Genomic DNA, 120,150 nt, shown 5'->3' with positions numbered 1-120,150 from the left:
ACTACCAAGAAACGTAAATAATGGTCCACGATGGTCAAGGCATAGACATAGCCGGACCGGCTTGGTGTCAACTTCACGTGGTCCATGGCTACAAGTTCAAGTGGTTGTTTGGTGATTATGGGCTGCAGTGGTGCTCTTTGGTTCTTTTGATCGTTTCTTCTGAGGTTGCACGGGCCACAATTTCTGCACCACTGTTCGATTGATTTTCTCATCCCGACCCAATAAAATCTTTCTCTTAGAAGTACTTCTAACTTTTTCCAACCGAAGTGACCAGCACCATTATGGTAAGCTTCGAGGACCATCTTCACATCTTGTTTAGGCACAATAATCTGCCAAACCAATTCATGTGTTTTCGGATTGGTGTATCTTCTACAGAGCTTCCCTTGATACAGGAACATTTTGCCTCTCTCTTTCCAGAGTTGATGCGTCTCTTCTGGGGCATCCTCATCGGGATATGCACTTTGCTCAGTTAACAGTTCCTTCACCAACTTCACAGCCGGATTGCTGTCTTGGGTGTCAGCCCATCTATGGTGTGCTAACGGATTAAAATTCACCTCTTGTTGTTTCTGATAGGTACTTGACTGATGATGTTTTGCCTTGGGACGATGGAAGGCTGGTAGTTCAATTTCTTCAAGCTCCCCCGTTTCCTCTTCTACATCTCTCAAGTGTGGCATCCGGGATAGGGCATCGGCATTTCCATTCTTGCGACCTGCTCGATACTTGATTATGAAGTTGTAATTAGATAACCGGGCTATCCATCGCTGTTCTAACGCACCTAATTTGGCTGTGTCCAGGTGGGTCAACGGATTGTTGTCAGTATAGACAATAAATTCTGCAGCGGCCAGATAGTGTTTGAAACGCTCCGTCACAGCCCAAACTACTGCCAGTAGTTCCAATTTGAAGGAGCTGTAATTTTCTGAATTTCTTTCAGTAGGCTGGAGCTTTCTACTTGCAAAGGCGATGACTTTCTCCCGACCTTCTTGCTTTTGTGACAGCACCGCTCCTAGTCCCACATTACTGGCATCGGTGTAGAGAATGAAAGGTTGATGGTAATCTGGGTATGCCAGAACCTCTTCTCCGGTTAGTGCCTTCTTTAGTTGTTCAAAGGAGTCTTCCCTTTCGTCGTTCCACTGAAAAGGAGGGTTTCGGTTTGAAGGTTTCTTCGTCTGCCCTACCAAGGTGTCTTGCAAGGGTGCTGCCAACTTAGTAAATCCTTTTATAAATCTGCGATAGTAACCCACCAATCCCAGGAATTGTCTCACTTCTTTTGCGCTGGTAGGTCTTGGCCAATCCCTTATGGCGCTTATTTTCTCGGGATCTGGTGCTACTCCCTCCGAACTCACGATGTGTCCCAGGTACTGTACCTTTGGCTTGAGAAGGTGACATTTGGATGGCTTGACTTTCATGCCATACCTGGATAAGGCTTCGAACACTTCTGCCAGGTCTATTAAGTGTTGTTCGTAAGTCTTTGAGTAGACGATCACATCATCTAGGTACAGGAGGACGGTCTCGAAGTTCTTGTGTCCGAGGCAGCATTCCATCAGCCGCTGGAAGGTACCGAATGCGTTGCAGAGTCCGAACGGCATGCGATTAAATTCACATAGACCCATTGGTGTGGTGAATGCCGTCTTTTCCTTATCTCTCTCAGCCACAGGGACTTGCCAATACCCGCTTGTTAAGTCTAAGGTGGAAAAATAATTAGCAGATTTCAAAGCAGTTAAGGACTCTTCTATCCTAGACAAGGGGTAGGCGTCTTTATGGGTGATGTTATTAATCTTCCGGTAGTCTACGCACATTCTCATGGTTCCGTCCTTTTTTTTGACAATCACTAGAGGGGCCGCCCAGGGGCTACAGCTGTCTCTTATTACCCCGGCCTGTTTCATTTCCCTCAGCATATCTTTTGCACATTGATAGTGAGCGGGCGGTATGGGTCTATATCTTTCTTTTATTGGGGGATGGTCACCTGTGGGGATTGTGTGTTCTACCCCTTCTATCCGTCCGAAGTCCAATGGGTGTTTACTGAAGACTTGTTCATATTCCGTTACTAGCCTATACACCCCTTGTTTTTGATGGGTAGGTGTTGAATTTATGCCCACGTGTAGCTGTTGGCACCAATCCTCCATTTCTCCATCTGAGCCATTGCCTTCCACCTGACAGGTTGGTTCTAAGGGCTCAATGGTTGTGATGGCATTGTTGTCAACAGTATATAGCTTCGCCATTGTAGCATACCTTGGCAAAGTGACCTCTTCCTCTCCACAGTTCAAAAGTCGTACCGGCACTCGTCCCCGGTGTACCTCGACTATCCCTCGTGCTGTGAGTATAGTGGGCCTGCTGTCGGTGTACACTGGTTCTATTAAGGCTTGATAATCTCGTCCCTTAGTACCAATGGCTGCTCTACACCATACCAGCATTTCTGTTTTTGGTGGGATTACAATAGACGTTGGATCACTTACCCTCACACTGCCGATTTCTTCACCTGCAACTTCTACCTGTTGCCTTAACATCAATACTTTTATTTCCCTCCGGAGAACTCTCTGCTGGCAGGATTGGGCAGTTTCAGCAATTTGCTGTAAGACAGAAATGACTTCGGAAAAGCAGATCTCTAACACATTCATTCCTATCAATACAGTTGGTTCACAGTTCCGCCGGTCAACATCAACAACAATTATACCCTGTTTCTTCAGTTCTACTTTACCAATCTTTATGGTCATCTCCCTGAATCCTAGTTTCGGTACCAACTTACCATTACTGGCCCATATATCTAGTTCAACATCAGAGGGCCCTTTATCAATATCTGCATCACCCCAGTACCTCTTATAAAGGGTATACGGTATAGATGAAATCTGGGAACCTGTGTCCAGCAAAGCGTTGAGGGGCATTCCGTCCAGCACGATAGGGATAATGGGTCGTCCTCCGATGTACCTGTCGTGCCAGGGTGTTGGGCCTTGAAAGTTCATTCCTGCGAAGCGGCCCGCATTCCCAGGGGATTCCCGTTTAAATAACAATCCCGTGCAAAGTGGCCTGGCTGCTGGCAACGGCGGCAAATGGGCTGTCCATCCGGTTGGTAGCGGTCGCGGGGTCGTCCTCTCCATGTCGGGTATCTCCGGGGTCTCATCCATGGAACATCTTCTCTACGGTTTGACAACTCCATCTTGGGTCCTCTCATCTCCTGCATGGTTTTAGCCATTGAAGCAACAACATCAGTTAAAGAGTCAAGCTTTTGTTGAAGAGCCTCATTAGTACTGGGCCCCAGGGGCTTAGCAATGGCCCCGGACATAGCTGATGTCACTGGTACTCCCTGTTGTTGAGGAGCCTCTGCCATGGGTTGCGCAGGCTCCTGATCCCGAGGTGCCTCTGCCAGCTGGAGACGTATAGCGCTCTCCTTTAATTGGGCAAATGTCAATTCAGGGTTCTTAAAAGCAAGCATGCTCACATGCCCCCGGTGAGAAGGGGTGTAGAGTCCCTCAATAAATTGATCTCTTAGCAGTTTATCCGCTCCGGTGTTAAAAATGGGTTCAGCCAGTGTAAGTGATTTAAGGGCTTCCTGCAGGTTTAAGGCAAAGTCTCTCACGCCCTCATTAGCTTTTTGTTTGCAATTAAAGAATCGTACTTTAGCTTTGCTGCTGGCAGTGGTTTCAAATGTAGCTTTCAATCCAGCAAATATGCGTTCAACAGTGCCTTTTAGATCAGCTGCCCATGCTGTGACTTCTCGCTTAGCATGGCCACTTAACTGCATCATCAGGAGACTAACACGCTGAACTTCACCCACGGGGAACATGTTAAAATGGGCCAGCATCTTTTCTCTGAAATCGTCAAGGGTATTAGGCTCACCTTCATACATTGGAAGCCACGGGCCACCCGGGGTATATGGTATCAGCACCGGCATGATGGGCGCCACTCCTTGCACCGCTGCGCTACCGGACTCTCTATCAACACTCTGTCTTTCAGCTGCATTAGCGTCGCCGGGTGCTGCGGCGTCTCTGTGCTGCGACATACTGTGCCCCCTTAGTTAATCCGGACCCTTCCGGTCCTCCGCTTCCGTCGGGATAGTGTAGATTCGTTCCGCTGTGCAGCAGGATTGGTTTTCCCCTTGCTCTGACGTCAGAGCGCTCAGCTTGGTGCCGCCCACAATGACACGCCCCCTGCTGCTCCCGCCCGCCGCACGCACTGTAATGGCGGATTCTGAAGTTTTTCAGTCAGACTGGGGCTCAGGTGATGGCGCAGCTCAACCAACAGTCTCGTGCCCAACTGTCATGAGGTGATCACCTCAGGGGATGGCGGCCATCTTTACTTCATTATAACCAATGGGGAAAAGTCACTTTTAATAGTTTTCAATGGGGAATGGAATTTTCTTTAATAAAGTCAATTTTCAAGATTTTTCATCCAAGTTTTCACAGTTTTGGGCTCCAATCACGGCACACAATACCCGGTATACGGGCTGGCTAGATCCTGTTCGTGACGCCAATTGTGACGCCCAGGAGACCGGCATACCCAACACCGGACCACTGGAGTCTGTCTCTTGAGGGGGATGTCACGGGTGGCTTGACCCGGTGCTGTGGCCTCAGGCAATGCACAGTGTAAGGGGTATCATGAGGGGACAGGCACTTACTTGATCAGCAACAGGTTCTCCCAGCGGTGACGATCCCGATCCTGGATAGATGGCTATTGTCCAAATGAAAGACTGAGGCACTGAAACGTTTAACCAGTTTACTTTAACATAAAAGGATTTACAACCAGTCCTGTCACCGGAGTCTGTATGGGAACTCTGAGTTACTTTGACCCTGCCGGGGTCTTCGCCTCTTATTGTGCGCAATTTCTGTGTGGCCCTGCTGCTGTATGTGAACTGGCTGCCGGCCCAATCTGTCCCCTCCGGGTCCTGGTTCGACGGGCAACCCGAGTCCTTTTATCGGTTTACCCCCTCTGGGAGTACCGCTGAACTCTGTGTCTGTTGCTGCGTCCAGCCCTAGTGAAGCTGATATCACCTCACGTTTTTCCGGTTGCTGTATTATATATAATGAATACAGCCACGGATCCGGTATCCGTCTTTGCGCCTGTTCTGGGTAGTGATTAATGCTACCCGGTTCTCACAATGTCCTTTTTCTCTATCCCTCTTCTCCTCAGGCCGGTGATTTAGGCCTGGTAACAGTCACAGGGCTGTTAGAGATTCAACTGTATGACCTCTCACTATCAGCTCCTTGGCCCAACTGCCATTTCTTCTCTCAAACCAGAATGGATCAAGGGGAGTCTCTGGAGCTCCCCCTTCTGGCCGGAAGTGGTAGTGCAGTTTTGCTATCTTAATATTTGTATTTGGTGTCAGTAACTATTTTTGTGGCAAATACCCCTAGGGGTGCCACATATATATATATATATATATATATATATATATATATATATATATATATATATATATATATACTGTATATACACACCGCTAAAACCAGAAGTTTCCATACACTATATAAAAAGTCACATCTGCAGGTTTTTCTCAATATCTGACATGAAATCAGAATAAACCTTTCCCGTTTTGGGTCAATTATAAATAATTATTTATATTTGCCAAATGCCAGAATAAGGAGAGGGAGAGAATGTTTTAAGGCATTTTTATTACTTACTGCAAAGTCAAACATTTGCATACACTAAGATTACTATGACTTTAACTCCTTAACGACCGCCAATACGCCTTTTAACGGCAGCAGTTAAGGGACCTTATTCCTGCTTTTTAATGGCACTGAGAAATAAGTACCCCCCGACTGGTGCCCCCCGACTAGATAGAGAAGCAGGAGGGCACCGCATATCAATTCTAACAGTAAAGTTCACCATCGGCTTGGAGAAAGACATTACAAATCCAAGAAAAGATCATGCCCGTACAGATGGGAACACCTCACAATATGTATAAAAAATTCAATGCTTTATTGGTAGAAAATATCTAAATAAATATGACGTATATAATATGCAATAAATATAAAAAAACATCTATTCAAAAATGGCTCCCAAAATGTTCAATTTTAGTATAAATAAGTCTGCACCAAAATGGGCAGCTTGTACACCAACTCACAGTGCCATATGAGTTTAAAGAGATCCTACTGGTATACTAGCAGAAAATTGCAATGAAAGAATAAAGAAGCAAATAAATGAAGAGGGCTAAAGTGAAAAGATGCCCAGTCCTTACGCTAGTATACCCTATGGTCCAGAGGTTAAGAAGCGGAGCCAACACTGATAATAGGGGACAAGAGGTGTGGGATAGGATCCCACACGTATCGCCGCAGAAAAAGCGGCTTCCTCAGGGAAGGATAGCATCATATATATTTTCTGCCTATCTATTGCATATAATATACGTCATTTGGATTTAGATATTTTGGGGGATTTTTTGGTGCGAGTCATCCTTGCCCCCATTTTAGGGCATGGTCTTTGTATAGGCATCTTCTTTGTATTTTTAATGTTCTTTGTGCTGTGTGTTATTTTCTACCAATAAAGCATTGAATTTTTTATACATATTGTGAGGCGTTCCCATCTGTACGGAGGAAAACCGTGTGCACTATCCGGTAATGGTGCCTTTGTAGGGTCCAAAGCCGTATATAGTGAAAGATAAACTTAGGTACTCGACTTAAATGGAGTTTTTTGTAATTTATTGTAGTCATCAAAATAAACGTTTCGGCCTCAATGCTTGGCCTTCTTCAGTAACAATTTCCATAAGGAAGATATAGAAGAATCCCTTCGCATCTGTATGGGCACGATCTTTTCTTGGTTTTGTAATGTTATAGCACCCCCCCAACGTCGCAAAATCTCCGGGTTCTCGGCTACCGGGGGTAGCTGAGACCCTGAAGGACATGAGTCGGGTCTGATTTTACCATCCCAGTCTTGTGATCACCATTATTCACAAAGGTGAATTTTATGTTCCATTTTCTCCTGTTACCTTTGTGAAAATAACAATTTTTTGAGCTAAAGTAACATTTTTGTGAAAAAAAATTAAATGCTCATTTTTTCCTTCCACATTGCTTTAGTTCTCGTGAAACACCGGAATTGTTAATAAATTTCTTGAATGTGGTTTTGATCATCTTGAGGGGTGCAGTTTTTAGAATGGTGTCACTTTTGGGTATTTTCTGTCATATTGACCCCCCAAAATCACCTCAGATGTGAGGTGGTCCCGAAAAAAATGGTTTTGTCAATTTTGTTGGAAAAATGAGAAATCGCTGGTCAACTTTTATCCCTTATAGCGTCCTAACAAAATTATGTTTATTATTATTTATGTAGCGCCATTAATTCCATGGTGCTGTACATGAGAAAAGGGGTTACGTACAAGGTTATAGATAACATTTGCAGTAAACAAATTTACAATGATAGACTGGTACAGAGGGGAGAGGACCCTGTCCTTGCGAACTAAAAGGGAACCTGTCACCCCGTTTTTTGAGATTGAGATATAAATACTGTTAAATAGGGCCTGCGCTGTGCGTTACTATAGTGTATGTAGTGTACCCTGATTCCCCACCTATGCTGAGAAATACATTACCAAAGTCGCCGTTTTCGCCTGTCAATCAGGCTGGTCTGGTCAGGTGGGTGTGGTGACATCGCTCTTTTCTTCCCCAGCTTTCCGTTGGTGGCGTAGTGGTGTGCGCATGTCCAAGTTCCGAATTCCCTGCGCGAACGTGAAGAAACAGCGCGCGATCTGCGCTGTTATCCCCGAGTTGGCTTTGGGAAAATGGCCGCCGCGATCTCTAATGCGCACGCGCGGCATCCCGCGGCCATTTTCCTGAAGCCCCGTGCAGCAGAGCACTCCATTTGCGCACGCGCGGCCCCAGGAAGATGGCCGCCCCCACCGATGAAAGGGATAACAGCGCAGATCGCGCGCTGTTTCTTCACGTTCGCGCAGGGAATTCGGAACTTGGACATGCGCACACCACTACGCCACCAACGGAAAGCTGGGGAAGAAAAGAGCGATGTCACCACGCCCACCTGACCAGACCAGCCTGATTGACAGGCGAAAACGGCGACTTTGGTAATGTATTTCTCAGCATAGGTGGGGAATCAGGGTACACTACATACACTATAGTAACGCACAGCGCAGGCCCTATTTAACAGTATTTATATCTCAATCTCAAAAAACGGGGTGACAGGTTCCCTTTAAGTTCTATGTTTTCAAAATTGTGCTGCTGTAAAGTAGACATGTGGGAAATGTTATTTATGAACAATTTTGTGTGATATATCTCTCTGATTTAAGGGCATAAAAATAAGTTTGAAAATTGTAAACTTTTCACCAAATTTCCATTTTTTTCACAAATAAACGCAAGTCATATTGAAGAAATGTTAACACTATCATAAAGTACAATATGTCATGAAGAAACATTCTCAGAATCACTAGGATCCAATGAAGCATTCCAGTTGTTATTACCTCAAAATGGCACTGGTCAAAATTGTAAAATTTGGCCTGGTCATGAAGATGATGAAAACAGGGCTGGGGGTTAAAAGAATGGGTGGCAGATAGAAAACCACTCGGTCTCTAGAGCCTGCAAGACTGGTCTGCCAATTGACCCCAGCCAAGTGGAAGAGCAGCCCCAGTGAGTCGGGAACAGAGGCTTGCAGGGCCAGTGAGACCCATGGACTGGCGAGAGGAGGAACTGCGGGGATTTAGGATTTCACAAAGAGGGAGAGGTTTCCCAAGCCCCCCAAATACAGCCTGCATTGGGATGAGGGGTGTTAAGCTGCCATAACTGTGCAAGCATGGGACACTTTCAAAGGGAATGCCGGGAATGTTCTAGGCCACATAAACCACATGCCCACGCAGTGAACACTGCTGCAATGGGTCTGGAATGCTGGGGGTAGGTATATTCCACTACCCAGAGCAGAAGAGTGCACATGTGTTTCTTTCCTGGCCCCAGGAAAGCTTCTGGAAATGCTGAACAGCTGACCACATGAGTTTCATCCATGTCACCTTGACTTCTCAGGAAGCTCCTTTACCACGAGACATAGCAGAAGCATCATGCGCCGCGATGTTATTCACGTCACCAGGTTTTTCCAGGCACTTAGCGCTTATTGGTGGATTGATCGTATAGAATGGCTACTGCCCCCTCACTTTAACAGGCTATGGAAGAAGCTGTTGGCTAAACACACAGTGGGGTGAGGAGACACTAAAGGTACCGTCACACTCAGCAACTTTACAATGAGAACGACAACGATCCGTGACGTTGCAGCGTCCTGGATAGCGATCTCGTTGTGTTTGACACGCAGCAGCGATCAGGATCCCGCTGTGCCATCGCTGGTCGGAGCTAGAAGTCCAGAACTTTATTTCGTCGTCAGGTCGGCGTGTATCGTCATGTTTGACATCAAAAGCAATGACACCAGCAACGTTTTACATGGAGCTAACAACCAGCAAGAACAATAAGTGAGTCGCCGTTACGTCACTGGATCGCTCCTGCATCGTTCTGGAGTTGCTGTGTTTGACGTCTCTACAGCGACCTAAACAGTGACGCTGCAGCGATCGCCTCGTTGTCTATATCGCTGCAGCGTCGCTGAGTGTGACGGTACCTTAATCCGGCTTTTGTTTGGCCACCCTTAATCAATAGCCAGTGAGTAAATACTTATCATTGTTTAACCACTTTACACCCGAGGGTGGTTTGCACATTAATGACCGCACCAATTTTTTACAATTCTGACCACTGTACCTTTATGAAGTAATAACTTTGGAACGCTTCAATGGATCCCGGTGTCTCGGAGATTGTTTTCTCGTCACATATTGTACTTCAGGATAGTGGAAAAATGTATTTGATATTATTTGAGTTTATTTGTGTAAAAAAAAAAAAAAAAGAAATTTGGTGAAAATTTCATAATTTTCCAACTTTGAATTTTCATGTCCTTAAATCACAGAGATATGTCACACTTAATATGTAACATTTCCCACAAGTCTACTTTACATCAGCACAATTTTGGAATAAAAATTTTTTTTTGGTTATTAATTTATGAGGGTTAAAATTTCAACAGCGATTTTTCATTTTTACATCACCATTTTATTTTTTAGGGACATCACATCACGAATAGTCTTATCTACTTTTATATCAAGTGTTAACTCGATTGTAGGGTTGTACACTAGTACTGTGACATTGGACTATCACGTATTTTGGCACTCGACTTTTATAAATCTGGCGTGGTCTCCCCACCAATTGATAACAACTGTCTAAATATCTCTGTAAGCTGACAACTTCAGAATGGGCCACATACTTATGTTTTACCATGCCCGATAGGCTTGTTTGCGAGCGCTGTACAGCATCTAATATCTGACCCGTTACTGGGTATATCATTCATTTGGGCCTTGATAAATATGGTAACTTGCCCAAGGTGACCCCCTCCCTGTTGTTCGCTCAGCGAATGAAACGCATCGTGGACCCTGTTTTAATAATTCTTATGGCTGCACCAACGCTTCGTTGTCCCAGTGTTCCGGTGCTATTTGCGTGAACACTGGGTACCAGCGCTACCTAGGGAGTGACGCATGTAACATTGCGTTGCTACATCCAGTCATTCCACCTTGTGGAACGCATAGGCCGGGGTAAGAGGCGGGTACCGGCCAGGATGTGATGTATTCAATATGGCGTCAGAACTTCCGATGCACCCCATACACAGAGGCGCTACTACCGGGCTGGTACATCAGCGGCTACACATGCTGTGAGTATATACTCCCACCTTTCTTTAACGCTTGCGGTGCACAGGGGGGCCACTTTGTATTCTATTAGTTATAAGTTTACTTACGACATCCATTGAGGGCGGGCTGTCCTGCTTAAAAAGATTTTCTTGAGACGGAGGTGAGGATTCATTTAGGACTGTGGACACAGACAGTAATTTCAGCTCTGGGGCATCCAGCCACTGCGGGACCCATGACATATACAGACTTCTGTTTGGACTATTTGTGCCCATTGGCACGTACAGTATATCTATTCAAATTCCCCTGATGATTCTCCAGGACTGGAGTTGAAACGCGTAGGGAGAAAAAGGAACCTTGTTTCATCGACACTCCTGTTGTGGTGGTTGTCCATAGTAGGGTCCACTTGGGGCCTGTCCTTGTAAGGACAGGAGTTACAGAGGGGTATACAGGGTAGACAGTACTATTGAATCCTACCCCTTTTTTACAGCCTCTGACCATGTTCCTTTAGTTGAAGAGACTGGGAAGTATACTACTACATGTCCATCCTCATTGGTGAGACCAATCCAATTTTTATTCTTGAGCATTGGTTCACTTGAGCACTTTGTTTTTGTTTGTGTCTTTTGTTGAGTGTACGATAACTTTTAATAATATGAAGTTAAAATGTATGTTTTAATAATGGATATCCTCCATAGCGGATTCTACTTGTTGACCAATAGGGTGTGTTTATGGTGTGGTTACTCTATATGATAGAAGATAACCGAAAGTGACACCATTCTAAAAACGGCACCCCTCAAGGTGCTCAAAACCACATTCAAAAAGTTTATTAACACTGCAGGTGCTTCACAGGAATTTTTGGAATGTAAAAAAAAAAAAAAATAGAATATTTAACTTTAGTTTTTTTGTTTTTTTCAAATAAAAAAAAGTTTTAAACCTCTCTAAAATCCTGACAAAAAAATGTATAAAAAATGATGCAAATGTAAAGTAGACATATGGAAAATGTCATTTTTTAATTATTTTGTATGGTATAACTATCTGATTGAAAAGGGCATAAAAATTTAAAATTGTGAAATTTTTGTAAAATTTTCGACATTTTTCATATCAACCAAAATTTACCAATAATATGAAGTACAATATTTCCTGAAAAAAACAAAATCTTAGAATTACTGGTATCCACTGAAGTGTTCCAGAGTTAGTACCTCAAAGTGACACTGGTCAGATTTCAAATATTTGTCCCGGTCATTAACCCCTTTCTGCCATTGAACGTACTATCCCGTCCATGTGACCTGGGATTTAATTCCCATGGATGGGATAGTACGTCATAGGCGATCAGCCCCACTCATGGAGGGAGCGCGGCAGGGTGTCAGCTGATTATCACAGCTGACATCCGGCACTATGTGCCAGGAGCGGTCACAGACCGCTCCCGGCACATTAACCCCCAAGAACACTGATTAAACATGATCGCAACGTTCTGGTGGCATAGGGAAGCTTCGCACAGGGAGGGGGCTCCCTGTGTGCTTCCCTGAAACCCTCTGAACAACGCCATGGGATCCCGTTGTTCCAAGGGTCTCCTCCCTGCAGGCAGAGGATCCAAGATGGCTGTGGGGTCCTTCTGGGTCCTGCAGCAAGGTGGCTTGCGAGCGCCTGCTGAGAGCAGGCGCCAGCAAGCCTCCTGCACTGCCTGTCAGATTGCTGATTTGACACAGTACTCTGCGATCTGACACTATACAGTGATGTCCCACCCTGGAGCAAAGTAAAAAAAAAAAAAAAATTACACTAAAAATATTTAAAAAAATCCTAAATAAAAAAATATATATATATTGTTCCAATAAATACATTTCTTTATGTAAATAATAAAAAAACACAACAATAAAAGTACACATATTTAGTATCGCCACGTCCGTAACGACCCCACCTATAAAATTGTCCCACTAGTTAACCCCTTCAGTGAACACAGTAAAAAAAAATCCCAAGGCAACACTTGGGGGTTCAAAGTTCTCACAGCACATCTAGGTAAGTTCCTTGGGGGGTCTAGTTTCCAATATTTGGTCACTTGTGGGGGTTTCTACTGTTTAGGTACATCAGGGGCTCTGCAAATGCAATGTGACACCCGCAGACCATTCCATCCAAGTCTGCATTCCAAATGGCGCTCGTTCCCTTCTGAGCTCTGCCATGCACCCAAATGGTGGTTCCCTCCCACATATGGGGTATCCGCATACTCAGGAAAAATTGGACAACAATATTTGGGGTGCAATTTCTCCTTTTAACATTGGGAAAATAAAAATTTGGGGGCTAAAATATCATTTTTGTGGAAAAAACGATTTATTTTCACAGCTCTGCGTTATACACTGTAGTGAAGCACTTGGGGGTTCACTGTTCTCACAACACATCTAGATAACTTCCTTAAGGGGTCTACTTTCCTAAATGGTGTCACTTGTTGGGGGGTTTCACTGTTTAGGCACATCAGGGGCTCTCCAAACGCAACATGGCATCCTATCTCAATTCGTAAATTTTGCAATGAAAAGTCAAACGGTGCTCCTTCCCTTCCAAGCTCTGCCATGCGCCGAAACAGTGGTTTACCCCCACATACGCGCTATCAGCGTACTCAGGACAAATTGCACAACAACTTTTGGTGTCCAATTTCTCCTGTTACCCTTGGGAAAATAAATAATTTAGAGGCGAAAAGATCATTTTCGTGAAAAAATATGATTTTTTATTTTTAAGGCTCTTCATTATAAACATTATTCTGTGAAGCACTTGGCGGGTCAAAGTTCTCACCACACATCTAGGTAAGTTCCTTAGGGAGTCTAGAAGGGGGTCCCCCCCACATATGGGGTATCTGCGTACTCAGGACAAATTGTACACAACTTTTGGGGTCAAATTTCTCTTGTTACCCTTGGTAAAATAAAAAATTGGATCTGAAGTAAAATTTTTTTGAAAAAAAAGTTAAATGTTCATTTTTTTAATCATTCCAAAAATTCCTGTGAAATACCCGAAGGGTTAATAAACTTCTAGAATGTGGTTTTGAGCACCTTGAGGGGTGCAGTTTTTAGAATGGTGTCACACTTAGGTATTTTCTATCATATGGTGACTTCAAATGTGATGTGGTCCCTAAAAAAAACAATGGTGTTGTAAAAATGAGAAATTGCTGCTCAACTTTTAACCCTTATAACTTCCTAACGAAAAATGTTGGTTCCAAAATCGTGCTGATGTAAAGTAGACATGTGAGACAGGTTACTTATTACGTATTTTGTGTGACATATCTCTGTGATTTAAGGGCATGAAAATTCAAAGTTGGAAAATTGCGAAATTTTCTAAATTTTTGCCAAATTTCCGTTTTTTTCACAAATAAATGCAAGTAATATCAAGGAAATTTTACCACTAACATGAAGTACAATATGTCACGAGAAAACTGTCAGAATCACCGGGATCCATGCAAGCGTTCCAGAGTTATAACCTCATAAAGGGACAGTGGTCAGAATTGTAAATATTGGCCCGGTCATTAACGTGCAAACCACCCTTGGGGGTTAAAGAAGTTGCCACTATTTTGACAACCCTACTCATACCCCACACTTCGCCCCCAATAAACAAAAAAGCTTATACTCTTCTGTGTCAGTGCTGTTCCCGTGGTGTCGGCACTCAATCTTCTCGGGGCTCTCGTGCAGTTGTTGTTAAATGCGAACCTGGCATCCAATCAGCAATGGTGTCACTGTTCAAGCCTTCTGCCAAATTTACCATGAATAGAAAGTCAGTGATCAGCAGCTGCCAAGACTTCCTCTTAATGTTCAGCTCGTATGAAGGAGACAATGACAGCAGTGCTGATTGGACGCCAGGATCACGTGTCACAACAACCACACAGGAGCCCCGGGGGAAAGCAAGTGCCTTCAAGAGAACAGTGACGCCGCCAGCACTGATTGGAAGCTGGGCACCACGTGTCATACAACCAGACCAGAGACCTGAGATTGTGAGTGCCGACATCGCTGGATGAGTATAAGCTTTTGTTATTTTATCGGGGCTTAACCTTCAAGATCAAGAAGTGATTGTCCTAGTAGTGGACAACCCCTCAAGGTCAAAATTAGCTCTCTCATTAAGGGTTTAAACAGCCGCGAGAGAGTACAGGAAGTGCGGGAGGGCCTGTCTTTGATTCTTCTCTCCTGTCCCTTCAAATGCTTACAAGTAAGCTTGACAGATTGGCAAGCTTTTAGTTTAAAGAATTACAGGAGCCAAACATGTTTGGAATCCGAAAAAAAAGAAATCTCAGCACCAGAAATGGGACCCCAGTATAGAACCTACATAACTGTTGGATCAGAGTCATGTACACCTCCTACATGCCAGCATCCCTGACACCCCTTCTAATTAGTAAGTCTGACACACCGCGCATGTGTCACACCGCAACGATGACTTCACAACATGCCTACTACTTAGAAGAGGTGCTTGTGATGGTGGCCGGTAGAAAGAGGTTTGCAGGGCTGTGGTATGGTTACTACAAACTACTACTACGTGGCTGCTGTATCGGGGTCTTGCTAATATTTGTACTCAAGTATTACTAGTACCGATAGTGATGGCAGAATGCCAATAAAGAATAATCACTCACTTAAAAAAAAAAAAGTGAATGAACAGTTATACAAGCAAGAAAATTAAGACCATTTCTGGACATAGACAAATATGTGCAACAGAAGCAATTTTGACTTGCGGAAGATGAGGGCTGCAATTCCATGTGTTTTTTTTATGAGTTTTGTAACAAGAACAGGTACACTTTAAAAACTAAGCTTCACAAAAGCAGAAACTTAGTTTTTTATTTAAACAAGAAAAAAGATGGACATAAAAATGTGTATGGTGTTCCCTACATATTTATATTTGTAAATTTCTAGAAGCATTCTTCCAGCAAGATTACTTTAGTTAAGCAAAGTGAACTGTAGTGATTGGATCTGAATTGGATTCCTATTCTTGTAACCACTACGAGTAGCAAAGGTAGGAGGCGTAGTCAGTGGGAAGCCAGAGGTCAATATATGGGAAGCGTAGCATTATAACATTGAGAAGCAGGAGGTAGTGATGAACTGGACCGGGGGTACCTTTCCTGCGCCAGTTCCAAAACTGTCGGGACTGTCACCATTGTTGCACTGGGGAGAGCTTTCTGGCCCGGACGAACCTTTACACTTGTCAGCAGGGGGCTTGTCAGAGATAAAAAGGGCTGCACACGGGAGAAAGGCAGGAGTTCTGGAGGGAAGACTGAGCGTGCAGCAGAGTGAGGTGCAGACCTTGAGAGCGGAGCATCTTGTAAGCGTAGGTCCATCTAGCATAACCCCTGTAATTGTGTCCACGGCTCGCGGACATCAGACAGCTACTCTCCCGACGTCCTCCGTGCCGGTAGGTGACTCACACGTGAGACCAGTGACTAATGCGTGCGGCCTAGGCTTCTACCGGTGACTGAGCCAGAACGTACAGACTCCTGTCCCGCCTGCACCGTAGAGCAGAGCTACACTCTGGTGATATTGTACAAAGAACTGAGACCAGGACGAGAAAACTGCGGGTATGGGAAGCCGCTTAGTATTGCGAAGACGCTCCATCTTCATCAAGGAACCGGACCTCAGTCTCTCCAGGACAACGCCCGAGCTATCATGTGCAGCTGTTGTCGGTGCCATAGTTGGAACCAGAGATGCTGCAATCAAGAAGCCGACAGACTGATAAGTTGTACTTTGCTTTCCCCTATTTTGCACATTCTCCTAACACCGGTTTACCCTGTTCTCCCCTACCATAACATTATATCCTTTGCCTCCCATACCCCTGCACTCCCTGCGTGGAGTTCCATCTGTTAATGACTTGTTGGCTCTAAAGAGGTCATGTTCCGTTATGCTGAAGAAGAAATGCCTTTGAAATGGATGTTTCAGCAGGACAACAACCCCAAATAGACCAGCAAGTGAACAACATTGTGGCTCAAGATTAACAAGATTGAGGTTATGAAGTGGCAAGCCCAGTATCCAGACCTCAATCCTTTTTAAAACTTGTGGAAATAAAAGAAAATGCTGTTTTTGATGCAAACATTAGAATGCAAAAGAACTGTGGAATGTAATTCAGTCTGCCTGCGATGGAATATCAGTTTGCAGGTGTCAGATATTCGTTAACGCTATGCCACACACACATGTAAAGCAGTTATCAGAAATAAAGGTTATACAATTACATATTAGTTTAGTGATTAACAGAAAAGCGAAGTCGGAACAAATTTCAGCCTGCGGTGTAAATATTTGAGTTTGTAAATTAAAAAAGACGACATTACTTTTATTCCTTTTTTTTTCCATTTTCAGTTTAAAAATTGATATTTTGCTCATGTTTTCCTTTGGGATCGAGTGTGTAGCTCCCAGTGCCTTTGTGGATATGGAAATAAATGTTATGAGAATTAAGCTTTTTTCCCCCAGTTGTCTTAAAACACTGCTATTATTTTACACATAACTAAACTCAACACCTATCAGACACTACATCGTCAGGAATTCCGTCCAGTCTAAATATCACTTTGATAATTCTGCGGCTTGTTCAGCAATTGGAATCCCTTTAGTTGGAATGAAGTGGGACATTTTTGTGAGTCGGTCCACCACAACAAGAAGAGCAGTTATTTAATCCATTGAGATTGACCTCCGCCTAGATGGAACTGGAAGAGGATGAAAAAGTCCTAAAAAGAAGATTGTGGAGTTTCGTTTCGTGCACATATATTATACAGGTGCTAACATTTTTTTCACATCAATCCTACAATTAGGCAACCAAAATGAAGGAAGCAGTAGTTTATGTTCTCCTAACTGCAGGATGTCCTGCAAGTTTGAGGACTTAAAGTTGAGCAGATTTGGGGACATATAATCTGTGGTTCTACTGTTCTTAAAAGAGAATCATCACATCATGATTAAGGGTGCAGAGTCATCTGAAACACGTCGAAGTTGCATATCATGTAACTTACATCATTGGTGCTGTATGGCTGGGTTCACATTGCGTTTACAGCAGCACGTTCAACACATACGTTAACAGGCTGCTGTTAACGCAAGTGCCGGTATGGCAGCGCAGATATAGCATCTGCTAGCTCTATCTGCACTAGCGGTGACGGACCCGGAAACGCTGCAGCCCGCGTCTCGGGGTCCGTCACTCAATGACGGCACATCGCTAGCGCACGCCCATTGTGGGCGTGCACTAGTGATGCGTCCGACATTGGAGTCAATGGCGGCGTTAACGGACTGCATTACACCGCGTTATGCCGCGGTGTAACGTAGTCCGTCTAACGGACGGGTTCAGCGCAATGTGAACCCAGCCTTATATCCTCTACTGAGCACTTCCAGGGAATAAAGGAAGAAGTTTGTTCTCAAGTTCGTTGAGGTGGATTTTCTTCTGTCTCGTAAGATTGCTCTACGCCTTGACACTGCGTTCCCTGTGCTCCAAGCACCTAATAATTACGGTGAGCTGGACTCTTATTAATATTAAATGTCATAGTTCTTTTCTGCAAATGACCTGGTATGGTAAAGAAATATTCACGGATTAAGCTGGACCTGGTCTCCAACTCGTAAACAGCTCACACTACACAGTCCAAAGTGTTTACTTTAATAACAAATGGTAGCTCAGGATTTGGAAGGACAAGTGATGGTGCAAAAAAAAAAAGCTACCAGTGCCCCTGGAGACCAGAAAAATGCATTGGTTTCCTCATTGTCAGGGAAGTGATTGGTAAGATCTTGGATATTTTTTATGACTCTTGAGTAGAAATTTGCGCTGGACATCTTTGACATTTCTTGGAGCAGGCCAGTCACCCACAGCTCTGATTTTGTTATGATCCATACTGAGACCTTCTGGGGAGATGATATATCCAATAAATTGAATCCTGGTTTGATAGAAATCAATTTTTTAAGTTTTGTATAGAGATGATTTTCCTGTAGATGTTCCAAAAATAACTGGGACTTTCCTGCGATGGTGTCAGAAAACATAAGAATGTCATCAACATAAGCAACAAACTGATCCCAGTAATCTCAAAATGCATTATTGAAATGCTGAAAAGTGGCTGAGGTGTTAAAAAGGCAAAAAGACACAGCCAAGTGTTCAAAATCTTCACACCTAGTTCTAATAGTTGTTTCCATTCATTCCCTGGGCCAATTGTGATGTTGTAGAACCTTCCTAGGTCAAGTTCGATAAAAGTCTTTGCAGAATGGAAGCGCTCCAACAACTCAGGAAATAAGAGAAATGGATAGTGAATTTTAAAGGCAATTTATTTGTTTGTATTCAATGAATGGCTGCATGGTTGAGTCTTTTTTTTATTATTTCACAAAGAACATGGGTGCCACAGCTGGGGATGAAGAAGATCGAATAAAGCCTCTCTAAATTTCCATCAGTTTTTTCCTTAGTTTCAATTCTGGTTGAGAACTACTATAAATTCACCCAAACAGAATGTTTGCTCCAGGAGGCAATTCAATGGAACAATGATAAGGAAGATGAGGAGGTAAGTTGATCCTTGTTTTTTTATCACTGAAGACATCACTCTACTGCTGGTACTGAGGTAGTAATTTAACATAGCTGATGAAAAACCACAGAAACCTGGAATTGTTTGAGGATAGATGGATTTGTATGACAATTGTCCTTACATTACTCAGAAGGAAAATTAATAGTCCTTGAAGACCAGTTGATAGAGGGGCTATGAACTGAAAACCAGGGAATCTAACATAACTGGAAACTTTGGAGAAGAAATAAGCTGAAAACTATCAGTTTCATGAGAAGGTTCAATAAATATTTTAAGTTCAATTGTCCCATCAGTAAAAGGCTCAGAAAATAAAAGCGATCCATCCTCAGTTTACAAATCAATTGGCAAAGATTTAGACCTACTCACAATTTACACACAATAACATTGCAAGTCCATGACATTCCCTCCTGCTCCAGAATCTAACATGGCAAAGCATTGTATGCCATGACTCCCAATTATGACCTGCATGGGAATGACAAAATGAGAAGATGATTAATGTAGTTCATCTTTATCCTAAATTACAGATGAGATGGGTCTGCATAACAAAAACTGGCTCTTTAGAAAGCTCTAGATTGCTTGCAGTCTTGGAATTTGTGAAGGCGATAGTTGTTTTATATGGAGAGTGAATAGCAAAATGTCCAGAGCCCTCAAAATAGAGGCGTAGATTCACTGTACATCACCATTCTCTACTATAGAGAAAAGTGCTCGGATTACATCAATTTGCATAGGTTCAGGCAAAATTTCCAATTGTTTTTTGGATGTTCAAGGTTCATCAAATAAAAGGAGTAGGCAGGGTTGCTTCCAAAAACTCACAGACTTCCCTTCCTCAGTTAAGGGTACCGTCACACTTAGCGACGCTGCAGCGATACCGACAACGATCCGGATCGCTGCAGCGTCGCTGTTTGGTCGCTGGAGAGCTGTCACACAGACAGCTCTCCAGCGACCAACGATCCCGAGGTCCCCGGTAACCAGGGTAAACATCGGGTTACTAAGCGCAGGGCCGCGCTTAGTAACCCGATGTTTACCCTGGTTACCAGCGTAAAAAAACAAACAGTACATACTTACATTCAGCTGTCTGTCCCTTGCCGTCTGGTTCCTGCACTGACTGCTGGCCGGAAAGTGAAAGCACAGCACAACGGTGACTCACCGCTGTGGCTGTGCTCTGCTTTCACTTTACGGCCAGCAGTCAGTGCAGGAACCAGACGGCAAGGGACAGACAGCTGAATGTAAGTATGTACTGTTTGTTTTTTTACGCTGGTAACCAGGGTAAACATCGGGTTACTAAGCGCGGCCCTGCGCTTAGTTACCCGATGTTTACCCTGGTTACCAGTGAAGACATCGCTGAATCGGTGTCACACACGCCGATTCAGCAATGTCTACGGGGAGTCCAGCGACGAAATAAAGTTCTGGACTTTCTTCCCCGACCAGCGATCTCCCAGCAGGGGCCTGATCGCTGCTGCCTGTCACACTGGACGATATCGCTAGCCAGGACGCTGCAACGTCACGGATCGCTAGCGATATCGTCTAGTGTGACAGTACCTTTAGTCTCTATTCAATTGTGCATCTGAATTGATCAAAGTCCTCCAAATTATCAGGGGTCTCAACCCTGGCAAGCTCACCAATCACTAGCTCTGAAAATCTTTGTTGAAATTGACTCCACAGGACAAGTAAATTCCATGAGGTATCGGTCACTCAGCCTCGGATTTATGCTTTTTTATAAAGCGCCGTCCTTGTCGTAAATTATGCAATTTGGTTTCAGCAGTGACAAAGTGATTTGGGTTATCAAAAACTTGATCCATAAGCGTGATGAAAGGATTTATGTTATTGAGGAGGTCAAAGTTCCTTTTCACTTAAGGTGGAGCCTATGCAAGAGCTTCATCTGTTAGAAGATTAATGATAAAGATTACATTTGTCCTGTCACTGGTAAAAAAAGCAGGTTGCATTTGGAAATAAATACAGCACCGGTTAAGGAATCGTTGGTAATGGGGACTATTCCAACTGAACTTTCCAGGCAGCAGTATGCCTAGGAGCAGCACAGTCAGTGAGAAGTCAGTGGTGGACACATGGGATACAGCAGTACAGTATGGAGAGGCAGCACAGTCAGTGTGAAGCCAGAAGTCGATACATGGGAAACAGCAGTACAATATGGAGGAGCAGCAGGTAGCACAGTCAGTGGGAAGCCAGAGGTGGATACATGGGAAACAGCAGTACAATATGGAGGAGCAGCAGGTAGCACAGTCAGTGGGAAGCCAGAGGTGGATACATGGGATACAGCAGTACAATATGGAGGAGCAGCAGGCAGCACAGTCAGTGGGAAGTCAGTGGTGGACACATGGGAAACAGCAGTACAATATGGAGGAGCAGCAGGTAGCACAGTCAGTGTGAAGCCAGAAGTCGATACATGGGAAACAGCAGTACAATATGGAGGAGCAGCAGGTAGCACAGTCAGTGGGAAGCCAGAGGTGGATACATGGGATACAGCAGTACAATATGGAGGAGCAGCAGGCAGCACAGTCAGTGGGAAGTCAGTGGTGGACACATGGGAAACAGCAGTACAATATGGAGGAGCAGCAGGTAGCACAGTCAGTGGGAAGCCAGAAGTCGATACATGGGAAACAGCAGTACAATATGGAGGAGCAGCAGGTAGCACAGTCAGTGGGAAGCCAGAGGTGGATACATGGGATACAGCAGTACAGTATGGAGGAGCAGCAGGTAGCACAGTCAGTGTGAAGCCAGAGGTGGATACATGTGATACAGCAGTACAATATAGAGGAGCTGCAGGTAGCACAGTCAGTGGGAAGTCAGTGGTGGACACATGAGAAATAGCAGTACAATATGGAGGAGCAGCAGGCAGCACAGTCAGTGGGAAGCCAGAGGTGGACACATGGGATACAGCAGTACAATATGGAGGAGCAGCAGGTAACACAGTCAGTGGGAAGCCAGAGGTGGATACATGGGAAATAGCAGTACAATATGGAGGAGCAGCAGGTAACACAGTCAGTGGGAAGCCAGAGGTGGATACATGGGAAACAGCAGTACAGTATGGAGGAGCAGCAGGTAGCACAGTCACTGGGAAGCCAGAGGTGGATACATGGGATACAGCAGTACAGTATAGAGGAGCTGCAGGTAGCACAGTCAGTGGGAAGCCAGAGGTGGACAGGGGAAACAGCAGTACAGTATGGAGGAGCTGCAGGTAGCACAGTCAGTGGGAAGCCAGAGGTGGATACATGGGATACAGCAGTACAATATAGAAAAGCAGCAGGTAGCACAGTCAGTGGGAAGCCAGAGGTGGACAGGGGAAACAGCAGTACAGTATGGAGGAGCTGCAGGTAACACAGTCAGTGGGAAGCCAGAGGTGGATATATGGGAAACAGCAGTACAATATGGAGGAGCAGCAGGCAGCACAGTCAGTGGGAAGCCAGAGGTGGATACATGGGATACAGCAGTACAGTATAGAGGAGCTGCAGGTAGCACAGTCAGTGGGAAGCCAGAGGTGGATACATGGGATACAGCAGTACAATATAGAAAAGCAGCAGGTAGCACAGTCAGTGTGAAGCCAGAGGTGGACAGGGGATACAGCAGTACAATATAGAAAAGCAGCAGGTAGCACAGTCACTGGGAAGCCAGAGGTGGACAGGGGAAACAGCAGTACAGTATGGAGGAGCTGCAGGTAACACAGTCAGTGGGAAGCCAGAGGTGGATATATGGGAAACAGCAGTACAGTATGGAGGAGCAGCAGGTAGCACAGTCAGTGGGAAGCAAGAGGTGGATACATGGGAAATAGCAGTACAATATAGAGGAGCAGCAGGTAGCACAGTCAGTGGGAAGCCAGAGGTGGATACATGGGATACAGCAGTACAATATAGAAAAGCAGCAGTTATCACTGTCAGTGTGAAGCCAGAGGTGGACAGGGGAAACAGCAGTACAGTATGGAGGAGCAGCAGGTAGCACAGTCAGTGGGAAGCCAACTATCAGTACACAGGAAACAGCAGTACAGTATGGAGGAGCAGCAGTAGGTGAGAGCTAGACTAAAGCCTGGTAGCTCAGAAACCTTGCAAGGAAGGAAATGCAAGGCTTAAATAGGGTGTCCAATGAAGAAATCACAGGCTGGAGCCAATCACAAACAACAGATACGGATAGATGAAATAGCGTGTAGCTGTCCAGAATAATAAATAGCTCAAAAGGGAAGAGCTGCTGACTGGTGCACAGGAATTGCTAGGTTCGAGCCCTGACATGAACAGTATCCATAGAAAGAACTGCCAATTACAGACAAAACCAAGTGCTCCACAATAAATGTCCCATTAATTTTACAACAACTGAACCAATAATCGTAGGTTTTATCAAAACAATACAACTTGTTTTGGAAGAAAATAAAAATAATAATAATCCGTTGATTCAATAAAAAGTTGAGTAGGTTTTCACATTTTTTTTTTCTTCCGTGACTTCAACTGAACATCCAAAACCAACCTTGACTAAGTCAAGAGAAGTCATTTTAAAATCCCATTTTAAAAAAAAAATAAAAATAATGCGCATCTTTGCAGGATAGCAAAAATCAATCTGGTCCAAAAATCTTTCTTTTTCTAAATATAAAACAAACGACGCAAAGGCTCAAAAGTCTGATATATGTACAGCAACATGGTCTGGCTTAAATCTCAACATCACTCTCCTTGTCATTGTCATGATCTCCATCATAGAATTCATTTGCGGCTTCAGGCCTAGAATTAATGAAATAAAGTCATTAGTGCAGTAATTTGTCGTCTCTTCAAAATTTTATAGCAGTTATTTACAGTGAAGAACATTTTGCTGAAATTGTTCCACAATTTTCAGATGGAATCGTTTACAGATTCGTGAAACTCTGACCACTTTTGGTCCTCTCTAACATGCTCTTTTATACACAATCATATGACCTGGATGAAAATTTACCCTCCAGAGGTTTCTTTCTTTGTAAATGATTATTAGTACCACTTATTTTTCAAGCCTTTTGTTAACCCTGTCCCAAACTTTCGGAGATGCGTTTCCGCCATCAATTTCTAAATGAGTTAATTTTTCCAAATTAAATGAACAAATGTCTAACTCATCACCTACTATGTGTTCTATGTTCTGGTGTAAATAAAACATGGCTGTAACCTGTTCTCTAGAGTCTGTGTCGGTGTTCATTTTGGTGGAGTTGGTATAAAATGGACCAACTCAGACTCCTAAAATATATAGTAAATTGGGTTCAGTAGTTCAGTGCAGGATGTGCTGTAAATGTTTTCATAATAATTTGGGAAAGTTATGAAATATCCTATAAATGTCTGTTTTGTTCCTGTTTTAAGGATCTGGGCTTTTAGTTGAGATGAATCTGTGCTGCACTTTACGTACATGCTCAGTAGTGACCAGTGCTGTGGAGTTGGAGTCGTGGAGACGGAAGTCAGGGAAATTGAGGAGTCGGTGGTTTTGGCTTACTGACTCCACACCCCTGATTGTACCAGATTTCCAAATCAGCGCGTTCTCGGTTTAGTTACACTTTACACAACATCCCAACCTTTTGGAACTAGGACTGTAGATTAAGAGATTTATAAATGAGATTGACAGAGCTACAATAAACAGACTGCTGATAATAACAATAGAAAAATGCTTGTTCGTCAGATGCAATGATCTCTTGGCTTGGTTAAAAGATCACAGTATTCAGCAGCATATTGCACAGGACAAAGTGACAACAATGGCAGCCTATGCGCACATAACACAGTATCTGGTGAGCATGATGATATTGTGCGAGGACTACTAATCAGAAAAGGCTCTAAGGAGGTCGCCACATAAATGGTGGTTCCGAGGGCTCCGGTCCGGCGGCTACTAGACCAGGGTCCTAAGAATCTTTTTGCTCAACTCTAATTTTATGCAGTTTAGTTAAATTCAAACACCCCAACAGTAAAATACTGAGAAATACCTAGTGTAATTGTCCTCTGAACCTCTCTCCTCAGGATCTGGCTCATCTGTGCGGTCATAATTCAGAAGATCAGATGGGACGTCATGGATCTGGACGCTGGGAGCATGGTTCAACATCTTCAAGTTTTCAAAAATTGTCTGCCGAATTTGATCTAAATACTGTAGGAAGAGAAAACGTCCGGGTTTTCAAATATGGACAGATTTGCTAAATCATACATTATGCTTAACCCCTTTCTGCCAATGGACGTACTATTCCGTCCATGTGGGGTGGGCCCTACTTCCCAAGGACGGAATAGTACGTCCAGCGCGATCGGCCGCACTCACGGGGGGAGCACGGCCGATTGCGGCCGGGTGTCAGCTGCCTATCGCAGCTGACATCCGGCACTATGTGCCAGGAGCGGTCACGGACCGCTCCCGGCACATTAACCCCCAGCACACCGCGCTCAAACATGATCGCAGTGTGTCGGCGGTATAGGAAAGCATCGCACAGGGAGGGGGCTTCCTGCGGGCTTCCCCGAGACCCCCGGAGCAACACGATGTGATCGCATTGGTGCGAGGGTCTCCGTACCTCCCTCCCTGCTCCAGGCCCGGATCCAAGATGGACGCGGCACTTGAGTCCTGCAGGGAGGGAGGTGGCTTCACAGAGCCTGCTCAGAGCAGGCACTGTGAAGCCTGCAGTGCTCCGAGACAGATCGGTGATCTGACAGAGTGCTGTGCAAACTTTCAGATCACCGATCTGTGATGTCCACCCCTGGGACAAAGTAAAAAAAAAAAAGAAAAATTCCACACGTGTAAAAAAAAAAAAAAAAATCCTAAATAATGAAAAAAAAAAAAAAAAAAAATAATATTATATATATATATAATATTTCCCATAAATTCATTTTTTTATCTAAATAAAAAAAAAACAATAAAAGTACACATATTTAGTATCGACGCGTCCGTAACGACCCAACCTATAAAACTGTTCCACTAGTTAACCCCTTCAGTAAACACCGTAAGAAAAAAAAAACCGAGGCAAAAAACAACGCTTTATTATCATACCGCCGAACAAAAAGTGGAATAACACGCGATCAAAAAGACAGATATAAATAACCATGGTACCGCTGAAAGCGTCATCTTGTCCCGCAAAAAACGAGCCGCCACACAGCAAAAAAATAAAAAAGTTATAGTCCTCAGAATAAAGCGATGCAAAAATAATTATTTTTTCTATAAAATAGTTTTTATCGTATAAAAGCGCCAAAACATAAAAAAATGATATGAGGTATCGCTGTAATCGTACTGACCCGAAGAATAAAACTGCTTTATCAATTTTACCAAACGCAGAACGGTATAAACGCCTCCCCCAAAAGAAATTCATGAATAGCTGGTTTTTGGTCATTCTGCCTCACAAAAATCTGAATAAAAAGCTATCAAAAAATGTCACGTGCCCGAAAATGTTACCAATAAAAACGTCAACTCGTCCCGCAGAAAACAAGATCTCACATGACCCTGTGGACCAAAATATGGAACAATTATAGCTCTCAAAATGTGGTAACGCAAAAAATATTTTTTGCAATAAAAAGCGTCTTTCAGTGTGTGACGGCTGCCAATCATAAAAATCCGCTATAAAAGTAAACCAAACCCCCCTTCATCACCCCCTTAGTTAGGGAAAAATATAAAAAATGTATTTATTTCCATTTTCCCATTAGGGTTAGGGCTAGGGTTAGGGTTGGGGCTAGTGTTGGGGTTAGGGCTAGGGTTAAGGCTACAGTTAGGGTTGGGGCTAAAGTTAGGGTTAGGGTTGGGGCTAAAGTTAGGGTTAGGATAACATTTACGGTTGGGAGTAGGGTTGGGATTAGGGTTAGGGGTGTGTCTAGGTTAGAGGTGTGGTTAGCGTTACCGTTGGGATTAGGGTTAGGGGTGTGTTTGGATTAGGGTTTCAGTTATAATTGGGGGGTTTCCACTGTTTAGGCACATCAGGGGCTCTCCAAACTCGACATGCGTCCGATCTCAATTCCAGCCAATTCTGCGTTGAAAAAGTAAAACAGTGCTCCTTCCCTTCCGAGCTCTCCCGTGTGCCCAAACAGGGGTTTACCCCAACATATGGGGTATCAGCGTACTCAGGACAAATTGGACAACAACTTTTGGGGTCCAATTTCTCTTCTTACCCTTGGGAAAATACAAAACTGGGGGCTAAAAAATAATTTTTGTGGGAAAAAAAAAAGGATTTTTTATTTTAGCGGCTCTGCGTTATAAACTGTAGTGAAACACTTGGGGGTTCAAAGTTCTCACAACATATCTAGATAAGTTCCTTGTGGGGTCTAGTTTCCAATATGGGGTCACTTGTGGGGGGTTTCTACTGTTTAGGTACATTAGGGGCTCTGCAAACGCAATGCGACGCCTGCAGACCATTCCATCTAAGTCTGCATTCCAAATGGCGCTCCTTCCCTTCCGAGCCCTCCCATGCGCCCAAACGGTGGTCCCCCCCCCCACATGTGGTATCAGCGTACTCAGGACAAATTGGACAACAATATTAAGGGTCCAATTTCTCCTGTTACCCTCGGGAAAATACAAAACTGGGGGCTAAAAAATAATTTTTGTGGGAAAAAATTTTTGTTTTATTTTTACGGCTCTGCATTATAAACTTCTGTGAAGCACTTGGTGGGTCAAAGTGCTCACCACACCTCTAGATAAGTTCCTTAGGGCGTCTACTTTCCAAAATGGTGTCACTTGTGGGGGGTTTCAATGTTTAGGCACATCAGTGGCTCTCCAAACGCAACATGGCGTCCCATCTCAATTCCAGTCAATTTTGCATTGAAAAGTCAAATGGCGCTCCTTCGTATCCGAGCTCTGTCATGCGCCCAAATAGTGGTTTACCCCCACATGTGGGGTATCGGCGTACTCAGGACAAATTGTATAACAACATTTGGGGTCCATTTTCTCCTGTTACCCTTGGTAAAATAAGACAAATTGGAGCTGAAGTAAATTTTTTGTGAAAAAAACTTAAATGTTCATTTTTATTTAAACATTCCAAAAATTCCTGTGAAACACCTGAAGGGTTAATAAACTTCTTGAATGTGGTTTTGAGCACCTTGAGGGGTGCAGTTTTTAGAATGGTGTCACACTTGGGTATTTTCTATCATATAGACCCCTCAAAATGTCTTTAAATGAGATGTGGTCTCTAAAAAAAAAAAATGGTGTTGTAAAAATGAGAAATTGCTGGTAAACTTTTAAGCCTTATAACTCCCTAACAAAAAAAAAAAATTTTGGTTCCAATATTGTGCTGATGTAAAGTAGACATGTGGGAAATGTTACTTATTAAGTATTTTGTGTGATATATCTCTGTTATTTAATTGCATAAAAATTCAAAATTGGAAAATTGCAAAATTTTCAAAATTTTCGCCAAATTTCCGTTTTTTTCACAAATAAACGCAGGTAATATCAAAGAAATTTTACCACTATCATGAACTACAATACGTCCCGAGAAAACAGTGTCAGAATCACCAGGATCCGTTGAAGCGTTCCAGAGTTATAACCTCATAAAGGGACAGTGGTCAGAATTGTAAAAATTGGCCCGGTCATTAACATGCAAACCACCCTTGGGGGTAAAGGGGTTAAGGTGCAACAAAAATCATTAAAAAAAAAAAAACACATAAAAAAAGCAGGCACATTTAGCAACACCAGGTCACAACTAGAGTTGAGCGAATTTTCTCGGGTCCCTGCTTATTCGGCAAGCTATAGCGCTTACCGAATAAGCTGGAGAGGGAACCCGGCTTCCTGGATTGTCCCGGCTGACCAGCTGTTCGCCTCCGCAGGCTGTGTGACAGTCACGACCCATGCATGGAGAGCCCAACACACAGTGAAACAGCTACAGATCAGCAGCCTCTGCTGCTGGCCTGGGATACACCCATGAGGTTCTATGCATATTCCTCCAGGGAGGCAAAGGCTCATATTACCTGTCTTGTGTTTTGATTTTCGATCCTTGTGCTGACATCAGGGTGGAGGGTGAAATCTGGTGCAAAATATTCAAAGTATTCTAAGGAGAAAAAAAACCCATGTCAATGTAGGCTCTATATAATAAAATACTGAAATAACTTATGGATTTCTTCTTCTAACAAAAGCATGGTCATATACATTTTCACAGAAATGCTCATCAATAACATGAGATCATCCTCGCAGTACCTTTCTAGAAACAGTGAAGTGGCCATACATTAACTGCTCTCTCCATTGATTCCTATAGGAGTTCTTAAAACAGCCCAACATAGAGGAGCTTTTGATGGAGATGGGTGCGGGTCCTAGATTTGGCCCTCTCATTTATCAGCCATGTCATATTCTGTGTATTTGCCATAAATATCAAAGAGCAGACAAAATGACAACTTATCAGCACTTACCACTATAAGGCAACTCTTCACTAATTGTTTCATCTACCAGCAAAGAGGTTTCATAAGTCCTGCAATACATAAGAACTAATCCAGTAGCTGAAGAAATCATACGTTCAGAGGAGCTGCACAAGGAGTGGGATTACTGCTCTTGCATTATACAGTCCCCATCATTCAGTACACATACAATATATCAGGCAAAGTAACAACCTGTGACCTAAAACCAGCCGGAGCACAAGTCTTCTCCATTCTTGTTTCCAGGTCTATAGTACTCATCTACAGGGATAAGTCACAACAAATCATCAGCAGTTGCTACAATTTTACCCAAATTTTTTTCTAATTTGTGCAACTGGTACTGTGTTGTCCAAAGCTGACCACTTCCACATCGAAAGTGAGTGGTTGTGAGGACATTACGACTCATCCAGCTTCTGTGTGGTATTCTGTTCTAATACCGGTCTATCGTGCGCACATCTCGGAATCGAGAGTCGAAATTAGCACGGCTCACTTACACAAACTTTGGTTGGCACTGGATAACTCAAAGGGGCTGTCCCATGGAAACAAGCCATCACCTATCCTGTGGGACACCTGCATGCGATCCATTTCAGATGTTAATTGAAAAAGACCTAAAGGAACTACACAATCGCACTGCTGTAGAACACACAACAGAAAACCTTGAGAGGAGGGAAATACAGGCTATCAAAAATGAGAAAATAATACGGATATTATTCACTCCTTGGACAAGGGGGGAGTAGAGTCTCTATTGGTTGTAGATACAGAATTTTACAGAAAAACAGTCCTCATTATTTTAGAGCACACAATTACATATGGTAAATTACTCCAAGATCCTACTAAATCATTTACAGATACATTACATAAAGTATATCACAAAAGTGAGTACACCCCTCATTTTTCTGTACATATTTTAGTATATTTTTTCATGGGACAATAAAGACTTAACACTTTTATACATTGTAAAGTAGTCAGCTTGTATAACAGTAAATTTGCTGCGCCCTCTAAATAACTCAACACATCCATTAATGTCTAAAATGCTGGAAACAAAAATTAGTACATCCCACAATTAAAATAGCCAAATTGTGCTTAAAGTGTAAATATTTTGTGTGGCAACCATTATTTTCCAGCACTGCCTGAACCCTCCCGGGCATGGAGGTCACTGGAGATTCTCAGGTTGCCACTGGATCCTCTTCCACTCTTCAATGACGACATCATGGAGCTGGTGGATTTTTAGAGACCTTGAGCTCCTCCACCTTCTGCTTGAGGATGCCCCACAAATGCTCAATAGGGTTTAGTTCTGGAGACCTGCCTGGCCAGTCCAGCATCTTTACCCTGAGTTTCTTTAGCAAGGCAGAGGTTGTCTTGAAGGTGTGTTTGGGGTCGTTATCACGTTGGAATACTGACCTCCAGCCAAATTTCTGAAGGGAGGGGATCATGCTCTGCTTCGGTATGTCACAGTACATGTTGGCATTCATGGTTCACTCAATGAACTGTAGCTCCCCTCAGTTCCAATAATCCATGTCCTTAGTCTGCTTGTCTTTATCAAACTGTTTGCAGGCTTTCTTGTGCATCATCTTTAGAAGAAGCTTCGTTCTGGGATGACAGCCATGCAGACAAGTTTTATGCATTGTGCGGCGTATGGCCTGAGTATGGACAGTCTCACCCACCACCCCTTTACCCTCTGCAGCAATGCTGGCTGCACTAGCGGAGCATGTGCACTCACCTTCTTTGGTTGACCATGGTGAGGCCTATTTTGAGTGGAATCGGTCTTATTTAAAAACTGTATGGTCTTGGCCACAGTTCTGCAGCTCCGTTTCTGGGAGTTGGCAATCTTCTTATAGCCTTGGCCATCTTTATGTAGAGCAAAAATTCTTTTTTTCAGATCCTTCGAGTTCTTTCCAAGAACTTCTTCCAGAGGCCAGTAAGAGAAAGTGTACAAATGATAACACACCTGCTCCCGACATTCAGACTTGAGACCTTGTAACACTAATTACGGTAGTCACATGACACCGTAGAGGGAAAATGACTTATTGGGCCCAATTTGGCCATTTTCACTTAGGAGTGTACTCACTTTTCTTGCCAGCGGTTTAGACGTTAATGGCTGTGTGTTTGGTTATTTAGAGGGCACACCAAATTTACATTGTTATACAAGCTGTAAACTGACTACTTTATATTGTATTAAAGTGTCAGATCTTCAGTGTTGTTGCAAGAAAAGATATAATAAAATATTTACAAAAATGAGAGGGGTGTACTCACTTTTGTGATATACTGTACATTGTTTTAATGTGGTTATGAACATGGTGCACTTACTTAAAAGAGAATTGGAATATTTATAATGTTGAAAATCCTGTGATGGCCATTTTTCAAGAATTTCCCAAGATCCATAAGGACATTTTTCCACTTCCACTTAGACCTATTATCTCGGGCATTGGGACTCAACGAGAGACTCAGTTCTTGGGTGGATTCCTTTATACAACCGCTTGTTAGCATTATTCCAGGATTCTTAGGGGGCAGTTCGGAAGTTTTGAGAAATTTTGAGGACTTTGGATCGTGTAAAATAGGTCTTTTTTTTACATGTGGTAAATTTCTATTGAAGCATTACTCACCATCTAAAGACCTTCACCAATTATACAATTTTTATAAATGTCAAACCAATATCTATTAGAACACAATTATTTTATGTTCAATATCGAATATTTTATTTACAGATTCAGGGCGCCCCCATGGGATCCAAACTTTCACCATTTTTTTTCTCTCACAACAAGCAATCTGTGGATTGCCTGCTCTGGTACGGCAGCTTCATAGACGACATTCTGGTGGTGTGGTCTGGTGATGAAGTGACCGTGGCAGAATTCATAAAATACATAAATGATAACCATATTAATTTGAAATTTACCAATTCTTTGGCATCAAATACCATTTTCTTTTTGGACTTCTTGTTAATGGCAGATACTTTACAACAAAAAGTTCATATCATCTACAGAAAAACTTGTATGGGAAAAACTACATAAGCGGCAGGTAGTTGTCACCCCAAACACACTGACTGTCATTCCTTATGGTGAACTAGTCCGTGCTAAACCGATGTGTTCAGGCTCTGCACTTATTTTCGAACATATCATCCGAAACAGGTTGAAACAAAGATGTCATTAAAAAAAAAAAGAAAAAAAAAAGAAAAGGAATAACAAAAAAAAAAAAAAAAGTTTATGCACATGGATAAATCTCAAAATAACATTGATAACAAAACCAAAAATAAAAATATGACAGTGAATTTTGTTACTTCCTATAGCAACCAATATAATGCCATCAAACAAATCATTAAAAGTGATTTACCTGCACTTAATCAAGATGACGTTTTAGCCAAAATCCTCAGACAAGGCTGCGGTTTCATTGCTAAAAGGGGCAGAACATTGGGAGATTCGCTTTCTCCCAGTCTCTATGAAAGTAAACGAAGTTTGGCTAATACATGGTTGTCTCACTCAGGTTTTGTTTTTTTTTAAATGAGGAAATAAATGTCAAGTTTGTCAATATACCACCAAAACTAATTCTTTTAGCAATAAATCAAGTCAATTATTAACGGTGACACCACAAATGTTGTGTATGCAACAGTATGCACACAGTGCGATTTAATATACATTGGAAGCACAACTAAATGCAGAACATATAGCTTATATCAATAAGAAAAAAAATTGGCAATACCTCGGGTGCTGCAAAACTTTTTTACGAGTTACATGAAGGGAGTTTGGAACCATTTACCTTTTTCGGATTTGCTAGAATTAACAAACCCAAACAAGGAGGTGACTGGAGGAAAATTTGATTAAAAGATGAGGCATCGCGGTTAATGAAATTAAATACTAGGTCACTCTGTGGACTAAAGGTACCGTCACACTCAGCGACGCTGCAGCGATATAGACAACGAGCCGACCTAAACTAGATCGCTGGAGCGTCGCTGTTTAGGTCGCTGTAGAGACGTCAAACAGCAACTCCAGAACGATGCAGGAGCGATCCAGTGACGTAACGGCGACTCACTTATCGTTCTCGCTGGTTGTTAGCTCCATGTAAAACGTTGCTGGCGTCGTTGCTTTTGATGTCAAACACGACGATACACGCCGACCTGGCGACGAAATAAAAGTTCTGGACTTCTAGCTCCGACCAGCGATATCACAGCGGGATCCAGATCGCTGCTGCGTGTCAAACACAACGAGATCGCTATCCAGGACGCTGCAACGTCACGGATTGTTATCGTTCTCGTTGCAAAGTTGCTGAGTGTGACGGTACCTTAAGGCTAAGTTCACATTGAGCCTTTTTTTAATGCCAATTTTCAGCTGCGTTTTACAGTACCAGCAAATCTACGAGAGTTCAGAAATCTCATGCATGCAACTTGGATTTTTTGTAATCAGAATTTTGTGCTTTGCATGTTTTTTTGGACACAGGCTATGTCACTTTTTTCAACGTTTTTCATTTATTGACTTGAATGGGCGGTGAAAAAAACGCTGGGGAAAAAAAATGCACTAAAATCGCAAATATGTTTTGCTGCGTTTCTTGTGCCAAAACCTAATTTTATGGAATAGGACTTTTATCCCAACACTAAACTTTATCAGCATGCACAAGAGACAAATCTAGCATGCCAAAATCACAGCAAAAAATGCATAAAAAATGCAGCGAAAAAATGCCTAGTGTGACCTTACCGTAAATATTCATAATTATCTTTTGTACATTTACCGAAACCGTTTACCATGTGAAATACTATCCAATTTGTGTAATATTTTGTATCTTGATATGTGAACCTGCTGATCCACCACACACACGCACGCATGCATATACAATGGGGGAAATAAGTATTTGACCCCTTGCTGATTTTGTAAGTTTGCCTGCTGACAGACATGAACAAGCTATAATTTTAAGGGTAGGTTATCCCCTTAACCTCCGGAGCTTTTTTCAGTTTTGCGTTTTCGTTTTTCGCTCCCCTCCTTCCCAGAGCCATAACTTTTTTATTTTTCCGTCAATATGGCCATGTGAGGGATTATTTTTTGCGGGACGAGTTGTACTTTTGAACGACGCCATTGGTTTTACCGTATCATGTACTAGAAAACGGAAAAATTCCAAGTGCGGTGAAATTGCAAAAAAGTGCAATTCCACGTCTGTTTTTTGCTTGGCTTTTTTTGCTAGGTTCACTAAATGCTATGCTATGTGCGATTAGGATTTTCCAGGTCATTACAAGTTCACAGACACCAAACATGTCTAGGTTACGGTATTTTTTATATAAGTGGTAAAAAAATTCCAAACTTTACTAAAAAAATAAATTGTACAATTTTCAGATACCCATAGCGTCTTTATTTTTCGTGATCTCGGGTAGGGTGAGGGCTTATTTTTTGCATGCTGTGCTTACTTTTTTAATGATACCATTTTGGTGCAGATACGTTCTTTTGATCGCCGGTTATTGCATTTTAATGCAATGTCGCGGCAACCAAAGAACGTAATTCTGGTGTTTTGAATTTTTTTCTCGCTACGCCTTTTAGCGATCAGATTAATCCTTTTTTTATTGATAGATCGGGCAATTCTGAACGTGGCGATACTAAATATGTGTATATTTTTTATTTTTTGTAATTATTTTTTTATTTTGAATGGGGCGAAAGGGGGGTGATTTGAACTTTTGTTTTTTTTTCTTTTTTTACTTTAGCCATGCTTCATTAAGCTGGCACAGCTCTGCTACGTAGGAGTGATGCTCAGATCGCTCCTATGAAACTGAATTACAGCATTGCTATGAGCGCCGTCCACAGGGTGGCGCTACCAGCAATCTGGCATCAACAACCATAGAGGTCTTCAGGAGACCTCTGGTTGTCATGCCGACGCATCGCTGACCCCCGATCATGTGACGGGTCAGCGGTGCGCGCATTTCCAGCCCTATGGCCAGAAGCGCTTGTTAAATACCGCGTTTGACAGCGGCATTTAACTAGTTAGTAGGCACGGGTGTATCACGATTCCACCTATGCCTATTGCGGGCACACGTCAGCTGTTCAAAACAGAGGAGGTTGTCACTCAGGATTTTATGGTACATGGCTCCATCCATTCTCCCATTGATGCAGTGAAGAAAGTCCTGTGCCCTTAGCAGAGAAACACCACCAAAACATAATGTTTCCACCTCCATGCTTGACAGTGGGAACTGAGTTCTTTGGGTCATAGGAAGCATTTCTCTTCCTCCAAACACGGCGAGTTGAGTTAATGCCAAAGACCTATATTTTTGTGTCATCTGATCACAGCACCTTCTCCCAATCACTCACAATCATCCAGGTGTTCATTGGCAAACTTCAGACGGGCCTGCACATGTGCCTTCTTGAGCAGGGGACCTGGCGGGCACGGCAGGATTTTAAACCTTTACGGCGTAATGTGTTATCTATGGTTTTCTTGGTGACTGTGGTCCCAGCTGCCTTGAGATCATTAACAAGTTCCCCCTGTGTTGTTTTAGGCTGATCTATCACCTTCCTCATGATCAAGGATACCCCATGAGATGAGATTTTGCATGGTGCCCCAGATCGATATTTATTGACAGTCATTTTGTATTTCTTACATTTTCTTATTATTGCACCAACAGTTGTCTCCTTCTCACCCAGCGTCTTTCTAATGGTTTTGTAACCCAATCCAGCTTTGTGCAGGTCTATGATCTTGTCCCTGACATCCTTAGAAAACTCTTTGGTCTTGCCAATGTTGTAGAGGTTAGAATTTTTTTTTTTTTTTTTTTATAAAATGGTGGTGCTTCTTATAATCCATGCATCTTATTGCATACTGGGGGTGGTGGCTGCGGTGAAGCGGGGTCCCAGGGTCGCTGCTGGAGGAGTGGGGTGATGCTGCAGGCGCAGGCTGGGATGAGGGGATGTTCCAATGTGCGCCGCCCCGTTGCGGGTGTCTGGCGCTGCTGCGCATGTCTCAGGTGCTGTGGGGGCTCTGGTGACATTATGTGAAAGGCCAGAGCCCCCACAGTTCCATGGTTTCCTATGCGGTGGACTCCAAGAAAATGGCCGCCGGGGGAGGGCAGAGCATTCGCAGATGGAGATCTCTGCATCAAGACCTCGGGAGATGATTTCAGCGCTGAAATCTCATTCCCAAGATCTTGATACGGAGATCTCCATCTGTGCCGGCCCACGATGGCCATTTTCCCGGAGTCCACCGCATAGGAAACCATGGAACTGCGGGGGCTCTGGCCTTTCAGACACCCGCAGCAGCACCAGACACCCCTACAGCACCGCTGGACACCCCCTCATCCCAGCCTGCAGCAACGGTAATGTATATCTGAGTTTTAAGACGCCCCCTCTTTTCCCCAAAAAATTTTGGGGGAAAAAAGTGCGTCTCATAATCCGAAAAATACGGTAATTGAGTCTGTGGACAGGAGTCTTTTATAAAGGTGACTATGTAAGAATAGGTTCACATTTGAGGTTGAGTCCGCAGTGTCTAGTCCGCAACAGCATGCAAAAATGCATGCCAACGCAGCGTTTTTTATACACATCAGCTTACGCATGACGGGAAAAAAAACGGTGAGTTTGAATGCGTTTTTTGTCTGTGTTTGCGCTTTTTATGCGCATGCGTTCGATATTTCCAGGAGGGCGTGTCTAAATCAGTTCCTGGACATGCGCAGTCCGAAGTACGCAAGCATGCTTACACAAATACATGCGTACGCATGCGTTCCTGTAGGCAGTAATACATTTTTTTAACGTACTCATCCGCATGCCTGCGCATATTTGATGGAAATTTTCCGCCTCAAAAATTGCAACATGGTGTGTTAGACGCGCCCAGCCGCACACCGCGAAAAGACGAATGCGTAAGCAAACGCAGGCGAACGTATGCAAACGCATGAACCTATGTCCACAATGTAAAAGATATGAAATAAAAACGCATGCGGATGTATGTGTCAGAAACGCTGCGGACACAACCGCAAATGTGAAACCGGCCTAAGACAGAGGTCTTTAATGCAGGTAATGATAATGAGTTGGTTAGGAGCATCTCACTGGTCTGTAGGAGCCAGAACTCTTAATGGTTGGTAGGGGATCAAATACTTATTTCTCACTGAAAAATGCAAATAAAGTTATGTAAGTTATACAATGAGAGATGGAATATCAAAAATATAATCCAGAAAATCACAATGTTAAAATTAACCGACCCTTAAAATTATAGACTAATCAGGTCTTTGTCAGTTGGCAAACTTACAAAATCAGCAAGGGATCAAATACTTATTTCCCCACTGTAATTATTAGCTGGTGTCACTGTGGGGAGTGTTTAAAGGGAACCTGTCAGCAGTTTTGGCCTATATAAGATGTGGCCACTGCCTATCAGGGTTTATCTACAGCATTCTGTAATTCTGTAGTCCAATGGGTGTCGCAGGTCCGGGGCCTCCCATCTTCTTGCGATGCCGCCCTCCTGTTGCGTCATTGCTCCCCGGCATCGCGCTCCTGCACACTGCAGTACTTTGGTCTGCCCTCAACATGGCAGATAAGTACACCTGCGCAGGAGCGCGATGCAGGGGAGCCAAAACTGCCGACAGGCTCGCTTTAACGCTTTTATATAAGGAAACAACATACAAGGGACAATGTTACGATTAAGACCAACATGAGAACGCTGCCCTACTGTGACCTGTTTTTAATGACAGTGAAATAAAGTTGCAAATTTTATCAGACGCCAGTTTTTTTGTTTTTTTTTTGCACATTGGGAAATTTCGCCCCTATTACAAAATGGCACAGCAGGTTGAACGGCCGACTACGGCTCCATTCCCCATCTATCGGGCTGCCAGAAAAAGCTGTGCATATGGAGAGACATTCTAAAGGACTAAAAGTGGCCAGTTGTGCCTGTGTGTGCAGGACCCAGCAGTAGGACCCCCACATTGGATAGGCAATTACTTGTTTTCACTGGACAATCCCTTTAATAGATTGGAACATCTTACTCCAGACAGATTCTGATCAAGGATTCATCCATGTATGAAGCTATTTAATATAATTACCTGCTTAATGCTTAGAGAAATATATTATGCATTCTTATTAAACCCTACAGATACTTACCAGCATCGTGCTACATTACGGACAGTGTAACCTCCTCCTCCTAGTACAAGCAGAGGAATATTAAAGCTCTTTACATACTGGACACAGTCACTATGGATAAAACACAGAAGCACAACATAAAAGTCCATTTTTTATTTGTAAGACGGGTCAGAACATTAAATGGAGAACAATATTGCTGCATGTGTCTTTGGGATGGTCTTCAAATTAAAAGCCTGAAGTTACAGACTGTCATAAGTGGGATTATGAGTTATACAGATGAAAGGCTGGGGGCACTGGATCATTGCCTGCACCCCACTGCAAACAGGCAATGGAAGCAGGTTATCTGATGGACAGCAGACATGGAGTGTGTATACAGAGTAACCAACAGGTAGCTGGAACAGGAGATGTGTCCTGTACGCCTCTACTAGCACGTTGGAACATCTATACTTTCAACTTGTGCAGCCACTCCGTCTGTATTCCATAGACAGAACAAGGTAAAACAGTATTTTAAGGTTTTTTGAATTACAGTTTCACAGAATTTATAGATAATATATCCATGATCGGGGAGCATAATCATGTCTGTGGGTAAATTTTGCAAGTTTTTGTAGTTTGCAACCCACAGGAGCTCAATACCTCCCTTAATTAAGAATATATCATATTCGTGTGTGGCATGCATAGAATGCTGAAAGATGTTCATTAAGATGACAGTCATATTTTTAAGAATTTTGAAACATTGATTTTATCTACTCACATTTGCTGGATCTCCTACTACGTTGACACACATGTGAGTAGATAAAATCAATGTATATACCAAAAATTGTTAAAAATATCTTCATTACTGTACATTCCACCAAAAAATTCCATATTCATACAACCCGTTGTGTGCGCGCACACGCGTTTCTGTATGCATATTATACATAAAAGTTATTTGTGTAGCTTACCCGTGTCCTCTTATACTCAGATTAAAACATCCTAGTCTGTCACATCCCAGGGAGTCAGCACCGCACTGGAAGATGAGAGAGAAGTACTTAGATTGAAGGAAAATTGAGAAAATCACCGTTAGAAGAACATGTAGCTAGCTGATGGCTATACTATGCTAGGTATGATGCCCATTACACAAGACCCAAAAATACAGTATGGATTGTGACAAAGTGTAAGAATGTACAAATGTGCGGCATAAGATTTGCTTTTTTTATTATTTCTTTATAAAAGGTAATAAAACAGTTGGGGAAAATTAATTGAATGGTGGATAAAGGACACATTATATGAATAGAACAATCACTGGAGAAGCACATCATGGTTGATAAATGAAAGGGAAAATGGCGAAGAGGAAGATCAGCAACTGAAGACTTGATAGTATTAAAATAATGGCGGAGAAGAACGGCGACCTTCCTACAGATCAGACTGCTCATCCATAAAGTCACCATGGCTTAAGATCAAGCTGAAAGCCGATATAATAATCTACTATATATTTGTCTAAGGGTCACTTCCGTCTGTCTGTCCTTCTGTCACAGTTATTCATTCGCTGATTGGTCTCGCCAGCTGCCTGTCATGGCTGCCGCGACCAATCAGCGATGGGCACAGACCGGAAGAAAATGGCCGCTCCTTACTCAGTGTCCCCGGCGCTCCGCTCCATACTCCCCGCAGTGTCCCCGGCGGTCCGCATCATGCTTCCCGCAGTCACTGTCCCCGGCGCCCGCTCCATACTCCCCTCCGGTCACCGCTAACACAGGGTTAATGCCGGCGGTAACGGACTGCGTTATGCCGCGGGTAACGCACTCCGTTACCACCGCTATTAACCATGTGTGTCCCCAACCTTTTACTATTGATGCTGCCTATGCGGCATCAATAGTAAAAAAAGTAATGTTAAAAATAGTAAAAATCAAAAAACCTGCTACTGTATACTCACCCTCCGTTGTCCGCTCGCGCCTGCCGCCATCTTCCTTTCCCAGCGATGCATTGCGAAATTACCCAGAAGACCTAGCGGTCTCGCGAGACCGCTAAATAATCTAGGTAATTTCGCAATGCATCCTGGGAACGGAAGATTGCGGCAACCGCGCGCCCATCGACACAGCGCCGTTGGATCCCAGGAGGCGGAGAGACGGGACGCTGAGGAGCAGCGACAAGAATGGTGAGTATGTTAAACTACAAGGGGCCCTCGGATCGTTTGGCGAGTATGTTTATTTTTTATTTTTTAACCTGTGACATACGTGGCTGGGTAATATACTACGTGGCTCTGTGCTGTATACTACGTCGCTGTGCAATATACTACGTGGCTTTGTGCTGTATACTACGTGGGCTGTGCAATATACTACGTCACTGGGCAATATACTACGTGGCTGGGCAATATACTACGTGGCTCTATGCTGTATACGATGTCGCTGTGCAATATACTGCGTGGCTCTGTGCTGTATACTACGTGGGCTGTGCAATATACTACGTGGCTGGGCAATATACTACGTGGCTGGGCTATATACTACGTGGCTGGGCTATATACTACGTGGCTGGGCTATATACTACGTGGCTGGGCTATATACTACGTGGCTGGGCTATATACTACGTGGCTGGGCTATATACTACGTGGCTGGGCTATATACTACGTGGCTGGGCTATATACTACGTGGCTGGGCTATATACTACGTCACTGGGCAATATACTACGTGACCGGGCAATATACCTCGTCACTGGGCAATATACTACATGGCTCTGTGCTGTATACTACGTCGCTGTGCAATATACTACATGGGCTGTGCAATATACTACGTGACTGGGCAATATACTACGTGGCTGGGCAATATACTACGTGGCCGCAGGGCAATATACTACGTGGCCGCAGGGCAATATACTACGTGGCCGCAGGGCAATATACTACGTGGCCGCAGGGCAATATACTACGTGGCCGCAGGGCAATATACTACGTGGCCGCAGGGCAATATACTACGTGGCCGCAGGGCAATATACTACGTGGCCGCAGGGCAATATACGTGGACATGCATATTCTAGAATACCCGATGCGTTAGAATCGGGCCACCATCTAGTGTGTGTATGTATATATAATATATATACCGTATATACTCGAGTATAAGCCGACCAGAGTATAAGCCGACCCCCCTAATTTTGCCACAAAAAACTGGGAAAACTTATTGACTCGAGTATAAGCCTAGGGTGGAAATGCAGCATTTACTGGTGAATTTCAAAAATAAAAATAGATCATTATTTCCCCATAGCTGTGCCATATAGTGCTCTGCACCGTTCATATTGCCCCATATCTGTGCCCCATATATGCTCTGCACCGTTCATTTTTGCCCAATATCTGTGCCCCATACAGTGCTCTGCACCGTTCATATTGCCCCATAGATGCTGCACAGATGGCCCATAGTGCTCTGCACCGTTCATATTGCCCCATAGATGCTGCACAGATGCCCCATATAGTGCTCTGCAGCGTTCATTGTGCCCCATAGATGCTGCACAGATGCCCCATATAGTGCTCTGCACCGTTCATATTGCCCCATAGATGCTGCACAGATGCCCCATATAGTGCTCTGCAGCGTTCATTGTGCCCCATAGATGCTGCACAGATGCCCCATATATTGCTCTGCAGCGTTCATTGTGCCCCATAGATGCTGCACAGATGCCCCATATAGTGCTCTGCAGCGTTCATTGTGCCCCATAGATGCTGCACAGATGCCCCATATAGTGCTCTGCAGCGTTCATTGTGCCCCATAGATGCTGCACAGATGCCCCATATAGTGCTCTGCAGCGTTCATTGTGCCCCATAGATGCTGCACATAAATCTGTGCCATGGCCGCTGCTGCTGCAATAAAAAAAAAAAAACAAAACACATACTCGCCTCTCTTGATTGCAGCTCCCAGCGTCTCGTTCCGGTGTCTCCCCGCTCTGACTGATCAGGCAGAGGGCGCCGCGCACACTATATGCGTCATCGCGCCCTCTGACCTGAACAGTCAGAGCGCAGACGCCGGGAAGATGGAGCGACGCCCGGCGGCTGGAATGTGGACAGGTAAATATAACATACTCACCTAGTCCCAGCGATCCTCGCGCTGTCCCTGCCTTCCTCCCCGTCTTCTGTGCTGCAGCCTCTTCCTGTCAGCGGTCACCGGCACTGCTGATTAGAGGAATGAATAGGCGGCTCCACCCCTATGGGAGGTGGAGCCACCTATTCATTTCTGTAATGAGCGGTCCCACGTGACCGCTGAAGAGGGGAAGAAGCTGCAGCACAGAAGACGGGGAGGAAGGCAGGGACAGCGCGAGGATCGCTGGGACTAGGTAAGTATACCTCAGCGCCCTCTCCCCCTCACCGCTACCGTGACTCGAGTATAAGCCGAGAGGGGCACTTTCAGCCCAAAAATCTCGGCTTATACTCGAGTATATACGGTATATATATATATATATTATATATATATATATATATATATATATATATATATATATATATATATATATATATATATATATATCTATATCTAAAGCAGACCTTGGCAACCCATGCCTGCCTGCTTGTTACTTCCGCTGTCTCCATCTGCACAGTCTGCACTGGTTGAGGAGGGGCCTCCGGCCATTTCCTCCACCAATCAGCGTGTTAAACAGCTGGCGCGATTACTTCATTTCATCGCGTCAGCTGTGTACAGCGGAGAGTCAGTGCACCGGAGACACCGAGACAGGAGCAGAAGCAGAGCTCCAGGGGAACAGGACCGAGGCGAGTACGTATTCTTTTCATGTGTATGGGATGTTGGCTGGACATGGAGTGGCTATGGGAGCCTCAAACAAGAAATGGGGACGGCGCTATGGGGCCTAATGCTGGACATGGGCAGGATATGGGGTCTGATCCTGGACCTGAAGGTGGCTGTAAGGAGTGTGGGGCTCATGCTGTATATGGGGGGGCTGTGTGGGGCTCATGCTGTATATGGGGGGGGCAGTGTGGGGCTCATGCAGTATATGGGGAGGCTGTGTGGGGCTCATGCTGTATATGGGGGGGCAGTGTGGGGATCATGCAGTATATGGGGAGGCTGTGTGGGGCTCATGCTGTATATGGGGGGGCAGTGTGGGGATCATGCAGTATAAGGGGAGGCTGTGTGGGGCTCTTGCTGTACAAGGGGAGGCTGTGTGGGGATCATGCTGTACAAGGGGACGCTGTGTGGGGATCATGCTGTATATGGCGAGGCTGTGTGGATCAAATGCAGTATATAGGGAGGCTGTGTGGGGATTCTTACAATATATAAGGGGCTGTGGGGGGCTCATACCATATAAAGGGGAATGTCAGCATACTTTATTCTGCTAAATATTAAGTGACAATTCATATTAATGTAATTATCAATAATATATTCATTATAATATACTGATATTATTAATATTTAGCAGAAAAATTTCAGCCTGTTGGTTTGGCCTCCACAACAGTCACGGTCTCTCATGTGACCCCTCGGGATAATTAATTGCCCACCCGTGCTCTAGAGTCAAAGCTATGAGGGGCTAATAAGCAGCCACATCTACAGGGAAATCAAAACATCTTCTTTTTTTTTTAATTTAAATAGATTTTTATTAACAATATAAAAAAAAAAGGAGAACAACAGAATGCCATTTACATTGCATTATATCAGATACACATTTTCTTACTTTAATAAACCCCAACATTACCCCAACTACCCCCCTCCCCCATAAGACAGCTCAGTCTCAATCTCCACCCCACCGAGGCATTATCTGCCTCTTGTAATTTATCCTCTTCCAGGTCTTAGGAAACACGACGCCTATACTCCTCAATCCAAATCAAGCCAAGGAGACCATATTTTATTAAAGAGTTCTATTTTCCCCCTTTTACTGTACACCCCCTTTTCCAATTTTAGACCATGTTGAACATATTGGAGAAATTCCCTTCTCACAGGTGGTTCCGCGTTTATCCAGTTTCGTGCTATTACTTTCCTGGCCATGTAGAGTAGCCTAGCAATTGCAATCTTCCAAGTATTGTCAACTCCAATTTCTTCCACATATCCCAGCACACATACTATCGGGTCTCTAACAACTCTGCACTTATACGCTGCTTCAACTCGGCTCAAAACCACCACCCAAAAGGCAGCCAGTCTCGGACACGTCCACATCATGTGATATATTCCTGCCTTCTCACTCGCACACCTCGGACACCCAGAATTGGCACGCAATCCCGCTTTGTATAACACTTCCGGAGATTTATATACCCTATGCAAAATGTATAGCTGCGAGAGCCTATATGGTTCACTCAAGGATAGTCGCGGAACCCACTCCATCACCGATTCCCAGGTTTCATTTTCCATCGGCCCCACTTCTCTCTCCCACTTAGCTCTCGCCTTTATAGGGAAATCTAGCAGAAATGTGTGCATAAGGTCCTTATACAGAGTGGAAATAACTCCCCTTGTAGTACCCTCACCACACACATACTCCAACACTATATCATCTTGAACCCTAATATCAGCCTTCTTATTCTGAGCTCTAAAGGCATGTCTCATCTGCGCATACTGATATTCCCCTGTGGATCGCAAACCAAATTCTTCCTGCAATTGGGAAAAGGACTTCAGCTCCTGCTGCTGGATTATCTGGTGAACAAAGCAAATTCCCTTATTCTGCCATTCCATCAATCCTCCCAGGGCCTCAAAATCCTTTAAGTTGTGGTTAGACCATATCGGTGTGAATTTAGTCAACCCTGTAACCCCACGAATCTGCCTTAATCTATTCCATAATTTACGAATCAGGAACAGGGTTGGGTATATTTTCCCCAGCGCGCCCAATGAGCCATCCTCCAAACACCTGGCCATCGGTCGTCGGTCCGTCACCTCTTCCAATATCTGTTGTACTGCACTGGATGACGCCCCTCGCGCCCAGCCCTTCAAATGCTGGCTCTGGGCCGCAAGGAAGTATATTTCCGGGTTGGGCAAAGCCAAACCACCATCTTCCTTGGGTCGTTGAAGCGTCTCCAAGCTAATACGTGGATATTGTCTACCCCATATCAAACTTCTAAAGAGGGCATTAATCTGCCTGAACTTCCCCCGAGGGATCCAAATTGGTGCGTTATGCAGAACATAAAGAATTTTGGGCATAAGGACCATTTTAATAAGGTTTACCCTACCGACGACCGATAGATGTAGCTTATTCCAGGCGTCTACCTTTGCCTTGAGTACCCCCATAACAGGAGTCAAATTTCTTTGCAGAAACTCCGCCACCGGCACCGAAATCCATATTCCAAGATATTTAAATTGGGAAACCACCTTCAGCCTCTCATCCCCAACATCCTCACTCACATTCTCTCCTACGTCATCCACTCTAAAAAGAACCGTCTTATCCCAATTAATTGTTAGTCCCGACACAGTACCAAATCTCTCAACAATTTCAACGGCCCCTCTTAGTGAATTGTCTGGATCCTCCAGGAACAGCAAAACATCATCCGCATATAACGCTATTTTTTCCTCTACTTTGCCATACCTAAACCCAGGGACCCCATCCGACTGCCGAATCTTAGCAGCAAGAGGTTCTACAGCCAACGCGAACAGGAGGGGTGAAAGCGGGCATCCCTGCCTAGTACCCCTAGCCAGCCCTATAGGACGAGATAGCTCCCCATTTACTCTAATTCTGGCGGATGGTAATGAGTACAACAGCTGTATCCAGGCCACAAACTGCGGGCCAAACCCCATACATTCCAGCACCTGCCAGAGGTACCCCCATTCGACGCTGTCAAACGGCTTGTGTGCATCTAGCGATACAATCACTCTTCGACCACAGTTATCAGACTCTACCTGCAAATTTACATATAACCTCCGCAAATTGATCGCCGTTGATCTATCCGGCATAAAGCCAGATTGGTCCGAATGCACCAGACTCGCAATAACACTAGAGAGGCGGAGAGCCAACACCTTAGCCAGAAGCTTGACATCAATTGTTAGTAAAGAAATTGGGCGGTACGACTCCGGTTTCCCCAAGTCCTTATCCTCCTTTGGAATGACCACTATTATGGCCTCTCTCATAGAGGCTGGCAAGCGCCCACAAGACCTAGCTTCCTCCAATACCATTTTTAATCTAGGAATCAACACTTCTGCCAACCCTTTATAGATCTCAGCGGGTAACCCATCGACCCCAGGCGCCTTCCCATTGGCCATAGACATCAATGCCCGACTCAATTCCTCCTCAGTGATAGGGGCCTCAAGGCTCTCCCTATCTGCCTCACTCAGTCTCGGCAAATCCAGACCTTCCAAGAAAGTCAGTGCATCCTCGACCGATTCACCACCCCGAGAGGAATACAAATCTGCATAGAAGTCCGCAAAGGCTCTCAAAATTTCAGGTGTTTCCGTTATTTTACCTCCACTAGCAGAATCCAAAGAGTGTATATATGAAGAACCTCTCTGAGCAGCAGCCACTACCGACAGCATATGTCCCACTGTTTCTCCCTCCTGATAGAACAATACCCTTTGGAAATCTCGTTTCCTCTCAGCTTTGCCTAGCAGAATTTTTTCCAAATGATTTTGTGCGTTTTTCATTCTTCTCTCTGCCTCAGGGGTTCCCAGTGTGGCCATCCCATCCTCTGCTTCCTTCAACTCCTCAACTGCCGCTTTTTCTACCTCTCTCGTCCTCCGCTTACACCTACTAATGTCCCTAAACAGTAGTCCCCTCAGAAACGCCTTCATTGCATCCCAAATTGTAAGAGCGTCGGCGCTTCCATCATTTAAGAGAAAGAATTCCGCCACCTCCCGTCCTATACTTTCCAACTCAATACTCTGTAACCAATTAGGATGAATCTTCCATTCTCTCCCACTTAGCGAGCGAGCCCCCTCCAATCTAACCTCTACTTCAATTGGACTATGGTCCGACAAGGCCCTTGGCAGATATCTCACCTCCCCAACCAATGTGTCCAAAATCCTGTTACCCAGAGCCATATCAATCCTAGAGAGTGTGGCATGTGCCGGTGAATAACATGAGTACCCTCTCTCCCCCACATGTCTAACCCTCCACAGATCAATCAAACCTATCTCCTGTATATAGGTGCCAAATGTTGTTATGTGTCCCTCCGACCTATTCTGAGTATTTTTATTTTTATCCCAATATTCATCACAGATGTTATTTAGATCTCCGATAATTATTAACGGTGTCGGTCCCCATTTTTCCACTCGCTCCATTACTTCTCTAATCTTCCTGCTAGAGTAGGGAGGCGGAATATACATCGCGGCAACACACAGCATCACTCCATACAGTATACACCGTAATAGTACATACTGTCCCTCCACGTCCACATATACCTTCACCTCCTCATACTGAACTCCCGCTGGAACCAAGATTGAGACTCCTCTTGCATACGTGGAGAAGGTAGAATGATATCCCCTCTGGATCCATCGTCTATTCAAAACATCCACTTTTTCCCTTACCAAATGCGTCTCCAGCAAGCATATCATTGAGGCCCTTTGGTCTCTTGCATATTGCAAACACGCAGCACGTCTAGATTTCTCCCCTAGACCTCTCACATTCCAGCACAAAATCTTAAAACGGGTCCCCATCACTTGGCTCATCTTCACTATAAGTATCATCAATTTTGAGCTCAGGCTGTCTAACTACCCTCCCCCCCCCCCCCCTCCCAACTCCCCCTCCCACCCTTCCCCCCTCACATCTAACCATTCCACCTCTTTCCAAGAGTGGGGCATCATCGCCCATAGCGAACACTCCGTTTGGCATTACCTTCCCAACCCTCCTCCCACCACTGTACATAACAGGATTTCAGACATTTTGAAAAATAACGTTCTCAAAACATTTTAACTTAGAATTATTTGCACACACAAGAAGTCTGCATAAACTTAAAATATGTCGCAAACCCTTCCTCCCCCTTTCCCAGCAGCCATTACACCATCCCTTTCCCTTCTTCCCCCCCCAAACCCCTTGGCTTGTCAATCACATGACTCTTTTCCAACTGACAGATAAGTAAACAACTTCAGACTCTTCCCACAGTTTCAGTCTCCTTTTCCTTTAAGCTTTTTAGCATTAATATCGATCCACTGGGTAGCGTCCTCCGGCTTCTGGAAAAAATGAATTTTATCAAACGCCACCACCCTCAGTCTTGCTGGGAACATCATGGAATACTGCACACCCAATTCCCTCAGCCGTCTCTTGATACCCGTGAACATCATCCGTTGTTTCTGCACCAGAGTAGAATAGTCTGGGTATATAGCAATCTTTTGACCTTCAACTGTCAGATCCGTCATGTCTCTGGCCTTCCTCAGGATAATGTCTCTGTCTCTATAGTTTAGAATTTTGGCGAGCATGGTACGGGGATTCGCTCCAGGGACAGGTGGTTTCGGCGGGACCCTATGCGCTCTTTCTACCGCGAACACTTTTGTTAGCGCCATATCTCCAAATGTCTCTAACAGCCATTTTTCAATATATTCCGTTGGATTCCTCCCTTCAGCTTTTTCAGGGATGCCCACTATGCGAATATTATTTCTTCTGGACCTGTTCTCAAGGTCCTCATTTTTCGCAGCCAATTCAGCTATTGCTTGAGTGAACTTTTTCTCTGCTTTTTGCAGCTGCACTATATGGTCTTCTGCAGTGCTCACTCTCTCCTCTACCTCCCCCACACGTTTGTCAATCTTCTGCATGGCTGCGTTTATCTGGGCTGTGTCCCCCTTAACCTCCTGTATCTGTATGGTCAGAGATTGTTTACATGAAGAGACTAGCGCAAAAATGTCTCTTAGGGTAGGCTCAGCTTCTGGCGCCATTTCCTCGGGTCCCCCTTCTGCCACCGCCATTTTACTCTCCTTTCTCCCCTGTTGTACCTCATGTTCTCCTGCTGGGCTCTCCTCCTCCTCCTCCTCTTCGGTATCAGCTCCGGCTCCCTCCTCTGCGGCCTCCGCTCTCGCAAACTGCTGGAGCTTTGCCGCTACCTCCATGCGCTTTCTGCATGCGGCGTTCTCCTTGTCTGCCTTTTCCCTCAAGTCGGCGCCATCTTGGATTGCGCCTGCATCCCCGGCTCCCGCGTCCTTCTGCCGTCTCCTGGTCATGTTCGTCGGTTCCAGCGCTACCGAACAGCACCGCCGGCCTCTCCAAGTCTCCCCGCAGCCAGTAAGCCCCCGCAGGGACCAAACAGCAGCGGCTCTGCAGGATTTTACAATATACAGCGGCGGGAGCTCACAGCCGCACGTCCGCTCACATGGACTCTCAGGCCACGCCCCCCAAAACATCTTCTTTATTCCCTTCATGACAGGGTGATTTTCGTTTTTCCCTCCCCTTACTCCAACCGCAATAACTTTTATATGTTTCAATCGACAAAGGTATATGAGCACTTGTTTTTTGAAGGACGAGTTGCAGTTTTGAAATAATTAATTTTGACATTACATACAAGAAAATGGATTAAAAATTCCAAGTGCCAGTGGTTTTTGCTTTGCGTTCATTGGGCTGTAAAAAAATTGCCTAGCACATACTGCATGTAATGTGAAAATCAACGTGAATTCACTATAATTCCACCAAGCCGGTGTTGTACATGTGCAGTCCTTACCTGTAGAACAATGCAGGTTGGCTGATAGAAATCCACCACTTGTTTAATCACCGGCTGGAAGAGATGTCTGTAACCTTTGAGTACAAAGAGAGAAAAAAAGCATTATATAGATACTCAGTAATGCACTAAACATTAGACATTTACAGCTACTACATGGGCAAGCAAGTGGAGATAATCACACAAGACATCCAGGGTCCTCCATACCCCCCAACAAAGGGCCAGTGTTGCCCAAAGAAACTAATGAGACAAAGAGGTTCTTACCGTAAAATCTCTTTCTTGGAGTCTTCATTGGGGGGCACAGGTAACCATGGGTGTATGCTGCTGTCGCTAGGAGGCTGACACTATGCAAATAAAGAAGTAACTCCTCCCCAGCAGTATACACCATCTGACAGGCACCAGGCAACTCAGTTGGTGCAAAAGCAGTAGTAGGAGCAAGTATAAACAAACTCAACCTATGTACCAACCTGAACAACGGCACATTGGCCAACACGGTACAACAAAGGGAGGGTGCTCTGTCCCCCAATGAAGGCTCCAAGAAACATTTTACGGTAAGAACCAAAAATCCCTTTCCTTATCGCTTCACTGGGGGACACAGGTAACCATGGACGTCCAAAAGCAGTCCCAAGGGCGGGATAATATTGAGAGAGGCTTAGGTTAGCCGGTGAGAAACCGCCGCCTGCAGTATCTTCCTACCCAGGCCTGCGCCTGCAGAAGCCTGAGGGTGCACCTTGTAGAATTTTACAAAGGTGTGGATGGACGACCACGTTGTGGAATTGCAAACCTGCGAGGCCGAAGCTTGGTGACGAACTGCCCAGGAAGCCCCCACAGCCCGGGTAGAGTGAGCCCTCACCCCCGGGGGAGGCTGTTTTGGACACGGTATGCCTCCAGGACCGCCGAACGGATCCACCGGGCAATTGTGGACCTAGAGGCAGGAAGCCCCTTTCGACGACCTTCAGAGATGACAAACAGAGGATCGGACTGACGAAAAGGAGCAGTTCTAGAGAGGTAGACTCGGATAGCCCTGACCAAATCCAAATTGTGGAGAGATTTCTCCAAAGGATGAACTGGAGAAGGACACTAGGAAGGAAGGACGATGTCCTCATTGATGTGAAAAGCCGAAATTACCTTTGGCAGAAATGAAGGAACAGGCTGAAGGACCACCTTGTCCTGGTGTAGAATCAGGAAGGGAGGACGATAAGACAACGCCGCCAACTCGGACACTCTCCTAATCGAGGTGATGGCGACCAAAAAAGCCACTTTCCAGGAAAGGAGGGAGAATTAAATGTCCCGTATCGGTTCAACCTTGTGCATAGCACAAGGTGGAGATCCCAAGGATCAACCGGAGGATGGTAAGGAGGTGCTATATGAGCAACCCTCTGAAGGAAAGTCCTCACTTGGGGAAGAGAAGCCAGGTCTCTTTGAAAAAGATCTGACAGACCAGAAACCTGACCCTTTAAAGTGCTCAGGGAAAGGCTTGAATCGAGACCCGATTGAAGAAATCCAAGAACTGAAGGAAGGGAAAAAACCATAGGGAAGAGACCATTGTCATCGCACCATTGGAAAAAAAGCCTTCCAACATCTATGGTAGATACGGGAAGAAGCCGGTTTCCTAGCCTTTATCATGGTCAGTATGAAGTGTTGGGAAAAACCTGCGTCCTTCAAGACCGCGGCCTCAACGGCCATACCATTAAATTCAGAGACCGAGAATTCGGGTGGAAGAGGGGACCTTGCGATAGAAGATCCGGACGGTCTGGAAGTCTCCAGGGGACATCCGATAGCATGTTCACTAGCTCCGCATACCAGGCTCTGCGGGGCCAATCTGGAGCTACTAAGATAACGGGAACCTCTTCTGCCTTTATCTTTTTCACAACTCTTGGGAGCAAGGGGAGAGGAGGGAACAGATAAGGCATCTGAAATTGGGCCCACGAGATAACAAGAGCATCGCAGCAGACGGCCATCGGATACCGAGACCTGGATACGTACTGGAAAACCTTGTGGTTTGTGCAGGAGGCCATTAGGTCGACGTCCGAAACTCCCCACCTTTGGCAAATTTGGTTGAAAACAGTGGGAAGAAGAGCCCAATAGTCTGACATGAGCCCCTGACGGCTGAGGAAGTCTGCTTCCCAATTGTCCACCCCTGGGATGTGGACAGCTCATATGGAGGGGACATGATTCTCCGCCCACCGTAGGATTTTTGCCACCTCCCTCATGACCTGCTAGCTGCGAGTCCCTCCCTGATGGTTTATGTAAGCCACAGCTGTGGCGTTGTCCGACTGAATGCGGACCGTTTTTCCCGAGAGGCGGGACTGCCAGCAGAGGAGGGCTAGGAAGATAGCTCTAATCTCCAAGAGATTGGGAGACGTGACTATTGAGCAGTCCAGCGGCCGTGGGCTGTGCCATGGAGAAAAACCGCACCCCACCCCTGGAGACTGGCGTCGATGGTGATGATCTGCCAGTGGAGGGGGAGAAACGACCTCCCACGCAAAATGGAGGTGGATAGCATCCACCAAGTGAGAGACTGACTCACATTGAGAGGGAGGCAAACTGGGCGGTCTAAGGAAAGCGGACTCCTGTCCCAAGCAGACAGAAGGGCCAGCTGGAGAGGGCGAGAGTGAAACTGAGCATAAGAGACCGCTTCCACGGAAGCGACCATCTTTCCCAGAACCCTCATGCCGAGCCGTAGAGGCCGGGGGGTAGGGCTCTGTAGGACTTTGATGCCCATCTGCAGAGAAGGGAACTTCCCCTTTGGAAGGAAGATCTGGGCCTGAATGGTGTCGAATTCCATGCCCAGGAATTCTAGACGTTGGGTTGGAATCAAGGTGGATTTCTGTTTGTTGATTATCCAACCGAGGCGGGTTAGCGTGTCCAGGGTGATCTGGAGACTCTGACCACAGTCCCGGCGAGACGGACCCCTTACGAGGAGGTCATCGAGGTAGGGGATTATGAGGATCCCCTTCGATCGAAGGATGGCCATGACCGCCGCCATTACCTTCGTAAAGACCCTGGGAGCGGACGCCAGGCCGATAAGAAGAACCGTGAATTGATAATGTTGCTCTTGGATCGCGAAGGAACTTTTGATGCTGTACACAAATCGGAATGTGCAGGAACGCATCCTGAATGTCCACAGAGCACAAAAATTCTCCCGCTTCTATGGAAGCGATCACCGAACGCAGAGACTCCATCTTGAAGTGCCGAACCCGGAGGTGGCGGTTCAACTGTTTGAGATCCAAAATTGGACGAAGAGAGCTGTCTTTTTTCGGAACAACAAACAGATTTGAATAAAGACCCGAAAAACGCTCGCGGTAAGGAACAGGAATGATCACTCCTGAGGCGAGGAGGAGCCCTGGGGCATGGGACAGCTGCTTGGGTAGACGGGAGAGGAAAAAGCGTCTTCCTGGGGGCGAAGAAAATTCTATTTTGTAGCCTGATGTGACGATCTTCCTGATCCAGGCGTCGTCGACCGATAACCAAGCCTCTGTGAACAGAAGAATCCTTCCTCCCACCCTGGAAAGATTTCCAGGTGGGGGTGCCCCGTCATTTGGAAGAAAATCTGTGGTCGCGAGAACCGGAACATTTGGAGGAACGGCTCTTAGCTCTCTAGTGAGGGGCAGGCGTGAACAAAGGCTTCCTTCCTTCCATTTGAGTGGAGGACCGGTCTTGCTGAGAGGCACCACCTGAGGAAGTGAAGGAGCGAAAGGACTGGGGTCCCTTTCTATTGAAGGGACGCCTAGGCTTAGATTGCGGTAGAGAAGTGCTCTTACCGCCAATAGCGTCCGAGATCTTTTGGTCTAGCTGTGGGCCAAAGAGTCTGGATCCTTGGAAAGGCAGACCAGTGAGTGATTTTTTAGAAGCGGGATCTGCATTCCACGCCTTCAGCCAAAGGACTCGGCGAATGGAGACAATGTTGCCGTTTTCCCTTGCGGAGCAAGCAGTCGCATCCAGGGAGGCATTCAAGAGGTATTTCCCAGCAAGGGAAATCTGATCAGCTAAATCTGCTAGTTCCTGAGCAGGGCCAGAAACTACAATGACTCTGCGTAGGGTCTTGGCCGAGGCCGACACCGTTTTCGCCACCCAAGAAGAGGCAAAATTGGGACAGAGAGAGGCGCCAGAAGCTTCAAAAGCTGATTTGGTTAAAGCCTCAATTTGCCTGTCTGTGGGGTCCTTTAGAGACGCCGCGTCAGGGATGGAAAGCACTGTCTGGGAGGATAATCTAAACACAGGCAGATCTACCTTAGGTGATTCGAACCATTTCTGAACCAGGTCTGAATCAAAAGGGTATAAAATGTCCAGACGTTTCCTTCCCGGAAAGCGTTTACCGGGATATTTCTAGTGTCTAGACGTAGTGTTGTCAAATTCCTTGTGATTGGAAAAAACTCTAGAAGGACGCTTCATTCTTTTGAAAGAAACGGAGATGTCCTGAGAAGCTGCCTCTTTCTCCTTAAGCTCAAGCGTTTGAATAATGGCCGAGATAAGGCTATCAACCATATCCTGTGTCGCAGAAGTCTGACCTGCATCTTAGTCAGACTCCGACTGAGAAGATACGTCTGACCCGACATCCGCCTGCGAGGAGTGGGAACGGGTAGAGAGGGGTATTCCGGCTGACACAGAGGGATCCGGGGAAGTAGATGAAGAACTAGACAGAAACCTCTTTCTGGTTCTTTTCTCAAGTCTGCTGCTGTGAGGGTCTTGGTCAGGTGCGAGTGAATCGCTGTGTGAAGCATTCGTGGCACTGGTGGCAGTAGTCAGAAGCGGAATACGTTCTAGTACCTGAACCAGGGACGAGACACTTTAGTCAAGTCTGAGACATCGCAACAGCCCACTCCGTGGGAGGGGAAGCGCACTTATCCCGAGCACTAGGGGCCTCCTGTGGGATCTGCAGGACACAGAAAAGCAACGGCTGGCCCACTTTTTCTTACAGCGGGCACAAGCGTAGTGAATTACCGTGGGAATATAGCCGAGGGCCCCAGTGGATTGGGCCGGAGACAGCAGGCGGGAAAGCGCGGTCTGCTGTGAAATGCTCGTGCCAGTGAAAGGGCGTGGCGGCCGAAGAGAAACAGACGACCTGATAGGACGGCGGCGCAGAGAGGTGTGGCACGCCTGATCACGACCAATACCAGCGCTGCGCTCCAGGGAAGGTGGGCCCAGCGCTGACAGAAACGAAGAGGGAGAGCTGAAGAAAAGGGGGCGTGGCCTCCCAGAGCGAAGTCTACCGGAAAAACAGAGATAGAGAACGAAATTTAAATAAAAGGGCGCCAAATGTCTAGTGCTGTGTTCCCCTAAAGGAGCGCCCGTACAGTGGGGAGCGCTGCACAAGGGAGCACTGCGGAAGTGATAGCGGGTGTGCTGGGAGAAGCTAAGTCCCCATGACAGACAGAGATTAACTGACAGACTGATGGACGGACATGGAAGGGAAAGGGGGGGAATCTTTCTGGTACCTGATTGAAGCTCCAGTACCTGAGGATCACGTCAAGAGCCCTTGAAGAGTCGGAAGGGTCCTGGAAGAGGGGATCCTCCTTCCCACGCCGTACCACGGCGCAGAAGATGGTGTCAACCCCTTAAAAGGGGGGAAACCACCGAGGTGACCACCGTCTTCCTCTCAGCCCTCTCCGAGGAGAGGGATGAGGAGGGGACAGGGCGAGGACTGGCCACCAAAATAGTCCCCTGAAACACCCATAAGGGTGACAGGGGACAAAGCCCTGCCCAGCGAGTCCGAGAGCGTGCGATGTGGGTGATACCACACTGCTCCCTCGGTCGCATGATGAAGGGAAAACAGGGTGAAGAAACTGCACCCTGTTACCCAGAAGAGACAATCTGAAAAAGAAAGGGGAAATGATTAATAACACACCAAAGCCCTGTAAAGAAGAAATAAAGCGGATCTTGGTTTAGATCCAGGTCCGCCTCTTACAGACACTAAGCAAAAACTGAGCTGCCTGTCGGAGGGTGTATACTGCTGGGGAGGAGTTAATTTTCTTTATTTGCATAGTGTCAGCCTCCTAGCGACAGCAGTATACACCCATGGTTACCTGTGTCCCCCAACGAAGCGAGAAGGAAACTTATTTTTTGTGAGTTTGAAAATGAAAGTGTCATATGTTCTTTAAGTATTTTTCTTAAAGGGAGTCTGTCACCTTATTTTTCGCATATAAGCTGCGGCCACCGCCATTGGGGGGCTTATCTTCAGCATTCTATAATGCTACAGATAAGCCCCCAATGTAACCTGAAATATAAGGAAAAGTTAGATTATACTCCCCCTGGGGCAGTCCGGTATGGTCTGGTTCCGGCGCCAACCATCTTCACACAATGACGTCCTCTTCCTTGCTTCTGTAGCGGCTCCTGCGCAGGCGTAATTCTCTGTCCGATTGAGTGCACAGGCGCCGGGAAAGGTCAGAGACCCAGCGCCTGCGCACAGCAGTACTTTGTGCTGCCCTCAACAGGGCAAATCAGTATGCCTGCGCAGGAGCCGCAACAGAAGCAAGGAGGATGAGGACATTGTATGAAGATGGGAGGCGCCGGGCCCAGACCCGCGACACCCATCGGACCGGACCACTTTTTTTGATCGTTGAGGTCCCGCTGGGTAGCACACATCGCTGTGTTTGACACCTTACCAACGACCTCGTTGACGACTCAGACACCGACACATAAGGCGTGCATTTGCGTTGCCTTTTCCCCACCCCTCCGCTCCGATTGGTGGTCGCTACTGCGTTCTGATTGGCGGTCATGCCTTCAACAGAAGGCGACATAGTAGCGCTTCCATCCTTTTCCTCTTCGATTTATCTATTCTTAAACGGTTCTTCTGACACCTATATTTTGTGCACGGTAGGTATCGTTTGGGGTCTCAAATGCGTTTTCATTTTTCCTTAATCTGCAACCACCACGCGGTCAGGACAAAGGACGGAAGGGCTATTGTGTCGTCTCATAAGGCAAGGCCGCCAATCAGAACGCAGTAGCGACCACCAATCGGAACTGAATGGGCGCGGAAAAGGCACCGCAAATGCACGCCTGTGTGACTACAACGTCACACAGGACGTCCCTCATCGAGGTCTGAATCGTCATAATAGCTGCCATGTGACAGGGTCACAACGACCAACGACATCGTTGTACAGGTCGCTACAGGTCGCCGCATCGCTGCTGCGTCGTTGGGAAGATCGCACTGTTTGACATCTCACCAGCGACCACATAGCGACGCAGCAACGATCCCTGACAGGTCGTATCGTTGTCGGGATCGCTTTAGCGTCGCTAAGTGTGACGGGGCCTTAACTTGTTTTTCTTATCTCTCAAATTACATCGGGGGCTTATCTACAGCATTACAGAATGATGTAGATAAGCCCATAATGGCGGTGGTTGCAGCTTATATGTGAAAAATGAGGTGATAGACTCCCTTTAAATGAGGCACCAAGTGTCTTATTCACCCAATATTCATCTTGTGAGTGCTTACTTTGGTCATCAATGCCATCTCTTAATGGGACATTCAGACAGTAATACCTCCCACTTTCAGCTCCAACTTCATACATGTCACCTGAAACAAGACAAAGGGTTAAATAATAGAGGGTTAAGCTGTGCCTGTCATTTGGATGCCAATGTAACATAAAACACAGTCCCAGGTAGCACATGATCCTCCCAGTTGCTTTTATGCCTCCTCAGCTGACTTAACACTGGAAATGCTTCTTTTATTTGTCTGTGCTGGCTGAGCTGTAGGAGTATGCAATCCTGACTTCCTTTCCTTTACTTCCCACAATGCATTGAATTGGAGCAATGCAATGTATAGCAGCAGAAGCTGGGTCAGTGGCTGTAACCCAGCTTTCCAACTGCATAGAGCACAACAGTGGAGGACAGAAGGGAAGAGCTGCACTGCTGATCTGCCATAAAAAACAAAGATGCAAGTTGAATAAAAACGAGGAGGGAAAAGTTTAGCAGCGTTCACACGGTGTGCGCAGGATGTCCTGTATCACACTGTTTAATATTCAGGAGAAGCATCAAGCTGGGAAGGACATGTCTCAACCTTTTACAATCCATCCTGCATATCTGTAACTACATATGGATTTATCTTGACAACAGGCAGTGGAAAAAATTAACTTAGAAGGGGTCTTAATATCCATAATTTTAGGGATGTTTTAGACTTTCAAAAAAACATTTTTGGTAATGCAAGTATTACAATTTTAAATATTGTCTACATTGGCAATCTAATAAGCAAACGCTTGTTGAAGCGACATTGACCATTTAATACAGTGAATGTCAAAAGGAAGCCAAGTGAAAAAGCCTTGATCAAACCAAACAAGATACATGGACCTGCTGAATTTAATGGGATTGGCAAACAATGTTTATGGGGTAAATAAGAAATAGCGGTCAGGTTTTATAGCTCATTTGGCTTGGGAAACTGATAAATCCAACTAATGCAATCCAAAGATTATCGATAAGCAAAACACATTTCTATCAAAAATGGGGTTAAGGTCAGGTGAGTTTGCTGAGCAATCAAGCACAATGATACTGTTTTACACAAGGTATTGGTATTGGTATTTTTGGCAGTGTGGACAGGTCCAAGTCCTGCTGGAGAATTAAATTTCCATCTCCAAAAAGCTTGTCGGCAGAGGGAAGCATGAAGTGCTCTAAAATTTACTGGTAGACAGCTGTGCTGACTCTTCATTCATTGGAACAGTACTTCTCCACCTAATCTGGAAAAGTGGTTCTCTGAAACAGCCCTTCTAAATAGGATGGAACATTTGATTGCCCAATCCCCCACTGACTGTGATAGACACTGAGACTTGGAGAGACTGGATTGAATTCCAGGAATCTGATGCCTACCATCTTTCATCAGACCGATGTGACCCACCATTTTCTCCGATGCATTTCTCCTCTTTACTGGCTATGCTCTGCGCCTGGCTGCACTATGTATGGTTTCCATTGGATTTTAGTAACCTCAAAATTAGAATACTGATGGCTTAAAATGTTCCATTCCCTCTTTTTTCTTCCTATAACTTGATGCTTTATTGGACGTTATACTCATACTCTGAACTACCTTGCATGTGTTTTCACTCCATTCAATGTCAGCAAGCAACCTGAAGGGTAATCATGTAAATTAACCCCTGAACTGAACTACCTTGCATGTGTTTTCACTCCACTCAATGTCAGCAAGCAACCTGAATGGCATCCAACTCATTCTATCTCCGGCATTGAATCCTGCATATATCTAGCTTTTGCTAGCCAGCTTAGCAAGCATATGTTATGTTATATAGCTATTCAACTTTCAACTTACTTCTGCTTGTCCATTATGCAGTGAGGTCATATAACTTGTTTTCAAAGTGGTTTATGATCCATGTTGGCCTGGATATTTGTTTACCTGTTCACTACATTTATTGTTTCCTGCTGTCTCAACTTAGTTTGATTGATTGCTAACGAGAGAAAAAAAAAGTAAGATCTAAGAACTAGCCTCCTATATATTCAGACATAGCCTGGGGAGGCATTTGTGCACATTTAATTGAAATACATTTTATCAAACTACTGGCAGTTACAACATGGCAGACAGGGCAGGAGACAGGTAAGAGTCAAATAAGTCTATTGCCTGTTCATTTGGAACAGAACAAATACTCACCATATGCATTTATATAATCTATATCCTGGCTGCTGCATTCACTCACATTCACCGCCCTTGCATTAACTCTTTACACTCCATACATATCGGCCCCTCTGCCCTTTCCTCTCCTATGTATAGCACTCATGCTTTGTTCACATTGCTAAACAGCGCAAATCCAAGAGACGTTCTCACAAATCACTTAACCATCTGCTCACTCTTTCTATCCACTTTCTCCTAGTCGCAGGAGACATCTCTCCCAACCCCGACCCCCTATGTTATAGCAAGTCTAACCTCCCAACTGCTACACTCAGAAACCCCTCCAACCTTATTAATGTTCCCTGCAAGCCTTCTACCTCTTTCAATTGTGCCCTTTGGAATTCTCGCTCAGTGTGTAATAAACTCCCCTTCATCTATTACTTCTTCCTTTCTGTGGAAACTTCCTTAAGAAGAAGCCATGAGCTTCGAAATGCGTTGAATAAACCACCCGAACATCTTATAACTAGATCTGGATCCATCATTTATCGCAGCAGCGCGGATTTTATCCACATTCATCTATTATAACAAAGCACTCCCTACATCTCCTCCCTGGTCTCAGCCTACCACCCTACCAGTGTTCTCCGCTCTGCTAATGACCCCATCTCCAAGACTTTTCATGTGCTGCACCAATTCTTTGGAATGCACTACCCAGGTTAATACGATTAATCCCCAAAGTTTTAAATGTTCCCTAAAAACGCATTTGTTCACACTGGCCTACCGCCTCATCGCATTAACCCATCTATCCCTGTGTGGCCCATTCAAAAAACAAACCATAATCAGGTTCCTGGCATCATGTTCTCATACACTTTATGCATTTAATTAGCCCTCTGTGTCTGTACTGTTACATATTTAGGCTGTTAACTGGTTCATGCAACTTTACACGAACACCCGATCCTTACACTATGGCTAGTCCGAACAACGAAAGCAATTGTTACCATCCACCTCTCGTGTCTCCCCTTTTGCCTCATAGATTGTAAGCTTGCGAGCAGGGCCCTCACTCCTCTTGGTATCTGTTTTGAACTGTTTATTGTTATGCTGTAATGTCTATTGTCTGTTCAAGTCCCCTCTATAATGTAAAGTGTTGCGGAATATGTTGGCGCTATATAAAATGATTATTATTATTACTCTGATATATTGCTACTGATATTGTCCTGTTTATTCTTTTTTGTATTTCTGTAATTGAAAATGATATAATCTTTCAATAAGAATTGAATAAAAAAAAAAAGTAGCAACTAAAGGGAATGAGAAAAAGTTTTTAATTTCGCCTCTCCATTATGGAGATATTAGCAATGAAAGCATTTAGTACCTAATAAGTTAACACCCACTTGGACCGAAAAAATGCCTGACAGTTTTCCCCCGGAATGTGTACTTCTCCTCCTGTAAGATTACCAATTTAAGCATACAGCAATACTGAAAGTAAAGAAGAACACGAGGTCCCATAGCTTACAGTAGGTTTCTCAGTGTGTGATTTGTAATGACAACTCTGATCTCCTGGTCAAACCTCCTCTATGAGTCAGTGAGTGCGGAAAAGCAGTACAGCTGAATTTAGCATTGTACCATTACAAACCAGTCTATCAGCTCTCCTGATTGCCAAGTATGTCAGTAATCACACTAATGTCTGCTGTGCTCAAATAACTTGTCATCACTCTGCAGTGAGATCAGGCTGTCATTACCTCTCACACAGAAGCAGTCTGTTCAGGACTACTCGTGTGAGATAGGACAGGCTGCTCTGCTCTCAATGCAGAGAGGTTACAAGCTGAGGACAACTGACATGAGTGTGAGGGCTTATTTAGACGTCAGTGATTTTTCATTAGTGTTTGTGTGCCAAAAACCAAAGGTGTCAATCTCTCAATTATAGATTTTCTCTCTATGTTACACTCCTCGTTTTGGCATCAAACACTGATGAAAAATCACTGACAGCTGAATGAGTACTCATACTCTGATGAGTTCCCATCACTGGACAGGCGATGTGAAGGAAGGGTAGTAAAGCAGAAGTGACCAATGCTATGAAAGGAGGCGAGTTGATAGAGTTTGTAATGTGTCACAGCTAAACTCAACTGTGCTGGCCTACCCCTTACAGGGACCTTATCTGAAAGGTGCGAGTCATCGGTGCTTTCTAATCATATCCGAGATTGGACGAGGAGATAAGAGCTGTATCATTACATAACACACTGAGAAATGCGCCCTAAGCTTCAGCCAGGGCGTGCCTTTTTCTCCTTTGAGTGTTGCTACCTGCTTATGACTGGTCAGCATCGTAAAGAGAGAAGTACACGCCCCAGGTGAAACTGTTCGATAAGTTATTTAACTCATTGGGTGCCAAATACTTTGGATATCTAATATTTCTGCAATGGAGAGGCTAAATTAAAAACCAATGAAAAAGACAAAAAAAAAAATATATATATTTTATCCCACTCTGCATCCACTATCACATTTCATGTCCTGTTAAATATGAAGATTTTGGTGAAAGATCCTCTTGAAAGCTGCTTTTACAGTGAATTTTGATGAATTAGCAATGCTTTTAAGCCCCCCACCTACCACCATTCCAAAACCAATGTTTGGTATTGCAGTTTGCATTCAAGTTTATAATATACTGTAACTATTCTATATGGTTTCAGATATAATCTCCGATATCATGGATGCTCAATCATGTATACTCTGACATTGGTTATGTTTTCTTCATTCGGATCTATATTTAGCTTTTTCTATGTATTTTTTTTTTGTTGACCCTCTGCTTTTTCTTTCACTTCTCTTATTTATTACGACTGATCTAATAATGGGTTACAAGTGTCATACCCCATCATAGTGGCCTTACCTGTGCCGGGAAAAAAATAGTTTCCATATTTGTGAAAAGAGACGGTCATAACGCGGTCAGTGAGGTAAAACGCTTCCTGCACGCCATCTCCATGGTGAATGTCAATGTCTATATAGAGAACCCGAGGATGATACCTGGAAAACATTTTAATGATATTAATAATCACAATTGTTAATAAAGTACCCAATGTGATGCAGTATTAGAGATGGTCATACAATTTCTTCACATGGATTTTGAAGTAGATTCTGCTTCATTTCTAAAAAAAAAATTAAAAAAAACAATTCTATTTAGACGTGAAGGAGGAGCTACAAGCAGAGCTCCTCCCCCTCCAATCTACACAGAATCTCATCAGTAACAGCTGTCATCTAGCTCAGTAATTGGAAAGTCTGTTTTCACCAACTATAGATTTTATCTCAGAATTGAGAATTTTGATAATGACTGATCAATTCTAACAGAGGAAGAAGCAGATTTTTCTGACCAGATATATTACAAAGATACTTACAGTCAGGTGTACTATTGATTTATGAAATAAAAACAACAGTTACACTTGAAGTTCTGTCTTACGCATGTGAAATGCTCCTTGATGGGGTTGAGATCTGGTGACTTGACTCGGCCATGGCAGAATATTCCATTTCTTTGCCTTAAACTTCTGGATTGCTTTCACAGTATGTTTTGGGTTAGGAGTCCGTCTGGACTGTGAAGTGCCTTGCTGCACGGTGTTGAATATAAGCAGAAAGTATAGCCCTGTACACTTCAGAATTCATCTGGCGGCTTTGGTCTTCAATCACATCAATAAACACTAGTGACCCAGTGCCATTGGAAGCCATGCATTCCCATGCCATCACACTGTCTCCACCATGATTTACGAAGGATGTGCTGTGCCGTTCCAGGCCTCCTCCATATTTTCTTCTTCTCCTCCTCATCCTTACAGGTTGATTTTCGTTTCATTTGACCACAGAATGACTTTCTTGAATTGGGCTGGCTCCTCTAAATGTTTTTTTGTTTCAAAGTTTAATCTGGCCTACTTTTAAAGCAGATTAAGGGTTTGCACCTTGTGGTGAACCCTGTATATTTGCTTTCATGAAGTCTTCTCTCTATGGGAGACTTAGATACTGAAACACCTACCTCCTGGAGAGTGTTGTTCACTTGAATCATAGAATGTTAGAGTTGCAAGGAATCTCGTTCATCCTGTCCAACCCCCCTGCTCAAAGCAGAATCCAGTAAAAAAAATTTCAGACAGATGTCTGTTCAGCCTCTGTTTGAAGATTTCCATTGAAGGAGAACTCAACACGTCTTATTGTAGCCTGTTTCATTCAATGATCAGCTTTGTTGTCAAAACTTTGTTTCTAAAGGTACCGTCACACATAACGATATCATTAACGATATCGATGCTTTTTGTGACGTAGCAACGATATCGTTAACGAAATCGTTGTGCGTGACAGCGACCAATGATCAGGCCCCTGCTGGGAGATCGTTGGTCGCTGGGGAAAGTCCAGCACTTTATTTTGTCGCTGGATCTCCCGCTGACATCGCTGGATCGGCGTGTGTGACGCCGATCCAGCGATGTCTTCACTGGTAACCAGGGTAAACATCGGGTTACTATTAGTCTGGTCATGTCCCCCGCCGTCAGCTTCCTGCACTGACTGGTGAGTGCCGGCCAGCCGTAAAGCAGTCAGTGCGGGAAGCTGAAGGCGAGGGACATGACCAGACACCGGGAATGCAAGTATGTAGTGTTTGTTTTTTTACATTTACAACGGTAACCAAGGTAAACATCGGGTTACTAAGCGCGGCCTTGCGCTTAGTAACCCGATGTTTACCCTGGTTACCCGGGGACTTCGGGATCGTTGGTCGCTGGAGAGCTGTCTGACAGCTCTCCAGCGACCAAACAGCGATGCTGCAGCGATCGACATCGTTGTCTGTATCGCTGCAGCGTCGCTTAGTGTGACGGTACCTTAATGTCTAATCTCTATAGTCTCCATTTCAGTTTAATTCCATTGCGTCTCGTGTTTTCAAGTGCAAAAGAGAACAAGGATGATCCTTCTACACTGTGACATCCCTTCAGATATTTGTAGACAGCTATTAAGTCTCCTCTACGCTTTGCTTGCAAGCTAAACATTCCCGAATCCTTTAACCGTTCCTCATAGCACACGCTTTGCAGTCCGCTCACTATCCTGGTAGCTCGTCTTTTAACTTGCTCCAGTTTCTCAATGTCTTTTTTTAAAATGTGGTGCTCAGAACTGGACAGTATTCCAGATAAGGCCTGACCAAGGAGTAGTAGAGTGATAATTACGTCACGTGATCTAGACTCAATGCTTCTCTTAATATATTCTAGAACGGTTTTGCCTTTTTTGCTGCTGCATCACACTGTTGATTCGTGTGCAGTCTGTGATCTATTCGTATACCATTCTATTAGTCGCTGCCCATTGTTCAAGCTTATCTAGAGCCTTTTGAATCCTCACACTGTCTTCTCTAGTATTTGCTATCCCTTATAGCTTTTTAACATCTGCAAAGCTGATTAGTTTACCTTCAGTTCCCTTATCTAGATCATTTATAAAAATGTTGAACACTGGGGCCAGGATAGAGCTTTGAGGTACCCACTATTTGAGAACGATCACTGATGCAGTTATAAGTGCTTTTCACTAAAATTAGAATATCAAATAGTTAACTTATTTCAGTTCTTCAATATAAAAAGTGAAACTCATTATATAGAGTCATTACAAATAGAGTGATCTATTTTAAGTGTTTATTTCTGTTTATGTTGATGATTATTACTTAAAGCCAATGAAAACCCAAAAGTCATTATCTCAGTAAATTAGAATACTTTACAACACCAGCTTGAAAAATGATTTTAAAATCCGAAATGTTGGCCTACTGAAATGTATGTTTAGTAAATGCACTCAATACTTGGTCGGGGCTTCTTTTGCATCAATTACGGCATCAATGCGGCATGGCATGGAGGGGATCAGCCTGTGGCACTGCTGAGGTGTTATGGAAGCCCAGGTTGCTTGGATAGCAGCTTTCAGCTCATCTGCATTGTTGGGTCTGGTGTCTCATCTTCGTCTTGACAATAACCCGTAGATTCTCTATGGGGTTAAGGTAAGGCGAGTTTGCTGGCCAATCCAGCACAACTATACTGTTGTTTTTAAACCACGTATTGGTACTTTTCGCAGTGTGGACAGGTGCCAAGTCCTGCTGGAGAATGAAATTTCCATATCCAAAAACCTTGTCTGCAAAGGGAAGCATGAAGTGCTCTAAAATCTCAGGGTAGATGGCTGCACTGACTTTGGTCTTTATAAAACACAGTGAACCTACACCAGCAGATGACATGGCTCTCCCAAACCATCACTGAGTGTGGATATTTGACACTAGACCTCAAACAACTTGGATTGTGTGCCTCTCTAGACTCTGGGACCTTAATTTCCAAATGAAATGCTAAATTTACTTTCATCTGAAAACAACACCTTGGACCACTGAGCAACAGTCCAATTTTTTCTCCTTGGCCCAGGTAAGACGCTTCTGGCGTTGTCTATTGGTCATGAGTGGACTGACCAAGGAATGTTACACTTGTAGCCCATGTCCTGGATACATGTGTGTGGTGGCTCTTGAACCAATGACTCCAGCAGCAGTCCACTCCTTGTGAATCTCCCCCAAATTTTTGAATGTCATTTTCTTAATCCTTTCAAGGCTGCGCTTATCACGTTTGCTTGTGCACCTTTTTCTACCACACTTTTTCCTTCCACTCAACTTCCCATTAATATACTTTGATACAGAACTGTGTGAACAGCAAGCTTCTTTAGCAATGATCTTTTGTGGCTTACCCTCCTTGTGGATTGTGTCAATGACTGCCATCCGGACATCTGTCAAGTCAGCAGTCTTCCCCATGATTGTGGTGCCCACTGAAATAGACTAAGGGACCGTTTTAAATGCTTAGGAAGCCTTTGTAGGTGTTTTTTGCTAATTATTCTAATTTACTGAGATAATGACTTTTGGGTTTTCATTGGCTGTAAGCCATAATCATCAACATTAACAGAAATAAACACTTGACATACAACACTGTGTTTGTAATGACTATATACAAGTTTCATGTTTTGTATTGAACTACTGAAATAAATTAACTTTTTGATGATATTCTAATTTAGTGAGAAGCACTTGTATGAATCCTCCTAACTTTAGCCTTAGCTTGGGTGGATATTGTGAAGGGGTTTATCGTCACCATACAAAACAGTCTCTGATCGTCTACCACTGTCATACTCTGTGGATGTCACGGCCTTTTTCAGTACCCAAGCTCACCAGTATGCTCTTTTTTGCACACCAAACTGTTGATTTAGCCACTCCTAACATTTCTGCTCTCTTTTTTCCAATCCTGATGGTCTGTTTCTCTTTCATCGAGTGCTCCTTTGACTGCATGATGTGGGTTCACATCGCAGCTTCCAAATGCAAATGCCACAAATGGAATCAGCTCCAGACCTTTTATCTGCTTAGTTCTTGATGTATCAAAGGGGATATTTGGGACTTTAAAGAAAAAAATTGTAGCCAAGCACTAACAGAATAGTTGCAATTTACCTGCCTGTTGTGTACGGCGTAATTTTTCCCTGGCACAGAACGGTCACAGACAGCTCCTGCCAGGGATTCAGAAGCTTCTGCTGACATATCTACAGAACGGAGGCTTCTTTTACGCTCCGTCGACGGGGTGGGACATCAGAAGTCATTCTGATTGATAGCTGGATCACTGATTCTTAACTGGGGGAGCCGGCTGTCAATCAGAATGACATCGGAAGTCATGCCCTGGTGCGTACGTAGAGGCAGCCAAATCCCCGGTAGGAGCAGTCTGTGACCACTCTGTGCCAGGGAAAAATGGTGTCGTGCACAACAGGTAGGTAACTTGCAATTACCAGCCTGCTAAAGCTTGTGCATATTTTATGCATTTCTATAAAGCCTGGATATACCCTTCAATAGCCCATGCAGCCCATTAACCCCTTTACAACATTTGACATACCTTTACGAACCCATTTCCAACCAATGACGTACAGTTACATCATGGCGATCACAGTGTCTGAAGACATGGTGATCACATGAAGGTGCCTGCTGTATCTGAAAGCAGGGCAGCGGGATTCGTGGAAGCCCACCCACAACTATGATAGTTGTGATTGTCAGTACAATTCTGAACAGCCAATTAGAGATGGGTGGACAGCTGGATGTTCAGGTCCGGCTGGTTTAGCCGAACAGTTACAAAAAGTTTGGGTTTGGGTACCAGAACAGTACCCGGACCCCATTCACTTAAATAGGGGGCCCGAACATCCAGTGTTTGCTGTGCTGTAATGTGCAAGACAATGCAGCAAACACCGCTTCTGATTGGCAGTGAAATCATCCCTGCCGGTCAGAGAACCGTGGTTCCTACGCTGTCAAAAGACACACTATGATGGACCTTTCATGGTCATAAACCTGAAAATCTCCTTACTCATCTCAGATCTCTAACTCACATACCCAAAGTGTTAAGGTACAGTCACACTAAGCGACGCTGCAGCGATACCGACAACGATCCGGATCCCTGCAGCGTCGCTCTTTGGTCGCTGGAGAGCTGTCACACAGACAGCTCTCCAGCGACCAACGATGCCGGTAACCAGGGTAAACATCGGGTTACTAAGCGCAGGGCCGAGCTTAGTAACCCGATGTTTACCCTGGTTACCATCGTTAAAGTAAAAAAAACAACCACTACATACTTACCTACCGCTGTCTGTCCCCGGCGCTGTGCTTCTCTGCTCTGGCTGTGAGCGCCGGTCAGCCGGAAAGCAGAGCGGTGACGTCACCGCTCTGCTTTCCGGCCGCTGTGCTCACAGCCAGTACAGGAGGAGAGCAGAGAAGCAGAGCGCCGGGGACAGACAGCGGTAGGTAAGTATGTAGTGTTTGTTTTATTTACTTTAACGATGGTAACCAGGGTAAACATCGGGTTACTAAGCGCGGCCCTGCGCTTAGTAACCCGATGTTTACCCTGGTTACCAGCGAAGACATCGCTGAATCGGCGTCACACACGCCGATTCAGCGATGTCAGCGGGAGATCCAGCGACAAAACAAAGTTCTGGACTTTCTTCCCCGACCAGCGACATCACAGCAGGGGCCTGATCGCTGCTGCCTGTCACACTGGACGATATCGCTAGCCAGGACGCTGCAACGTCACGGATCGCTAGCGATATCGTCTAGTGTGACGGTACCTTTAGACTTTGGTTCTGGGAAACAAAGGGGTCCTAGATAACTATATGTAAATGCTGTGATTCTCTGTATTTTGGCGCAACACAAGAGCAGTCAGATGGTAATCATTTATATTTGTATTCCTGTATGTAAACAGTGGTAAGCAAATGATACCTACGATGAATGTTAATGTGAACCATTTTGCATTTGGTTTGTAATGACGTATATGTTTTTTTAAATTGTGTGTTTGTTCCAATTAGTTTTGATTGTTTCTAAAACCAAAATCAAAATGTGAATATATCTTGATATTTTTCACAATGATCTGAAAAGAAATGATCCGATTGAAAAGCAGAAACTGTCAAAAACTTTATTTTATACCATTAAAAAAAGCGTTTACATTTTTTTCATGTTCGAATTAAAAAAAAAAAAAAAAACAAAGTATTACATTGTTGAAAAAAATGAACTTTTTTTTTTATGGCATGATCCCTTTAAAATGACAAGTCTGCAGTCACAATGTGTCCGTAGACTTCTGAATCATACCGGTGCTTGCACTGCGCATAGTGAGGATTCACTGGTGTCAGTGGGAGTCACGTGACTGTAAGTATGCGATATGTACACCATGTTCCAAATTATTATGCAAATTATATTTTTCTCAGATTTTCCTAAATAGTTGGTGCAAATGACAGTCAGTCTAATAAAAGTCATCACCTGTTAAGAGTATACATCAAATTTTATTGAAGAAACCTCCCAATGATTACAGTATAATCTCCAAAATGAATAAACTCAAAACGCACTGTTCCAAATTATTAGGCACAGTAGAATTTCTAAACATTTGATATGTTTTAAAGAACTGAAAATGCTCATTTATTGAATTTGCAGCATTAGGAGGTCACATTCACTGAACAAAAAAGCTATTTAACTCCAAAACATCCTAACAGGCCAAGTTATATGTTAACATAGGAACCCTTCTTTGATATCACCTTAACAATTCTTGCATCCATTGAACTTGTGAGTTTTTGGAGAGTTTCTGTTTGTATTTCTTTGCATGAAGTCAGAATAGCCTCCCAGAGCTGCTGTTTTGATGTGAATTGCCTCCCACCCTCATATTTCTTTGGCTTGATGATACTCCAAAGGTTCTCTATAGGGTTGAGGTCAGGGGACGATGGTGGCCGCAGCATGAGTTTATCTCCTTTTATGCCCATAGCAGCCAATGACTTATACTCTATGCAGCATGAGATGGTGCATTGTCATGCATGAAGATGATTTTGCTCCTGAAGGCACGTTTCTGTTTTTTTATACCATGGAAGAAAGTTGTCAGTCAGAAACTCTATATACTTTGCAGAGGTCATTTTCACACCTTCAGGAACCTTAAGGGCCCTACCAGCTGTATCCCCATGATTCCAGCCCAAAACATGACTACTCCCCCTCTTGTCTGACATCGCAGCCTTGTTGGGGCATGATGGTGGCCATCCACCAACCATCCACTACTCCATCCATCTGGACCATCCAGGGTTGCTCGACACTCATCAATAAACAAGACTGTTCGAAAATTAGTCTTCATGTATGTCTGGGCCCACTGCAACCATTTCTGCTTTATGAACCAAAGCAAGCCTTTCAAGGATCCTACACCTTGAGGTTCAAGGCACCAGCAGCTTCAAATATCTGTTTGCTGGTTTGTAATGGCTTTTTAGCAGCTGCTCTCAATCCAATGAACTTGCCTGGCAGAAACCTTCCCCATTATGCCTTTATCAGCACGAACACGTCTGTGTTCAGATTCAGCCACAAATCTCTTAACAGTACAATGATCACACTTAAGTTTTCAGGAAATATCTAATGTTTTCATCCCTTGACCAAGGCATTGCACTATTTGATGCTTTTCGGCAGAAGAGAGATCCTTTTTCTTTCCCATGTTACTTGAAAACTGTGGCCTGCTTAATAATGTGGAACATCATTTTTAAGTAGTTTTCCTTTAAATTAGAATCACCTGGAAAACTAATTATCACATGAGTTTAAGATTGATTTCAGTGATCCATTGAGCCCTGAGACACAATACCATCCATGAGTTTATTTGAAAAACAAAACAATTAAATCTATATGACACAAATACAATTTGTATAATAATTTGGAACACTGTGTACTCCCGGCCAGAACCTAACTAGACTATTTCTGGCACGCTCAATACAAGTGTATAGCGAGAGACTGGAAATAGTCTAGTCGGGTTCTGGCCAGGAGTAAGCATACCTGCATGTTGCATAATTGCGGTCACATCTCCGGCACCGACACTGGCAAATCCTCACAGCGTGCAGTGCATGCACTGGTAGGGTTCACAAGTCACAGAGTGACTGCAGACTTGTCATTTGACCCAACAACCTCCTTAAGGGTGACATTTCACCAGATTGAGCATGTTAAACTGACCACATCACGGAATAGTAGCTGCTGAGCAAAATTACGTTTTCATATTTCAGTTTTTCCTCTCCGCTGTGGAGATATTAGCTTGTGAAGCTTAGGTTATAATTTATGATAAGTCCAAAAGGATGTTACCAAACATTTTTCTCTGGGGCATGTACTGCATGAAGATGACCAATCATAAGCAGGCAGCAACAAGGAGAAAACAAAAGGAACAACCCGACAATAGCTTAAGACATACAATGACAGACTGCTCTCCTAACTGGTCTCACTGCAGAGATGATTGTAATTACAATGTGCTGGGAGTAGCACATGGAAGAGTGAGATTACTAATACTTCAGTTTTATCTAAAGCAGCACAGAAGAGGCGGCACCACAGCAGAGGCGGCACCACAGCAGAGGCGGCACCACAGCAGAGGCGGCACCACAGCAGAGGCGGCACCACAGCAGAGGCGGCACCACAGCAGAGGCGGCACCACAGCAGAGGCGGCACCACAGCACATTGCAAGGAGTGCTGTTAGAAGTGTTTGTAATGAGACAAAGCTCAGCAAGAGATGAAAGCCGAAAGAAGGTGTATGTATTCCGATATTTCTGCTCTGCTCCTGGGACATTGTAATTAGACAAAGCTCCGCAGCAACATAAGCATTGTGTCTGTCATATGGAGAAACCTGCACCAAGCTTATGTGGAGGTTTCAACCTCATACAACAGAAGAAGTACTCGCTCCCAAGTGGGGGAAAAAAAAGTCTTGTTGAAGCACGGTCGGACTTATCAAATTATAGCCTAAACTTTACAAGCCTGTATCTTCGTAACGGAGAAGAGAAATAAAAAAAGAAAAACAAACACACCTACCGTAAGGTGAACTTTAGCACTCAGCTGTGCAGCCAGTATTCCATGCTTGAAACTGGTGAGAGTTACAACAATTACAGAACAAATCCAAATATGTTATTTATTTTTAATCCCTCAGGTTTCAGTAATTATATTTTGGGAAAAGAAGGAAGGGGGGGTGAGGTCATTCGCTAATATTCGATTTATTTAGATCCTGTAATATTGTGATATTACTGTCTAGGGCACAATTGCCAGTTTGGGGCCCTGAGGGAAATAAGCACCAGAAGCAACACCCCCAACCAGTTACTAACCTCTTAAATGCAGTTTTCGAAATAGACTGCAGCATCTAAGAGGCAGCAGCTCTTGTAAGAGCAGCTGTATAGCACGGCCTGCATTCTGTGTTTTAGGGAGCAGGCTCAGCTCCAGAGCCTGCCCTGTACACCAAGATTTCACTTCTGCCATAAATGTATGGCAGATGTTGGTAACGGGTTAAAGAAGTACAAGATCCAAAAAGTAAGAGGGGTAGATGGCAAAATCAGCCTCATCTATGCACTTTAGAAGAAAAAAAAAAAAAGAAAGAAAAAAACAGTTACAAACCCAATATGTGCGAATGTTGTCGCAAAAGGAGATGTTAAAACATAATCTATGCTAATTTTAAAGTATGTGAACTCTGGAGTAGATTAGGATTTTTCCTTCGAGCAGTGCAGGCACAGCAAACGGCTGGGATAATTAGCAGATTATGTATGCAGATTATGCAATGTCACAGATCAAGCCTTGCAGTCATGTTATTTCTCAGATCTGCTCACCAAGGAGAATCAATTTAATCAAGTCTGGTATAGGATTTTTCTGTTTCTGATGATAAATCCGCTGGCTGAATTGATCAAAGTTATATTTTGTTCTACGCCATGAGGCAATGGTCGATCGCATTTATTGTACCATCCTGTAGATGTGCCTAGAACCATACAGTGTATTTATTTCTTTACCCTCTTTCTTATGAGATGACAAAATGTACTGGAGATTGGTTGGAATGCCTGGGTGTGCCCTGAGATAGCAACACCTACAAACAAAGCTCCACCGCACACTCACAACTTTATCTGCAAAAGGCTTCAATTCCCCATACGGCATAACAAAAAATACTTAGATATGGAGACACCCACATCCTAAGTAGCATATATCCAATACTCAGTCATGTGAAATGCTGTCAGTGGGGTTGACATCTGGTGATTGAATCGGCCATTGCAGAATATTCCACTGATTTGCCTTAACTCAGTCAAGGCCTTTTACGTATACGGACTCGCACGCAGAGACCACATCTTTCCCTGCACATGAAGGCTTTTTTTTTTCTACCTAAAATCCAAAGGAAATGTGTCATCTTTAACGTTTGGGCTTGAACATTAAGCGCCCATGATCCGGAAGTAGCAGCGCTTTGGATGTAGCGTATGTTCACTGTGTCCAAAACGCTGCATTCCATTGAACGCAGGTAGATCCCCGTGTGTTCACTGAACCGTGCGGATTTACCGCATTCAGTACATTCTATTTATTACATTTCTGTTGTTGAGACTAGCGTCTCCGCAAGAGGAATTGGCATGCTGCGGTCTGGCACAGTTGTACACACACACACACATTATATATGCATGCACACATTTTTTTGTCTTTTTTTTACATTCTAAAAATTACAAAAAGGAAAATTGGCCCCAAATTTAGTACCTAGTAGCACCCCCTTTTGAAAGGATCACAGCTTGTAAACGCTTTTTGTAGCCAGTCAAGAGTCTTTCAATTCTTGTTTGAGGGATTTTCATCCATTCTGTCTCTGAAAACTCTTCCAGTTCTGTGAGATTCCTGGGTCATCTTGAATGCTCCGCTATTTTGGGGTCATTAATACCATAGAACAGTATCTGCACCCCAAAGTATGTTTCGTATTGGCTTTTTCATGGTATCGCAAAGCCAAGGCAAAACACGCGATGGGGATCTGTCCTATGGCTCGAATGGATTCTAGATACTTCACTTGTGTTAAGTTTGGACTGTTTTTCATGGACTTGGCATATTCTGGCATAACCAATATTTGAAACCATTTGCTTCTTTATGCTGTACATTGTTTTATATTATTCTTTGCTGGACATATTGTCCAGGTTAGTCTCTGGATATCCAAGTAGGTAATTTAGTCCGTTTCTGATTGTTATACTGCAGTGAATTGGTTTTCTATTCTTTTTGACTACATACAGTGGGGCAAAAAAGTATTTAGTCAGTCAGCAATAGTGCAAGTTCCACCACTTAAAAAGATGAGAGGCGTCTGTAATTTACATCATAGGTAGACCTCAACTATGGGAGACAAACTGAGAAAAAAAAATCCAGAAAATCACATTGTCTGTTTTTTTAACATTTTATTTGCATATTATGGTGGAAAATAAGTATTTGGTCAGAAACAAACAATCAAGATTTCTGGCTCTCACAGACCTGTAACTTCTTCTTTAAGAGTCTCCTCTTTCCTCCACTCATTACCTGTAGTAATGGCACCCGTTTAAACTTGTTATCAGTATAAAAAGACACCTGTGCACACCCTCAAACAGTCTGACTCCAAACTCCACTATGGTGAAGACCAAAGAGCTATCAAAGGACACCAGAAACAAAATTGTAGCCCTGCACCAGGCTGGGAAGACTGAATCTGCAATAGCCAACCAGCTTGGAGTGAAGAAATCAACAGTGGGAGCAATAATTAGAAAATGGAAGACATACAAGACCACTGATAATCTCCCTCGATCTGGGGCTCCACGCAAAATCCCACCCCGTGGGGTCAGAATGATCACAAGAACGGTGAGCAAAAATCCCCGAACCACGCGGGGGGACCTAGTGAATGAACTGCAGAGAGCTGGGACCAATGTAACAAGGCCTACCATAAGTAACACACTACACCACCATGGACTCAGATCCTGCAGTGCCAGACGTGTCCCACTGCTTAAGCCAGTACATGTCCGGGCCCGTCTGAAGTTTGCTAGAGAGCATTTGGATAATCCAGAGTAGTTTTGGGAGAATGTCCTATGGTCTGATGAAACCAAACTGGAACGGTTTGGTAGAAACACAACTTGTCGTGTTTGGAGGAAAAAGAATACCGAGTTGCATCCATCAAACACCATACCTACTGTAAAGCATGGTGGTGGAAACATCATGCTTTGGGGCTGTTTCTCTGCAAAGGGGCCAGGACGACTGATCCGGGTACATGAAAGAATGAATGGGGCCATGTATCGTGAGATTTTGAGTGCAAACCTCCTTCCATCAGCAAGGGCATTGAAGATGAAACGTGGCTGGGTCTTTCAACATGACAATGATCCAAAGCACACCGCCAGGGCAACGAAGGAGTGGCTTCGTAAGAAGCATTTCAAGGTCCTGGAGTGGCCTAGCCAGTCTCCAGATCTCAACCCTATAGAAAACCTTTGGAGGGAGTTGAAAGTCCGTGTTGCCAAGCGAAAAGCCAAAAACATCACTGCTCTAGAGGAGATCTGCATGGAGGAATGGGCCAACATACCAACAACAGTGTGTGGCAACCTTGTGAAGACTTACAGAAAACGTTTGACCTCAGTCATTGCCAACAAAGGATATATTACAAAGTATTGAGATGAAATACCGGATTACGTACTGGTAATGCTCTTTTATAGAGCCCACGACAGCACCCACTAGAGAGAGGGGATCCGCCCCTAGGAACAGGAAACCTACAGAGAGATAAAAGGGGCGGCCCCCCCTCGCTCCTCAGTTGTTTTACAGAGAATAGGAGGAACCGCCGCCAGGTTTTAGTTAACAGGTTCGGGTATATACATATATATACATATTTACAACCTCATACTATATCTTCTAATATTTACACCTCACCAAAAAAGCACCATGTGCAACTATATACAGAAAAGGGAGGGATGTGAACGGGTGCTGTCGTGGGCTCTATAAAAGAGCATTACCGGTACGTAATCCGGTATTTTCTATTCGCCACGACAGCACCCACTAGAGAGAATTGCAGAGACTATAGACTGGGTGGGTTTACTGAGTCAAGGACCGATACACCAAAAGTTAGATCAGAAGCAGAGGATAGATCTAATCTATAATGCTTATAGAAGGTATTCGGTGAAGACCAAGTTGCAGCCTTACATATAAGGTCTATTGGCACATTTGCCCTTTCTGCCCAGGAAGTCGACAAGGCTCTTGTAGAGTGCGCTCCCACATGCATTGGAGGATCTTTCCCTCCAGCCTTATACGCCAAGATTATTGCCTCTCTGATCCAGCGAGATAATGTGTTCTTTGTGACTCCGGCACCCTTGGTTTTACCCTGAAAAGACACAAAGAGAGCCCTACTCTTCCTCCAGTCCCTAGTTCTCTCTAAATAGGCTAAGACAGTCCTTTTTACGTCTAGGGTGTGAAGTCTTTCTTCTTCTGGAGTTGAGTGGTTCTCATAAAAGGTAGGTAACAGGATCTCCTGGGATCTATGAAAGGTAGAAGCCACCTTAGGGAGATAACAAGGATCTGTTTTTAAAAGTATCCTATCTGATGTTACCACAAAAAAGGGAGGATCTATAGATAAAGCATGAAGATCACTTACTCTTCTGGCAGAAACTAATGCCACTAATAATACCGTTTTTAAAGAAATATTTTTTAGTGAGGCTGCATGGAGAGGCTCAAAAGGTGATTGAGTCAATGCATTTAGGACTATCGATAGATCCCACTGAGGGACCCGAGGTATGCTAATTGGTCTCGATCTCTCACAGGCAGATATAAACCGAGATATCCATTTATTACCTGCTACATCAAAATTAAAAAGAGCTCCTAAGGCTGACACCTGTACTTTCAGAGTGCTTACTGAAAGACCTAATTCCAGACCTTTTTGTAGAAATTCCAATATTGGAAATATAGGAATATCAGCGGAAAGTTGTGTAGTATGGAATTGAAGGAATTTCCTCCAAATTCTAACATAAATCCTGGTAGTTGAGGGTTTTCTACTTTTCATCAGAGTATCTATTAACCCACTAGAAAACCCCCTGAGATTTAGTAACTGCCTTTCAAACTCCATGCAGTTAAATTCATGCCCTTTGCCTGAGGATGAAGGAACGGACCCTGAGAGAGCAGGTCCTTGGATTGAGGCAGAATCCACGGGTCCGACACTGACATCGCCCTCAGCCATGAGAACCATGGCCTTTTGGGCCAGAATGGGGCTATTAATAGAATTCTTGCTCCTTCTTCCCTTATTTTTCTTATTACCAAAGGTAGTAGATTCCATGGAGGAAAAGCATATGCCAGGTCGAAAGTCCAGGGTACTTGGAGGGCATCGAGTATGTCCGGCTTGTCCTCCCTGTTTAGAGAGGCAAACGCCCTGACCTGTCGGTTGGCTCTTGTGGCAAACAAATCTATTTGAGGAATACCCCATTGCGCTGTTATCATTTTGAAAATTTTTCTGTTTAGCATCCATTCCCCTTGATGGAGGGTGTGACGGCTCAGAAAATCGGCACGAAATTTGTCTGTGCCCCTGATGTGAACTGCTGATAGTGATAGCAGATGACCTTCGGCTAATTCCATGATGTCTGATACCAGCTCCCTGAGTCTGTCCGACCGCGTACCTCCTTGATGGTTTAAGTAAGCTACTGCCGTGGTGTTGTCGGAGAACACTCTTGTGTGAGAGCCGCTGAGCTGAGGAAGAAAGTGAAGTAGGGAATAATATATCGCCCTCAACTCTGACATTCAAAGAACTATCCAGTTCCGAACTAGACCAAAGATCCTGAACCCACTGATCCTTAAAATGTGCCCCCCAGCCTTTAGGACCAGCATCTGTGGTCACTATACTAGAGGGGGAAATTACCCAGAGAACCCCCCTTGAAAGGTTTTTCTGATTTAACCACCACTTAAGGGAGTGTAATACTTCCGTTGTTAGATAAACTGTTCTATCCAGACAGCCTCTATTCTTGATGTCTTCCTCTAATATAAATTTTTGTAGAAGCCTAGTATGAGCCTGAGCCCACTGGACCGCAGGAATACACGATGTCAGAGAACCTAGTAATGACATGCTCTGTCTGAGTGACATACTACGATTTTCTATTGCTAAGGATACCTTATCAACTATGGAGAATTTCTTATCCTCAGGCAGCTTACAAATCTGGTCAGCTGAATCTAGAAGGAGCCCCAGGAATTTCTGACACTTAACAGGCTGAAGTCTAGATTTTTCCCAATTAACCAGCCACCCCAGGGATTGTAAGGAAATCACTACTTCCCGTAACCTCTGCTCACACTGTAGGGGGTCTTTACCCACAATCAATAGGTCATCTAGATATGGAATGACTAAAGTATCTTTTACTCTTAGGAAAGACATAACTTCCAATAGCAATTTTGTGAAAACCCTTGGGGCCATGGATAATCCGAAGGGCATCGCCTTATATTGTAGATGACGAATTTGTCCCTCTATACAGACTGCTACCCGAAGGAACTGCTGGAATAAATGATGTATAGGAATATGATAGTAAGCATCCTTAAGATCCAATACTACCATGTAACAGTTTGGAAATAGATTCTTTATGGCTGAACGAATGGATTCCATTTTGAATGTTTTAGGCCTTATAAAGGAGTTCAGCTTTCTTAAATTAATTATGGTTCTGAAAGGGCCATCCGGCTTACTAATCAGAAACAAGGGAGAATAAAATCCCCTCCCCATCTGGGAAGATGGGACTTCCACTAGGACTTGTTTGCGTAGGAGGGTTTTAACCTCTGTTTCAAGCGCCTCTTGCTGAGGCCTGGATCTTAAGGTGGTAAGGAGGAAGGAGTCCGGTGGAGTTCTAATAAAGTCTAATGTGAGGCCTGAAGATATTAATTTAATGGCCCAATTATTTATTGTTATCTCTTCCCATTGTTGCCTAAACTGTTTTAATCTTCCACCCACTGGAGGAATATAATTACTGGAATTTGTCGGCTGGCTTGAATGGACGTTTATTAAACAGGTTTCCTTTTTGTTTAAAATCCTTATTGTTCCATCTGTCTCTGAAGCCTCCCTTCTTTCCGAATGGTGGCTTCCTGAAGGCCCTTCTGTAAGATGGAACAAAGGGATTAGGGAATCCTTTTTTCCTTTCACCTGCCTTCGTGAGTATATCGTCAAGGACTGTTCCAAACAGGTACTCACCCTGACAGGGTATGGCACATAATTTGGATCTAGATTGGGCATCTCCTTTCCAGTTTTTTAGCCATAAAGCCCGCCTAGCCGTATTGGAGATATTAGCTGTTCTGGCCGCCAGTCGTAGGGAGTCAATAGAGGCATCTGATATAAAGGCAGCCGCACCTTTGATCAAAGGGATAGATGCTCGTAACTTCTCCCTGGATACACCATTTTTAATATTTTGCTCCAGCTGATCCAGCCAGACTAACATTGACCTGCCAGTACATGTGGCTGCAATTGCCGGTTTGAATGCCGTGACACAGGCCTCCCACGATTTTTTAAGGAGCGCATCTGATTTTCGGTCCATGGGATCTGATAAGGAACCTGCATCTTCCACGGGCAAGGAGAACCGGCGAGATGTAGATGCAACTGCAGCATCGACCTTTGGTATTTTGGTCCATGTACTCAAATCTTCGTCATCAAAGAGGTAGCGCCTCTTACAGGGTATTGGTACCAACCCTTTTTGACCTTTACCCCATTCCTTCTTAACGAGGTCCTTTATGGCCTGGTTTATTGGAAACACGTGGCCTTTCCGTTGGGAAAGACCAGCAAACATGATTTCCTGTGGTGTTTGGGGTTCTTTTGACTCAGATACCCCCATCGTATTTCTCACCGATTTAACCAAGTTGTTTATGCCTTCAGTTGGAAAGCAAACAAAGTCTTCTTCTCAGTCGAGGGGTTCAAGAGAGGCCTGGATGTCTTCCTGGAGCAGAACAATATTGTATCATACAATTATTAGGTTCTGTAGAAGGACGTAGATCTGGGTATTTATTATGATGGAATATAGGCTGAACTGGATGGACAAATGTCTTTTTTCGGCCTTACTAACTATGTTACTATGTTACTATGTTCTTCCCCTGAAGAATCAGATAGTTGAGAGACATCAGAGTCGACCTCCCCACTCTCTGCTGACGTGTCAGCTCTAGGTGAGGATACTCTTCTTTTCTTTTTCTCGATATTAATCGAGGAAGAACCGCCCCCTAACGACTGAAGTTCTTCCCGAATTATGAGCCGTATCTCATTCATTTTCACCGATTCCTCCTGCCGTAAGGTGTTATCTATACATGCCTGACATAGACTCTTAGTATAGGAGTCAGGCAGGGGTTCGGTACATATAGCACATTGTTTGTGCTTACTCTTCCCCGTCCTCTTTGCCTAGAATAATACAAGCAAAGGAATCAATATATGCTTCAGTGAAGCTATGTGTACACTCACCCAGCGTATTAATTTTACCGGCTGCGGGGTTGCCTTAGTTTGGGATGTGGAACGGGACGATTTCCTTCCCGATTTATCAGTGGAGTCACTTATCTTAGAGTGTCCACTGCTCTTTTTCCTGGTTTCGCTACTAGGTACTAGTGGCTCTTCCATGGAGTGCACACGGACCTCCTCTTGGGACGACATAATGCACACTGACTGCACTTCTAATCCTGACCTTTATAGTGTAGCCACTCCTGCATACATCCCCTTTCCTAAAATTTTTTTTTTTTTTTTACACTCACAAGTCCGGCGTCCGGACACTGGGATCGCATGGGGGAATCCAATATGGCGGTTCCCCCGGAAATGGTCCTCTGACACCGCGACCCCGGAAGTTCAAGCTTCCTTCCATGGGACGCCGACGCTACTGCGCATGCGCCCGCGTCTGCTGCATACCGGAAGCGCCCTAAGCGCTGCTTCCCACACCATGTCGCCTCTTACCTCTGGAGGGAACGGAGGGAAGATTCCGCCCAGGGACGCCGCACCGCTGCTCAGCTCCACTTAGGAGGGCATTACCGCAGGTATCCACACTGCGCCGTGCATTCATTAGCACTTACCCAACGGTGTCCCAGCAGGGAGACCGTTGGCACTTTCAGGCTTCCCTGTCAGCCGCACCAGATGAGGGGGGAGCCCGCAGGAACATTCCCCCGACACTGTCCACCTGCTCTGGGACCCCTGTCGCTCAGCAGAGTCGGTACATGCGGTAGCCCAGGCAGGCCTTCCTCTTCTTAGCCATAGAGTTTTCTCTGTGGGTTCCCTTCTAGGAACAGGAAACCAACTGAGGAGCGAGGGGGGGCCGCCCCTTTTATCTCTCTGTAGGTTTCCTGTTCCTAGGGGCGGATCCCCTCTCTCTAGTGGGTGCTGTCGTGGCGAATAGAAAATTTTGTTTCTGACCAAATACTTATTTTCCACCATAATATGCAAATAAAATGTTACAAAAACAGACAATGTGATTTTCTGGATTTTTTTTTCTCAGTTTGTCTCCCATAGTTGAGGTCTACCTATGATGTAAATTACAGACGCCTCTCATCTTTTTAAGTGGTGGAACTTGCACTATTGCTGACTGACTAAATACTTTTTTGCCCCACTGTATATCAATGATTGACTAATTATTGGATACATGCAACTTAATTATTTGACACTGGACTTCGTGTCTGCCAGTTTTTCTCCATTTTTTATTCATATCTTGTTGCTACATCGTATGAACAAATAAAGCCTTTGTCAAAAATACAGTTACGAGTGTGTGAAATCTTTATTGTAGGTGGCATACCTTCCTCTGTTTTATTGCCTTATGTTAAACTGAAAATCCTATACTCATATTTGACAGTAGAAAAATATTAATCTCCCATAAAATATTTGCTATAGGAGGCACCGGACCTGATTAGCCAATGGCCTCTTAGGTCCCTCAACAATGGCTAGCTGCCACTTAGGACATTACATGTCACCCATCCAAAAACAACCTGCTTGTTAGCAAACCTACTGATGGCCTTACGCAACACACTACAGGGATGTCCCTCTACAGACAACCCCTGTTAATATGGGAATTTTATAGACGGGGTAGTCTTGTACGACAACCACTTTACAATTTAACACACAGCTCCAGATGGTCAAATTTAGTCAATGACTGATGAACTATATCCAGATTATCCCACGAGGTAAACCGGTCTCTCTCCTTTTGATGGACAACATGGAAGTTAAGAACACGAGAGCAACTTAGCAAATGCATTAATAGGGAAAAATACTTAAGCAGTTTACCAATTTAGGTCATTAAAACACATAATTCAATGCTACAAGTGATTAAACATGTCCTCCGAAAGAGATCTTCATCTACACACACACAGTTATTACACTAGAAGTCTTACTTGAGCAGTTCCAGGATACCAATCACAATATCATTCACATAGCAGAATCCAGAAGCCTAAGATAAAATGGCAGATATCAGTATAAGATATACAAATATCAGAGAGCTCCTAATAATTTTATATTCTCTGAATTTACCTCAAATTTCTTGGCGTGGTGAAGTCCTCCGGCCCAGTTAATTGCAATGTCACAAATCTGTGCACAAACAAGTATAAGAATGTTATTATAAAGTGATATATACATGCTGTAGTGATTCACTCTCTTATGTAGGCAGTGTTCACACAGCCACTGCATTCCTGTGTCAAAACAATGTGACGTTTATTTCCACCGGTTGCACAACACTGAAAAGCAAAACCATAAACACAAATCTCTAGCTTTGTCCAGGTGCTAACTAAGCAAAGTAGATGCCTTATGGGCGTCTAAAGGTACCGTCACACTGAACAACATTACAAATATAACGATAGCGATCCGTGACGTTGCAGCGTCCTGGATAGCGATATCGTTGTGTTTGACATGCAGCAGTGATCTGGATCCTGCTGTGACATCGCTGGTCGTCGCTGAAAGTCCAGAACTTTATTTCGTCGCTGGATCACCCTCTGACATCACTGGATCGGCGTGTGTTCACTGGTAACCAGGGTAAACATCGGGTTACTAAGCGCAGGGCCGCGCTTAGTAACCCGATGTTTACCCTGGTTACCATTGTAAATGTAAAAAAAAAAAAAAAAAAAAAAAAAACACTACATACTTACATTCCGGTGTCTCACGTCCCTCGCCATCAGCTTCCTGCACTGTGAGCGCCGGCCGTGAAGCACAGCGGTGACGTTACCGCTGTGCTGCGCTTTACGGCCGGCCAGCGCTCACAGTCAGTGCGGGAAGCTGACGCCGGGGGACGCGACAGACACCGGAATGTAAGTATGTAGGGTTTTTTTTTTTTTTACATTTACAATGGTAACCAGGGTAAACATTGGGATACTAAGCGCGGCCCTGCGCTTAATAACCCGATGTTTACCCTGGTTACCCGGGGACTTCGGCATTGTTGGTCACTGGAGAGCTGTCTGTGTGACAGCTCTCCAGCGACCACACAACGACTTACCAACGATCACAGCCAGGCCGTATCGCTGGTCGTGATCGTTGGAAAGTTGCTGAGTGTGACGGTACCTTAAGGATGCGATAACTATGACCACTATTATCAGCCCCCAATTGTACATTTCAGAAAAAGCCTTCTTAGATTAACTGCGGTAGACCTGTCAGGCATAAAGCCGGACTGATCTGGATGTATTAACTTAGAGAAAACACCCTTCAATCGGGTTGTAGTGAGCAAAGAGGTTGGATGATACGATTCAGGCAGTCGTAAATCTTTATCCTCCTTTGGGATTACCACTATTATGGCTTCCCTCATTGAAGCTGGCAGGATTACCCTATTCTTAACCTCCTCCAAGACCACTCTTTGTCTGGGCAACAACACTCCCTCCATCTCTTTATAGATTTCGGCTGGTATTCCATCGGCTCCTGGCATCTTGCCCCTTGCCCTTAATGCACGGCTCAGTTCTTCATCCGTAATAGGGGCCTCCAAACTTTCCCTGTCCTCATTCAGCCTAGGTAAGACAAGACCCTCTAAAAGTGCCATATTTTCTCCCACTGATGGGACCACCCCGGAGGAGTACAGATCCGCATAGAAGTCCATAAAGACCTTTAAGATCTCGGAGGTCTCCGACACTTTTGTACTGTTGTCAAGTACCAATGAATGTACGAATGATGTACCCCTCCGGGCAGAAGGCACCAAACATATACCCCACCACCTCCCCTTCCTGGTAAAAAGCTAGTCGTTTGAACTCTCTCTTCCTCCCTGCCCTCTCCAAAAGAATTTTATCCATATTATTCTGGGCTTCTTTTAGCCGTTTACCAGCCTCAGGGGTACCCAGTGTGACCAACTCATCTTCAGCAACTCTCAACATTTCCCTCGCAGCATTCTCCACCTGCTTTGACCGCCTCTTACATCTACTGATATCCCTAAACAGCAAACCTCTCAAATATGCCTTCATAGTCTCCCAAATAGTAGGTATATCCGTCCTGCCCTCAATCTCAAAAAACTCCTCTACCTCCCGCTGTATGCTCTCCAAATTCACACTATGCAACCAGTTAGGATGGATTTTCCACTGTCCCCTGCACCGGGCATGTGTCCCCATTGGCCGCAACTCCACTTCCACTTCAATCGGATTATGATCCGAGAACGCCCATGACAAAAACCTCACATCCCCCACCACAGTATCAAACATGTCATTTCCGAGCGCCATATCTATTCTGGATAGAGTATCATGAGCCAGCGAGTAGCAAGAGTAGCCCCTCTTCCCCAACATATCGCACTCTCCACAAATCATACCAATCTCTCGGACATATGTTCCAAACACCGTAGTATGGCCTTCCGACCTGTTCTGTTTTTGTTTCTGTTCCAGAAGTCATCACATATGTTATTGAAGTCTCCAATAATTAAAAGCGGCATCGGATCTCCCCATCCAATTAGTTCCAACACTTCTCTAATTTTTTTGCTAGAATAAGGAGGGGGAATATACATTGCCACCACGCACATCAAGACCCCAAACATTCTGCTTTTCACTACCACATACTGCCCATCCACATCAACATGCACCTTCACCTCCTCGTAACGCACACCTGTTGGGACCAATACCGACACTCCCCTTGAGTACATAGAGAAGCTAGAATGATACGTTTTCTGTAACCAGCGCCTACATAAGACATCGACCTCCTCGCGAATCAAGTGTGTCTCTAGCAGACATATCAATGAAGCTCTTTGGTCTCGAGCATATTGTAAAACTGCCGCTCGTCTGGTCATATCCGCTAGGCCTCACATTCCAACTAAATATTTTAATACGATCCCCCATCAAGTCCAGAGCTTGATGCGGTGCCCACTGCTAGTCAGAATGGGTGCCGGAGTCCAGTGGACACCTCGTCAAGCTTCGGACTAAATCAGCTCCTAGCACAGCTCAACAGTGGGAGCGCGACATTATTCCTTAAGTGACTGTAACCAGGTTTATTCTGCGCTGTTACCAAGATCCATCCATTAACCCTCTCAGTACGTAACTGAAGAAGGTCAATTAGACCGAAACGTTTTATTGGTACTACACAGTAAAAAAATCAAGCCATGCATTTAAGTTGAGTGCCAGGTTCTTTTACACTTTCCACAGCAAAGACTTGTCAGAACCTCAGCAACAATTGTCTCCTTTAGCCAATTTTCAATAAACTTTCCCCTCAGATTTTTCTGGCAGACCCACTATTCGGATGCTGTTTCTTCTGGACCTGTTTTCTAGATCCTCATTTTTTGCCACCAATTCTGATATCTGTTGAACAAACTTTTTCTCTGCCTTTTGTAGTTTTACAACATGATCCTCCGCAGTGCTCACCCTCTCTTCCACCTCTCCCATGCGTTTGTCCACTTACTGTATGGCAGCCTTTATCTGTGTAATCTCCCCTTTAACTTCCTTCATCTGAAGGGTCAAGTCATTTAGGGATTGACTACATGAGGACAAAAGAATAAAAACATCCTTTAGGGTCGGTTCCCCTCCCACTTCCACTTCCTTAATAGTCTCTGCTGCTGCAGCCATGCCACCGTCTCCCTTCCCCTTCTGTACCTCCTTCACTCCTTGACCGATCGTCTCGTCCTCGTCCTGCTCTCCTTCAGATGCCTCTTCAGCAAGTGCCTGTGCCTCTTCCCCACCGTCCACCCGTGCAAACTGTTTCAGTTTTGCTGCAGCCTCCAAGTGCTTCTGGCAAGCAGCGTTTGCTTTTTCAGGGTCCGCCCTGGCCGCGGCACCATCTTGGATCCCGTCAGCCTCTCCTGCGCCCGTGTCCTTTTGTCTCCTCCGAGTCATCTCGTCCTCCACCGGGGGTCTCCGCAGTGCTCCTCCACTCCCGAAGTCTTCAGCCAGCAGGTACGGCACAATTTGAAGCAGACAACGGTGTCTGCACAGGATTATATCGCTGGTGGCTGCGGGAGCTCTCTCCTAAACGTCCGCTCACATGGCCAGCTAGGACATGCCCCAACTAAACAAAGTAGACCCTGGCTGCTCATACACGGCTGAGCTAGCACCAGCTTGGCCAAACAGCAGCTATCGTCTATAGCAACCAGTGATTCTTGCAGTTTGGTGCATACAGCCTGTGAAGTCTCTTCTCAGAGATTCTGGCTTCTCTCTTCAACACCAACATAATCCACTATGGTCAGCCTCCCCAGCTGACTGACTATGGTGAACACCTAGCCTGGTTATATGGAGAGCTAGCAAGGTGCACCTACTCAGACCACGTAGAGCTAGGATTTAACCTTAGCTTTCCTGGCTGGCTTTGCTACAATACTAAAAAAAAACATTTAGCTAAAATTGTGAGTGTTGGACAGTCGGCAGGCATTTCTTCATGAACGAGCAGATGGCACATACAGCAACCTTCCCAATCACTGAATTGTGCAGCTACACAGGTCTCTCTCCCTGCTTGAAGCTGATCTATCTGATGGGTGCAGGTCAGAATAAGATTATAAAAGAGGCCTGTAGAGGGCCATGCTGCTCGTCCTAGAGAGCATACCACAGAGCTTGGGTAGCAGGACAGAAAAGTCTTAGTTACTTACCGGTAACAGGATTTTTCAAGAACCATGAGAGCACAAGAGAGGCGATTCCCCCTTCAAGGACAGGAAACCTACAGGCATAAAAGGGCGGCACCTCTCTCACACATCAGTTGTATTACAGATCACGAGAGGACCTCCAATGGTTATTGCAAATACAAATTTTACCCGTACCACAAATTACTATCATAAATGTGAACTTATACACTAGTGAAGAAAGTGACAGGAGGGAATATGAGGGTGCTGTCATGGGTTCCCAAAAAATCCAGTTACAGGTAAGTAACTAAGACTTTATCCCATGACCGCACCACAAGAGAATTACAGAGAAAAAAAATTCAGTGATGAACCATAAGCCTGGAGCACCCTTCTTCCAAAAGGTGAGATCGGAAGAGGAATCCATATCCAGACTATAATGATTATGCAAAGTGGAACGAAAAGATCAAGTTTCTGCCTTACAGATCTGCTCGATTGAGACGACCGATCTCCCCTCCCAGGAGGTTGCCACGGCCCTTGTGGTGTGAGGCTTCAGCCTTTCTGGAACTACTTTGCCACTTGCAGAATAAGCTAAAGAAATGGCCTCCCTAATCCACCTAGCTATTGTGGGTTTTGAAGCTTTGAGCCCCTTTCAGGGTCCCTGGAAGGACACGAACAAAGAACTACCCTTTTTCCAGGAATCAGTAACAGACATCTAACATCTATCGTATGAAGCTTCTCTTCCTTAGGATTCTTTGGGATAGCACTAAAGGAAGGAAGAATTATCTTTTGTAACCTATGAAACTGGGATGCCACTTTAGGAAGGTAGAATGGATTTTGATTCAAAAAATGACCCTGTCTTCCAGAAACTGAGTGAACGGTGGGACTCTCGAAAGGGCCTGAATGTCACTGACTCTTCGGGCAGATATTAAAGCCACCAGAAGGGCTGTTTTATGGGAAAGAATTTTTACATGTTAAATCAATGGGCTTGAATAGTGACTGACATGGCTGTTAAGACTAGGTTTAAATCCCATGGAACTTCTATTTCTTTTAAGCTGGGCCTAAATGAAGCCCTAATAAATCTAGATACCCAATAATTCCATGCCAGATCAGTTATACAAGGCCTCAGAGTTGACACTTGGAAATTGATGGTGCTGGTGGCTAGGCCTAGTTTGAGGCCTGTCTGCAGAAATCCAGAACCCAACCCACTGGGGCCCCATTCTCAATCCTTGATCCCGAGGCAATTAGAAAATTTCTTCATGTCCTCGCATAAACTCTAGTTGAGGAAACTTTCCTACTTTGAAGTAGGGTGGTGACAAGATTGGGAAAGAAACCCCTTTCTATTAACAGAATCCTCTCAAATTCCAAGCAGTCAAATGAAGGTTGGTACTTGTGGATGGAAAATTGGTCCCTGAGATAGGAGATTCGGAACCTCCGGAAGGACCCACAGATCGGTGATCAACAATCCTCAACCAGGAGAACCATGGTCTTCTGGGCCAAAAGGGGGCGATTAAGATGATCCTCGCTTTGTCTTCTCTGATCTTCCTTGCCACCAGCGGAATCAGGGTTATTGGAAGTAAAGCCTATGCCAAGTTGAACATCCATGGAACTAAGAAGGCATCAACCCCCTGGGGACCTACTCTGGGATTCAGAGAACAAAAGTTTTTCACCATCCTGTTCAACCTGGTGTTAAATAGGTACATGTCCGGACGGCCCACATCTGCACTATCTGGCTGAACATGGACTGATTTAATTCCCACTCTACGGGCCTGAGTGGATTGCAGCTTAAAAAGTCTGCTCTGATGTTTTCTCATCCTCTTATATCAAGAACTGTTGAAGACAGGAGATGATTTCCCGCTAGTTGGAATAAGCGATCTGTCGCCTCGATTAAGGGTCTTTATCACGTTCCTCCCTGATGGTTGATGTAGGCCACTGTCACCTGCTTGTTGGATACGATCCTGATATGATGATCCTGTAAGGGACACAAGGAGTTTTCTCACTGCTAACTCATCCGCAAGCAATTCCTTCAGGTTTGATTAAAAACCTCTCTCGTCCTCTGACCAAGTCACTTGAATTGCTATGTCTTTTAGATGAGCCCCCAACCCCTGGGGCTCATACCCAAGGTGACCCCTGAGAGATCTTATTCACCCAGGGAACACCGCTGGACAGATTAGTGTAATTCAGCCACCAAGGAAGGGACTGCACTGATGACGGAGATCACGCCATTCTTCCTTTCAGGTGCCCTCTAAGGAGAATGTCATTTCTTAATATGTCTCATTGTAAGGCTCTAGTATAGAACTAGGCCCACGGGATTGCCTGAATACAAGACATCATCGAACCTAGAAGGGACATAGCACTTCTAAGAGACATGTGGGAAACTTCAGGGCCTTTAACACTAGGCGTTGGATGCAATCTATTTTAAATGCCGGGGAGACGGCATTCCTGCACCTCAGAGTCCAGCAAAATTCCCAGAAATTTAAGGTTCAAAAGTCAACCCAATAGCTCTAAAGTGGATATTACCCTTTCTAGCTGAGTAATGCAGTGTCAGGCCAAACTGCCTACCACTAGAAAATCATCCAAATAGGGGACAATACAATTTTTTACCCGGAGATGGGGCCATGACCTCTGTGACCACTTTGGTGAAGACAATTGGGGCAATCGCGAGGCCAAAGAGGAGGGTGCTAAACTGGAAGTGTCTAACTACTCCCCCACGGACAACTGCAACTCTGAGGTACCTGCTGGTGTTCTACATGTTTAGGCACATGGTACTAACAATCCTTCAGGTCTAAAACTATCATGAAGCAATCTGGGAACAGTAATTTTATGGCAGATTTTAGAGATTCCATTTTGAAAGGGCATATCTTATGGAATGTAATAAGACCGTTCAAATGTATTTTTGTCCTAAAGGAGCCGTCTGGTTTCTTAATTAGAGAGGGGAATAAAACCCCCTTTCTCTAGCAAGGGAACCTCCAATAAAACTGCTTTCTGCACCAGCTCTGAGACTTCTGTCTCTAGGACCTGCTGCTCTGCTGTGGTAGACCGTGAGGGAGTTACCATGTCCCTCCCTTGCGGGACTGATTGGAACTCCCGTCTTCAGCCCAGATTTTATCACACCAAAAATCCTATTACTCCCTGATATTTCTTCCATGGCCAGGAAGAAGGACAAATGACTAACCCCATCTAGGCTGAAAGTCTTTGGCCCAGCTTTTTGGAATCCTGGGAGAAGGTTCTGAACATGAAACCTCTACTTTTCTTCTTCCGGTCTTCCCATTTGTGTTAATCTCTGTAGGACTTCGGCAAACCTTCTTTTACTGAAAAATCGCTTGTAGGATGGGATGAACAAGCTAGAATTATCTATTGTTAGCATCGCCAGCCTTTTCCAGAAGATCATCCAAAGCTAGGCCAAACAGATATTTCCCCCTCACATGGATTGGCGCACACTTTTGATCTAGCCTGGATGTTCCCTGGGCAGCATTTCAACCATAAGGCTTTACGGGCCGCGTTTGAAAGTTATGTGGATCTTGCTGCTAAACCGACCAAGTCCGAGGAAGCATCTAACAAAGGCTGCAGAAATTCGTACCAGCCGGACAGGATGTTGTCTCTAGATGTCTTATTCTTCAACTGAGTTTCCAGATGGTCCAACCAGATCATTAAGGATCTGGTTGTACACTTAACAGTCACTGTCGGTTTTAGTTCTCCCACTGACGTCTCCCATGTCCCTTTCAGGAAAGCATCTGCTTTTTTGTTGAGGTGATCTTTTAAATTTCCCAGTTCTTCAAAGGGGAGACAGGATCTTCTAGAAGCCTTTGCTACGGCCGCATCCAGTTTTGGGGCTTTCTCCCAGTTTGATGTGGAAGGCTCATCAAAGGGATATTTCCTATTAAATGATGGGGTAAGGGAGCCTCTCCTTTCCGTTTTTTTCCATTCCCTCTGTATCATGGCGTGAATCCTTTCGTTCAAAGGAAATTACCTTTGCCTCTTTTGGTACAAGCTTCCAAACAATGTCCTCAACTGATCTTTCGGGCTTGAACTCTACTATCCCCATCGTGGTTTTAACCACTTTAACAAGCTTGTCCATGTGAACTATAGATAAACAGAGAAGACCTTGCCATCCGAAGAGGAGGAGACCGACGAAGAGGATTTGGAGGAGTCGTCATTCTTATCTGAGACACTATACACATCCGACTCAGGGGACCTACCTTTTTATTCTTCTTTCCCTTATGGACCTCTCCCTGGGAAAAGGACAAGACTGGCAAATTCTCTCCTGGTAGTAGTCAGGTAATAGATTCCTGTGAAGTGCACACTCCTTGTGCTTAGACTTTGCTGTCTACTTCTTTCCCTAGCAACAAAAATGGAAGAAAAGAAGGAGAAGACTACATCACCAAGTGAACTTTCATGAATATCATTTACCAGTGTGTGGCAATCGAATGGTACCGGATTATAAGGGGAACACATCTCAGGAGAAAGACCATCTCAGGAGGCAGAAGACTTGTCCACTCTGTTTGGAGTTCCTCTGACTGAATCTGCCACTACCTGCAGAATTTCATCTCTCACCAACACTGCCGAGACTGCTATGGGGATGATGCCGTTCTGTTTGCTGCTGGGTTTCTCCGATGAGCTGCAGCTGCACAAGCTCAGGGGCATCGGACAAGGAAGTGCTGATCCAGGCTTCGGTATCCTCAAAAATGCCAGAGCCACGCTACTGCCCACGCCTCCAGATCCGGTACCCTCAGAAATTCCAAGTCAGCAGGTCAACCACATGGCCTGCAGGTCATCAGGGCACGCCCCCCAACTCCTAATATGCTGGCGGCTTCTGAAGCACTGCACATGTCCACTTCTCTGTTCATCCAGCGCCCGCTGAGCCATGCCGGAGCCAGCTTTCCCCACTCAGGATACTGCTCACCTGCGCCCACACACAATCATGAAAGTCCACCCGGATCCACTGTGGTGCTTCCAAGGACCCCACACCGGTCGAGGCAGGGAATTACCACTGTCTGAACCGACCGGCTGGGCCTGGGAAAAAATTGTCATCCATCTTCTGATCTTCAGGTATGTCTGCAAGAGGTTCACCCATCAAAGACAGGAAACCACCTGATGCGTTGGAGAGGTGCGTCCCTTTTACGACTGTGGGTTTCCTGTCCTTGAAGGGCGGATCCCCTCTATCATGGAGCCGTCATGGGTGATCGATAAATAATAGGATTTAAAGCACCACTCCAGCTGTTTTTTTTATTGCAACATTGGAGTGGTGCCTCTAATCTAAGGTCCCTGTCCCTTGTCTCAAACGTACCCACTACGGTCTTAATTTTCTATCCCTGCTGCTTTTGTCGGTCTCCAGTAGCGTTTGCTGTTTATAATACATAATATGTACTGTACATAATGTGGATGCTCTAGAGATGTCGCATAAAATGCACACGCTGCAGAGAAACACTAAGGAACGGTTAACTATTCCCTCGCTCTACCCTACTGTACAATAATTAGTGATGTCGATCCTTCCACTTATTTAGACCTCAAATAGTTTTTATTAGTTGGAAAAGGATATTTTTCCCCCCACTTGTTCAACTGTCTATACCTGGGGTGCGTTATATAATAAGTTGTGACGTATAGTCACAACAATAGATAGTACAGAAAACGCTAACTGTATTTATTGAATTATTCTTTATACAGCAAGCTTCTGTGGTGCTGTACAAATTGATAAAAGGGTAATGGGTAATAAAAATGCAATCCTAGGCATAACACAATATAGGAGGAGTAAATTGAGTGGTGCTGGTGAATGTGAGACCTTTCCCATTCACAGCCACTACATAATGTACAGAGCAGAGATATTTCTGGTGCAGTGCAACGCCTTCAATCAACTTATTGGTGGGGACAAAACTTCAGACTTCCACTGATTTGACATAGGTCACTTATTTTTTTTTTCATAATCCATAAAAAGAAAAATAATACTTATATAAAATAACAGTTTACTAGAAAATAAAGAGGAGGGATAATTGTTTACTGTGAGAAATACCTTGTTGTTCAGTTGCGTGGCTCCTTGCAGAGAGGCCCCGGTATAACGAGAGCAAAACTCAAAGAGGCCTGGAAACACTGGGCTGTTAAAAAAAATAAATGGCAAAGATAAAAGATTGCAGAGATGAGAACTAAACTTAAACTAAACTTAGGTCACACGTTGGTAAAAGGACATTTATTACCTGTACTTTGGATAGGTGAGACGTGACTAATAGTGATGAGCGAGTATACTTGTTGTCCCGAGCACGCTCGGGTGGTCTCTGAGTATTTTGTAGTGCTCGAAGTTTTCGTTTTTGTCGCCTGCAGCTGCATGATTTGCGACTGCAAGACAGCTTGAATACATGTGGGGATTCCCTAGCAACCAGGCAACCCCCACATGTACTCAGGCTGGCTAGCAGCTGTAAATCATGCAGCTGCGTCAACAAAAACTAAATCTCCAAGCAGTTACAAATACTCGGAGATCACCCGAGCATGATCGGAAAAACTCGAGCAACAAGTACACTCACTCATCACTAGTGACTAATCAATGCAGACACACCCTGGAGACCCCCACCCATCACTAGCCCCTAATTCCGTCTCTCAGTACAATCGCAAGAGAAGTTGGAACACACGCACACTTCTGCACCACTGATTCCCATAGGGGCAATGGAAACAGCAAAGCTCTACTATTCCGTGTGTCAGCCCCAGGCATTGAATGGAGCGACCGTGTGAGTACGTTACGTGATCCTTGTTGCACTGAACGTCTCCTCGATGTGCTCATGTAGTGATGCAAATATCAAGGGACGACCGAACCAAGGAGGCAATTCTCTAACATAACTTTCCTTTAAAGCACAAAGGTCTCGAATCCTCAATATTGGCAGAGTGCACACTAGTTTTAATGAAAAGTGCATTGGAGTAAGAGCCACCAATTTCAGTAAATGCTGCTCTTAAAGGAACCGTTTTTGCGGTGTAACCTGGCAGGAGCACGGTGTAGGGATAAAATCTCTGATTCCAGTGATCTGTCACTTAGTTTACTGGGTACAGCAGTTATGACAGAATTACAATTTTCTCTGCTGCAGATCTAGCAGAGCTCTGAATGCTGAGCGGTGTATAGCCCTGCCTAAATGTCTGATCAGCATCTTTCTGTGTTCACTGTATATTGACAGAACTCTGATAATCAGCGCTGGAGCGGGCTTGGACTAGGAGGCATGAGACACCTTGTCCTGTAGTGATAATCTGCTGCTGATAAAACATTAATTGCATTGAACAGTAAAGCAAAGTCTAGTAAGTGACATCACTGGAATCAGGATCTCAACCCCTACATCATGGTGCTCTTAGATTACATAGCAAAAACTTGCCGATAGATTCCCTTTAATGACGTTTGAGCCACTTTTGTAGTGCAAATTATGAGGAATCACCCACTTTGGGATAAGAACTGGTCATTTTTCACAAAGTAAGGTAGAGCTGACTGGGACAGGTGGAAAAATGACAATAGACAAAATGATTGCATGACTAAATTGCACAAAAAAATTTGCAACATTTCATACTGGTGAAAACTGTTGGATGAATCGGCCCCATCATTTTCATGACACTCATACTATACCAATATGAACAGTTGTGTGATGAAGTGTAACTTACCAGTCATCACCAACATTGAAGGCATTTAAGCTTTTGGTGAAACCCTGCATGTTGTTGGGGCTCACCCGCTGCAGGAAATCTATGTAATCCTCCGAGTGAAAGCGGCACATGTCATGCTGAGAAGCTTGGTACGGCTTAAACACCTGCAGGCGGGAACAGCAAAATTAATTATTTCTGTAGAGCCCTGTGGCTGGTCATCACCAACATTGAAGGCATTTAAGCTTTTGGTGAAACCCTGCATATTGTTGGGGCTCACCGCTTGCAGGGAATTTACGTGTTCCTCCGTGTGAAAGCGACACATGTCATGCTGAGAAGCTTGGTACGGCTTAAACACCTGCAGGCAGGAACAGCAAAATGAATTATTTCTGGAGTGCCCTGTGGCTCATTCATGATCCATAGCAATCTACAACCGGATGAAAAATTCTTACTCCAGTGGCCCAGTGGGATTTTTGGAAGTTACTGTAGATCAAGCAACAAGCAAGTAGTGCTAATACCACCATTATACTTTGGCAATTCCCTTACGCTTTAATGACACAATCAATCCCCTGCGCTGCTCAGCAGTTACAGGGAGATTAGAACTTAAACCTTAAGGACCAGGGGTATTTCTGTTTCCATTTTCCTTCTTCCCAGAACCATAACTTTTTTTTTTTTTCCGTCAATATGGTTATGTGAGGGTTTGTATGGAGACATGGGGGATCAGCAGATGCCCTGGTCCGCTAGCCGAAACCGCATGGATTATGGATCATCCCACCGAATGCCCACTCTCCTCTTACAGTGGGCAAAATACTACTTGGACAACACAGGGTGAGGGTAAAACAGTGTGGCAATTTATTGAACCACAAAACAGGCAAATAATACGTGGAACAGTCACAGAAAAATACCCAAGATGGTGCAAATTTACACAGTCTCACCCTTCTGCTGACTCGCCGGGATTACAGCAGCTGTGACTTCAGAGCTTCCAGGGTCGAGTACCCCACCTGTGGCATGCACACAGAGAGGAGGTAACGACAAGCTTAGGAAGATGACAGTCCATTGAGGTACAAGGCCAGGTAACCAGAGGGACCCATCCTGGCTTCTCCAAACATCTCCATGGAGTTAGGTGACTGGTGGGTCCCATCCCGGTCTTTCCCAAAACGTATCCATGGGGCTCAGGTGACAAGTAGGTCCAAGTTCTGATTACTCCTATACGTATCCATGGTTCGGTGATGGTCAACGGAGCAGATCTGTATTCTTTCAGCTGGGGCTGTGGTCCCCTAACCGGACATGCTGTAAAATGTCAAATCTGTGTTCCTCATGATGGAGCCATGATGTCTTGGTTGCCTGTATCGTAAAAAGTCCCTGGTTCTTTGGATCTCTGTATATGGAGGTATTTGTTACAGAGGTGCATATATCCTCTTTTTATAGTTAACAACTGTCCTTCAAGTCAGCATCAGAGGTAAAGGGGAAGAATGGTGATGAGATCAAGTCGCATTGTTTAATTATCTTATCTAGTTGCATAGTTTTGCAAGTCAACAAGCTAGCTGGTCTGGACAATGTGTAATTAGAGTTGAGCGAATTTATTCAGGTTCCCTCTTATTCAGCAAGCTATAGCACTTACTGAATAAACTGCAGAGGGAACCCGACTTCCTAGATCGTGCCGGCCAATCAGCGCCGCAGCTGCATGTGTTGCGGCTGTGTCACAGTACATGCATGGAGAGCCCAACAAACAGGCTGTCTATGCATGTGCTGTGACTGACACAGGCGCGACACATGCAGCTGCGGCGGCGATCAGCCGGCACGATCCAGGAAGTCGGGTTCCCTCTGCAGCTTACTCAGTAAGAGCTATAGCGCAAATTCACAACTCTAATCAACACATCAGCAAATTGTTCAATTATTATGCGAAAATAGTCATCCAGGACAACAGCACAATATGTTACATTAAATGTCAACTTACAAGTCAATATTACAGGATTATATGAACAAAAGTCTGTGTATTCTTGACCAACCAGAAAGAAACAATTTTAAAAGCCAACATATAAATAGCAGTCAATGACACCAGGCTTACTGAAAATAGACGACTGGTTAAAGGGAACCTGTCACCCCGTTTTTTGAGATTGAGCTATAAATACTGTTAAATAGGGCCTGCGCTGTGTGTTCCTATAGTGTATGTAGTGTACCCCGATTCCCCACCTATGCTGAGATATAACTTACCAAAGTCGCCGTTTTCGCCTGTCAATCAGGCTGGTCAGGTCGGGAGGGCGTGGTGACATCGGTGGTTCTTCCTCAGCTTTACGTTGGTGGCGTAGTGGTGAACAAGCAGCGCGCGATCTGCGCTGTAATCCCTTGCATCGGTGGGGGCGGCCATCTTCCTGGGGCCGCACGTGCGCAGATCGAGTGCTCTGCTGCACGGGGCTTCAGGAAAATGGCCGCGGGATGCCGCGCGTGCGCATTAGAGATCGCGGCGGCCATTTTCCCAAAGCCGAGATGCAAACTCGGCTTTGGGAAAATGGCCGCCGCGATCTCTAATGCGCACGCGCGGCATCCCGCGGCCATTTTCCTGAAGCCCCGTGCAGCAGAGCACTCGATCTGCGCACGCGCAGCCCCAGGAAGATGGCCGCCCCCACCGATGCAAGGGATTACAGCGCAGATCGCGCGCTGCTTGTTCACCACTACGCCACTACGCCACCAACGTAAAGCTGAGGAAGAACCAGCGATGTCACCACGCCCTCCCGACCTGACCAGCCTGATTGACAGGCGAAAACGGCGACTTTGGTAAGTTATTTCTCAGCATACATAGGGAATCGGGGTACACTACATACACTATAGGAACACACAGCGCAGGCCCTATTTAACAGTATTTATAGCTCAATCTCAAAAAACGGGGTGACAGGTTCCCTTTAATAAAATGCTGTGTCGTCACAGCTTGTTTTTTGAGGGATAAATTGTACTTTTGAACTGCACCATTGATTTTACCATAATGTGTACTGGAAAAAGGGAAAAAAAAATTCTAAGTGAGATGAAATTGCAAAAAAAAGTGCAATTCCAGAATTGTTTTTTTTCTTGCCATGTTCAATAAATGCTAAAACTGACCTGCCATTATGATTCTCCAGGTCATTACAAGTTCGTAGACACCAAACATGTGTATTTTTTTTTTATTTAAGTGGTGAAAAAAAAATCCAAAGTTTATAAAAAAAAAAAGTTGCCATTTTCCGAGACCCATAGATTCTCCATTTTTCGCGATCTGGGGCTGGGTGAGAGCTTATATTTTGTACGCCGAGCTGATGTTTTTATTGATACCATTTTGGGGCAGTAACGATTTTTATATAATCTGTTATTGCATTTTATTGCAATGTTGCAATGATCTAAAATACACAATTCTGGCTTTTTGCCTTTTTTCCCGTTATGCCTTTTACCGATCGGATTAATTCTTTTTGTATTTTGATAGATCGGGTGTTTCTGAATGCTGCGATACCAAATATGTGTATTTTTTTTATAAATTGTTTTATTTTGAATGAGGCAAAAGGGGGTGATTTGAACATTTTTTTTTTTTTTTTTTAATATTTGTAAAAACTTATTTAAAAGTGACTTTCAGGGGCCTACATGACAGAAAATACCCCAAATGTACACCATTCTAAAAACTGCATCCCTCAAGTTGCTCAAAACCACATTCAATATTAACCCTTCAGGTGTGTCACAGGAATTTTTGCATTTTTGTGGAAGGAAAAAATGAACATTTAAACTTTTTTTCACAAAAACTTTACTTTAGACCCAAATTTCTATATTTTCACAAGTGTAAAAGGAGAAAGTGGACACCACAATTTCTCCTGACCACGCTGATACCCCCTATCGGGAAAAACTACTGTTTGGGTGCACGGCAGAGATTGGAAGGAAAGAGCACAAGTTGACTTTTTGAATGCAAAATTTGCTGGAATTATAAGTGGATGCCATGCTGTGTTTGGAGAGCCCCTGATGTACCTATCAAATGGAAAGCCACCACAAGTGACCCCATTTTGGAAATTAGACCCCTTAAGGAATGTATCTAAATGTGTGAAGAGCACCCTGAACCCCCAGGTGCTTCACAGTAGTTTATAACATTGAGCTGTTAAAAAAAAAAAAAAAAATCTCCACAAAAATGTTATTTTAGCCCAAATTTTATTTTCACAAGGGTAACAGGAAAAAATGCACCATAAAATTTGTCCTCCATTTGTGGGGGGAAAACTACCATTTGGGCATACAGCAGTGCTCAGAAATTAAGAAGTGATGTTTCGGAACGCAGATTTTGATGGAATGGTCTGAGGGAGTCATGACCCATTTGGAAAGTCCCTGATGTGCCTAAACAGTGGAAACCCCAACAAGTGACCCCATTTTGGAAACAAGTCCCGGCAAGGAATTTATTTAGACATGTGGTGAACATCTTGAACCCCCAAGTGCTTCATAGAATTGAACAACGTTGATGTGTGAAAATGAAAAAATATATATTTTTCCCACAAAACTATTGCTTTACCCCTTTTTTCTTTTCAATTTTCACAAGGATAGCAGGATAAAATGAAACTTAAAAAAATAGAATTATTCTTACCGTTAATTTGGTTTCTAGGAACCTTCCACGACGGCATATGGAGGTTGTCTCTTTGCCCTAATGGGGAACAGGAAACACAAGAGAGGTTAAAAGCACCTCCCACCTCCCACTCGCCAGTGACTTACAACTGAAACCATAGCACCGGTTTACCTTCTGAATCCCAGAATTAATCCAGGAAATATAGAGGGTGGGAAATTAGCGCCGTCGTGGAAGGTTCCTAGAAACCGAATTAACGGTAAGAATAATTCTATTTTCTCTAGTCACCTTCCACGACGGCATATGGAGGAATACCAACTAATTGGCACTAGGGAGGGACAACGGCCTGAAGAACCTTGCGGCCGAAGACTAAATCTCTATTGGATAATACGTCCAATCTATAATGTTTGGAGAAGGTATGGAGTGAAGACCACGTAGCTGCCCTGCAGATCTGCTCCGGAGATGCACCTGCTCTTTCTGCCCAGGAGACCAACGTAGATCTAGTTGAATGGGCCTTGATTCCTACCGGAGGTAGTTTATTTTGAGCAAGGTAAGCTTCTGTTATGGCTTTTTTAGTCCATGTAGCAATGGTACTCTTGGCTACCTTCTTCCCCTTCTTTTGTCCTGAGGAGTGGACAAAAAGGTTGTGATCAACTCTAAGAACACAGGTTTGATCCAAGTAATGTAGCAGGATACGCCGAACATCGAGAGTATTAAATTTTCTTTCTTCAGAGTTTGCAGGATTATTGCAAAAGGTTGGTAGCGCTATTTCTTGAGAATGATGAAATTCAGAGACCACTTTTGGAAGGAAAGAGGGATCAAGTCGGAGTATTATTGAGTCTTCTCTAACCAGTAGATAAGGTTCTCTTATTGACATGGCCTGTAATTCACCCACTCTTCTAGCAGAAGTTATAGCTACCAAGAAAACAGTTTTGTAAGCAAGATTTTGTGGTGAACAGGTTCAAATGGTGGACCTGTAAGGCCTTGAAGCACAATATTGAGATCCCATGGAGGAACTATAACTTGCTTCCTAGGGTTTATTCTGTTTGCTGAGGTCATGAACCTTTTAATCCAGGGATGTCCTGCTAGATCTTGATCAAAGATGGAACTGAGCGCAGAGACCTGGACCTTCAGAGTACTGGGTTCAGACCAATTTCCAGGCCTCTTTGTAAAAAGTCTAATATCTTAGGTATATCTGGCCTGAGAGGGTCTGGAGGGCTAGGCAGACAAAAAGATGAAAATTTTTTCCATATTTTATTATAAATAGCGTTTGTTACCGGTTTTCTGGATTTTTGTAGAGTAGCTATAACAGGGTTTGATAACCCTTTTGCTCTCAACACATTGGCTTCAGAAACCACGCCGCTAAATTCCATTTCTGAGGGTCTGAGTGAAGAACTGGGCCCTGAGAAAGGAGATTGACTTTCATTGGTAACATTACCGGTCCGTCCACCTGTAGTTGGATAATCAGGTTGAACCAACTTCTCTTGGGCCAAAATGGAGCAACCAAAATAGTTGGGGTCTTTTCTATCCAAATTTTCCGTAGCACCTTTGCAAGAATCGGGATGGGCGGAAATGCGTAAGCCAGATGAAAGTGCCAATCTTGAACAAAGGCGTCTACTGCTCTGGGATTTCCTCTTGGATCCAGGGAAAAAAATGTTTCTACTTTCGCATTTTGGTGAGAGGCAAAGAGGTCGACCTCCGGGAGACCCCATCTGTTTACCAGTAGGTTGAATGTCTGCCGATCCAGACTCCATTCGCCTGGGTGAATATCCTGTCGGCTCAGATAATCTGCCTGAAAATTGGCAGTACCTTTTAGGTGAGTTGCCTTCAGGGACAGTAAGTGTTTTTCGGCCCAGGCAAAAATTCGGGCAGAGATCTTTTTTAGACTGGTGAATTTTGTACTGCCCTGATGTCTGATATGAGCCACCGTGGTCATGTTGTCCAAGTATATCTGGACATGTTGTCCAGAGAGCTGACGATTTGCTGCTAGGAGAGCTTCTTCCACAGCTTTGAGTTCTCGGAAGTTTGACGATCTCTCTCTGATTGACTGGTCCCAAAGACCCTGATAAGGAACATGATTTATCATGGCTCCCCAGCCGCTCTTGCTCGCATCTGATTTGATCGTGGTTAACGAGAATTGAATCCAACTCAGACCCCTGCGAAGGTTCTCGGATTTCATCCACCATGTTAAGGATGCTTTCACCCGACCTGGAGTGTGAATCCTTTTGTTTAAAGAGCGGGGACGACCATCCCAATTGTCTAGCACATGGGTCTGGAGAATTCTTGAGTGGGCTTGAGCCCAAGCCACCGACTGAATGCAGGCTGTCATGGAGCCTAATAGCGACATTCCTTCCCGGAGTGTAGGAGATCTCGTCTCTTTGTATTTCTTGATCTTTACTACTAATGGTAGTCTGTGATTGTCTGGAAGGAAGGACATTTGTTTTTCCGAGTCCAGAATTACTCCCAAAAACTTTCTGGTTATTGAGGGTTGAAGCTGAGATTTCTTTATGTTTGGTATCCAACCCAGAGACTTCAATATCTCTAATGTGGTTGACACATGAGATACCAGGGACATTTTGGTGGGAGCCACTATCAGCAGATCGTCCAGATAGGGCACTATACAAACCCCTTGTCTCCGGATGAATGACACTGCTTCCGCCATTATTTTGGAGAATACGCTCGGAGCTGATGAGATGCCGAAGGGAAGGACTCCAAACTGATAGTGCTCCACCTGATGATTCCCCTGAATCACAAACCTGAGATATTTTTTGTGTCTCGGGTGAATAGGGATATGAAAATACACATCCTTCAGGTCGATTGTCGCCATAAAGGCGTGTTGATCTATTAAGGGAATGGCTGATTTTACAGACTCCATCTTGAATCTTCGATATTTTACATACTGATTCAGACCTTTTAGATTTATGATGATACGTACTTCCCCTGATGGTTTGGGTACCAGGAATAAACGGGAATAATGTCCCAGACCCCATTCTGATTGTGGAACTGGGGAGATCACGTTTGATCTTAGAAGATCTCTGAGACCCAATGTTAACAATTTGTGATCCCTCATTGAAGGGGTAGTAATCTTTAGACCCTGAGGGGGGAAAGAAGTTAACTCGATCAATAGGCCCTCCTTGATAACATTGAGGACCCAGTGGGAGCTGGTAATGTTTTCCCACTGATCCACATATTTTGAGAGTCTTCCCCCCACCGGGTCGGAGTCATTGTTTATCTTGCTGGAATGACTGCTGCTGCTGTTGTTGAGAGACGAAGATATTTTTCCCTCTGCTTTTAGCATAGCTCCACCTGCCGGTTTTGCCTTTACCCCTCGGCTGAGAGGGCTGAGACAGTGGGGCACGAAAAAAACGTTTCCTCGGTTGTTTTTGCTCCAGAAGCGCCTTTTTCTTGTCGGTAGTCTTATCCAAAATGTCGTCTAAAGCTGGACCAAACACATATTCTCCCTTAAAGGGGATGGCACATAACTTGGCCTTAGAAGTGATGTCACCACTCCATAGTTTAAGCCAGAGAGCTCTTCTGGCAGAGTTAGAGAGTACTAAAGATCTGGCGGCAATTCTAACGGATTCCAGAGAAGCGTCCGCCAGAAACCGAGTAGCCTTATGTAAGATAGGGAGTGAATCCAACATCTCACTTCTAGAGGTACCCTGAGAAATGTGCGATTCTAATTTCTCCAGCCAGCAGGAAAGGGTCCTCGCTACGCAGGTAGAAGCGATGTTAGCCTTGAGGACAGAAGAAGAAGTCTCCCAGGACTTCTTCAGGAGACTCTCAATCTTCCTGTCCATGGGATCTTTTAATTGCGACGCATCCTCAAAGGGGAGTGCAGTTCTTTTGGCGACTCTGGCCACCTGCACATCCACCTTGGGAATGTCAAGTTTGACAAGGTCACCTTCTAGAGGAAATCTATGTTTCATCTCAGAAGACATACTAAGGCGCTTTTCAGGGAGTTCCCATTCTTGCTCAATCATACTAACAACATTAGCGTGAACAGGGAATCCTGCCTTTTTCTCCGATCTGAGCACACCAAACATATGATCCTGTATGGACTGTGGTACAGGTTCCTCTTTAAGCCCCATAGTGTTATGAACAGCAGACACCAGGTCCTCAATATAATCCGAGGAGAAGAGGTATTTCCTGACCTCTGCCTTGGGGGATGCTGGATCTTCCCAGCCAGCAGATGAAGAAACGGAGTGGTCTGAATCCGAATCACATTCTACGACCTGAATCTTCCTCTTCTTAGCTGGGGAATGTGGTGGCGGAGGCTGGGGTGGAGGTGTAAAAGCTGCTAAGGAAGATTGTACCTCCTGTTTAACAAGAGAGTGTATCTCATCTAGAAGGGATGGTTGCTCAGCTTTAACTATCCTGTCAGTGCATGGTTGGCAGAGTTTTTTCATCCCAGGTAGGAGGGAGCTTTGTAGAACAGACCGGACACTTCTTCCTAATAGTAGCTCTAGGGGCAGACTTTTCTCCCTGAAACAGAGAGGGAGAGAAGAATGAGGAGCTAACCCCTAAGGAAACTACCTCCCGGATCCAGTCCCTGCATACTCACAGAACCAGGGGCAGTGCTGGGCTCTGCAGACGCAGGGCATAAAGAACCGTCCATGCTGAAGAGATTTTAGTCTTACCTTCAGTGGTGATTCAGCAGGCTTTTATGGAGCAGCGCTCCTAGCACCTGCCTCCAGCGATAGGATTCCCCCTCCTCCTCCAGGATCCACGTGTGGGACGCCATTGCACCGACACCGCCGCCGGCGAAACCCGGAAGTACCGGCTTCAGGGAGATACGAAAACTGGAAGTGACGCGCGTGCGACCGCTGACGTCACTTCCGGAACGCCGAACCGAGCAGCATGGAGGGGAGGAAGCCGGGAAGCTCAGAGAGGATCCCGGCTGGGGATCCCGGCCTGCTTTACCCTCGTGGGGGCGCAGGAAGGCCGGTAAGGGTCCCGAGGTACCTGACAAGCAGGACGGGAGCAGCTCACGGAGAGGCACGAGGCGACACCAGCTGCCCGGCTTAAAACAGGTAAGACCTGAAATAATGACTGTAGTCACCGGCCACTACAGCATATGGAAACCTCTCCCTGTCCCATGGGGAACAGGAAAGACACTGGCGAGTGGGAGGTGCTTTTAACCTCTCTTGTGTTTCCTGTTCCCCATTAGGGCAAAGAGACAACCTCCATATGCCGTCGTGAAAGGTGACTAGAGAAAATTTGTGCAATTTCTCCTGAGTACACAGATAACCTATATATGTGGTCAAAAACTACTTTTGGAGGCACAGTGCAAAGCTCACAAGAGAAGAAGCACCATATTGGAGATCAGATTTTGCTGGAATGGTTTGAGGGTGCCATGTCACATTGGCAGAGCCCCTGAGGTGGCAAGACAGCAGAAACTTCCCATGAGCAACGCCATTTTACAAACTGCACCGCCGCAATAAATTCATCTAGGGGTGCAGTGATCATATTGACACCACATGTGCCTCAGAATATTATACCATTGTGCGGTGAAGAAAGAATAATTACATTTTTACTACTAAAATGTTGTTTTAGCCCCAAGATTTTAATTTTACTAAGGGCTCATAGTTAAAAAATGGACTTAGGTTTAGTATAAAAATTTCCCCTTAAGTGTGTCAATACCCTACTTATTATTACCATCTTTTCAGTTGGCCATTAAAAGGTATCAACCACTGAGGCTCTCAATTCTAAATATTTTTCAATACCCTACTTGTCGTTGGAAAATCCTTTTCGGGCACAGTGCAAAGCTTAGAAGGGAAGGAGCGCCATATTTTATCAATTAATTAATCTAGGAGGTGCAGTGATTATATTGACACCACAGGTGTGTCACGGAATTTTATACTATTGGGCAATGAAGAAAAAAAAATAATTACATTTTTACCACCAAAATTTTGTTTTAGCCCCAGATTTTACATTTTCACAATGGGAAACAGGTAAAAATGGTACCAAAATTTGTAACAAATTCTGGTGAACGTGAAATACCCCATATGTGGCTGTACAGTACTGCTTAGCCATACAGCGTGACTCAGGAGGGACGGGGAGCTATTTGCCTCCTGGATAGATTTTCCTAGAATAGTTTGCAGTCTCCATATACATTGCCCCTAAGTGGTAGAAGAGCAGAATCACCCCAAGTGACTTCATTTGGAAATTAGATCCCTTTGGGAATTTATCTACTGGTGTAGTGATGATTTCAATTCCATTAGTTTTTTCCCAGAAACAAGCAGCAGTGGATATTGATGAGTGAAAACTGCAAACTGCAGTAGTGACCAGTATGTCACAGTCACCAGTACATTATGTCACAGTCACCAGTACATTATGTCCAGCCCGTGCGTCTGGAGACACGCACATGTAAATTAGGTGGGCACTCATCACCACAGAAATGCCAAACATGTGGGTGCTAAATGTTGCTTAGGCACACTGGGGAGGGGACATTTGGATTTGGGAGCGCAGAATTTGCTGAATTTCATTTGGCGGGTGAGGAGCCATTTTGCTTTTCCAGAGCCTTTGTGCTACCAGTAACGTGTAAGCCCCCTATATTTCCATTGACAGATGACAGGCCTGAACGGGCACTTGCTTTTTTGTGGACCGATTTGAAGCATTTTACCGAACGTTTGGGATCAGAGTTATCCGGCGCTCTACACTGAGCACTTACATCAGGAATTTCCATCTAAATCTGAGTGACGCGATTCAGATGAAACTCCCAAAGGATCCACTCACTATAAAGAGGCAGAAGAGTTACTCTGGACTTGAGTCTGGCCTCTGTTCAGCATTGTCCTTATTATCAGAAGTGCACAAAACTGTGGCCGAAGGCACCTTTATTCAGGCCTGAAAAGATGGACACCCCCGGATCACAGGTCCTATGGCGTCCACATTGCCTCCATCTGCCTCATTATAAGGAATCTTCCACCAGGAGTTTTGTCTGAATCATATTTTTCAGAAACTTATACACAAACTCAGGTGTAAGCGCTCAGCGCAGAGTGCAGGATAACTATACGCTGAGCCTTAGGCTGGGTTCACATTGCGTTCGACAGGTCCGTTAGACGGACTACGTTACACCACGGCATAACGCGGTGTAACGTAATCCGTTAACGCCGCCATTGAATACAATGTCGGACGCATCGCTAGCGCACGCCCACAATAGCCATGTGCCGTCATTGAGTGACGGACCCTGAGACGCGGGCTGCAGCGTTTCTGGGTCTGTCACCGCTAGCGCAGATAGAGCTAGCAGATGCTCCATCTGCGCTAGCGTGCTGCCATACCGGAACTTGCGTTTACAGCGGCCCGTTAACATATGTGTTGAACGGGATGCTGTAAACGCAATGTGAACCCAGCCTTACTGCAATCTTTGGGAAGCAGAAAGAACAAATCAACAGCAGGTGAAGAGTTGGTTTTATTTATTTTTTACGCCTTTCCTTCTGCGGTATAAAAGTTATTAGACGACTTTATTCTTTGGGTCGGTGCGATTACAGCGATACCAGATTTATATTGGGGTTTTTTTGTTTTTTTTAGCATTTGTCACACACTAAAAAACACTTTCTTGAGAAAACTAGTTTTTGGATTACCACATTTTGAGAGCTACAATTTTTCCATATTTCGGTCGACAGAGTCATGTGATGGTTCGTTTTTTGCGGGACAAGTTGATGTTTTTATTTGTACTATTTTTGGGCAGATGACCATTTCTGATTGCTTTCTATCCCGATTTTTGGAAGACAGAATGAACAAAAAAACAGCAATTAAGAAATTGTTTTTTTTTTATGCCTTTCTGCTTGTGGCAAAATTGATAAGGCAACTTTATTCTTTGGGTCAGTACGATTACAGAGATACTACATTTAGATTTTTTAAATGTTTTGACGCTTTTACACAATAAAAACTATTTTATAGAATTTTTTTTTGCATCGTTTTATCCCGAGAGCTATCATTTTTTTTATTTTTCTGCTGATGGAGGTGTATGGCGGCTTGTTGTTTGTGAGACAAAATGACGTTTTCAGCAACATCATTTCTATTTACATTTGTCTTTTAGAGTGCGTTTTATTCCACCTTTTGTTAGGCAGTGTGATCATAAAGGCACCCTCCTTCTGTCTTGCCTTCTAGATGCTGCAATCAATATAGATTGCAGCATTTAGGGGCGGCGCGGGCAGTGAGTGCCAGGTGTTAGCAGTGAAATCAGAGGATCACCCAGCCGTGATGGCGCGTGCACAGCTCCTGTGTGCACAAAACGCCATGACTTATCCAGATGTCCAAGATCGGTAATAACTGACCTGGACGAATAAATACTTCAAAAGTTGTGAAGTGGTTAAAAAGAATTTTCAAGACACAAGGCCATGTGCACACGATCAGTATTTGGTCAGTATTTTACATCATTATTTGTAAACCAAAATTAGGAGAAGAACAATCAGAGGAAAAGTATAATAGAAACACGTCACCACTTCTGTATTTATCACCCACTCCTGGTTCTGGCTTACAAAGATTGATGTAAAATACTGACCAAATACTGAACATGTGAATGTGGCATAAAGCCAATTGGTTCATTATCATATACGAAAATAGACAAACAAACAAATCATGAACATAATACTTACTATCATCTTTTTATACAGTCCATAGTGGAGAACTAAGCTGTGAGTGAGAGCCAGGCGGTGGGGTTTCATCGGATGCCCTGTGCCTAAAAAGTATGGATACAGGTTATTAGTGTAAAGAGCTTTTCAGAACAGGGAGTGAGGGTTGTTTTATTGTAAAGTCACAATGTGTGAGAATGGCCCAAGTATTACTCAAATTACAAGTTATGCTTACTTAGAGAGTGCCACCATATCCCATAGTGCATTAGAGATATCATCACTCACAATCTTAATTCCCCATCAGTGCACACACACAGAGAAAACATACAACCTTCTTGCAGATGTTGTTCTTGGTGAGATGTGAACTCAAGACCCCCAGTGCTGCAAAACAACAGTGCTAACCAGTGAGCCACCGTGCTGCCATTGTCTATGTGATCTATCCGGGCGTTCTAGAAGAGAGTGGTGCTGATAATGTTACATCACTCACCTGACGATCATGCTTCTTGGTAGGCATGTGGGTTTGTAACGGCAACAGCACTGCTCACTGTCGATGCATATGTGAGCCTCTCTTGATGGAGCCAGTTAACCCTTTTACAGAAGCGCTCCCATTAAGTATCTTATTCATTAAGTGCGTGTGTATATGTGCAAATAGAGTTGAGTGTTGCTCTCTCCCACATCCAGAAACATTGTTCTCCTCTTCTGATGTCCCCCAGACTGTTCGGAATGCACTGCACTCTGCGCAACCCAAAAGTGACTTTCAGGCCACGTCCAGTATTTTACCCCAATATTTGTAAGGTAAAATCAGGAGCTGAACAGGCAAAGCAAAAGTATAATAGAAACACGTCGCCACTTCTGTATTTATCCCCCACTCCTGGTTTTCGCTTACAAATACTGATGTGAAATACTGACCAAATTCTGAGCTTGTGAACGTAGTCTTACAATGTAAGCCTATGGAGCGTAAGAATGGGGCTCCATAGACTTTCATTGTAAAAGAGACTGCCACCTCCCACATATAGTGAGGTGGCTAGTCGCAATAGCAGTGACGTGACTGAGAAAAGGAGCAGAATGGAACTGGATCCCTGAGAAAGCAGAGGTAGGTCATCAATGTCTGATCGTCCGGGGCCCGACACTCGGCACCTCCGCCGATCAGCTATCAGTGTCGAAGGACGCAAGTAATTACTAGCAGAGCTGCTCCGTCTACTTGTAGTGGATGCCGCAGGGTCCTGCACATCTGTCTCCCACTCAAATCAATAAGAGGCGGATGTGCAGTACCATCCGGCATCCACTACAAGTAGATGGAGCAGCTCCGCTAGTAAGTCCTTGCAGCCATCGACACCGATAACAGCTCATTGGCAGAGGTGTCGGGCCCTGGCCAACCAGACTTTGATGACTTATCCTAAGGATAGCTCATTAGTGTAAAAGTGGTGGATAACCTCTTTAAGGCTGGTTTCACATTTGCGTTTTTTTGGGTGCGTTTTTGCGGTAAAAAACGCAAAAAACGCATGGTGAAAAAACGCATGTAAACGCATGCAAACGCTGCGTTTTTTTGACGCATGCGTTTTTGCATGTGGTGTAAAAAACGCGGCGTTTTACCGCGTTTACATGCGTTTTTTCATGCGTTTGCGTTTTTTAAACGCATGCTGAGAAATGTGTGACAGCTGCCAATCATTAAAAAAAAGTAAAAAACCCACTATAAAACAGAAATAGTTAGGGTTAGGGGTAGGGGTAGGGTTAGGGGTAGGGATCATAACCCTAACCCTAAAGGGATCCTAACCCTACCCCTAACCCTACCCCTAAGGGATCCTAACCCTACCCCTACCCCTAAGGGATCCTAACCCTACCCCTAACCCTACCCCTAACCATAAAGGGGTTAGGGTTAGGGGTAGGGTTAGGGGTAGGGTTAGGATCCCTTAGGGTTAGGGGTAGGGGTAGGGTTAGGGTTAGGGGTAGGGTTAGGGGTAGGGTTAGGATCCCTTAGGGTTAGGGTTAGGGGTAGGGTTAGGGGTAGGGTTAGGATCCCTTTATCACCTTTACGTTGGGTGGTGGCATATTAGTGTGTTTTCAGTGTTTTTAATAAAAAAACGCATGCGTTTTTTAACGCAAAATACGCATGCACCAAAAAACGCATGCGTCCCCATTGACTCCAATGCATTTTTTGACACAAAAAAAAACGCATGAAAACGCATGCGTTTTTTTGGTCCAAAAAACGCTGATAAAAATACTACAAGTAGCATTTTAGAAAAAAAACGCATGCAGTAAAAAAACGCATGCGTTGCAAAACGCGACCAAACGCATACACAAAAAAACGCATGCGTTTTCAATGTTAAATATAGGGGAAAAAAACGCATGCGTTTTTTTGAAAAAAAAAACGCAGCAGACAAAAACGCAAGTGTGAAACCAGCCTAATACACTCACACTACATAGGCATTTACACAGATTTAAATGAATAAAAATCTCAATGGGAATGCGTCTTTAAAACAGGTCCAACAGAAAATCTACAGCATCAGGCTCTAATGAAGCTTCTCAATGCAAGACAACTCCTTCACTTAGTTAATAACAAGATTTATGTTCATGACGGTACACCCAGAGATACACGGGGCCCATGACGGTACACCCAGAGATACACGGGGCCCATGACGGTACACCCAGAGATACACGTGGCCCACGACGGTACACCCAGAGATACACGTGGCCCACGACGGTACACCCAGAGATACACGTGGCCCACGACGGTACACCCAGAGATACACGGGGCCCACGACGGTACACCCAGAGATGCACGGGGCCCTTGTGGTACACCCAGAGATGCACGGGGCCCTTGTGGTACAACCAGAGATACACGGGGCCCTTGTGGTACACCCAGAGATGCACGGGGCCCTTGTGGTACAACCAGAGATACACGGGGCCCTTGTGGTACACCCAGAGATACACGGGGCCCACGACGGTACACCCAGAGATACACGTGGCCCACGACGGTACACCCAGAGATACACGGGGCCCACGACGGTACACCCAGAGATGCACGGGGCCCTTGTGGTACACCCAGAGATGCACGGGGCCCTTGTGGTACAACCAGAGATACACGGGGCCCTTGTGGTACAACCAGAGATACACGGGGCCCTTGTGGTACACACAGAGATACACGTGGCCCACACACGATCCTCGCTGACCATTAGCTGTGCTACCTAGAATGTAACTATACCTCTGGCCAAGCCCCTGAATGAGATGCGGCGGCCGGGCTTGTACATATCTTTGTTGCCTGTAGGTGAGATCGGAGCAATGAGACATGAGGCATCAGACATGGACAAGGTATCAGACATGGACAAGGTATCAGACATGGACAAGGTATCAGACATGGACAAGGTATCAGACATGGACAAGGTATCAGACATGGACAAGGTATCAGACATGGACAAGGTATCAGACATGGACAAGGTATCAGACATGGACAAGGTATCAGACATGGACAAGGTATCAGACATGGACAAGGTATCAGACATGGACAAGGTATCAGACATGGACAAGGTATCAGACATGGACAAGGTATCAGACATGGACAAGGTATCAGACATGGACAAGGTATCAGACATGGACAAGGTATCAGACATGGACAAGGTATCAGACATGGACAAGGTATCAGACATGGACAAGGTATCAGACATGGACAAGGTATCAGACATGGACAAGGTATCAGACATGGACAAGGTATCAGACATGGACAAGGTATCAGACATGGACAAGGTATCAGACATGGACAAGGTATCAGACATGGACAAGGTATCAGACATGGACAAGGTATCAGACATGGACAAGGTATCAGACATGGACAAGGTATCAGACATGGACAAGGTATCAGACATGGACAAGGTATCAGACATGGACAAGGTATCAGACATGGACAAGGTATCAGACATGGACAAGGTATCAGACATGGACAAGGTATCAGACATGGACAAGGTATCAGACATGGACAAGGTATCAGACATGGACAAGGTATCAGACATGGACAAGGTATCAGACATGGACAAGGTATCAGACATGGACAAGGTATCAGACATGGACAAGGTATCAGACATGGACAAGGTATCAGACATGGACAAGGTATCAGACATGGACAAGGTATCAGACATGGACAAGGTATCAGACATGGACAAGGTATCAGACATGGACAAGGTATCAGACATGGACAAGGTATCAGACATGGACAAGGTATCAGACATGGACAAGGTATCAGACATGGACAAGGTATGTGGCACGGCCACGGCAGGGAATAGAGGAGAAGCCATGCTCCACTCCTGCTCTATGGCGGGAGACCAGTGGCTCCAGCTCAGCCGCACACATAACAGCAGCCGCACACAGCACATGACACGGACCGCACACTGCACATGACAGCAGCCGCACACTGCACATGACACGGCCCCGCACACTGCACATAGCAGCCGCACACTGCACATGACACGGCCCCGCACACTGCACATGACACGGCCCCGCACACTGCACATAGCAGCCGCACACTGCGCATGACACGGCCCCGCACACTGCACATGACACGGCCCCGCACACTGCACATAGCAGCCGCACACTGCGCATGACACGGCCCCGCACACTGCACATGACACGGCCCCGCACACTGCACATAGCAGCCGCACACTGCGCATGACACGGCCCCGCACACTGCACATAGCAGCCGCACACTGCGCATGACACGGCCCCGCACACTGCGCATGACACGGCCCCGCACACTGCACATGACACGGCCCCGCACACTGCACATGACACGGCCCCGCACACTGCACATGACACGGCCCCGCACACTGCACATGACACGGCCCCGCACACTGCACATGACACGGCCCCGCACACTGCACATGACACGGCCCCGCACACTGCACATGACACGGACCGCACACTGCACATGACACGGACCGCACACTGCACATGACACGGCCCCGCACACTGCACATAGCAGCCGCACACTGCACATGACACGGCCCCGCACACGACACGGACCGCACACTGCACATGACACGGCCCCGCACACTGCACATGACACGGACCGCACACTGCACATAGCAGCCGCACACTGCACATGACACGGACCGCACATGACACGGACCGCACATGACACGGACCGCACACTGCACATGACACGGACCGCACATGACACGGACCGCACATGACACGGACCGCACACTGCACATGACACGGCCCCGCACACTGCACATGACACGGACCGCACACTGCACATGACACGGACCGCACACTGCACATGACACGGACCGCACACTGCACATGACACGGACCGCACACTGCACATGACACGGACCGCACACTGCACATGACACGGACCGCACACTGCACATGACACGGCCCCGCACACTGCACATGACACGGCCCCGCACACTGCACATAGCAGCCGCACACTGCACATAACACGGCCCGCACACTGCACATAACACGGACCGCACATGACACGGACCGCACACTGCACATGACACGGCCCCGCACACTGCACATGACACGGACCGCACACTGCACATGACACGGACCGCACACTGCACATGACACGAACCGCACACTGCACATGACACGGACCGCACACTGCACATGACACGGACCGCACACTGCACATGACACGGACCGCACATGACACGGCCCCGCACACTGCACATGACACGGCCCCGCACACTGCACATGACACGGCCCCGCACACTGCACATAGCAGCCGCACACTGCACATAACACGGCCCGCACACTGCACATAACACGGCCCGCACACTGCACATGACACGGACCGCACACTGCACATAGCAGCCGCACACTGCACATGACACGGCCCGCACACTGCACATAGCAGCCACACACTGCACATGACACGGCCCCGCACACTGCACATGACACGGCCCGCACACTGCACATGACACGGCCCGCACACTGCACATGACACGGCCCGCACACTGCACATGACACGGCCCGCACACTGCACATGACACGGCCCGCACACTGCACATGACACGGCCCGCACACTGCACATGACACGGCCCGCACACTGCACATAGCAGCCGCACACTGCACATGACACGGCCCCGCACACTGCACATGACACGGACCGCACACTGCACATGACACGGCCCCGCACACTGCACATAGCAGCCGCACACTGCACGGCCCGCACACTGCACATGGCACGGCCCGCACACTGCACATGACACGGCCCGCACACTGCACATGACACGGCCCGCACACTGCACATGACACGGCCCGCACACTGCACATGACACGGCCCGCACACTGCACATGACACGGCCCGCACACTGCACATGACACGGCCCGCACACTGCACATGACACGGCCCGCACACTGCACATGACACGGCCCGCACACTGCACATGACACGGCCCGCACACTGCACATGACACGGCCCGCACACTGCACATGACACGGCCCGCACACTGCACATGACACGGCCCGCACACTGCACATGACACGGCCCGCACACTGCACATGACACGGCCCGCACACTGCACATAGCAGCCGCACACTGCACATAACACGGCCCGCACACTGCACATAACACGGCCCGCACACTGCACATGACACGGACCGCACACTGCACATAGCAGCCGCACACTGCACATGACACGGCCCGCACACTGCACATAGCAGCCACACACTGCACATGACACGGCCCCGCACACTGCACATGACACGGCCCGCACACTGCACATGACACGGCCCGCACACTGCACATGACACGGCCCGCACACTGCACATGACACGGCCCGCACACTGCACATGACACGGCCCGCACACTGCACATGACACGGCCCGCACACTGCACATGACACGGCCCGCACACTGCACATAGCAGCCGCACACTGCACATGACACGGCCCCGCACACTGCACATGACACGGACCGCACACTGCACATGACACGGCCCCGCACACTGCACATAGCAGCCGCACACTGCACGGCCCGCACACTGCACATGGCACGGCCCGCACACTGCACATGACACGGCCCGCACACTGCACATGACACGGCCCGCACACTGCACATAGCAGCCGCACACTGCACATGACACGGCCCCGCACACTGCACATGACACGGACCGCACACTGCACATGACACGGCCCCGCACACTGCACATAGCAGCCACACACTGCACATGACACGGCCCCGCACACTGCACATGACACGGCCCGCACACTGCACATGACACGGCCCGCACACTGCACATGACACGGCCCGCACACTGCACATGACACGGCCCGCACACTGCACATGACACGGCCCGCACACTGCACATGACACGGCCCGCACACTGCACATGACACGGCCCGCACACTGCACATAGCAGCCGCACACTGCACATGACACGGCCCCGCACACTGCACATGACACGGACCGCACACTGCACATGACACGGCCCCGCACACTGCACATAGCAGCCGCACACTGCACGGCCCGCACACTGCACATGGCACGGCCCGCACACTGCACATGACACGGCCCGCACACTGCACATGACACGGCCCGCACACTGCACATGACACGGCCCGCACACTGCACATGACACGGCCCGCACACTGCACATGACACGGCCCGCACACTGCACATGACACGGCCCGCACACTGCACATGACACGGCCCGCACACTGCACATGACACGGCCCGCACACTGCACATGACACGGCCCGCACACTGCACATGACACGGCCCGCACACTGCACATGACACGGCCCGCACACTGCACATGACACGGCCCGCACACTGCACATGACACGGCCCGCACACAGCACATGACACGGCCCCGCACACTGCACATGACACGGCCCGCACACTGCACATGACACGGCCCGCACACTGCACATGACACGGCCCCGCACACTGCACATGACACGGCCCGCACACTGCACATGACACGGCCCCGCACACTGCACATGACACGGCCCGCACACACCACATGACACGGCCCCGCACACTGCACATAGCAGCCGCACACTGCGCATGACACGGCCCCGCACACTGCACATAGCAGCCGCACACTGCACATGACACGGCCCGCACACTGCACATGACACGGCCCCGCACACTGCACATGACACGGCCCCGCACACTGCACATAGCAGCCGCACACTGCGCATGACACGGCCCCGCACACTGCACATAGCAGCCGCACACTGCACATGACACGGCCCGCACACTGCACATGACACGGCCCCGCACACTGCACATGACACGGCCCCGCACACTGCACATGACACGGCCCGCACACACCACATGACACGGCCCCGCACACTGCACATAGCAGCCGCACACTGCGCATGACACGGCCCCGCACACTGCACATAGCAGCCGCACACTGCACATGACACGGCCCGCACACTGCACATGACACGGCCCCGCACACTGCACATGACACGGCCCGCACACTGCACATGACACGGCCCGCACACTGCACATGACACGGCCCGCACACTGCACATGACACGGCCCGCACACTGCACATGACACGGCCCGCACACTGCACATGACACGGCCCGCACACTGCACATGACACGGCCCGCACACTGCACATGACACGGCCCGCACACTGCACATGACACGGCCCGCACACTGCACATGACACGGCCCCGCACACTGCACATGACACGGCCCCGCACACTGCACATGACACGGCCCCGCACACTGCACATGACACGGCCCCGCACACTGCACATGACACGGCCCCGCACACTGCACATGACACGGCCCCGCACACTGCACATGACACGGCCCCGCACACTGCACATGACACGGCCCCGCACACTGCACATGACACGGCCCCGCACACTGCACATGACACGGCCCCGCACACTGCACATGACACGGCCCCGCACACTGCACATGACACGGCCCGCACACTGCACATGACACGGCCCCGCACACAGCACATGACACGGCCCGCACACACCACATGACACGGCCCCGCACACTGCACATAGCAGCCGCACACTGCGCATGACACGGCCCCGCACACTGCACATAGCAGCCGCACACTGCACATGACACGGCCCGCACACTGCACATGACACGGCCCCGCACACTGCACATGACACGGCCCCGCACACTGCACATGACACGGCCCGCACACTGCACATGACACGGCCCGCACACTGCACATGACACGGCCCGCACACTGCACATGACACGGCCCGCACACTGCACATGACACGGCCCGCACACAGCACATGACACGGCCCCGCACACTGCACATGACACGGCCCGCACACTGCACATGACACGGCCCGCACACTGCACATGACACGGCCCGCACACTGCACATGACACGGCCCCGCACACTGCACATGACACGGCCCGCACACTGCACATGACACGGCCCCGCACACAGCACATGACACGGCCCGCACACACCACATGACACGGCCCCGCACACTGCACATGACACGGCCCGCACACTGCACATGACACGGCCCGCACACTGCACATGACACGGCCCGCACACTGCACATGACACGGCCCCGCACACTGCACATGACACGGCCCGCACACTGCACATGACACGGCCCCGCACACAGCACATGACACGGCCCGCACACACCACATGACACGGCCCCGCACACTGCACATAGCAGCCGCACACTGCGCATGACACGGCCCCGCACACTGCACATAGCAGCCGCACACTGCACATGACACGGCCCGCACACTGCACATGACACGGCCCCGCACACTGCACATGACACGGCCCGCACACTGCACATGACACGGCCCCGCACACTGCACATGACACGGCCCCGCACACTGCACATGACACGGCCCCGCACACTGCACATGACACGGCCCCGCACACTGCACATGACACGGCCCCGCACACTGCACATGACACGGCCCCGCACACTGCACATGACACGGCCCGCACACTGCACATGACACGGCCCGCACACTGCACATGACACGGCCCGCACACTGCACATGACACGGCCCGCACACTGCACATGACACGGCCCGCACACTGCACATGACACGGCCCGCACACTGCACATGACACGGCCCGCACACTGCACATGACACGGCCCCGCACACTGCACATGACACGGCCCGCACACTGCACATGACACGGCCCGCACACTGCACATGACACGGCCCGCACACTGCACATGACACGGCCCCGCACACTGCACATGACACGGCCCGCACACTGCACATGACACGGCCCCGCACACAGCACATGACACGGCCCGCACACACCACATGACACGGCCCCGCACACTGCACATAGCAGCCGCACACTGCGCATGACACGGCCCCGCACACTGCACATAGCAGCCGCACACTGCACATGACACGGCCCGCACACTGCACATGACACGGCCCGCACACTGCACATGACACGGCCCGCACACTGCACATGACACGGCCCGCACACTGCACATGACACGGCCCGCACACTGCACATGACACGGCCCCGCACACTGCACATGACACGGCCCCGCACACAGCACATGACACGGCCCGCACACACCACATGACACGGCCCCGCACACTGCACATAGCAGCCGCACACTGCGCATGACACGGCCCCGCACACTGCACATAGCAGCCGCACACTGCACATGACACGGCCCGCACACTGCACATGACACGGCCCGCACACTGCACATGACACGGCCCGCACACTGCACATGACACGGCCCGCACACTGCACATGACACGGCCCGCACACTGCACATGACACGGCCCGCACACTGCACATGACACGGCCCCGCACACTGCACATGACACGGCCCGCACACTGCACATGACACGGCCCGCACACTGCACATGACACGGCCCCGCACACTGCACATGACACGGCCCCGCACACTGCACATGACACGGCCCCGCACACTGCACATGACACGGCCCGCACACTGCACATGACACGGCCCCGCACACTGCACATGACACGGCCCGCACACTGCACATGACACGGCCCGCACACTGCACATGACACGGCCCGCACACTGCACATGACACGGCCCCGCACACTGCACATGACACGGCCCGCACACTGCACATGACACGGCCCCGCACACTGCACATGACACGGCCCCGCACACTGCACATGACACGGCCCGCACACTGCACATGACACGGCCCGCACACTGCACATGACACGGCCCGCACACTGCACATGACACGGCCCGCACACTGCACATGACACGGCCCGCACACTGCACATGACACGGCCCGCACACTGCACATGACACGGCCCGCACACAACACATGACACGGCCCCGCACACTGCACATGACACGGCCCGCACACTGCACATGACACGGCCCCGCACACTGCACATGACACGGCCCCGCACACTGCACATGACACGGCCCCGCACACTGCACATGACACGGCCCCGCACACTGCACATGACACGGCCCGCACACTGCACATGACACGGCCCCGCACACTGCACATGACACGGCCCGCACACTGCACATGACACGGCCCGCACACTGCACATGACACGGCCCGCACACTGCACATGACACGGCCCGCACACTGCACATGACACGGCCCGCACACTGCACATGACACGGCCCGCACACTGCACATGACACGGCCCGCACACTGCACATGACACGGCCCGCACACACCACATGACACGGCCCCGCACACTGCACATGACACGGCCCGCACACTGCACATGACACGGCCCCGCACACTGCACATGACACGGCCCCGCACACTGCACATGACACGGCCCCGCACACTGCACATGACACGGCCCGCACACTGCACATGACACGGCCCCGCACACTGCACATGACACGGCCCGCACACTGCACATGACACGGCCCGCACACTGCACATGACACGGCCCGCACACTGCACATGACACGGCCCCGCACACTGCACATGACACGGCCCGCACACTGCACATGACACGGCCCGCACACTGCACATAGCAGCCGCACACTGCACATAGCAGCCGCACACTGCACATGACACGGCCCGCACACAACACATGACACGGACCCGCACACTGCACATGACACGGCCCGCACACTGCACATGACACGGCCCGCACACTGCACATGACACGGCCCCGCACACTGCACATGACACGGCCCGCACACTGCACATGACACGGCCCGCACACTGCACATAGCAGCCGCACACTGCACATAGCAGCCGCACACTGCACATGACACGGCCCCGCACACTGCACATGACACGGCCCGCACACTGCACATGACACGGCCCGCACACTGCACATGACACGGCCCCGCACACTGCACATGACACGGACCCGCACACTGCAGCAGGGTGGCCTCATACACACGGTGCGCTGCCGTCCTGTGGTAACGCACACGCAGGATGTCACAATCAGCCTCCACACCGAAGCTGCACGGTCTCACCATAATGGAAGTTTCCCACATCCGGGTCGTAGAAGTAAGCCACCGTTTTCGACATTTTACGTAAAAATTAAATCCGTCCACAAGTGGAGAAAAAAAACCCTCCGCTTCCGCCAGCGCGCCAGAAGTACGTCATCGGGAGCGCGTCCTCGGCGGCACCGCCCACCTCACCGCGCGTCACCGGTTACCAGGTGGAACCCATTCTACTCTTTGTCGCCGTCTAGTGGATCGCCAGTGTATACACATGGTCTGCAGATCCAGGCGCTCCACAGTGCGTCATGTCTGCGGCTGCACCAAGTGATCTCGGTCCGTACACACAGACATCGTGTGTAGCCGCCATAGCGCCAGGGCAGCAGTGGTGTAAGATGTGAGTG

The 120,150-nt window shown here is 46.0% G+C and overlaps 1 protein-coding gene across 2 annotated transcripts; it reads right to left on the bottom strand.

Annotated features, from left to right (window-relative positions):
• Positions 1 to 23,420: 23,420 nt before the first annotated feature.
• On the bottom strand, positions 23,421 to 119,926 carry HDAC3 (histone deacetylase 3). Of its 2 annotated transcripts, XM_069763698.1 has the most exons (16): positions 119,780 to 119,926; positions 107,394 to 107,476; positions 94,519 to 94,596; positions 94,263 to 94,405; positions 92,647 to 92,728; positions 82,181 to 82,237; positions 82,045 to 82,100; positions 62,341 to 62,474; positions 57,360 to 57,440; positions 49,928 to 50,001; positions 39,360 to 39,424; positions 38,440 to 38,529; positions 29,399 to 29,457; positions 28,964 to 29,043; positions 25,030 to 25,187; positions 23,421 to 23,818 (listed from the first exon to the last, which is right to left on the bottom strand). In XM_069763698.1, the coding sequence occupies exons 1-16, from the start codon at positions 119,832 to 119,834 to the stop codon at positions 23,749 to 23,751; spliced, it is 1,365 nt and encodes a 454-aa protein (XP_069619799.1). In that variant the 5' UTR covers positions 119,835 to 119,926; the 3' UTR covers positions 23,421 to 23,748. The 2 variants fall into 2 exon arrangements, with proteins under 2 accessions (XP_069619799.1, XP_069619800.1); XM_069763699.1 differs by lacking the exon at positions 94,519 to 94,596.
• Between the last annotated feature and the right edge of the window lie 224 nt (positions 119,927 to 120,150).

This window comes from Ranitomeya imitator, chromosome 4 (genome assembly GCF_032444005.1).
Source record: "Ranitomeya imitator isolate aRanImi1 chromosome 4, aRanImi1.pri, whole genome shotgun sequence".
Classification (NCBI taxonomy): Eukaryota; Metazoa; Chordata; class Amphibia; order Anura; family Dendrobatidae; genus Ranitomeya; species Ranitomeya imitator.
This window is presented reverse-complemented; position numbering and strand designations above follow the sequence as displayed.

Coding starts and splice junctions, on each gene's coding strand:
- HDAC3 (XM_069763698.1), bottom strand. CDS start 119,834: ATGTCGAAAACGGTGGCTTACTTCTACGACCCGGATGTGGGAAACTTC. Junction 107,477..119,779: donor TGTGGGAAACTTCCATTATG/GTGAGACCGTGC, acceptor CATACTTTTTAG/GCACAGGGCATCCGATGAAA. Junction 94,597..107,393: donor GACTGTATAAAAAGATGATA/GTAAGTATTATG, acceptor TCCTGCCTGCAG/GTGTTTAAGCCGTACCAAGC.